Source organism: Falco rusticolus, chromosome Z (assembly GCF_015220075.1).
Source record: "Falco rusticolus isolate bFalRus1 chromosome Z, bFalRus1.pri, whole genome shotgun sequence".
Taxonomy (NCBI): Eukaryota; Metazoa; Chordata; class Aves; order Falconiformes; family Falconidae; genus Falco; species Falco rusticolus.
In genome coordinates, this window is record NC_051210.1 from 41,711,536 (window position 1) to 41,855,714 (window position 144,179).

The 144,179-nt window shown below is 41.6% G+C and overlaps 2 protein-coding genes and 1 long non-coding RNA gene across 4 annotated transcripts in view; 2 read left to right on the forward strand and 1 right to left on the reverse strand.

The window, feature by feature from the left end:
• LOC119141867 overlaps nucleotides 1–241 on the forward strand; it is a 15,486-nt gene extending 15,245 nt beyond the window's left edge. The window contains exon 3 of the long non-coding RNA XR_005102066.1: nucleotides 50–241. This is a non-coding gene — a long non-coding RNA (uncharacterized LOC119141867). The remainder of the gene's footprint in view (nucleotides 1–49) is intronic.
• Nucleotides 242–31,289: 31,048 nt separating this feature from the next.
• SLC28A3 (solute carrier family 28 member 3) lies at nucleotides 31,290–77,681 on the forward strand. The gene is made up of 17 exons (XM_037373719.1): nucleotides 31,290–31,421; nucleotides 44,534–44,616; nucleotides 48,412–48,503; nucleotides 49,925–50,114; nucleotides 52,086–52,230; nucleotides 53,871–53,984; nucleotides 55,419–55,496; nucleotides 60,588–60,668; nucleotides 61,750–61,830; nucleotides 62,874–62,999; nucleotides 64,168–64,298; nucleotides 65,094–65,262; nucleotides 66,862–67,059; nucleotides 69,790–69,871; nucleotides 70,754–70,852; nucleotides 73,208–73,331; nucleotides 76,926–77,681. Exons 1-17 carry the CDS (start codon nucleotides 31,365–31,367, stop codon nucleotides 77,026–77,028), a joined length of 1,953 nt encoding a protein of 650 aa, XP_037229616.1. The 5' UTR covers nucleotides 31,290–31,364; the 3' UTR covers nucleotides 77,029–77,681.
• A 61,698-nt stretch (nucleotides 77,682–139,379) lies between these two features.
• The window catches only part of RMI1 (RecQ mediated genome instability 1), a 15,486-nt gene continuing 10,686 nt past the window's right edge, over nucleotides 139,380–144,179 (reverse strand). For both annotated transcript variants that reach the window (XM_037372780.1, XM_037372781.1), the window contains exon 3: nucleotides 139,380–144,179. This exon is cut by the window's right edge and continues 6,895 nt beyond it. The gene's annotated coding sequence lies outside the window, so the exon portion shown is untranslated.

Consider the following 144,179-nt stretch of genomic DNA (forward strand, 5'->3'; position numbering starts at 1 on the left):
CCAGTACCTAAAGGAAGCCTACAGGAAAGATGTGAAGGGACACTGTCAGGGAGTGTAGTGACAGGACGAGGGGGAATGGGTTTAAACTGAAAGAGGGTAGATTTAGATTAGATATTATGAAGAAATTCTTTACTGTGAGGGTGGGGAGACACACTGGAAGAGGTTACCCAGAGAAGGTGCGGATGCCCCATCCCTGAAGTGTTCAAGGCCAGGCTGGATGGGGCTTTGAGCAACCTGGTCTTGTGGACCTGGTTGTGGACCTATGGCAGGGGCATTGGAACTAGATGGTCTTTAAGGTCCCTTCCAACCCAAACCATTCTACTATGATCCTATACTGGAAGTGTGACCCTAACACAGAAGTATTCCCAAGTCAAGTTTAACCTACACAGCCCAACACGGCAACTAGTATACAGGTCCATCAGGGACCCTGAACATATTTTTGAATTTCTAGTATGTGCACAGGTTTTAGCTGCCACATTTTGTCACATTTTCCTTCAGTCAGAAAACCCAGTCTTAGTATCGCATAAAATAAAAATACATCCTCTTCCAAAGGTTTGGTTTCCATTTATCAAACTCCAAAATTCTTAATGATCGGCACCAAGGCAACAAAAGTTCAGTCCAAGTTCATTTCAAGAACTGCTTCAGCCTACTGCCTGCTTCTTGGTCATCCATAGATGATTCTTCTTAGAGCATCACAGACTTGAAGCCTTCTCCCTTTCTCCCAGTGCATGACCGATACATTCACCTTCCAAGTCTGATATTTCTGGCAGATTTTGAAAGAAGGGTTGGCTTTTGTCTACCCTGAGAGCCAACACTCTTCCTGTTCACCTGTACTCTCCAGCAAGGAAAGTGTTCAGCCTTCCATTTAGGAGTGAAACATGTATGTCCACAACTCTGAGAACTGGACTTCTTCAAACATATCTTTTTGAAAATGATTGCATGCGCAGCACTGACCTTAGCAAGAATTAAGGCTTCCTGTTGTGGTTGAATCCCAGCCGGCAACCAAGCCCCACGCAGCCGCTCGCTCACTCCCCCTAGCCCAGAGGGGTGGGGAGAAGAATTGGAAAGGAATGTAAAACTCAGGGGTTGAGATAAGAACAATTTAATAATTAAAACAGAATTTAAAAGGTAAGAACAGCAACAATAACAATAATAATATTAATAACAATAATAATATTAATAATAATATTAATAACAACAACAGTTATAATGAAAAGGTGGGGAAAAGGATAAAATCCAAAGGAAACGGGAGAAAGGAGGAGATGTGATACACAGCACAACTGCTCACTGCCGGCTGACAGATGCCCGGCCAGTCCCCGAGCAATGATCCCCCTGCCAGCTAACCCTCCAAGTTATATACCAAGCATGACATCCCATGGTATGGAATACCTCTTTGGCTGGTTCAGGTCAGCTGTCCTGGCTGTGTCCCTTCCCAGTTTCCTGTGCCCCCCCAGCCCTCTGGCTGGCAGGGCCCAAGAAACCGAAAAATCCCTGACTTAGCATAAACATCACCCAGCAACCACTAAAACCATCTGTGTGTTATCAACATTGTTCTCACATCAGAGCCAAAACACAGCACTGTACTAGCTCCTAAGAATGAAGTTAACTCCATCCCAGAAAAAATCAGGACACTTCCTATTTTGGAAATCGATTTTTCCCTTCTTTTATCATTAAAATCACTGCATAGAGGTGCCATGCTGCAGGCTACTTTAATTACAAGTTTGTGGCAATGTGATTGTGAAATGCATAGTATATATATATATATATGTATGCACATTCAAATGTGCCCGGGACTATCAACCTGGAAAATGTGCAGCACAACACCAGTGGACCTCAGCTATAATGTTTTACCATACAGATTCAGGAAGTAAACTTCCTGATTTACTAAACAAAAGTTCATCCTTTTTTGGCATGTGTATGCAATTTTGTGCATAGCAGTTGTGGTTACAGCAGCATAGGCTTGACTCCTGCAATAATAAAGTCTGGCCAAGGTCTTTTCCACCAGTCATAGAAGTACCAATGAGGTCTTTACAAGGTCCATTTATTTCTACCCTGATCAAATTATTTTCTTGGGGTCCTGTGTATCAAGATGTTTTCATTGCTTTGATTAACCAGCATATACATTCTTTTTGTTCCTCTGCTGCACAAGAACCACAGAATCACACAGACATGTGACTATGTTGTGGAGCTGCAAAAATGGCAGAAGAATGCTGTTACTGGAAAACATACAAAATTGGACTTATTTGTAGTTATGCTACACACTTACCTAGAATCTGGTTGTAGAATGTTTATGTAATTTTTGAAGTTTATGTAATGTTTGAAGGGTTTAGGTCTCACCAAAGAAAAATATGTTGGAAACTTCTGAAAGGGCAGCCTGAGGATAATGGTCTATTTCTTTCATTTCTAAATGAAAAATTCCCAAAACCTAAAATCTGAGGATATCATGTACACCCAGGCTAGGCTGTGCATACATCTCTACACAGACCAGAAGCAAAGGAACAACAGAAATCCAAAAAATAGCGTAGGATGAAAGCAAAGGAAGAGGGTTCTGATTCGGAGTGTATTCTGCAAAGGACAAGAATGAAACTGACTGGCCTCAGCTGTTTCAATGTATCTATTTCCATATGGTAAAAAAATGCTTTGCAGAAATCTCATGATTTCTTCAACTGACTCATCTCTGCATTTACCCAAAAAGCAATTTCCTAGTCAAATGGAAGAATCATTCTACCACTGCTTTTGCTGGTTAGGAACAGTAACAAACCTTGTCCCTCAGTTTCCCCCCAGTGGAAAAAAAAAAAAAAGGTGGATTTTATTTTTTAAGGACTTTATCTGCTCAGTGTGAGGAAATTACAGTTCTATAACTTTCGCACTAAAGCAGCAGAAGCCCCCATCCCCACTCTGCCTAGCTGAGGTTTAGAAGCTACTGTCAAAAATTTTAAAGAAAATCACAGAGGAGCCCTTCATTGGGAGCAGTCATTTAATGTACGGTCAGTTATAAAGACAAGATTTACTCTAGGTATTAGTTCTTGCTTCAGCTATAAGAAAAAGAGCTTTTATTTTCCAGTTTCCAGATCTCAACAGCTAGAAGAGGAGAATTAAGAGGCACTAGGCACAAATAGTTTATTCTTTTCTTATTCACACTGGGGTAATGCAGCTTTATTGACTGACAGGCTCTCCTCACTTACAACCTAACCCTCCTACTTGTTACAGAAGTGTATAGATTAGACCCTCAGCTGATGCAAATCACAGTGATCTGATGGCTTTATTGGAGCTGCATCAGTCCACACTCTAAGATTCAAACTATTCTATTTTCTAAATGGTAAAATTGCAAGCCAGTGAAATCCATATTTGTTTTGCCATTGATTGTGCTGGGGCACCCTCTTCCCATGCTCGAGAAATTGAGTTAGAACTAAACCCTACTCAATTCACAAATAGCTTTATAGCATGTGAGTTTATACTTAAAAATAACCTCCATATATTAGATGTTATGATTTTTATGGCAAATTAATGACACAATGAGGGAAATTAATGTCTGTTTCTGATATTATTCAGTGCTTTTTTTCCACTGGTAGCTAATTTCTTCTCAGTTGTGGTGTGTTGAATATATGCAGATTACTTTATAAATTAAGGCTGTGCCGAAATAGTTCTTCACTTGAAATATTAACTTTCTATGTTTTCTTCACAATGTTTAACTATCCTACCATTTTTCTTATTGATTCAAAAGCAGTAAAAATTAAACAGAGTATTGCTTTTATTGGTGTATGAGGTTCAGTTTCAAATGTGGTTATTAAGGAAATGCTTTGTTAAAGAGCTTGCATTATTTATCTGAGAGAATAATGAAATCATAATTAAAGTACCTTTGTGGTGCCAGACGAATTTCAAACTGAGAAATCCTCTTATTCCTCCCTGAGATACACAGGCATTTCAGGACCAGTGAGCTAGATGACCAGCATTATTGCATTGGTAAGTTACCCTCCAATTAATAAAACCGGGCACAGGTAAGTTTTCAGGAAAAATAACACTGTATTGCACAGAATACATCTGCAAAGTTTATTGTCTTTCACTAGCCCCTAGATTTTCAGCCATTCCGATAAGCATAAGTGAGATCACATGCTCACATGTTTACATGTTCCCATTAGGTGCAATTCCAGAAGATCCTAATATCCAAAGTCCACCTCCTTCAAGCCAGCCTGAAAGCAATGCAATACAACATTAAGACTACTATCTTAAAAGCTTCTGAAATCCAAGTGTGAGACCTTTGCCAGAGGAGAAGAAAGAAGATTATTTAGCTAGAGCGCTATACTCAGGGAACATTAGGGACACTTGAGCTTCATTTCTCATTTGATCAACATGTGTTTAGCGCCCCGCCTGACCTGAAGCTCAGCTTTGCTGGTGGTGATCATAGCTAAATCTTTTCTGGATAGATATAACAAGGATGCCATAGATTAAAAGAGATATTCTGATGCTGGCAAAGGGTGAAGACATCAGAATCACTTTTATTTAATTGCTTTTCAGATTAAATCTCCCCCTTTCCACTCCTTCCCTGTGAATTACATTGCTATAGGAAATAGACTTCAAGACTTTGCTCTGCAGGTCCAAGAAACAGCATATGACTGCAAAGTCTAAGAAGCTTTTACAGCTCAGTTTCATGAGCTGGGAAAGCCCGTGCTGTGATGTCTCAGAAGCTTGGTATGTTCCACCCTTACTGTAGAGATGATCACAGATTCTCATGGAGCAGCAACTATCTCATTGGAAATTACACTCTACATAACTGAAAAATGAATCAGTAGTAGTAGTCTCCTTTACAGTACTGGGTTTTCACCTGTAAATGTTCAGCAGTGGTAAGAACTGCAACTGCCCCAATCCACCCCACTCAGATACTGTACCCTTTACCTAGGTCAGTTTTTAAGTATTGTTTTCCCTTGGTTTATTGCAGTATATTAAAATCAGGAAAGGTATGTTACTTTATTCCAAGTGTTTTACGCAGAAGTCTCTGTGCTTGCTTTGTCTCATGAATGTGTAACAGGAATTTCCCCCTAAAAATAAAACATTTAGGACATTTTGGCCCTGATTCAGAAAAGCCCTCATTAAAAATACATAAATTTCAATAGCATAATAGCAACATATTGAAAGTACTTTGCAGAATTAAGACTGGAGTGAGATCTACATGCCAAATCTAGAAACTTGTCCATTCTAAAAGACAGAAAGACATTTATACACAGATGTTCAACACAAAACCAGTTTATTGTGAAGGAAAATGGCAACTGCTGGAACACCTTGTGTAAACACAGGCTATAAATTTCTAGCCCTTCCTGTCTTCTTTCATTTAATTCAGTTCTCATGATTCATAATGCAAGGTGTAACCAAATTTTCAACTCTTTTGACATATATGAAATTATACAGCTTGATGTATTCTACTCCAGGCATTCTAAGAAGACGGCTACACCTATCCATATTTCATATTAACCTCCTAAACAGAGAGTGTTTTGTCATACATGATTTCTAAAGCATTCTGTTAAGCTCTTGCTTTACAGATTACAGGCTATTCATATCCTCTTAGCTTTCTTAGGTCAAATTAAACTAATATTATGGAATGTAATGTGATATCTGCAAAAATACAAGTATAATTTATCTCCACCTTATGATGGCAGACTGTTGGGATTTCTGTGCAGGCAGAGGCTTGGTATTCCTTCACAGAAGTTCAACAGTACTAAAATTCCTCCAGTTTCAACAGTTTCTTCTGGTGTCCATTCACAGAAGTAACATGATGGTTAGGAATCTTTTCTTTCTTCTATGCATAAGAAACTGGTCTCTGTCATATTGTTTCCAAGACAGTGGCATTACAACAACCAAAATTAGAAATACCTGCAATTGTATTCCTTTTGAAGATCAAACAGTTGATCACACATCTTTCACTTTTGAACTCCTACAATTCAGGAAAGGGGGAGGGGGGCAGGGAGGGAACCCGCAGAAGATATACAAATCTGCTAGTATTTTGCTTCTTTTTAAAATTTTGCCTCCTTCTAAAACTGACATTATTGCCATCCACAGTTATATTAGCAGAGTTCAGCATCAGAGACCTTCACTGTCCCCCATTTCCCATTATATAATAATATAACATCTCTCCCATTTTAGCCAGCACAGGCTGGTGCCAGTTTCTTACAAAACAAGCAATTCTTCACACTTTATGTCCCACATGGTGAACATTTGGTCCTCTGTGCTATGAAAGTAACAGGCAGTACTTGGTCTGGATTACTTTGCTTCTAATCTTTCCAGAGGTCCAAAGTAAGCAAAATGGACCTCTCAGGGTTTTGGCTGTTTGTTTGTTTCAGCACTTAGTTAACTAAGTCCTATTAATAATGTGAATAAACTCAGGATTATACATGCTTCTGCAAGACTTCAATAAACACCAACATTCCCATTAACTTCCATGGCATACTATCATTTTGATTGAATGGAGGAATCAGAATTCCAAGCTTCATTAAGACTATTTTGGAGACATTCTTTAGTTTCATATAGGCACTCCATTTGTGAGCACAGTTTAGCAGTGAAGGTGTATAAGGGGAGCAATAACCAATGTGATACCTTAAAAAATAATCAGAACAGAAATAGTCCTACATGGCATTAATAAATTTAATGGATTTATATGAGGCAGACAAAAGCCATGTAAGTTCCTGAAGGAATCCAGCATCATCAAACTTTTATTGCAGCTGAGATATGATCCAGAGGTTAAATGGTCAATTACGTGTCTGCAACAGCCCACTTGGCACTTTTCCAGTCAGATACATCTACAGTCACCATTGCTGAAGCTGAGTGATATTCAAAATTGACACTGTGCTCACAGAATAGCTCAAGGAAACAAGAATAGACTACCTGACCAGGATTGCCCATGGCTTTTTCTACAGAGCCATGTGTCATTTATGTTACCGAAACATGAAGCTGAATTGTATCATTTGCTCGATATGAACATGATATAAACTATTAGTGAATTAGTGAATGGGGCCCCCTGGGAAACTGCCCTCAGGGACAAAGTTGCTGAACAGAGCTGGCAGCTCCTTAGGGACATTTTTCTTAGAGTGCAAGAGCTCTCATTCCCATCATGTAAAACATTGGGCGAGGGCAGGAGGCTAGCATGGGCCAGTGAGGACTTTCTGGTCAAACTAAAGTGTAAGAAGGAAATGCACAGGCAATGGAACCAGGAATATATATATCCTGGGAAGGATATGGGGACAGTGTCTGGATGTGTAGGGATGGGATCAGAAATGCACAACTCAAGCTGAATTTGGCAGGAGTTGTGAAGAATAGTAAAAAGGACTTCCACAAGTACACTGGCCAGAAAAGGAAGATTAAAGAAAATGTACCCTCCCTGACAAATGAGGCAGGAAGGATGATGACAGTTGACATGGAAAGGGCTGTGCATGGGGGGGGGTTCTCCCCTCTGGTAGCTGTTGGGGGGTTGGGGGCCCCCCACAAATGCTCTGCCCAGCCCTCAGGGAAGCCAGGCCAGGTGCAGAGGGGACTTTGCAGCTCCAACTGTTCCAGTAGGTTAATGCAGAGGAAAGCCCACTCACTGTAAACTTCAGTGTGATTCATACTCAGAAATATTTCCTCAGTTTTCAGGGGTAATCTCTATTCCCACATCCCTCAAGCCCCTGAATCTGAAGGCAGAGCCTGGGGCAATGAAGTCCTTCCCATCACAGGAGATCAGGTTCAAGGCTACCTGAGGAACATGAGCATTCATAAGTCCATTGGACCCAATAAGATGCATCCCAGGCTCCTGAGGGAACTGGATGATGTAGTTGCCAAGTCACTCTCCATCATATTTGAGAAGTCATGGAAGTAGGATGAAATCCCCAGTGACTTGAAAAAGGGAAACATCACACCTATTTTTAAAAAGGGTAAAAAAGAGGACCCTTGGGAACAACCAACTGATCAGTGTCACCTCTGTGCCTACTAAGACCATGAAATAGATCCTCCCGAAAGACATGTTGAAACATATGGAATACAGGAAGGTGATTAGAGACAGCTGACATGGCTTCCCCAAGAGAAAGTCATACCTGGCCAATCTCATGGCCTTCTGCAATAGAGTAACTGCATCAGTGAGTAAGGAAAGAGCTACAGATGTCATCTAGACTTCTATAAGTCCTTTGATACAGTCCCCCACAACACTCTTGCCATTAAACTGGAGAGATATGGGTTTGGTAGATGGACTGTTAGATGGCCAAGGAACTGGCTGGGTGGCTATGTCCAAAAAGTTACAGTCAGTAGCTCACTGTCCCTGTGGAAACCATAGTGTCCCACAAGGGCCCATACTGGGACCAATACCATTTAACATCTTTATCAATGACATAGACAGTGGGCTGGAGTGTTCCCTCACCAGTTTTGCAGATGACACCAAGCTGAGTGGTGCAGTTGGTTCACTAAAGGGAAAGGATGCCATCCAGAGGTACCTTGACAGGCTTGAAAAGAGGGCTTATGTGACCCTTTTGAAGTTCAACAAGGCCCATCGGTGCAGCCTGTCCAGATCCCTCTGCAGAGCCTTCCTGTCCTCCAGCAGGTCAACACACACCCCCAGCTTGGTGCCATCTTCAAACTTACTGAGGGTGCACTCAGTTCCCTCATCCAGATCCTTGATAAAAATATTAAGCCGGGCTGGCCCCAACACTGAGCCCTGGGGAACACCACCGTGACCAGCCGCCAGCTGGATGTAGCTACATTCACCCCCACTCTTTGCACCCAGCCATCCAGACAGTTTTCTACCCAGTCATAAGTACACCTCTCCAAGCCAGTTTCTCAGGAGGATGATATGGGAAAGACTGTCAAAGGCTTTACTAACATCCAGGTAGACAACATCCACAGCCTTGTCCTCACCAACTAGGCAGGTCACCTTGTCAGAGAAGGAGATCAGGTTCATCAAGCAGGACCTGCCCCTCATAAACCCATGCTGGCTGGGCCTGATCACCTGGTTGTCCTGTGTGTGCCACTTGATGGCACTCAGAATGATCTGCTCCATGACCTTCCCTAAGGTCAAACTGACAGGCCTGTAGTTCCCTGGATCCTCCTTCCTGCCTTTTTTGTAGATAGTGTCACATTTGTTAATCTTTAGTAAACTGGGACCTTCCTGGTTAGCCAGCGCAGCTAATAAATGATCAAAAGTGGCTCAATGAGCACTTCTTCTAGCTCCCTCAGTACCCCTGGGTGAATCTGATCTGGTCCTAGATACTTGTGTCTAAGTGGTGCAGCACTAAGTGGTGCAGCAGGTCACTGACCATTTCCACTTGGGTTATGGGGCGGGTACCCTGAGAACAACTGGTCTTACTATTAAAGACTGAGGCAAAGAAGGGATTAAGTACCTCAGTCTTTTCCTCATCCTTTGTCACTGTGTTTTCCCTCACACCCAATGAAGGATGGAGGTTCTCTTTAGCCTTTTGTTGCTAATGTATTTATAGAAATATTTTTAATTGTCTTTTACAGCAGTAGCCAGGTTAATTTCTAGTTAGGCTTGGGCCCTACTAATTTTATCCCTGCATAACCTCATGGAATCCTTGTAGTCCCCCTGAGTTGCCTTCCTCTTCTCCCAACTCTCCTTTTTTTCCTGAGTTCCAGCCAAAGCTCTCTGTTCAGCCAGGCTGGTTTTCTTCCCCTCTGGCTCTTCTTTTGGCACATAGGGACAGCTTGCTCCTGTGCCTTTAAGACATCCTTCTTGAAGACTGTCCAGCCTTCCTGGACCCCTTGGCCCTTCAGGACTGCCTCCCGAGGGACTGTCAGCCAGGCTCCTCAACAGGCCAGGGTTGACCCTCAGGAACTACCAAGGCAACAGTTCTACTGACCCCTCTGCTTACTTCTCTGAGAACCTAAAACTCTTACTATCCTGTGATTGCTATGCCCAAGATGTCCTCTGACCACCACATCACCCATCAGTCTGTCCCTGTTTGCCAACAGCAGGTCCAGTGGGGCATCACCCCCAGCTGGCTCCCTCACCAGCTGGGTCAGGAAGCTGTCCTTCCCACATTCCAGGAACCTCCTAGACTGTTTCCTCTCTGCTGTGTTGTATTGTCAGCAGACATCTGGATGGTTGAAGCCCTCCATGAGAACAAGAGCTAACAATTGTGAGACTACTCCCAGTTGCTTATAAAATATTTTGTATACCTCTTCATCATGGCTGGGTGGTCTATAACGAACTCCCACCATGATATCTGCCTTGTTGTCCTTCCCCCTGATTCTTATCCATAAACACCTAACCCTATTATCACCATCATTAAGCTCTAGGCAGTCAAAACACTCCCGAACATACAGAGCTATGCCACCACCTCTCCTTCCTTGCCTACCCCTTCTAAAGAGTTTGTAGCCATCCATTGCAACACGCCAGTTGTGCAAGCCATCCCACCATGTTTCCATGCTGGCAATTATGTCATAGTTTTCCTGCTGCACGATGGCTTCCAGCTCCTCCTGTTTGTTGCCATGCTGCCTGCATTGGTGTAGATGCAATTCAGTTGGGCTATTGATCCCACCACCTTTTTGGGAGGAGAAACCCTAATTCCTACATGACCATAAGGTAAAATGTGTGTCATCTTGATTTGGCCCTTCTTCATCAGCTATCAATATACAATGAAGAGAAACTTAATTTGAGGTGATTTAGGATTTATTTTTCTCAAGGTCACATTTCTATATTTTCCTCTTTTGAGGGAAAAGCTTCTGAGATAGTCAGTATTCTGTCAGCAACCAGTAAGATGTGAATCCACAAACTCAGTCAATTTCTCAATTTGGTTAGGAAAAACATGGTGCTGTGGTCTCTGAGCTTGCAAGTGTTTTCACTTTGGTGTTTTGTGTTTTTCTCTTCTGAGCCTCCATAAATAAGACTCTAGAAGCCCATTTGCTTCATTTGAGACATTTTAACACAATATTGAACAAAGCATTAGCTCCTCAAAGAGAACTACTACATAATATATTTATGGATTTAAAAACTGGTATATGCTCAGATTGTATGGATTTATGTGCTTGATGAAAGAAAGACCTAATGGATGTAAATTATAGTAAGCATGTGAGATTGATACCCTTGTTTATTGATGGCAATAATCTATTAATAATTGAAATACAGTTCCATCCCTATTATTTATACATACTCTACAACATTATTCATATTTATCCTGTATGGTTTATCAGTATCATCTGCACATTTCTACTGATTATGTTTTTACAATGATATATTTTTAGGGCTATACTGGATTTGCCTCCAACTTTGAAATCCATGGGCAACCATAAATTCAGAATTTTAATGCAGTGTTTTAGTTCTTCTTAAGAGAGAAGAGTGGGTGCAGGTATGGAAAACCTCCAATTCAAAAGAAGCAAAGAAATGTGAGGTGAGGAATCAAAAGATTAAAACATCACACCATAGAGCCCGTGGGGTTAAAAAAAAAAAAAAAAAAAAAAAAGGGATCTTTGAGACAAAATACCTGCTGTACTTTGCTCATCTTGCTCAGTTCAAACTGCATAAAACTAGTATAAAATTACAATATATTCCTTGCTGGGGTATCTGTCTTATGGATGTGCTTAAGCAGGGTTAATATTCAGGGACTCAGGGTTGGGAGTGAATGCATCCACAACCAAATTTCCATTCAGATGGAAAAATGATGCAAGGAAAGGTGTATTATCTCTCCTGTTTGATCTGTGACTTTGCAAGGCATCAGCAATTCTGTTTCTAAATTTCACCAGAACTGCTTTAAATTGAACAGCTAGGTCTATTAGAACTATTAGAACTGCCATAAAAGGATGTAAGAAAAAGTGGAGCAATTTTTTAGTTCTTTGATAAGCCCTGCCCACTTGGATGCTGTGAGTACATTTCTTACACACAGACTGACCAAAGTTTCTCTGCTGCATTTATCTCAAAATGCAGCCAGAAGAAGCCCCCTCATTTTATGAAATAACCCAGCGAATAGAACCATCACATAGGTAATACAGAAAGAGTTTCTAGCCCTCCTCTGATAAGGTTCAAGACATGAAAACAATCTAACCATCAGGTTACAGATCATCAGAAAACATACAGAAGAAAGCTAGGGGTATGGACTGGCTACGTAACTAGCAACTGGCAACATTTCTCATACCAACTTAACCAAGTGGTAAGCTACCTCTTTCTGACCAAGGAAATATTATACTCTTCTGCCCAATTTTTAGTGTTCACAGAAGACAAGAATGCATTGTAGACCAGCATAAAGTTGAGGAGCACATGTTGAGGACCTCTACAACCCAAACCATCTATGCTGAAGGGTCCTTTAACTGCACTGAGGAAACTCTAGCATACTAAAACAACCCCTACCAGCTCCTCATCCCCTCCATAAAGGGATAAGATTTCACAGCCCTGCTTTCAGGTATTTCCTATTGACTTGTTGAGGGTGCAGACTTTCTGACGCACTATTCTGAAATAGGCAAAAGGATCACAACCTGACATAACATTCATACCTCTGTGCAGATACTGACTTACTCTGTACAGAAATCTTTGTGCATTGCTTTGATTTTTATATTCTTTTGAAATATTCTGACTCCTTATCCTCACAGCCCTCCACAAAGTCTAAGCCAAGAGCAAGTAACTTCCATTGCTGTTATCTTTGTAAGCTTCATTATTGGTCATATGTGTAAATAAACCAGTGGATTGAGCACTGATTCCAGAACCTGTATTTGAAATAACGTCTTGAAGAGCACACCTTAAAAAAGGTTTGCTATAAAAAATAATAATACTGCTTGGGGCACATGGTGATTTCCCTGAAGTATTGCTTGCCTTAACTATTTTGCCATAACTGTTATCATTAGACCAAAATAACCAGCTGAAGGATAAGCCAAAACCAAAGTGACTCAGACAAGCATTCTTGATGTAGAATAGAAACCAAATTCAGATTAGAATTTTGAATTGATCACTGTAAATTGTAAAGCTAAAAAAAAAAAAAAAAAAAGAAAAAAAAAAGTCTAGGTTGAACATCTCTTTAACTATGTAGGTTTTAAAACTCTGGTCCAGTTTCAGACCAGAATTTTATCTCAACATTTGGGCCAAACTCTCAGCCACACTGCAGCTCCTTTAAACACATAAGATTAAAGGAAATCTGTAAAATTCATCTGACTAGACTATGAAGGATGCCCTTACACAAGGGAAGTCTGTGTACAGAGAAAAGCCCTGTCTTGCAAACTGTATAGGTAGGCTGAGTAGTAGTAAGGGATTGTTGCAAGAACACAACTCTTCTCTGATGATCCAAAACAGTTTTTAATTGACCAGCGAGACAAAACTTTCTGTTTCCTTGTTGCTGCTGATTTATGGCTCTCTCACTCTGTGAAAATTCTTTAAAAAAAAAAAAATCACTATTTTTAATTACAGATCTTTCAATTACTTTCTGTTTGTGAGAAGTATAAAAACAAAGAACTAGCTCAGGACTGATATTTGCACTGCAAATATTCTAACCTCCACTCTCTCGGCTGTTTGGTTTTGTCTGGGGTTTTTTTGGTTTGTTTGGTTGTTGTTTTTTTTTAATTTATTTCTGTTATTATTTCTATATTTCCTAGAGGTGCTAAAGGCAATCTGTGTTTGAGTAAATCAAGTCATCTGAATACAGAAGAAAACAACACTCCATCCAAGAAGATTTTTGAAAACTTGTAGCCATTTATTATAACTGAGTTTTGCACGTTTAGATTAAATTACTGGAAGCTACATATCCTGAGTATCTCCGCAAATCAAGTCATGATCATCTCTTTCACTCGAGGCGATAATGGGACACACCTTCCAAGATCCTTTTCTACTACAAAAAAGCAACAGATTTTTCTGCTCCAGGAAAGCAGGAAATAACATTACATACTCTGGAGCACCATCTGCTGGTACCTAACCAATTCTTTAGCTACTAGATTAATTACTTTTTTTTCTCAGTGAACAGCTTTGTATTTTCTGTGCTTTGGAGTCTTGAGTAGGGAGCAAAGTTTTGGGGGGAGTTGGTATTTTAATAGAAAATAGATAAGTTGACTAAATCAAGAAAAAACGCATTTCACAAAAAAGTTGCATAGAATTACCAGCCACCCTCAGCATATGAATTACACAGCTATCTTTTTTTTTTTACAGCTCATCCTTATAATGCACCTGTATCTCAGAATGTAAAGGACAGCTCAGAAGCTGTAACAACCCAGCTTTAAAGGGCAACAGAAGCTTGGCTATGTAACCTGACTTGTGAGGACAGCAAGAAAAGATTGAATGAAATAACAGAGAATAAATGTGGAATGGGGCCTTAGTAAACTGTGTAGGTTTGTCTCACAATGACCATTGTTATTATAGCTCCAGTATGAAGCAATAAACTACCTGCTAGAAGTGGTGCCTAGAGAGACAGCAGGGGCCACTGCTACTACCTTGGCTTTCCAGTGTGTCCAATATTTGACCTGCCTTTCGAAAACAGTTGGCTAGGAGTTTATATTTCATAGTCATAGAATGGGTTGTGTTGCAAAGGAGCTTAAATATCATCTAGTTCCAGCCTCCTGCCGTGGCCATTTGAAATGGCTTTTCATAAAATATTTTAAAATGTAGCAGTTGAAAATTGAAATATTGCATGCTCATAGTTGGGCATAAGAGGCAGGGTTGTGCTCTCTCTGGGCTCTTCCAGCTAGCTCAGGGGACAGCCTAAGGTGCTGGAGGCACCAGGAGCTGCAGCTCTGAGGCAGTACCATTATCCTTCTAGGTAGCTGGGGCTGGAGAGAGCTTCAGCTATAGGTTTCAGGACAGCTAACCTTCTTTCTCCCTAGGAGAGGCACAGCCAAGTTAAGAAGCTCAGAACACGGATTCTCAAATGAAATAATAAACCCACACACACCTATACCCTAAATAATTTACTTTAATCACTACTAAACAAATGTCCTCAAATATCTCATCCCACTGGAAATGCTGGAAAATTGTTTACCTTTCCAAGCACAGAGAACATTTTTAGAAATTTGCAGGGGGGGAATATCAGATTCCGCTCAGTGCGTTGCTGCCTTCCTAAATCCTGCCATTGCTAGTCATTCCTTTGGGAAAGTAAAAGGGGCCAAAGCTCTCCTCGCTCTCTCCCCAAACACACACGCACACACATTTTAATATCTTCTGGTGCCATAGTGATTTCAGCAAATGTTTTCAATGGGCCCTGCAACTTCTGAATTTTGATTAGTTCAACCCCCAACTCCCAGTAGTATTGCTTCACTTAGCATAAATTATTAATTTATTACAGAGAATTTCAAGGGGACAGAGTTTCAGTTGGATAAAGACATCAACTGCAACAAGAAGAATGAACCACCCATGTAGTGAGAGGGGAAAATTTCTGTTTGCAGCTTTTAAAAAAAAACAGGTGGAAAGGTGACACAGCTGGACATGAAAACTCCCCGACTTCATTCCTAAATTGATTACTTGGTGCATCAGTTCCACAGTTGGTAAAAACAAGCAATCTATACTTCTTTACACCAGCTGAGGACCTCCCTTAGTGTTTGAGTGGGACTGAGTTGTTTTCTTTTGTGATTTTTTTCTGACATAATTTTTTGGAACAAACATCCAGACTTGGTAGCATCATGAGGAAAGCCATACTGCAGCATGGTTTTGTTGCACATCTAATGCTGTGAAAACCAACCCATAAGACCAATGGATGCTCTTCTCTGAAAAAAGCAGAAAAAGGATAATCAAAATTTGGAGTAGAACAACCCTAAAATATTTTTTTTATTCTAATCCACTGCAAAAAGCTGATTGCATTAAGGAAACAAAAATATCTACCTAGAATAAATGTCTGATATTTCATAGTGTTATCAGAGTACCAGTGTATCAGAGTAACACCACAAACACTTGCATCTGCTGTATGCATATATTTTTTTTTGGGGGGGGGGGGGGGGGAACAAACAAAACAACAACAACAACAAAAGAAAAAAAAACACCACTAGAAAAACCAAAATCAAGCATTTCCACAAATTTTGTTTGATAATAAGATAAGGGTAGGACTGAAAATATGCTACAGCCTACAAGTTTCAGTATGTAGAAGGGGCTGAATTTAGATATTGGTATACATACACTAAAGTGTTTTATGTATTCTTCTTGATCACAGTCCTTGGATTGAATTTGGGTGCACTTGCCAACCCCCCCAAAACTAGATTCTTACCACCATTATATCTCTGCCATTTGACTGCAGCATTAGCAGGGGATTGCTTCTATCATTTGTACAGGCTAGGCAGCCTCAGATGACCATCTCCGAAAGTATCACCACTGGCAGGTCAGCAGGAAGCTGTGTGGGAAGCTGCCTCTCATTGCACTTGGGGACCACTCTTACCCACTCACCTGTTTAGAGATATTTTGCATCACTAGCAAGTTGCCAGGTGCTTCAGCCACTGCTGAAGCACTGTAGCCCCTTGAAGGCAAGAATTAGTGGAGAATAATGCTGTCATAACAATCATACCTTCACTCTTAATCAATATACCCCAGATCAATGTTATCAGCCACACTGCGACAGATTTCAAATAACTGTTCCCTTAACTTTTGTCCTGAGATTGAGCAGATAGGGTCAATGAGAGCTCCTGAGGCAGAAAGTCGACAGTAAGCCGGAAAACGAAACATTTACAGCAAAATAGTGTCCGGTAACAGTGGCAGTAGTACTGAAAAGAGTAAATCATATTTGCTGTGCTTATACTCCTCTTCTGTGATTTTCTCTTTCCCTTCCCTGCATGCCCCCCATCTCAGGCAGTCAAAAATGCCCAAAGCTCTCCAGAGACTGCACTGGAAACCGCAAAGCTACTGGAGTTACTGCTGGAAGAACCCAATGCGAATACTGCCATCAAGTGCCCAACAGACGTGTTCGCAGGGCAGACTCTTCCATCTACAGCTATGTGCAGAGATGCGGATTTTAATATACGGCATACATCAGTTGTGGATGCTTGTATACAAGTCTCTCTGGTACAGTGTCAAACAGTTATTGAATCTGAACGTACAGGTAAATGCAACCATCCTCCTGGAGACAGGAGAACTGCATTAGAGTTTTAAAAGTGCAGCCAGGATGGGCAATTATTCCCCCCGTGGCCTGGCTTCTGTGACTGTAAGGCATATTCCATTTCCTGGTATGTCCCAATATTAAATTTGAACTCTCTCCCTTGATTCAGCACTTAGGTGTGCTGGCAAGGGCTTACAGGAGAAAGCACACACAAATACACAGGATCCTTGCCAGCACCTGCACAGGCTGGCATTAATGTGAGCATCTCAGTCCATGCGCTGATTGCAATGCCACACAGCCCTACAATGCCTGGGGGGAGCCCTCCAGCCCCCTGGTGACCCCCTGAGCACAGCCCACCCAAAGGCAGGGACCAGCTCCTGGCCCTTATCACTTCTTGCTCCTGGGAGATCAGACCCTGCTGTGTGCCTGGCCCTCTAGCTCACCGGCACCAAACACATTTCCCCTCCTTAGCTTTAGAGCTTACAGGCCAATTTCAACTACATCTAACTGGACAAATATACTTCTTCAAAACTGGTGATTTTCGGTGAGAGAGAGAAACTGTAGCTGGGTTTTTTTTCTCATTATTCCTGTAAGCTGGCTGATCCACAATAAGAATCAGGATCTTCTTATTATCAATATTTATGCTTGCATTTTTCGCTACATGTTATTTTAAGCAGCTAATGTACAAAGAGTGCTTTGCAGTCATCAAAAAAGTGTGTCCTCTGGCCATGCTAATTGTAACACTGTAAATGACTGTATAGGCAGTGTAAATACCAAGTTGTGAGGGAACTGGGTGCAAACAGCCATCAGTGAGAAAAGCAGAGGGAAGAGAGCTTTCTGACTAAACAGTCTTCAGAGAGACTTAAAGGGAACTGCTTGCAGACAGAAATTGTGCAACTTTTTGAAGCTTAGGCAGCACCAGGGTAGGACATAGGAAGTTGAGAGGCAGAGAAAGAGGTGAAAGAAAGAGTGAAATGGAAAGATTAGGAAAACTAAAGGAATTCAGGGGGAAATTACAATAAATAAAGCTGGAGACTGCAGCAGAAATATGAACATATGGGACACCCAAGGTAAAAACAGAGGAGAGATGAGATAGAACAAATAGCTTCAATATTGTATAAGGCTTAAAGATGGAGACTAAAAGCCTGAGTATGATGTAGGAAGATAACGAGGTAATCAATGTGGTATTTCTAAATGTGATCCAACACACTGAACAAGAAGACGATTTTATAGGCAGGATTAGGTTAGGTTATTCTGTGTGTGTAAAATACTAGTATTGCAGTAATTAGTATTACTGGCATTGTTGAGCTTAGGGACACTAATACTGACAAAGAGAGAAAATCCTTACCAGGAAGACTAGACATATAAACAAGATAAGGAGTGATTTAATGTAAGTGCTGGGAAGAGGAAGATTACAGTTAATCCAAGTAGGAGGTACCAGGTCAAAACAGAAGGGAGGATTTTGGTGCCAGCAGAGGAGGAGGCAGGCAGGGAGATGGCTGCTGCTGTGCCTGGGCTGAGGATCTAGGGCCAGGGATGACCTCTCCTTCTGGATGCCCTCATAGACAGTAGGGAAAGCCAGCACTGTCTTCCAAGTTAAACTTTGACTCTCCGAAGGAAAACTGATCCAAACGTACACTAAGCAATACATCTGTCTATGCATGGGCCAGATTTTTTTGTTCTGTTGTTTAGTCGAGGAATGAAGGCATATGTATGAATAATCGTGTAAAAGTAATAGGAAGAATAACGCTTAGTTTCACTTTTCAGACCGCAAAGGCAGCTCAGAAGAGCCGTGCTTACTAACAGTATCACTTTAGGATAAACAGAGGCTTCCTGCTGTGACAGCCTCTGGTGTGTGGCCTATCTGGAGAACACACACATATACTGAATTTCTGCTACCAACAAATGTTACTTCTCTGTTTAGAATAAATTATTGGAGATTATTTCCCCTCCCAGGAAAGAAAGGGGTCAGGGGGTGCACCTGACCTTCCATGGTTCCCCACATCAATCACTACTAGGACTGTAATACGATTCCCACACTCTGGTTTGGTGCTGCTTAACAATCTGATGTACAGCTGGTGCAGGGCAGCTCTGCAAGGTAATTTGCTTCCAGTGGAATTTTCGAATTTAAATTACTTAAGTGTAAAGCTTTGTAAAATGAATAATCCATCACAAATAATTAGAGCTGCCCCTAGAGGAGCTGGATAGTCAGCCAGAAACAAATGTGTCCTGCATTTGACTTACTGGTTGTGTCTGGCCTGAAAAGCCAGCTTTTCTGATAGAGGCTCCAACATGGATGGTAGTTAGCAATTCCAGAGGGTGTCAACGGGCAATCTGTTCATGTAAGAAAAGGCTATAAAGGATGGCAAGAATAGAAAAGGAATTAGCAAGTACTTTAACAGTGGTCATTGGGAGATCTGGCCTTCTATTTACTTTTTTCTTTTCACATGGCATTCACTAGTCAACTGGCATTTGCTGGTTTTCTGGCACACAAGATCTTTTATTTCTTTACGTTCTGTACCTGATTCCATAACTAACTAGAACTTCTTGCTCAGCTGCATAGTTACAGTTCCTTCCTACTTTTAAATTAATTCTTTACTTTCTAGTCCAGTGGTAAATAATTCCATTTTTCCACCACTGCTTCTTTTAAGCAAGGTGTTACTCCTCATACATACTGAATATGCCCCTGTCCCAGCCCACTGGAATGTGTTTGTGTACGCAGTTCGCGTTTGCAAATGCAGCCCGAATGGATTTGGGTTTGACTTCCTGTACACTATCCTTCCTCTCCCAGTTCTTCAAAAGGTCTTATTTATTCATCAGTAACCCTGAAGGATCCCACAGATCTGTACAGTCCAAAACATATGGAATTTTAAGACATGCAGAGAAATTGCAACCTGTAATGAAATATATTAAAATCAAAGGGAACTATAAGAGTATGGGGGATCAGAAGACTAAGGTGGACAGTAGGCTTCTCTGTCTAGAAGTTTTGTGCAATATCTATCAGCAAATTACAAAAGTGTCTCCACTATAAGCTAGATCAATGCAGAATAGTTACTTCTGTGGCAACATTGTTGTGCATCATCAGACCTTGGATCTAAGTGGCACCAATCGGCTGGCTATAGGGAGCTCTGTTGAAAAAGCTGGGAGAAAAATTACACTGCAATATGGTGAAGTGGAATTGATCATTGCTGTTTGTAAGAAACATAAGGAAAAATTGTCTCCAGGTTATAATGTGTTAGTCTTATGATTAGGTTGCTTTGTCTAGCAGTATATTTAAGAAATACAAAAAGGTCACTAGGCAGCAAATATTTAGCTGAAACAATACTAATGAGCCATCAGTATGTACACCCTGCAGGATGGAAATGTTATAATAAACGTACAAGGTAGGAGCTTCGCAATTTTTGAAGCATGGTAAAAAAAGATCTGCAAAACACAGACTGCAGATATAAACCTCCAACTGACATATTAGCTATGTGAACACAAGATCTGTTGACCGAAGGAGGAATCCTTTGGCTGATTATGGTACTGATTGTCCAAATCCACTTACATCCTGTTAAATCCTTTGCCTTGACAGACAAGCTGTAGTTTTGTGTCACTTGGACTTTAAAAATGTGTGTCCTGAATTTCTTAGTGAGGAGGAGGAGTTCCAGACTGTGCTTGGAAAATGTATTTTTGATCTTAGGCATAATTCTGAGCTGGGTGTCTTGCAATACGTATTTAACTGTTTGCCCCCCCCAAAAAAATTAGTACAGGGAATGGGTAAAATGGTCTTGCTGGGATGGTACAGGGAGCAAATGTCTCCAAGCTCCAACAGCATTCATTTCAGCTGAGAGAACTAGGCTGGGCAACACTGCTGTGATGCTGGGGCAATCTAGAGCTGCCCCAAGCTCTGCTCTAGGCCAAGCCTTCCCTGAAAGCTATTAGAATGATAACAGCTTTAGCTGTGTTAACAGCAGTGTGTTGAGTGGTGTTTAGCCACCGTTGACCTCTTTATCTCCTCAGCTGTAGAAAAGGCCTGAACTTCTAAATAACCATTAAAAATTCAAAAGAACATTTTAAACGGTGCCTCTCCCTCCCCAGACAGCAGCAGTTTAAAAAAAATGCCTGAGAGTTCAAGCCGAGTGCACGTTGCCCTTGGTTGCTGTAGTATTTCACAATGCAAGGAATTATTTTCTCTTCCGAAGCATATTTTACTTCAACTTGTGCATTTCGTCAATAAATATAAAATACACAGATATGGAAAATAATAAACAGTGCTTAATCATGTTTAAGTATTTCAACAAACTGACATCCCTATATTTAAAAGGGAGGGTTCTTCCTTTCTTTTAAAAGGTTTTGGTGTTCTGATTTCTTTTAAGTCACATTCAGCACTCGAGAGGTGACCTTTAATAGATTCACACTGGGTGATCCCATTGCATCAAGCAGAGAGACATTATATCATCTCTAGTACACCTAGGAAACCAGCATGGGGGAGAGATTTAGTCCAGTCACTTCAAGTTAATATGTTATATTCAACCTCATTTGTCTTAAAGGCTTTGTCTTCCATACTGGGCTTGTTTTTGAAGGTTTGTTCTTGTTGTAGATCTATGGAATATTTATTCAAAACCACAGTATGTGCTTGCCCTGCTTCAAATTCACTAATTACACTGAACTTGAGATATGTAATTGAAGTAGGATTGTTTAATGAGGGTGTATGAGTAGTGTATTTTCCATCTTCTGAGAAGAAGTACCAGTACCAGACAAGGAAAACAAAACAAAACCAAAAAAAAAAAAAAAAAAAAACCCAACAAAAAAACCCCAAAGGTAATGGGTAAGAAATTTGCCCCAAAAGAGCTTGTATTAATATAGCCCTTTATCCTGATTAAGTCCTAATTCTTTACACACACACAGTTCACTGTCCCACACAACAGTGTTCATTTAACAGTGTCTTGCACATCCTTCTCCTTAAACTGGAGGGACATGGCTTTGATGGATGGACCACTTGGTGGGTAAGGAATTGGGTAGACAGTTGCACTCAAAGAGTTGTGGTGAATGGCTCAGTGTCCAAGTGGAGACCAGTGATGGGTGGGTGGCGTTCCTCAGGGGCTGGTACTAGGACCGGCGCTGGTTAACATCTTTGTTGATGACATGGACAGTGAGATTGAGTGCACCCTCAGCAAGTCTGCAAACAGCACTGAGCTGTGTGGTGTGGTCAGCACACTGGAGGGAAGGGATGCCATCCAGAAGGACCTTGAGAGGCTTGAGAGGTGGGCCCATGAGAACCTCATGAAGTTCAACAAGGTCAAGTGCCAGGTCCTGCATGTGGGTCAGGGCAATTACAAGCACAAATACAGACTAGGCAGAGAAGAAGGACTTCGGTGTGTTGGTACATGAGAAGCTCAACATGGCCTGGCAATGTGTGCTTGCAGCCCAAAAAGCCAACCATATCCTGGGCTACATCAAAAGAAGTGTGGCCAGCAGGTCGAGGGAGGTGATTCTCCCCCATCTACTCTGCTCTCATAAGACCCCATCTGGACTATTCTGTTCAGCTCTGGAGCCCCCAAGCATAAGAAGGACATGGATGTGCTCAAGGAGGTCCAGGGGAGGGCCATGAAGATGACCAGGTGCCTGGAGCACCTCCCCTACAAGGACAGGCTGAGACAGTTGGGGTTGTTCAGCCTGCAGAAGAGACCTTGTAGCAGCCTTCCAACACCTTAAGGGGGCCTACAATAAAGCTGGAAAGGGACTTTTTACAATGGTATGTAGACATAGGATGAAGGATAATGGCTTTAAACTGAAAGAGGGTAGATTTAGATTAGATATTAGGAAGGAATTCTTTACTGTGGGGGTGGTAAGACACTGGAACAGGCTGCCCAGAGAAGCTGTGGATGCCCCATCTCTGGAAGCATTCAAGGCCAGGCTGGATGGGGCTTTGGGCAACCTGGTCTAGTGGAAGGTGTCCCTGCCCACGGTGGGGTGTTGGAGCTAGATGGTCTTTAAGGTCACTTCCAACCCAAACCATTCTGTGATTCTATGATTCACATCCTTCAGCGGGCCCTGTTACATGTGACAGATGAAAAGTACTTCTAGTACTAGTATGCTAGGTAAAAGGTACTTAGGATAGCACACGCCCCCATCCTATTCCTCCTACCACATTTCTTGCATTAGTAAGGAGGGTCTGAGGCTGGAGGAATGGAAGCTAGGGGTCCTGGTCAGAGCAGTAAATTAGGGCGCAGTCCTTAGCTCTGCTATTTTGAAAATGTAAGCTTGCTGAACTGACAGTGTGGACTAGGTGATGGATAAAAAAGGAAAGATAAGACCTTTTGTTGTCAGTTAAGAAAGTTTTAGAGTCATCAAGGTTAAATCTCTCTCTAGTGCTGCTGGTTTTCTAACCCAGGTAACTTGATAATTTTACAGTTCTGTGTAAAAATATTTAACCTCAATGTGACAGTGCCAGCCCAGGGACTAATCAGCAGAGCTCTGAATGTAGTATAAGCTATGTTGGTTGTGATTTTTACAGCTGTGAAGCTTTGTTGTCTCTGTAATGAATTCTCCACAGGGAAACCACACTGAACACAGTATATTCACACTGTTTCTAAATTACCTTGGATCCCAATAATATCAATGAGTGATTTACTGTTAAATGTAAGGAGTGTAAGCACAGCGCTTTTTGTGGTGTCCTCTTCATTACTCAGTAATTGAGGATTCCCACTGTCTGGTTTAAACTCATGCTTACCGAGGTCCTGCAGTTCCAAGCTCCAGAAACACTGTTAAGTGCATCAAGGAAGCAATAAGAGTAAGTGTTGTGCTATGTGTATATCTTTTCTTTGTAAACAGACATCTAAATACTTTCAGGACTTTTGGTCAGATTCTTCAGATTTCTGCATTAGTAATGCTCCATGACTGCCCTCTTTTTGGTCCTTTTGAAACACTTTATCATAAGCAAAACATTGATTTGTGCTGAAAGATCTTAAAGATCAGTACCATACTCAGGCTTATATTGCACTGGCAGTTCAGAGCAGAACACCTCTACTTATGTAAAAAGCATTTCATGACGTAGGTAAGTGTCATTGTCTGTGTTGTAACGGGAACAAACAACTGTATAATAAACATTGAAATATTCAAAACTTGTCAGATTCTGGCCTCACTTTAAAAAAAGTAGAAATTATTGACATTGTTTTATAGCAGAAGATTTTGTTTCAGGAGAAAGACTCCCTGAGCTGTACAGGCATTCACAGACAGAGTGTTAGTTACAAAAATAATTTATTGTAATCTTCTGCACAGATAGGGTAATGCCTATGTGGGGAACTGAATCTGTCAAAAAGGGCTGTCAGTCACTATGTAGATGGTGCAGGGCTGCCCCATTGCAAGCATTGCAATGGCATCTTCACTGGATCAAATGAGACTCCCAAAACTGAAATTGAGGTGAGTTTTTACAGTCCTACTGATCCTACTAGGATTAAAAGTGTTCTGCTCGGTCGGTCCTATTAGCAGGACAACTCCAGCAAATGCATGACCCATTACTATGGGCTATTTTTATGTACCTACAAAACTTACTCTATCTTAGCTATACACAAAAGACAATCCTACCTTACCATTCCTACATATGCAGGAACAGTTTCTACTGACTACTCAAATTCTCTTACGTATGCACATTTTGGTCAACTGCTTTCTGTGCCTGAGGAGCCGCCAGGATTAGTCTGTTTCTCCACCCAGGGTGTTAATTGACACTTTTTAACATGCTCATCGTGCTTATCCACTGGTCTCAGCCCTGCTGGGTCTGCCAGGGTGAGTCCTGGTGCTGTCGGGAATGCAGTGCACGGAGAGATCCAGTACCAAAGAGGCAGTTGCTTTGAGAGAAAGCAAGACAGGAATTCAGTCAAGTAATCTGTCACAAATGAGTACACCTTCTCATCTGTACAGAGACAAAGAAGGGAGTTCCTGTTAAGAAGCACTCCAGGTATGCACACAGACACAGTCTTTGTGTACATAACCCTGCCACATGCCAACCACACCACAACTATAACCACAGGAAGAACCTGAATTTCCTCCTTGTATTGCAATTATAAATTACTTTTCATGGGTTTTGCCACACCTGCCTTCACAGAAAATGCAACATGCATGCATTACTTTAATTATTTTTCTGCCTCAGAGGTCTAATTTTCACAACTGCAGTGATTAGCTGTCTTGTTGACTCTCTATAGCATTTCATCTCACTGAACAGAAAGGCAAAATTACTACAAAGTAAAAATCAACTGAGTCTGCACAGATGCCCAAAGCTAAACTGCATCCTGCATGAAATGTATTGACACAATTGTCTCACCAAAACCAGTTGATTTTACACCATCTATAGGATCTCTTCATGTGTCTAAGCAATGACCAGAAGTGGTGTTTAAAGATTTCCAGCACACAAAAGGTATAATTTCTCAAGCAGAATTAAAATAATAATTAAAAAAATATGAAAAAAATAAAATACGAAAAACCAAACACCAACTCACTGTCCAAAGGAAATATGGTATGCTAACATTTCAGCTTATCTTTGCATGTGACATTTATAGATTGATGACAGTTATATTTCTGTGCATAAAAGGTTAGAAGAAACAGTCTGTGACAGATAACCAATAGATATTTTTTTTTTCCTCAGCTTTTTAGATTAAGACAATTTCAGATTGGTAGAATAAGACATTAAAAGACACCCTGGTAAGCCTGATTGCATTTCTCTGTCTTTGAGCTTACATTCACACCAAGGTTCCCACCTGCAGATGACCGAATCCTTTCTGAAATATAGCCATTGAACCTGGATAAAATTTCTATCGTAATTTCCCTATTAGTATTCTTCAAAATAATCTTTCCTATCACCTTCAAGTGTATACCTTTCTTCTTTTATTTGAGTTTTGTTTGTTTGTTTGTTTCTTTTCCTTCCACATGAATGTGCTATGGAAACATCTATGTGATGTTAGTTTCTTTTACTTAGCCTGTGTCACATGATTAGAAGATGACATAAAATCCTTTTTCTCTGTTTCTACTGAAGTCTGACCCCTTTGGGATGGTTGGGGTGGTCTTTTTGAACTCTCCTGAAGTTGCTGCTAATGTCTGAGAATCAACAGGTGTAGGATTCCTGCTGTTTAGCCTTACATGGGTATTTGTCACAAGGTAAAATACAATAGCTCTCAAAGGCCCTTGACTTTCCTCCAAGAAGTCTTTCCGCCCTAATTGATGGTGTTCGTTAAACATGAAGTTCTTTTGCATTAATGTTTCTCTCCTGTCAAGGGGCAACTTTAGGACAACTAGGAAGCATAACAAAGTTTCATTTCTATTGCCACAGAACACAGAGGAAGTGAGTAACTCGTTACAAAACCATCTCAGAGGGACAGCTGGGAGCCAGAGTAGGAGCTGGAGATTTCCTGGGCAAGAGGTTGTGACTACTGTCGACCAAAGACTGAACTCACAGCAGAAGCTGGGAAAGAAGGCAGCACCTGGCCACTCAGCCACCTCATAACTGTGTGAGTAGTATATTTTCATAAAGTCATCTGGCAAAAAGCTAAAATTATTCTGAAAATGCTGATGGTTTCCCCCCACCATTTATCTACATAGCAAACAAATTCCCCAACATGCATTGTGAAAGAATTCAAAGTATTCCAGACAGGCTAGATGTTATGTCTGAAATCCTAAAATATTCTGGATGTCCAGCCTTTATTCTCCCACCGCTCCCATGAGTAGCTTACTTAATTTTCCAAAAATTTAAATAGTTTCTTTTCTTTCTTAATGAAAGACTTCTTGTGAAGGATCAGAACAGTTTGATTTAGATCAATGTTTTATGAGAAATGCAAAATATATGTTTGTACAAAAATGGCTGCAAAACCACATGATCTTTCTTTAATAGCATTTACTGTTACTTTGTACAGATGTAAAAAAATTTTAAAACTGGATATTCAGGGTTTTGTGTCCACATTTCATCATTGCTGTGATTTTTTAAAAAGTGTTTTTATCTTGATAAGAACTTCTTGCTTTATACTTTTCTCCTAAGAATGCAGGACCAGTAGCTGGGAATTTTGAAAACGTATGTTCCCCTTCGGTAAAAATGAGTCCCAAAGTTGGATTTTCCCAGAAAAATGTGTGTTGATTTCACACACATAAAGTTGTATTTCTTTCCCAGAAGACAGTACTTAACTTCCATTCATCCTTTATTCTCATGATATTGTTGAGGTTTAGAGTTTATCTTTTACATTGGTATCCTAATGAAAATGTTTCTAAAAACTGAATAGGCCATAGTGCAAACACCTGCAGCTTGGACATTATAGATATTAACAAGGAATGTCCTTTCTGCCCAAAGTTTTTTCAAATATGGAAAGGACCTTTTTCACTCAGAGAAGACAGTGGAGTGGTAAACAGGACTGCCTAAATAAATCTCATGATATATAGGAAACAGTAAAGCAATTAATCTTCTACTTGCCAACCATTTGTAAATGATAACCATGTTTTTCTTTCACTCACCTTTCCTTTGAGGAGCAAAATCTAAGCAGTAATATGGAATAATCATAAAAATACTTGTCCAACTGCAGTTTTACACTGACTCCTCCCACAACTCTGCTGTTGGGGTTACATTATTTTCCCCTGGTTTTCATCATGGAGATCTCAGTGGCTCTGGCAATAATTTGCATAGAAAAACATGGTCACTGAGTTTCAGAATAACAGTATCCCTGGAAAATCTAACTGTATTTTTTCATTAGGTCAGGACTGAAGCTTCTCTGCCCACCTCATGGCCTAGCCTGTATTTTTTATTTGAAGTCACGGTTAACCCAGGGTGTCTAAGAGAATTTATTCAAGTATTTATTGTCTCAAAGCTTTTGAAATTTTTACTGAAATGTTCTAGAAGCCACAGCTGAGTAAAACTAGCACAACTATAAACACTGAATATTATCAATTAAGTATGTAAAAAAATCTTAATTTCTGAGCAACTGTACAAATCCTAACTATAAAGTAGCTTCTGACAGTTCAGCAATGAAACAAACAGGATGGCCTTACTCTTTTTAGATACCTCATCTGTTTCTTCATATTTCTGCTCATCTTTTAATACACCTAACAAATTATTAAGAATCTTATTGCTACATATTTGCCTGCTGTGAATACAGTAAGCAATGCACTGTTGATTAATATTTTATAGTACCCCAAAAACTCTTTCTGGCCTAGCCAGTCTGCATGAAAATTTCAGAGCAAGTTGGGCATTGGTGTGCTATTACTTGAAGCACAAAAAGGCTCTCAATACTATCCATTGTGATTAGGATTTCATAGCAAAGTTACTTAGCACTGGTATTGGAAGGTTTTCTTATGCTAACCAGAAGTTTTATTTATTTGCCATAATACTCCGGTTTTTTTAGTCAGACCTCTGTGTATATTCCAAGAGAGATACTGATGTCTGGTGTCAGCACAAAACTCCCATTGCCTGTAATATACCCATTTATACCAATCTGTATTACTTTATATTATAAATAGGAACATTTTTCTGTATCAAAAGTATGAAGATCAGCTGAAAACCTCCCTTGCTAGCAAGACTTCTGGTTTCCTTTACCTACATAAGACTCCAAGGAAAACACTCTGAAGGGCTGGTGTTTAAGTTTGCTGCTTCCTTAATAAATTCCTGGGGAGTGACTGAAAACACCTCTCATGATTTTTGAGCAAAGGATCCAAAAAAATAACTGTTATACATTTTTTTTAAAATGTTCATTTCTCAAGTTTATTCATTTTCTGTTTGTCATATATGTGATAAGTTGTTCATTGTGCCAGCTGTCTGCAAAGTTGCAAAGATATAAAATACACTTAAATGAAATCTTCCTTAATCCATATAAAAAAGTAGTTTTTCATACTTACTGTGCTGTTGAGCTCCTTTTCCAGATTGCTGTTTTAATGCAATAAAATGCTTTCCTTTCCTACTTTCTCAGTCCTGCTAACCAAAACAGAAGGATTCTTTCAATAAATTCATACACTCCTACCATTAAAAAAGGAAGTGAGAAGCAACCAGGAAAATTATGTCTTCAAATGAGAATGAACTTTCTCCATATATTATTCACACTAGGAAAAACATGAATCTCTTTTATATGTGAAACTTAGTGAAAGAATAAGGTTTTTTGATTGGTCTTCCTCTAACTAAGAGAAAGAGAGCCCAGATTTCATGTAGAAAGACTGAGATGAAACATAAAGTGTCTTAGGGCTATTTTTAGGAAGCAACTCTTGGATTATTGTAAATTTTTCTCTCTGTTATTAGTCAGTAGAATTTTGGTAACACGAATTGACTTGAGTCTAGCACTGTTAGTCTAATGTAAAAGCACCCTAAAAAATAGAAGAATGAGTCTTTAATGCCCTCTTATAGCTGGAGGAATCACACAAGTGGAAAACAAATGTCCAGGCTTGTTATCAATTGAAATAGCAGGATGTGATATCCTTCAGACGCATGACACTTCTTGAAAGCTGATGTCTTCATATGAGTATAGAAACTAACCAGAAATGGGAAGGGGTTTGCTGTAAATGAGACATCAAGTAGACTGCTGGCTAATCATGAAAAATATATCAGCGAGTTGTGACCTTCTGGTTAATTACATGGTCCTTTGTCCATAGAGAAATGGCATATTTCATGTTTTCTATAGTGAGTTCAGGATTTTTCTTGGATTTGTAGGTGGTTTTGTTTTCAGTATCCTGTGAGATTTCTAACAGAAAATACAACCCAGGGGAGGAAACTTTGCACTGAAGTGATTACATTAGTGTTATTCTGACCTTTTTCAATGAGAAAACCAGTTCTGAAAAGTATCTAATGAGTTGCCAGAAGAAGAGGAACAATAGCAGAATTGTGTCTTTGCATAGTTACCAGGCAGGGCAGAACTTTCTTCCAACATTCAAGTGCAGAGTACGGTTTTTAGGAATCAATGGGCTGGATTTGAAGATGATTCACTACTTTGTTTCCTCTGCCCTCTTCCCTCTGATAGTAAACTCATGTGTCCAATATTGGCAGGAGGAGAGAAGGAAGAAAGGAAGAGAGAAACAGCTGAGGTATGCAGTAATCAGCAGGCAATTATATCAACATTGTTAAAGATATTTGCAGCTATTTTTGCTGGCAAATAATGTATAGAGAGAAGCAATTAGTCACAGTCTACTCACAGGGTAAATACAAATAGCAACAAACTTGTTGATTTCAAAACCTAGGGCATCAAAAAAAATTCTGAATACTGACAAACAGAATATATCATTAAAAGTCATGTGCTCCTAACTGAATAAAAGAAAAAACCCTAGTCCTTCTTTCTGAGCAACAGTTATGAGATTCAGAGAGCACATATTGCAACTGTATGATTTATAATACAATTAAAACATAGCTGGAAGATTCCTCAGAAAGATGCATAATTTTATTTTTCATGTAACTGTTCTTTATTTGCAAGAATATATTGTTGTGCCGGTCCATTCTGTCTTTATTCCTAAAATAGCACATAATTTTTTGCTTTTTCACAGGATGAGGCAAAATTTGTGACATTTTCAATCCCTGTGTAGAAAGTTACAAATTTAGGCACCTAATGAGTACGTAAATATACATTGCTGTATTTCAAAGAAACAGAACTCTCTCTCATTTTTGTTGTCCTTAAAGACAAAAATTATATTCATTCAAATCCTATCTGACATAAGTGTCTGTAATAGTGCTACTATTTTCAGAGACCTTACACAGAACAAGCTGTCCACAGGTAGCCAAAATAAAAAACATGGCTAAGAGACTGATAGTTCTACGAATATAACTGCCATACTGCAAAGAGCAAGCCTGGAAAGTTATTAGAAAACTCCAGTTAAAGATGAGTAAACTGAGGACAGATAATCAAATGAGCCTGTGCCATAAGATTTGGCATGCCAACTAAAAATGCATAACTAGTATTTGTTGGCGGTTTGGGAGTTGTTAATTTTCCCTTGTTTTCTCTTTCTAGATTAAGTCCCTAACCACTATGAAAACAGAGTTGTGATAACATCGTAGAAACAGTGATTTGAGAATAGCTGTAAAAAAAAGACTAAAACTGTGTTGACCTCTCAAAGATCTGGGTAGGGAAGATTTTCCCCCAAGCAAGGGAGGAAAGACAGAAGTCATATAAGTACACACCTTTGCCTTTGGGATCACCCAGGGATACATCGGCCTCTTGGGGCTCGCAGTAATCCTTCCTTTTTGTCTCAAGAAACATCGAAGGCCCTTTCCCACACTGGCCAAAAGGGGCTGTGCCAGGGGAGTGAGAAGGTGGAGCTATGAGTGAGCAACAGCAACCTGAGCATGCTCCAGATAAAAAGAGCATCACTTCAAGTGACTTTCACCCACCTTGTACATGGATTAACCAGGTACTGGCTGCTGTGCCCCTGTGCTGCAAGCAACTTCCAATATCCGCCCAAAACTCTCCTGCCCAGGCGAGGCACATGGAGCTGAAGGACACTACCTGTGATCACCCAGGCGTGCACAATGTGGCCTTCCAGGTAACTATGATTTCTTTTGATTTGTGGGGAAGAGGAAGGACTTAAAAACAATGAACAATGCTTACTTCAGTCCTTGAACAAAGAAAAAGCAATTTATGCTGTCTTCCTGCATCCACGTACTTTGCAGTGATATCCTGCCAATGTACAAGTCTCTTGTACAAAAAGTTGGAGCACAATTGACACATTCAGGAGTAGGCTCTGCCTATTGTCTTCGTCTGCTGCCTGGTACACTGTATCTTTGAAAAGTCTCCTAACTCAGTGTTATTTCATAGGCTGGTGTATCTCACAACTAGCCCATCCACCTCTCCCATCTGCTGTATCAATTACTGCGATTTCCTGAGGGCAAATAATTCAGTTTTGTTGAAGAGACGCATCATTATGCAGCAGACGTACATCTCATCAAAGCAATGTATATTAATAATGTGAGAAAAATGATCACGTAATCACAGTGGGGCATATTTTCTTTCTTCCATGCATAAAATAAGTGCAACTGTCTTGTTCTGCTCCCAAGAAGGGCACAGAGCCAGCCCAGAGGGTTCTGCATGTTATGTGCATAAAGTAATGTTAACAGCCATTTTAAAAATGCAGATTTCAAAAGAAGAAGCACCAAAAAAAAATAAATTGTTAACCAGTTAGCTATTGTTCTCAGTGCCCAGCACCCCTGCATTTTTATAGGAATTAGAGCAGGGACAAACAGAAATTTGCAAACCCACAGCCAGGCCATTCACTGTGTTTATTATTGAAGGTGGAACAGGTCAGGGAGAAAGCGGCTCTAAAGAGTGCTGTATTATCGAAGTACCCCTTGCTTTCCTCTGCGGCCTCTGATCTTTACACTGCCCCTGAGCTCAGCTAGCAGTAAGGGTAGCACATAGTGGGGTATCAGCCAACACTATTCAAATAACACAGAAAGGTCTTTGGAAATGCTAAGCATGTGGAATATTATGTAACACCAGTGACATCCAGCCACTCTGGTGTTATATTTATTCATTGAGCTATAGACAACGATAAGCAATAGATTAATCCGGTAATCTGCCAGTCAGGGAATATTTGTGGAATGTAAGGGAATTGCGGTCAAGTCCCTACTCCAGTCAATAGCTAATAATTCACACTAAGTGGGACAGCTTCAACAGGAGACGGAGACATAACTGTCTTAAAACATAAGCCAGTGGTTAGGGCATTCTCCTGGGTAATCAGTGCGCTCAACACATCTGTGCTTCAGAGCAGACAGACAAGCAATTTGAATTTGGGTCTCCCTCAGTTCATGTAAATCAGATAAGTGAGGACTTAATCCTGGGTGCATTTTCACACAAAATGTGTGTTCAAGATAGTGCATTCAGTTTCTAAAGTCTCTGCCTTACAAACTTACAGAGGAAGTAAGTCCCTCTCTAGCTGCATAAGCTCAATGCCAAATGCTTTTGAATGATGACCTAAGCTGAAAAGCACCTCTTTCCTCAGCAGTCTCTGTGGAGCACAGTTCAGTAACTCAGGTTAATTCTCTGCCTTACACAGCTAGCTCACCTGGGCAATGTGCAGGGAATCCAGGTGCTTCCTTTGCTGTCTGTCGCAATTGAGAGACGGGAATGCAGCTTGATGCAAGCAAATGTCTCTTTATTAGCCTGATAGCATGATTATATACACACAAGCAATTGTTACATCTTGCTCTGATCAGTTCAAAAACTTGCTTATTCTATAACTGTGGCAACTCGCGCAAAGATCTCACACTAGCTATTTAGCAATTCAGCAGTAGTTAACGATAACAATGTCTGCAGTTCTTACACCAGGTCCTTGAGCAATCTGACAAACCATTCCTTGTATAGCCTCAACTTGATACTTAGTCCCTGTTCCTATACCTTCAGTAATTTTTCATGTCCTGTATCAGCAGGGCTTGTGACCCACAAGCTCGAGCATATTCCTTTCAACTAACATTGTTACTTGTGGTCCTGCTTCCCAGGCCCCCTCCTGCAGCTGTCCATTGCAGAGGTCTGCAAGATCCTGCAAATCCTCTCTGATTTAAACAATGCAAATACCAAATCATAGAGACTGTGCAACAATGAAACCTGGCCAGAGTCAGGTTTTCTGGTTACTTTTGATTTCTGAAACACCAGAAAGTATTTATGTTTACACTATCGCTGACTCAACATGTAAGTGACTCCCTAGACAAAATAAGACACAGAAGGAAATAGGTAAACTTCTGCATATAGAAAAATAAATCGCTTCACAGTAGAAGCCACTGAGAAGAAAACAATCTCATAATTTTTCCTTATTTTCTTGTATTTGAGCTTTTCTTGCACAAAGAATGAACACTCTTCTTTCTCCAAGATGCAGTGTCTTCTAGTATTTTGCAATTAGTGTCTTTCTTAAACCACAAAATATAAACCTGTTCTGGAAAGGGATTAGTTTAAACCATTTTAAGTATCAGTGTGGGATTGCACTCCACAGGTACCTTCAGATGTACCTGAGCCGATTCTGTGACTCAGGCAAGGTATCCCAGGAACAACTATTTGCAAATGAAGGAGATGGCTATTAAGGCAGTCAGGATGCAGGAGTCTTGCAGGGTCCTAAAGAGTCATATACTAACTTTATTGATCAGCTTCAGAATATTTTGCAACAACAAGTCGAGCATGAGAAAGCTCAAGGGTTGCTTTTAAAACAACTAGCTATGATAATGCCAATGAAAATTGTAAACAGGCAACTTTCACAATCGCAACCCCAACATGTGTCAAATGATTATAATGCAGAACTCACAGCAGACTGTAACTCTCGGGCTGAGTTCTGGAATGCAGTGCAGCACATTTTTGCTTCTCTAATTTCTTCTGTAAGAATAGTACACGCTCTTAATTTGCTTAGTAGATTAGGCTGCTAGCTTGCTAAAGTTTAATGATTAACGCACAATGGGATATAAAAAATAATGCAGTGACAAAGTAAACCTGGGTTAGGTAGTTTGTTTTATAAAGTCAGAAAGTTAAGAAAACAGCTCTTAACAATACAAAGCAGCTCAAGGCTAAAAAGTGGTGGATGAAGGATCATATCAAAGTTTTATTAAGTCAAGAATGAGAAGCATTGTACCTTCTGTTGTTGAAGGACTCTTAACAAGTTGAAGAGGTGGTAATATAGAGTAATCTGTCTTTTGACTGGTCAGTCATACAAATGGTCAAAGAGGGATAACTATTCAAGCTCATCTGAATTTCACATTGGTTATTGATATTTAAACACACACATCCTTCTGTACTATAATAGGTTTTGTACTGTGTCAGCTAGGATGCAGTTAATTTTCTCAGTAGCTGGTGCAGTGCTGTGTTTTGGATTTGGTGTGAAAGCAATGCTGATGGCACACAGATGGTTTTAGTTGTTGCTGGGTGATGTTTAAGTCAGGGACTTTTCAGTCTCTTGGGCCCTGAGGGCTGGAGGGGCATGGGATATTAGGAGGGGACACAGCCTGGACAGGTGACACAAACTAGCCAAAAGGATGTTCCATTCCATATGATGTCTTGCTGAGTATATATAAGCTGAGGGAAGAAGAGAGAGGGGAGGACATTAGGTGTTAGTGTTTGCCTTCGCAAGTAACCGTTACAGGTGATGGAACCCAGCTTCCCTGGGGATGGCTGAACACCTGCCTGCTGATGGGAAGTAGTGAATGAATTCCTTGCTTTGCTTTGCTTGTGTGTGTGGATTTTGCTTTACTTATTTAATTGTTCTTATCTTAACCCTTGTTTTACATTCCTTTCTGATTCTCCTCCCCATTGGGGTTGTCAAAAAAGGACTGTCATGGTTTAACCACAGCTGGTAACTTCAGCCACTCACTCACATCCCTCTCACCCAGAGGGATGGGGAGGAGTTGGAAAGAAATGTAAAGCAACCAAAACCAACAGTTTGCCATCAACATTGGTCTCACACCAAATCCTAAACACATCTCTGCACCAGCTACTATAAAGAAAATTAACTGTCACAGCTGAAACTGTGATACAGTTAATAACCGTTGCATCACAGAAGTGTAAAACTTCTTCAGCCTTACTGTAGTAGACCCTCAGAAGTCAGCTAAGCAATGTTAGCTTTCAGAGAGGGTGTGCATTCATGTAGGGTAAAGTTCTATTAACCACATTAATCGTATTTTTTTAAATGCATGATCCTGTGAAATATCACCTACTTCTTTTATACACTAAGCAGATTCCACTTGAACTGTTTACAGGCATGACATGAAAAATTGTGGGTCCTGTGTTATTGCTTTGTGATAATGCCAGTATCTGGGAGACTTAGAAGCAACTGTCACCTCATTAACAGCTCAAAATGGTCTCAAAAGAAAACAGACAGCAAACCTCAAATGTAAATGTACCTCTCATTCTACCTCTTTCTTTGATATCAGGGACATCTCAGTAAGCTTCTTGTATTAGTTTTGGGAAGATGCATAGCTCTACCTACACTTGCCATTCTTCACAAGCATGCTCTTATCCTTCAGTGCAGCATAAACTTAATAAAACTCCAATGCAATTGTTAAGACCTACACGCTAAATTACCTGCTTTGGATGCTACCTCATAGCTAGAATCAACAGACTGCCACACTGTTTATACCAAAACATCCAGGGATTTATGATTTTTTTCCCCCCCTTAAATGTCATGCAATATAAGGAATGTAAATCCTCACCCTCATCTGCCCATTGCTACTCAGAAGATTGTCCATGTTAAGTGTCTGCATGCCAATGTAATACATTCTGTATCTACATCTACAATAATGTCATACATAAAGTATAGAAACACTACTGTGTCTCTTCCATTCAGTGTAGTTTGGTTAACTTCTCTCTGATGGCACTGGCTAGAGTATCACTACAGTTGGCTACAGAATTTCCTGCTCAGAAATCCTACATTAATAGTAACCCTAAACCTGAGATTTTATTTATCTAGCTTGAATTTAGCCCTTATTTAAGAGGCAAAGGTTTTATCTCTTCAGTGCTGATGGTTCAGATCTCTGCTAATTATGGCATTAAACAAATCACACATTTCTCAAGGAATGGTAAGAACTAGCTCATAAAAAGGAATGTTGGTGGGACAAAAAAAACCTGACAAACTTTTAAAGGGAACTCAGAGGTAAACATAAAATAAATACAATACAAAAGGAAGATAACAGCTAATAAATAGTTATTATTCATTGGCCTCCTATTGTTAGTGCTAGGATGTATTAAGCAGTTGGTACCTGTTTCTGTAGAAGAGCAAACTGCTCTTAAGCTGAAGGAAGGATCCCCTTTAAAACTCTGCCTTTTACTCAAGCTGCATAAGGACATCGGTACTGCCATAACATACACAGCCTTCACACTCCATTTCATTCAAACAAGCTTATAACATCCTAAAAAATGCCATATATTTCTGTGTTTATCACCATTCTCCACAGTTTCCTAGATACTCTTGTCTGGTTAGTTGATTAAAACTATAGGTGTTATTAAGAATTTACATTTCATGAGCATAATTGTTGTAATTTCCCTTGGAAATTATGAGGGCATTGTACTGTATAACTCCATCGGATTCAGGCAGGAAATTATGCAGTCCTTTTCCACATTTTCAAAACATGTTTTCCAAAGCCATGTTTGGGTATTTTTTAAAAAAAGTGGGATATTACTCCATCTCTTACAGGAACATACATTTTACTTGCTCTGAGAGCAAAAGGATTTCCTATTTCTTTTTTTATGGCCGATTGTGCCAGTCTATCATTTTAACTTGTTTATCCTGCATTTCAGAATACTATCCAACTATCCTACTCAAAACTGACCACTTAAAGTTTTAAAGAAAACACTAATGTACTCAGAGGTGGGTGAGCCTAATTTACAACCTGTTTTAAAACACCTCATAAAGATTTAGCCAGCTGAATTTAAATCTGGCAGCACATGTTTCTTATCTGCTGTCTTTACAGCTTATTTACTATAGTTTAACACATAAATAATGAACTTTCATCCCTCCTGCCATCTACACTCAAATTTGTCATTTCACAGGAATTTATGAATGCTATGATTATTGATCAAAAAAATTCTTCCTCGGTATTTAAAATGCACTTTAACTCCTTCAGAATAATGACACTCTGGCTAGCAAAAGGTAGTACATGGGGGGAAATTTACATGAATGTTCTTCTATTACACTGAATACTAAAAATATAGCAAAGTTTTTAACTAAAAATCAGATGGCTTCATTTCAGCTGACAGAATCTAATCTGAAATCCAATTAAATCCAACATGGTAACTTAAAACATTTGCTTTTGAAGCATCTGTTTTCCACACAGTTCCTAAAGTACCCTGATTCTAATCTCCAAAGCTAATCTAATGACCCACCCTTAAACCATCAACAATTTAAGCAGCTGCCTGGATGTGCTGATAGCAAATCTGGTTTCATCACTAACTGATAGGGGTGGGAAAACTGTAACAGAGACTGTGTGCTCTTGTTAAAAGCACAACCAACAGAAGTTATGTGCTCTTTGCAAAACCAATCCTCTCTCAAAAGTCAGAGAGGAGATAGGTGAGAAGGAGATAGGATGGAAGGCCAAAGTATGTAGTTAGGCAAAAAGACTTGGCAAATGAACTGCAAACCTAGAGGAAACTGAAAAAGCATTGAAAGAGTATTTCACTTTCAAGTAAGAGATAGCTCTATGCCCTTGCCAAGTATTTTACAAGTATGAAATTTCAATCAGTAAAAGTACAGCAGAGTGTAGAAGCAGAAATGCAACTGCATAACACTTCTCATGTGATCATCATTAGAAGTAGATGGATCAACTCTGTAATCCTTCAAGCATGACCTAAAAGAAAGAGAATTTTCCTATCCAAGTGTCTCTAACTTGGTTTTAGCTTTCAGCTTCCTTGTGTCTACCAATTGAGTAAGTTCAGAAGTGACTAGGCATATCACTGGACCTGGCCTGGGCTTGTAACAGGGCTGTGCTAGCTATAGTCCCTAAGACTTGAACTCCTGTCTTCTGTTGCAATGTTTTGTTCTGCAGAAATATCCTGGAAGGTGGAAAAGAATACTGGGCAAATGAGATAGAGGTCTTCTGGCCCTGCTGGGTGCTTAGGTAACAGTTTGCTACAGCAGGCCATAAGCACAGAGAGTTCAACATTTTGGTGAGGAATGCCTTCAGCAAACTCAGAAAGAGAAAGACTCAAGCAAACAGGAAAAAGGAATAGGCATTTCTATTTGTCACTTGAATACTGCCCTTCTTACAAGAAATTAAAAATAATTATTTTTGTTCAAGGGATACAGTTAAATAGCATGCATTTTCACCAAACAAAATAAAAAAAGTTGTATAAAGGGGAGGATGAAGAAATTGCACTTGAAGAATCAGGTGTGAAGTATAAGAAAATCAGTCATCTTCATTGCACTCATTCAAAGACTGTTTTAGTCAACAGAATTAGACTCTTACTGAAGTAAACTTGTTATCAATAGCAGTTAACAAGTTTCTACTGAATTTGGAATATGCCAGAAATGTGGTATTTCTCAGTTGAAATGAGTGCTTTTTATGCTTGCATGAAAGAACACAAATCTACCATTCTGCAGTGCAGGCTATTTGGAGTGCCAGCAATCATGTGATGCTCTTACTAATTTTCTGTAACATTACTCATACATTCATATATTTTAATTACTCTATAAATAAAACTCTTATGTAATTATTGCAGTTGAGCAGTGGGTTGGACAAAATGACATCTAGAGGTTTCTTCCAACTCAAATTATTCTGAACTTCTGTTGTTTGTAGACAGCAACTTGCATGTTTATTGTTCTTCACACTGTCGGTGACAATAATCCTAAGAAATCTTTGCTTTTTCTTGCTTGGCAATAAGCATAGAAGTCATCAAAGAGACTATCCCCAGCAGTGTCTGTGTGTCAATTACAGAACTGTACCACTTAGACTTCACTGTACTGTCCTGTATAGTGTTTTTAAGATATTATATCTCAATGTTACAGTTAACCTCAGCTTCTTGGATTTTTTTTCCTTTTTTTTCCCCACCGTATTGAGAGTTTCAGTGGAGGTTTTCATTATCAGCTGCAGAGGCAGCTATGGCAAACTCCTAAGACAGCATGGTTGGAAAGCAAAAGAGTAACAGAAGAGAAGAGCTTTTTGTAAAAGAAATACCTCCCTCTTAAGGGAATGCAAAGATACTTTTGTCTTAGAAGGAGGGGAACTCATTTATTGGCATCTGGTTTAATCAGGGCAAGAGCAGGTGAATCAATAGCTTCTTGCAACTCTCCCCTCTTCCCCCAGACACAAAGTTCCAGAAACGTTTTTACTGAAATTGATTTTTTGTGAAGTTTGAAGTCAGAGTATCTTTATGGAAAATACGTTACTGAAAAGTGTTCTGATTTCTTCTAAGGTCATGTTTCTGCTAAAAGGCAAAACTTAATTGATATCTAGTAGTACTGCCTATTCCTGCCTTTATCATAATTTACTATGATTAAGTCTATTCTGTATTGTTCATTTGGAAATTATTGTTTTCTCAGAAAGCTAAATGTAGATGCTAATTTACTGGGTTTATTACCATGTAAATAATGAGATACTTCTACTTCATGCAACAAAAAACAATGAAATGAGCACACCGTAATTGCTGCCAGAAGAAAACACTGAAATATAAAACATTTGTATAAATTGTGGATATAAGTTATCTGAAATTTTGTTTAAGCTGCTTTCTTACAAAACCCAAATAAGAACCAGCCTTTCAAGGATCATTAAAAAGAAATAATGTACCCTTCAAAACATTAAGAAACAAGAAAACTCAGCTTCAGGAAAAAGAAAAAAGTAGAAATAGCGGAGTTGGTTATTGCCGTACTCTCAGTACACTCTGATAAAAGGTATATCACAGAGAATTAGTGTAGTAAAACTAACTGCTCTTTCCCAAGATACTCTGAGTGTTTTATCTCAAGAGCAATAGAAGTACATATTTGAAAAAAAATATGCATTTACTGCATATGCCTAAGGAGTATATATACTGGAGCAAAGGTACTAAGAGCCTGGACAAGGCTCGAAAAAGCAGTTTTGCCCTTGACGGGGAGAAGGGCTGGATCTTTGTAAGCTTGTTAAACCAGTCCAGAGGCAAAAGGCAGCACCAGGAGGTCATGTGAGCTTGGGTCAAGAAAACAGCAGATTCACATTAGCTAAGCACCATCCATGAGTGACAGAGCTTTGGGTAATAGTGCAGGGACTTGAACGTCCAAGCTCTGTACTCTGAGTTTTGGATTCCCTGTACTAGTAAAGTAAAACATGGAAGCACAGGCATCAGGATATAAATCAGTTCTTACCACACATGAGAAAGGCTTTGAGCTTTTGACTTGAAACAATACAGTTTCTGGTCTCATCATGCCCCCAGAACAACAGCAAAGGTGTGAATGTTATAAATCTAAAAGGTCTCAAAGGCAATTCAGAGAATCAAGAATTCACAGAGAATCAAGAAGTCACAAAATAAGAAGTATTCACAAAATACTAATCAGGTATGGTTTTTTTCTTTTTTTTTCTTTTGCATAACCTTATGTAAATTCATAAATCTCAAATTCAGTGTCAGTAATTGGCTGTGATAATATATCCAAGAGAGATATTTTAACAAAACCTGAATTTAATTTAAAATTCATAAACTGACAAGGAAGCAAGTTCTGTTCTCAGAAATACATTAAAGAAAGAACACAGAAAATTGACAGGATGTGTAGGATTCAGAAAAATGTTTTCTAATGTCATGGCTTCATACACGACACAAAAGAGGCATCAGAAATGGTGATCAGAGGGAATATTGCGGACAAGGAGCTGATACAGAAGCATTTTCTCCCGAGAAGTTGGAAAAAAAGAAGGTGGAAACACTGTCTTTAGTCATAAAATATTTCAGTCAGGTGGGGCATACACATTACTAAAGACCTGCTCATCTAAAATGGGGGAAATTTCAGACAAAAGCAAACTGGAGGCAACCGTGTGACGTACAACTGGCCAGAGAAAGAAGAGGAAAATACAATACAGATGACACATGAACGCATTCATTTTTAAGCTTTTTGACTGGACATTAGTTTAAGCCCACATAATGAGTAGCTCACTATGAAGACATGAGAGTTTAAAAAAAATCCAACAGATATTTTACTACTGTCATGCATTAATATTTTCACACCCACACTCCAGAAATAATCTACTCTAAAAGTTCCATTAAAAACTTCTAGTACCTTCCTGTGTTGTAATCATAGCTACTTGCAAAATTGGTGAACGTACCTGAAGCAGCACATAAAAAATAGAGGTTTCCTGATGCTTGTGGGTATTCTTTTCTATCTTCCAGTTTTTTGGGGTATGATCAAAGGCAGCAACGGTATGCTGCCAAAGAAATGCCTCTGCTCATAAAGTTGAAGTGATTTCAGATTTACAGTGATGGGAAGGATGAGTTGGACTGTTCTGATATGCTCCTCTGGGAACTAAACCTCTGAGATCCTAGGAAAGGAAGGTGGTAGACAGTGTCTATACCTTCCTCTTCAAAAAAGCCAGCAAAAAGGGAAATGTCAAAACAAAAAGAATAAAAGGACTTGCAGAACAGATTGAAACAGTTGAAAAATGGACAAAAGTAGTGGCAGTCAATGACAGCTTGATTTTAATCAAAGAAACCAATTCCTCCCTGAAAAAGTTCAGCTGAAAGTGATCTGCCACTACTTTGTGCAAGTGTAGTAGAGATACTACTACTAGAGATAGCATTTTCTCAGGCACACCGTGTCTGAGGCAGGAGAATTTTATTTTGCAGCTCTGCAGAGTATGGACTTCGCTGTGCCCCTGCTGGCAGAAGTCCATGTGCTCCACGCAGCCCTTGGTTTAGCCTCAGCAAGGACCAACACTCCCTATGAGCCAGATCTGATACCATGTTTGGCCATGAAAAAAGAAGAAAAAGGGTTTGGATCCTTTCTCCCTTTTCTTTATGTATCTGCTCAGAGTTAGACACAAAGTGGTTTTTGATTTCAAATTTTCTGAACACCTTTTAATGTCAGTGAAAGCATTTGCAACAATAACATAGCAACATAATATTATTCTGAGCATACTCAAATACATTGTAGACAATGTGAAGAGATGTGGATTGATGCTTTTTATATTGTAATACTCAAAAGACAAAATAGGTTATATTCTCAAGACAAACAATGTATTTCACAAATTCAAAGAGCCAGAGCCTGGGGTTTTGGGTGTTCCGGGCAAGTTCCTGGCCCAGGGAGGATGCTATGGCATTGGGGAAAGCAATAGGGGAGCAGGGGCTCTGGGGATGGTGGTGAGGACTGAGGGAGGGAGGTATGGAACGTGGGCTTTGAGCTGTGACCAGGAGAGAGGACGTGGTGCCACAGGGAGCATAGCCACCTGCAAACATGAAAACATGGCTTGTCAACCCAAAGGGCTGGACCCTCCTGATTTATAATGTAGGTTCAATAATCTGTGAGAAGCACCAGTATACAATATACCCCAAATTTAAGCCAAGGAATAAATGATATTTCAATACTATGAGCACTTGCTGGCCCTAAGCTGAGAAGCCAACCTCCTACAGCCACTGGAGAGTGCTCCCAATTACCAAAAATAATAGCAACTTAGGTGAAAGCATCTGCATCTTTCAAGTTTGCTTTATTTCACAGTCAATACCGAAGAGAGAAAGAAATTGAGTTTAGTGAAAATACAGCCAAAAGTTACAGTGCAGCTCCATGTTGCTACACAACTCCTACCACCACCACCCCCCCTCCAAAAACTGCAACCAGGAGGCCTGAGAGACTCCTGTCTATGTCATGCTGAGTTTTCTCCTAGGGGAATGAATAGCAGCTTCTACATACATACTCCTCCACACCATTGTAATTACTGGCTGTGTGTTAATTTTGCCGGTGAACTGGTTCAGGTTTCTCACTAAAACTAACTGTGGGCTTTCTAGGACTTCCAGCAGCAGGAAGGCCAGACAGAAGGCAGAGGCCAGAGCAAGGTCTGTGGTGGGCCTTGCTTCACACAGCAGTTTGAGGAATGCAGTTACCACAAATAATAGTGAGGCAAAAAGAAAAGGTAAACTTGCCTGCAGCCTGCCACCGGTCCAAGTGGCCTGGCACAGCAGGCCAGCTACTCTCAAGAGGGTAGGACATGGCTGCCGGCTCAGGAAAACACTGGGTGCCTTCACTGTGATCTTGGCTGGACACGCAAGGGCAGGTGACCGGTCACGCTGCCCTGGCACGGCATTAAAATGGGGAAGGGCAAGTGTGGCGCAAGGGCCAGGCACAGTTACGCTGCTGCCTTTGGACGCCACGGTCACCTGCTGCCTGTCACTGGCCTATTCACAGGCACGTACCTGTGGGACAAGTGCTTCCCTCTGCCTGTCCGCACTGGGCTGGTGGGACGAACACAGCATGAGCATGGCAGCCCCCACTGGTGTGCCCAGCAGCTCTGGGGGCTGTGCCCAGCCACCTGAAGGACGGTCCTGGCACGTGGTGGAGGTCAGGCTGTTGCTGTTCAAAATTTTTAATGCAGCCAGGTTTATATGGGTTAAGGTAGCAAAAAGGTGTGTTCCTGATGAAAATGTGCTATCTGGCCAGATTTCAAGTTTGTGCTACAAAGCCCGTGGATCCCAGCTCCCTTTAAAGGACTGTTACTTGTCACCTTATCCCAGCAGCTTTTCTGAAGAATAAATGTTTTGGCTTAGTTACACTTGTAAAACAATAAGCCCCACCTCCTGCAATTTAACCATTCTCCAGACATAAAATTAAAGTTCTGCAAAGAGAAAAGCAACAAAAACAGGAGGTTGTCAACAGGAGGTGCTCTGCAAGCTGGCTAATTAGCAGCTCTACCATCCCCACCTGCACCTCTCACCTTTTGGCATGTATACAGTGGTAGTCTGTATGGGGCGCTTTTCAGCTCTGAGAAACACTGGTGTTTTCCCCCCCTTCATTTCCCTTTTCAAAATGTGTGGCTGGCTTGGGAAAGTTCACAGCCAGGGTCTCACCACTGGGTTTGCCTGATGCTGATCACAGCACTGGTGGCAGACAGGAAAGCTGGAGCCATGCACTCAGTGCAGACGGGGAACTCATGAGACTGCTTCAACCATCTGCCAGTGGGGTCTGGGATTTTTGCACCTTACTTGACAGGCATGCACCCCTCTCACAGCCTTGGCATCCTTGTTTTCCAGGAGGATGAACACATCCATGTTGAGAGTGATCTGCATGAAAACAAACATGATTCAGCAGATGATGAGCAGCCCCGCTCAAAAGGGTAATGTCTTTTGGATGAGTAAGTTTTCCACTCACTTCATCCTGGCCTAAGCAATTATCTGCCAGCTTTTCTGTTTCTGGAGTGACAGCTCTAAATTTCACTCCCATACGCCTATGCTACACAGACCTTTGTATTGCCTAGTAATCTGTGAAATACAGAAACACATTGTATTTAAGATTATTATACCTTTCAACTGATACATGTGATTGTGGAGCTATCCTTCCAAAGCCTTGTAAATTAAAGGAGCAATTTTTTTTTAATGTTTTTTTTTGTCCATTTTTATACATTTGTACTTTTCCAGTATTTCCATAAGAGCCTTTTTTAAAGAGAGGACTTACAGTGATCACTTTCAGGGAGTTAAAGATTCACTATTGTCCTTCAGTTTCAATAGCTATTTACCCCTATACAAAATTGGAATAGAATAGCTGTTAAAAAAAAAAGGCATTCTGATGGAGTAGAATTTTTACATTTTGTTTAGCACTGGTGTCAGGTGACCACACAGTAAAAGCACAAATCTACATTTTATACTTGAGGATTAGGGTTTTTTGGAAAGAACTACAAACCCTATACAAGACATTAAAAAAAATAAATATTTAAAATTATAAAGTCTTAGTATTTTTCTGTCATTGAGTCTTCATATAAACCTTCATAGAAACCATACTGTACTTCTCCCCTGATTTCAATGACTGCATTCTGTTATACAGCACACTATTTCAGATCTGAACCTGTCTTTTTCCCACAGCACCAAGCCTGTCAGAGTTCAAGGAGTGTCTGGAGGATGCTTTTAGTCATATGATTTGGTGTTAGGTAGTCCTGCAAGGAGCAGGGAGTTGGACTCAATGATCATTATGGGTCCCTTCCAACTCAAGGTATTCTATGATTCCGTCAGCAGATTCTAGCAACTCACTCACTGGATATCTCAGATATCTTAATCAAACTGGACTTCGTGGAAAGATCTCGTGTACAAATGATATATGAGGAAGTAGCTGTGAAGGTTTAAATTATGTTTTTGAGTTGTACATACAGAGCTTAAAGATTTGTTCATATGATCAGGTTTACTGCTGTTATCATTAAAATACTACTTCAAAAATCTAGCAAAAGTACTTAGAATTCACTTAAATACCGTCTCATTTCTCCTCTGTTTTTTGGAGATTTGTCATTCCTTTAGCAGTACGCAGGATTAAACGTTTTCTTGTTTAAAACTTTTGGTGTCTTGTCTAGCAAAAACAAACACTGAGATTTCGTAGATCAAACATCCAAGTTTGAAGGCCTCTCCAGTGGCAGGTATCCAGCCTTACTGATAAATAAGCTAGCTAATTGGAGAGGCAAGTGTTGGCATGCAAATGGCTGTACAAGGTTTCTTCCCCTCAAACCTGGGCCCACAGTCACTTAACAAGAGGCATCTCTGCACGGGAGCAGGTTGAGCTGGGGTTGAGACCAAGCCTGTATGTTTTTTTCTCATTCTTATTTACTTGTGCTCCCATGGAAAGCCAAGGGACAAGTAAGGTTTAATTCACGGGGAATTACTGTTCCTGAGGTCCTCTTTTTCTTTCATCAGCAGAGGTACCATTATCTCTGGAAGCGAAAGCTCCTCATAGGCTGGAAGCAGAAGAGCACTTTGCTCCGTTCTGATTACATTCAGGCTATGGCCTGTTCTGTGCTCTCCGGCTTTGTACTTTGCTTAGGTTAATGTTTATGTTGAGCACCTGACAAGGGCAACGGTATCTTTACCAAGTTATTTTTTGTACATTAGCTCCTAAAAGCAGGCACTAATGTGATCTGATGTCTTTCTTGTATCTGCTTAAAAGGAAGGCATTCACAAAGCTGCCTTTACTATGAATGTGTCTCCGGTAGGGGACAGCCTGTAACCTGAAACACAAGCCCTTTGAAACATCAGTCTGTTGATAACAAGGGTTCACTACCTGTGCAAGGTGTTAACATTCACTTACAGAGTACATGCAGACTAGAAAAAGGATTTCTGTTGCAAAATGCAAGCAAGAATAGTTATGGCATATACAAATATTTCACATTAAGGTTCTCCTTTAATTGTGTGTGTTACTTGGTTTTTAAAAATCTTTGGTTAAGTAAAAGCAACATGCTGCACTTTAAGCACATAGAATCAGCTTTTTAAAAAGTGTTTCCTTAGTAAAATAACTAATTTTCATAAGGAAGATGTTTTTCCTGTCACCTTTCAGAACAGAGCTTCATATTTATGACATGTATGCCTAAACATTTAAGATATCCACGTACCAAAGTGATAATCATCTAAACTAATAAAATAAGAAAAGAGAGAGAGTGAGAGATGTTAGAGCGAAGAAGACATTACAAGGAACTGTAATCTTAAAATAGCAATTTTAAGCCCCAAAGGACTCATAAGTACCAGCAACAGATAGTAGATAATATTTTTTCCTTTTTTTGGTCGATGGATGAACTATAAATTTGATAAAGGACCTCTACTTTATTCATACATCTGTTTCTCATTTCTTCTTTTCTTTCTTTTCCTGTTGTTTCTAACCTCTCTGCTGAGATTGGGCAGATAACCTAATGTTCTTACAAGTAGAAAGAAAATAACTATGATTTGTGAGGCAACAGGAATTCCCAGAACTAAAACTGAAATACCAAAAGCAATCAAGATTTCTCAGAGACCATGTTACTCTTTGTACTAGTTAGGAGTATATTCTTGCTCTGCTGTTCTGAGTACTTATATGAATTAAGTTAATATTCCTTGTTTCTTTCCAATTTCTTTCTTTCTTTTTTTTTTTTTTGTGCAGAAAAGAAAGGTATTCATGCTGAATTTCAGTACGAATCAGTATGTATCTGACTCCAGCTGCATCTAGTTTCCACAAAAGAACAGTCTGGATAATTAGCATCTCTAGATTTGTTACCTTTATACACTGTAGAGTGTAACACACCACTTTAGAGAAACAGAGATATAGCTGTTTCCAGCTATACTTCCTTGTCAGCTTGCACAATACAAGAGTGTTTATTTAGTTAAGGTTTTTTAACTGAAATACATCTGCATCACTTAACATTGGAAAACTGTGTGGAATTAACTCTCTTAACTACTATTTCCCTGTATTTCAGCATCCCTCATGAAATCACGCTGTACTACCCTTAGTGAGATGAGAAAAGAATGAAAGTGAAGTACATAATAATTAGAAGAAAAGGTACTAGAATAGGACATTCAAATATAACAAATAATTTTAGCTTCCATGAACTGATAATTATTAGATGAGATTTCAAATATCCAGAAACATCTATGCACACTTTAATAAGGTTTTAGGTGGCTATTGGTTATTTTGCATACACAAATGCAGCCTTAGGCCTTCACAACTATAGCAACGCTACTGCTCCACATAGCAATGGTGGGCTGGCTATATTAACAGTCTTTGCAGGCCTGGCAATGGGCACTGAATTTTTACCTACCCTCCCAGTTTGCACTAACCCTGTTAACAGACATCCTCACAGAAGAGCTGTACTTCAGAGTCTAGTAGAACTGACCCCCTAACTTTGGCCTCTTAGATAGTTAATAATTTTGCCCATTAGTTATCTGCCAGATTTTCACTTGTTCGACATCAAACCGAAGAAGTCCTCCCAAAAGCTCAGCAGACGTCAGCAGGATTTTCTTTGGTACGTTGGGATACAAATTTAATCCTTACCAAGTGCAGCATACTCCAGTGGAGAAATTTTCATCTATTTAACCTGATCTTCCTGTGCAAATTACTCTTCTTTTTTATCTACAGCCTAAATATCTCCTGTTTTGTTGGGTTTTTTGTTTGTTTTTAATTCTCCTAGGTGTTTAGAAGAGAAATATGATAAAGCTTGTGACCTTTGCAAGAAACATAAACCCACAATTCAATATGTGATCTATGGAATTTTAATAACAGGTACAGTATATTACACCTAAGGTCGCTGAAGCCTTTTTTTTACTTACCTATATGAGATTATAGATTGTGCATGTCTTCTACCTGACACAAAAACTCTTGATTGTCTTAAAGAATGCATTTGAAGGGAGGTAGAAGTTAATTTAGTCCCAGAGAAAGCTCCAGACCAGAACATCTCTGCTTGTTCCCAAACTTAATAGAAGCACAGATCTTGTTATACTTCTCCTCCAGCATGTTTGAAATCCAATTAGCAATTACTTTTGAGATAAAGGGTAGTTCAGGGTTTGTGTCTATTCCATTACCAGCCCCCTCCAAGAAGCCTGTTAAATTACAGTTTTAGGAACTTGCTCAAAAACATGAAATCTCATTAGAAAGAGTCAAGCATCAGCTTGCACCGAACTGAAGTCAGCAGGCTAGAAATGAAAGTTTTATGTTCTGACTCATATCACTCATTATCCACAGCAAATGTTTGCTAGAGGAAATGTGTTTTATGTCAGCATGCACTGCAAAGTATTTCAGATATTCTTCTTTGTCCCTTTCCTAATTAGCCAGTAGACTGGTTCGTCTCCTTCCACTTCACCGAGTTTTTTTTTGAGTTCCTCCCACTTGAACACGGAGAACACATAGACCTAAAATGTCTGTGTGATAGGCATCAGTGTACCATAAAGTGGTTATAAAAGGGCTGCTGCATGCATGCTGAATATCCTGCCCTCCTAGCATCAGCTTGTATTGCTTTGTCATGGTACAGGCATATCCTGGCTTCAAAAAGTGAGTGAGTTCCAAGAATATGTCAGGATTTCATATGTTAATTCCATAAAAAAACAACTTGCCTTACAAAACCCAGTAGTTCTTCTTCCTTATTTGCCATAGACAGAATTAGATTATTATTTACAAGAACTGAATATTTCATCGGCCAGCATGTATTAGCCATGAACCTGCCAAATGACAAACCATTTCACAGCTTCTTTATGAAATAAACTACTTCTAAGCTTCCCAATTATTTCAGAGGGCCATCAAATCAGGTAATTGACAAATGTTTCTAAGTGTTTCTTTATTGGATAAACTTATCCTTCTGTGAAAGAAGAAACAAGACCCATTGTTCTCAGTTCACAGTTTTTACACAGGAAAAAGCAGTCCTGTAGATGAGTTTAATTTTCCCAAGTAGTTAACATGTTTGATATTAACTTGGCTTGGGCATAGCATATAACCTTCTTTGACAGGATGAAGCCACCTTTGATACCAATAAGCATACCATAAACAACATTACCTGTGAAAGCAAAATTTTTCAGTAATTAGGCCAAGAGTCAGAAAAGCACTAAAAGATAAACACAGGTCTGACCTCAATCACATCTTTAAATTTAAGATTTATTCTGTTTTTAAAAAGACCAGCCTAACTGATATGTATATTCTTGTCTCTGTGGCAGCATACTTGGCAATAGTTATTGCAGCCTGCACCTTGAACTTTCAGAGGGCCTTGCCACTCTTCGTCATCACTGTCCTAGCCATCTTCTTCATCTGCTGGGATTTTTTAATAGCTAAGTATGAAGACAGAATTGCTGCATTCTTTTCCCCTGGAGAAATATATCTGGAGAAACAGTGGTTTTGGCTGAAATGGTAAATATTAATTATTTCCTGTTTATGCAGAAGAATAAAGCATTAGCCAATTTACCCCTGAAGTTTAATTTCAGCTTAGACCCCCATAAGCACAGGCAGGCAGATGGTTCAATCAGACAAATTGCAGTAAGATCAAAGAACACATACAGAATAATTCAATATTTTCCAGTTTATACATGTCAGGCACACCTTTAAGGTTGCAATACAGTAAATAGTTATCAAAAATCTGGACAGACTGTGTATAAAAATTCCACAGATTGACATAGGACAAGTTCGTGGTTGCAAGAGAACATGTTTACAGAAGTTCAGATGTGTTGTAGCCTTCTGCATTCATTTTGCAGGCCAAAAAGTGCCTCACTGTCACTTGTTCAGAGAGCTGTGAGATTCGCAAAAAACTTAACTCTAACATATGCAAATTGTTAAAAACTGTGTTATCTAGACAATACTTATTCACATACCCCCATAGCAATTTTTACTTGACCTTCAGGAGTCAAAACATGCCAGCCACATTTGGTATCACAATAAGATCATATAACCTTGTTTGGGATGGTAGACATTCATCTGGTAGATAAATGGTAGATACTCTAGATCTGGTATTCCAAGTATTCCTGAGCAGTTATCAGGAATATTTAAATCACTCCTTGGAAAATGGGGAACCAAAGAAGGCTTGTAGACCAAAAAAAAGACCAAATGAAATCTCATTAAAAAGAAAAAGGAAACTGGCCAGCTGCCTTCTATCTCAGCTAGGTCACCTTCTATCTGAAAGACTTTAAGGAGGAGTCATTCTGGTTCCAGGAAAATGTCCCAACTTATTCTTAAAATTTTGAAATAGTGTTGCCACAGGAGCAGGAACTTCTAAGAAAGATTGTGGTCCTTCTGCTCAGGAGCCACATTACAGAGCAGTCACACACAGGCACATCCATTAGACAATCTGGCAGCCTCTTTGGTGGCAGGAGCAAACAGAAGAGGAAAGCCCTGGTGAGCAGACAGAACAAGCTGGGGGCAGCAAGTGCTGTATTACCTTGGCTGCAATCCTTAAGTTGTACATATCACAGATTAAGCGCTTAGCTGCATGTCACAGATTCCTCCAAAAGACAGAAAGTCTCTCACGTGTAGAAAGTGTTATTCAGCATTGCAATGGCCAAGCCATTTTGTGGAACTGGCCTGCAATATTTTTGATCCAGGTCTACAAGTGGAATTCAGGTATCTAGATACCACTAAAATTAGTGGAAGAAACAGCTGTTAGACATAGGTAACAGTAAAGAACTGGGACTATGCTTAGTTTTCCCTTCTGTAAATGGGATGATGTATTCCCTTGGGTCTCGGGCTCTTGTAATATTTACCTTCAGTATGCAAGTTGAACACGGTTCACAGATGTACACGTTGCTCTTGACATTGTTTCTGAGATCGCTAAAATTGTTGTGATTAAAAGTTATTTTTCTAAACAGACTACAGGAAAGTTATTTTTCTAAACAGACTACAGCTGTTTACAAAGAAGTAAGCGGTTCATAAGTCGTTCCTCCATACTGTGCATTTCATAGGCCCATCAGTTAAACTGCACAGTGCTATTAAAAAAACCACAGCCTCTATTGCCCAGAGCTAAGAGAAGATTCCACAAAGAAGACAGGGAAGGAAAAAGAGGATGGAATGAGAAAGGAGGGTATCTTCTCACACTTCTTTAAAATAGAAATAACACCCAGACAAGAGTCACTTGCACTTTATTTGGTTTCCCCCACACTCAGACTTTGGGGACATGGTTGGAGGACATTTGCTCTGGATGCCACCATGGGATGTTGTTGTCAAAGCTGCATCAGCAAAGGCAGATTCCTGCTTGTGTAGAGCTACATGTTTCAGCTTAGTATGTTACTCACAGAGTTCAATCACAGAGATGTAGTGTTGTGGGGAGGGGAAGGGGAAGGAAGATCTGGTCTTCTTCAAGGTGTCATGCCTGACACTTTTTTTTTTTCCTAGGGTGTTGGGTGCAGCTCTTATTATAGCTGTCATCTGCTGGATCATCTTTGACACAGCAAAACAAGGATCCCGTCAGCTGATCTCCTTTGGTGGGCTTGTGCTATATGTTCTCTTGATGTTTATCTTTTCCAAATATCCAACCAGAGTGAGTATTTAGCCCATGTTGGATTTTTTTGTTGGTTTATTTGTTTGATTTTTGTTCAGTGTCTCAAAAGCTATTCCCCTACCCTAGCAACAAGTTCAGTAAGAGTAACAAACCCACAAATGCCAAAATTTAGGCTTGCTAAAACCCAGTGATGTATTTAATTTCTGAGGAAAGCCATTTTGCTCTGACATCTTGGGGAGCATGTGTGGGGCTTTACCAGCCCCTGGCTCTCACTGTTTAGGAAGGCTGCTGCCCATCCTTTGTTCCAGCCCTGATGCAGATTGGAACACATTGGTCCTGGAGCACTGAGGCAGGCCTGCACCTTGCTTTCCACCCACAGGAGGCTCACTACAGTCCTCTGGATGTCACAGGCACTTATTTGAGGACACAGTCATCACATCAACGCACATCACATAGAACTGAAGACATGTTCCCCCATGTAGCTCTTAACCCCTCACAAGTTTGATTCCCACTGCAAATGCAGCAGCTGAGGCCAAGCTGAGTTCTTCCTCCCTTTTCGGTAACCCACTTCCATAGGTTCGTTGATGCCATTTGTTTTAATTTTCCAGTTAAAATGTCCACTCTGAACTGCTGTGATATTACAAAGGGATTAGTTCAGCCACCACAACTCCTACCTCAGTTTTTACCCCTGTGCGCACACCTAGCATACAGCACATGCTTTCATCAGTCATACATTAATCCCAAGTTTCAGTAATACTTTTTCAACACTCTTGCATCAGTGCTGAGACTATTTTAACAGAAAAAGTCCCCTCATAAGGGACTAATGGACCTGTCACTCCCCATCCTTTGTAACTGCTGCTGAGGTGAAAACTCTTGTACTCCAAATGCTTTGTGGTCTCCCATGGGTCCTCATTATACCTACTTGGCTTGTGTTATTCAAATATCATCTGAATAAATTAAGAGTGCCACCTGAGCTCTTTGCCTTGTAAATAATCAGATTCAATTTTCACAAAACAAAGATGTTTTCTGAGGCAGCAGAGCAGAAATCTGCAGTGTAACGAAGAGGGACTGCTTACAGGCAGGCACATTTTTTCTACAAGTGCATTTATGTAATATGAATTGCAATATCTAACTGTGAGTAGTTCTCCAGTATCAAAGCTCTTTAAAGCTGGGGAACAGAAACAAAACTGAAATTACCCAAACACACAGAAAAACCTGTAGCAAAATCTTCTTATTCCCAGTCCAGATACACGAAGAATATACATGCTTGGTAACTTTTGTTCTGATGTTTCCCTTCCAGTTAAAAAAACACCAAAAATAAAAGAAAAAAGTCATATCTGCTGCTCGCATGTATGTCTAGTTCATCTATAAACTGTAGCAGAGGAAGAACTATAACTCCTTTTCATACTACTTGATTGCTTCCAGTCTGTGATGCAGAAATGGGCATGTCCATACTTACCTAGTCAGGCTTTCAGCAGCTGGCTCAGATGAGACATCCACATCACAAAGCTTTCAAATTAGGTGAGGTGATTCATGCTGCAAGTCCCCTAGAACCTGTTTTGGCAGCTGCTCCTATCCTGCAGTATAGTTAGACAATCTCCTTACATTATTTTAACAAACACCTAAAGTAAATTATTATTTAATTAAATAACAAGTGGTTTATTTTTCTGTCCATCTAGGTTGCTTGGAGACCAGTGGTTTCAGGAATAGGCATGCAGTTTATTCTTGGGCTTCTTATTCTAAGGACCAAAGTAGGGTTTGATGTATTTAACTGGCTAGGCATTCAGGTCCAGGTAAGTTAAAAAATTTATTTTTTATATTATTTTTTGTTTTGAAACTCTTATGTAACAGCCAGGAGTTCAAGGGTCTGTTTCCCCAGATGCTTCCTCCTCTTTAGAAATACTAGGTTGTCAGAAAGGTAGTTGACTTCCTGATTTCAACCTTCTCATTTCTTTTTCTGTCCCATTAATACAAGACCATATGGGACAGGCTGTTGAGTAATGACTAGAGTGACCCTGTCTTCTAATGGCTTTTACCATCTTCGCACTGAAATTATAACTTGCACCCTCCAAACACAAAACCACTATTGTGCCAGGGTGCTCATAAGAAACTCTTAGATCTGGCTCAACTCCAAAGCATCCTTGCAATACCTGATATGCCAAAAACCTCTGTGATTTAGCTAGGCAGAACCACTGTTGTCTTAAGAATAGCCATAGTCCTGGCCCCAGGGGCATATCATAGTTCTCACAATATATATGAAAACGAATTTAACTACAGGTGGCAAAACCAACAGCTGCGAGCAACAAAGGATATTGAGAGAGGACACGATCTGCCTGTAGGTAGGTGCCCCTGCAGGCAGTATGCAAACACAAAGTTTTTTTTTTAAATAAGTCCAAAATGTAGATCAGAGAGTACCCAGTGAAGCATGTTCAGATTTGTCACCCCAGGGATACTATTCTCACAGCTGTTCTTTGCAGTACAGATAATTATGTGCATTTAAAACAGGACAGTGCAGAATGTACTGTTTCTGCATGGAAGTGAAGGACAGGTCTGATGTCTGTCTGGCTGTTAATCTGCAAGCAGTGGGAGTCATTTGGACTTTGTCACTACTTTCTCAGTCTCCCCTTTCGTCTCTGACTGAAGCAGGTCTGGTGCCCCCTTTTGTTAGCTCCATATGTTTTATGGTCACTCCTGTCATAACTCATTACTCCAGCTATTACATCTCATTTTAAACCATATCATTAATTGCATGTGTGGGCATCAGGAGTATAAAAATGTACCACTGTATTAGAATTAAAATGTGGAAGATTTTTTTTTAGACTACTCCTTTAGAAACACATTTCTTCAGCCATTAAATCTCCATTTTAAACTGTATCACTTATTGTACTTATTTGCATGAGTGGGAGTGTAGAAATGCACCACAGTCCTGGGATTAAAAAATAAATTTTTCTTTTAATATAGCCTTTATCGTGTTGCATACTGCAGGAAAATGTGCCCTATGCCTTTGCTGTTTACCTACATACTCCAAAGTAACCTGCACTCCTGGCAGAGGAGGGCAGAGATCCTTCGTTCAGCCAGACACAGTCAATGAAGCCTGGACACATACAGAGCAGAGCACAAGCTCCTTGGGACCTCAACAGATCTCTGCAAGACAACAAAGAATATTTGCTTAATTTTTGGCAGGGACCTGGAACTTATGGTTAACTTTTGTTGCTTTCTCTCCCTAGACTTTTCTGGAGTATTCTGACACAGGTGCTAAGTTTGTATTTGGTGAGAAATACACAGATCATTTCTTTGCTTTTAAGGTAAGATGGGTTTTATATATACTGTATGTGGCAGATAGGCAACAGAAACAGGAACAGTATGGCTGGGAAATAAATTAATTGTATGTCTTGTGATACCAGTGCAATCACTAGAGAAATCAGCTAAGAAGTAAATTATTCCTTACTCTGTGACACTCCAAATAGGAAATTTAGGAACTCCACATAAAGTCTTTCGTTTACTGCCATACACTGAGTCGACCTCTCCACAAGTAAAGGTGTTATACCATGCTATCCTGTTCTGTCCTAAAGTGTTGTGCAGACCACTGCCTCACAGACATTGCCCCTGTAGAAGTAGGAAGCCTATATATATACACTGATATACTTACCAGATAGAAGAGACAGAAGCTGCCCATGCATAAACAGGAAGAATTACAACACATTATTTTACATTAATAAAAATTAACTCTCCCTGTTGGACCTTGTTGGGAAACTGCTGGAATATGGCTTATACGTTCTGTGCTCTCCAACCGCACAGCATCCTGTCTGGTTTTGCCCTCCTATGTAGCCATGCCATACCTGCTTTCGCTGGAATCAAGCACATATATAGCAAAAAACCCACAAACAACCATGAGAAATAAATTGGACTTTCTCAGAGACCATTCTTCTGTCTGGTATTTCAGACATCTGACTGTGTGCTTACACACTTTTCATCTTCTTTTCTTCTGGAGGAGACATTCCAAACTGGATATTCTTGAATCTTAGCTCTTTCGCCACTTAAGAAGATTCTATCCGTAGAAGATGCTGCTACTAAGAATAGGCATAATACCTTAGAAAGGAAAAAAACCTAAGCATTTCAGCAAGAAATATAACTTATATTTTAATTACAGTATTTTTGTACCTTTTGTTTCACATTTTAGCCTCCTCTCACCTTTACTCTATTGAATATTCAAGTGACAATTTGCATTCACACATATTCTGGGGGTGAAATGGTTTAATTCCCACCCCAATGCTATTTTTCGTGTTTTTCCAAAATGCCTTATGAATATGATTTTTTCAAGGTAGTTTTTTAATGCCTCAGTGGTGTTGCTAAATACTTTGCTAACTAAAGCTGTAACTAGGGACCAGATAGTTAAAAGTTGGCTTCTGTGCATGCACACATCCATTAGTTTTATTCTATGCGATAAGCCAGCAAAAGTCATGTGGAATTTCTAGAAGAGGGTAACAGGGACAAGTAGGTTATTTTCACACTGAAAAATAAGAAAGCAAAACCCGCGAGTTGATTTTCAGAGCTGCATATGTCTTGATATAGGAATATATATGGCAAACAGAGTGACAGACAAGTGCACAGCAACATCAAAATGTTCCATCTGTTCTTCTTGTAGAAAGAGATTTCTGTCTTCCAATGTCAGTGAGTGACAGCCAGCCTATTCTCTCTTGAAACACTTGCCATTTATTTAGAGATTAAGATGGTCAGAAGTACTTTTTTGTGTTTCTCATATTTTGTGAGGTTTGCATGTAGCACTAAGCTGTGCAAATCTTGTCCCAAGATATTTCCAAGTGTCCTCCAAGAGAAAAGTCTCAATCTTAACTTAGCTTTTAAGACAGAGCAGACAAGTGATAGGGTATGTCTTCACGGAAAACTGTCAGAACACAGTTGTACCCATCTGCATCCTTAGCAGCATGCAGGGACACCTCAGTTTTCTGCTAATGTAGATGGACACAGTTAACCAGAGAAGACACATCCCTTGTGTCTTATGGGAAGCATCCATTGCAACATTTGTGGGCTGCATACATGTAATCCTGAAGAGATCTTTGGTATCAATTCTCCAATGAAACATGGGATTTTTCAGCGTGCTTATTAAATTTATTCATCAGTTAAAACCTGACTATTTAAAGGTATGTATTAGGTATCAGGAACTATACATATTAGAGACTAAACTTCCTCACAAGTTTGTCCACAGAGAGAGATGTAATTCTAACAGCTTAACCATGCAAGTATATTTACATTGCAGGGCCATCCACTCTTCCTATATGGAAATGCACTAGCCCTTTTTGAACAGTAGGCTTCTGCTACAACTGAGGTCCATCTGATTTCCCTGTCATATTTCCTTTTGCAGTTCTTTCACCATTTTCACAGAGTTGAGAACTGTCTCCACCTACAGGCTGTAATGGTGTGTATATAACCTAACTAAACTGGTGAATTTTTTAATGGCAGAAGTAAGTTGGAGACGGTCTCTTTGTCATCCTCTGCTCAGAGTGTCCACATCTTTAAGGCAGACTTAGAGAATAAGGGCACTACAACAGAAAGAGGGAACTGGAAGTCCATGATATATAGGTATGAGTTTTAAGAGCTTTTTTTTTCCTTAGAAGGTATTTCCTGCAGTCAGTGCATGGTTTTTAGGAAAAAAAAAAACCAACAAAGGGCACTCTTGACCTTCTATTTCCAAATATGTTTCACATTTAACCAACAAAGGTAACACTGCCAGTTAAGGCTGACATTCCACCATGACCTCCCCAGGCTGTGCAGATATTCCTACACACAAAGGGTGTGCAACAGCCTCATAGTTACACAGGGAAGTTGTTCTCAGACTCCTTGGATCAGCCCCATGCCTCCTTTTTTCCTAACAGTCCTGCCTCCATGTACACATGCCCGATCCCCTAGCCATCCAGACTGCTCCTCAAATACAAACGTCTGCATGGTCCATTACCCTCCTCACCTCCCCAGATCTTGTACCTACAGGTCCAGCAAGGCTGCACTCCTTCCACCCTCCCCTGATGTGCTGCTAGCCTGAGCTCCTTTCACCCTCTGGGTGCTTCACCACATGCCTGACACTGGAGCACCACTAGAACTTTCCCTTCCCTCTCCCATGCCCCTGCCACAGCTCTTCACCATCAAGGTATTGCCTGCACATGCACATCCTGCCACCCAAGCCCTAAGAGCCTCAGAGGGAGCCCTCTGACATTATTGACTCCATGCCACCTGCTCCCTTGGTTTTGGCACAGCAAAGAGGATGAAGGAGAGGATGGGAAGCCGCAGAAGACACTCCTGCATCAGTTTCCCCATTCTTGTCCCACCTGTAACGTGGAACTCCATGTGGGTCCAGTACAAAGGTGAAGCTCATCTTGGGGCTGGTGGAGAGAAGGTGGTTCTTCCATATACATATGGGACAGAAGGAGTTTTCCTGAGGCTGTTCTCTCCTCTCTCCCAAGTTTTTATCTTTAAAACTTTAGTTTTAGTGACTTTAGTGTATTATCGCAGCGGGGAGCATTTCTATAGAAGAGTTCTGGATTTTTTTGTTGAACTTATTTCATGTTAAGTGCTTTTCATTGCATTTCTCTCAGCAGAATGCAACTGAAAACCCACTGTGATGTGAAGTGTTGCTTACATTCTGTAACCGGAAAAAAAAATACGGAAAAGCATGTTTGAAAGTCATCTGAGGTATTTTCAGAGGAATGTGCATAGGAAACAGACTGAAGGGTGTCTGCTGTCACCCAGCATAGGCAGAACATTGTCTTCTTGCTCCTTCAGCTAAAAACAAACCACAACTCTCAAACCTGAAAGCACTTCTTATCTATTTGGAGTGAAAGATGTGAGGACACTCACTTATGGTTTTTACCATCCAGTACAGACAGTTGACCTTTGCCTGTCTGCCCACTGCTTCTCCAGACCCATTTCCCTACAGGCATCGCAGCAGTCCCTGCTTGTACCAGCGTATGGAATCAGCTGGGAGCCAGATGCCTCTCCAGTTAGTACACACTTAGGAACAGGCAGGGGAAATAGCAGGAGAGAAAAGGCAGGGGAGAAAGGTGTTACTTTTACTGAACTAAACTTTCTGTTACCATTGCATGGCAAGCCCCTAGAGGATTGTTAAAAGGATCAGAGAATCAGACTGGAGAAAGCACCTCGTATTAACTTGTTGAAGAGCACAAAAATATACATGAATTGCACTCGCTTCTTTCAGTGAAAGGTTCTGATCATCTAAATTGAGTTTCCAAACCTTTATCAAAATTGTTTATAGTACTAGCTCTCCTCTAGAAAGGCACAGCTTCTATTTACAGAAAAGGTCTGAACTAACAAAATGTTTTATTCTTTTTTTATTCTGTTCCTTGCTTTTATTTATAATGCATTATGTCCTCAGTTGAACACATATAAAAGCTTCTTAGTGTTAATGATCTGTCTGCCTGTCTTTGGACAGACCTTTTGGGGAGATTTTTCTTCCTGTTATGTACGAGTGTAGAAATGCTGGGATCCTGTGTTTAAAATACTTGAGAATCAAGTGATACTAGTTTTAATCAGGATGAGAAAACAACACATTTAATAACCCATCAAACAGTGGGTTAAGCATCATGCAATTCTTTTAAATTTTATGTTTAAGGAAAGCATTTTTCTTTCAGTCTCCACTGAAAGAAACTTTCATTCACTTCTTGTATTTAATAAGTATACACCTGTGATTTTGTTATTAAGCAAATTCTCTCTCTGCATACAGTTACAGAGCTCTTGAATACTCCATGTTGGCACTATAATCAATACTATAAATAGAGCAGAAGAAAAGAGGATTTTTCTGTAGCGTGTTACCAAAAAGCAGCTACACAGTATAGGCTTTCTAAGGAAGCTGCCCTTCATTCTGTGAAATCAAGTCAGCTACAATCCCAATCAAAATCTTTTCAACTGCTGCTTATATAGCGGTCAAACCAATGTTTTTTAAACACAAAGAAGTTGAGCTCTGAATTCTACACCAGTCCCATTGCATATATTTCTGTTCATGGTTTTTGAAGTCTACAGATGATATCCAAGTCTTTGTAGATACCATTGACTAGTAAACATTGGAGCTGACTTAAATACGGCTATAAACCACCGCATATCATTTTAAAACCAGACAGTTTCAAAACTTGCAGTCCTGTTAGAAAACTGTGTAGATACACGAAAAATAGTTAATTCCAGCACAAATATAAACAATGAGTCTAGAAGGTTAAACATTTTACAGCATAAATGGAAACTTAATAATGAGTTTTCAATACCTTTAAGTGTATTTCCAAAAACAGGAGCCTGTTTTTCAAAAACTAAATGGCCTACAGAATCAAGGAAAGGCAAACCATTCTCGAAGTATTAATGATTTTGTGTCTTCTCATCAGGTACTTCCAATTGTGGTTTTCTTCAGCACAGTAATGTCCATGCTTTACCATGTTGGATTCATGCAATGGCTCATTGGAAAGGTACGAATTTCTGCCAGTAGGTACTCATTTGCCTAGTACAGGACACTTCATGAACACATATAGCCAAACTGTAGTATTGCTCCTGACCAAGATGTTCAGGGGCAGACATAGGAAAGGTAGTTGTTTATTTTTAACCTAGGAATAGTTCCAGGTGTTACTATTACTTCAAATTCCTAATTGGCATCATATATCACACTTTCCTCCCCCCTACTTTTATTGCTAATGTCATAGTAATTGTTAGATTTGCATGACTAGTTTTAGCTTCCCTTAGATGCCATGTTTGCTTAAATCTTCCTTTCTGCCTCCCCCTCTCTCAGTCCCCAAGGTGCAGGATTGAAGTTACATCACAGACAGTGGATTTCTGCTTCCTACTAAGCATTGCAGTAGTAATTGCAGATAGCTTCCTATCACAGATCCCCACAATAAGATCGGAGGCCTGGTTCCTTACCTCATGGTCGAAGTGTTCATTTCTGTCAGGTCCTGTGCCCAGTGCCAGTGTCCACTAAGACAAGAGCAAGTCCACAGAAAGTTCACTTACTGCCCTGTCCACCCGATGAGCTTACCATATGGGGAAAAATATCTTCCTGTACAGTGGTAGTAAAGGTTATTTGAAGATACTATTAAATTAAAAGTCCTTTTTCCTTCTCATTCACAGGATTGCTACGTAAGCACTACCAATGTCAACTAGCTGAAATAGTGTGCTAAAATCTCTATGGGGCATTTTTAGCCTTAATCTAAATTTCACTGTTTTTCCCCCTTCATATGATCTGAGTCCCTTTGAACAGGTACATAAGTAATAAGGGCACATCAAAATATCTACTTTGATTAATTTAGTTTAACAATTTAGTGCCCAGGAGGAGTCTGGGTTACTCTCAGTTCTGTTATATTATTCCCTCTCTGGCTTATTTTAGCACGCTACTATTAAATGAATGTGCCATGTCTTGAAGCTGAAATCATTAACTCAGGAATGCAGAAAATATTTTAAATTGTCTCAGAACTCTCACATTGACATGATTAATTGAAGAAGTGTGTGGAATAGGCAGACCAATATGTTTGTTTGGGGTTTTTTGTATCATTTTAGGTTGGTTGGATAATGAAAATTCTCATGGGGACAACTCCTGTTGAGTCTCTGGTAGCTGCAGGTAACATATTTGTGGGACAGGTGAGTTGGAGCATAAAAAAACATAGTAGCACAGGATTACTGAATATTGTGAAATACGCTGCTCAGTGAGCATCTGTGTACAGAAAAATCATCATTTCATACGAAGCTAGGACTCCAATACAGCACGACTGGTGGTTAATTTCCAGAATTCCAGTATGTTCATATGTCAGCAGTGATGCACAATGCAGAGTGAGTTTTGGGAGCCATATGTTTTCCCAACAGAAAGTCAAGCATAAATGCAGATGATAGATCTCCCTTAAAATGACTACCAGACTACTCCAAGGCTATGAAGAAATAACAATTTCAGGGTTTTTTTAAATTGAAAAGGCGAATGGCACGAAAAGAATGCACATGAGGCAGGCAAGGCAGGAGAGACAGACAATGCAGAAAACTAAAAGCTAGCGCTGGCTGTGCAAGGCCTTACCTACAAAAGCATGGGACAGTGTCTAACATTCCTCTTTATGGGATATCCATTAAACCTGTACTACAGGCTTCAAAGCAACGTGGAAAGATCACAAAGAAACATCCAAGCTCAAAAGTGACGTTAGCATATCAGTTATTTAGCAGTACTGCATCACTGTATCACACTGCTTCAAGACTTAAACTAGTACCTCCACATGATACTGCCTCCAGGATGTGCCCACACACATACCAGAGGGGCTGGGAGGTTTAAGCTACCCATATCAGCTGGTTTCACTTAACACACAGCCTTGCACAGCTTTACTTGCACTCAGACCTGTGGCTATCCCTAACTTACTCAGAACTGGATTAGGATTTCTTAGCAATTTCATTGGGCCTTCAGGAGAGACAGCAAGACAGCAAGAATTGTCTTCAGACAAGATGGATGTTGGTACAATTTTCCTTCTTGCGGTAAAAAAACCCCAATCTGTTAATGTTGAGAGCACTCATTAGCACTAAGATTAACTAGTCAAAGACACCTAAGAAAGCATGATGCAGCCACTCATTTTTCTGCTCTGTTAATAAAATAAACCTGTCAAATTTCAAAGGAAATTCTTAATTTGGTAGATGTTCTTCACTTCCAGACAGAGTCGCCCCTCCTGATACAGCCTTTCTTACCGTACATCACCAAATCTGAACTCCATGCAGTCATGACAGCAGGATTCTCAACTCTTGCTGGAAGTGTCTTAGGAGCATATATTTCTTTTGGGGTAAGAAATGAAACAAGAAATATACTGTTTATCTGAAATCATGTTAAGCATAGAAACCCAGCTAAAATGCCTTGGAATTATACTTTGAGTCATTCCCACCGCCACCACCCCACCACCCCTTTTTTTTTTTTCTTCTGAAGAAATTAATCACAAAAAAAACCCCTGTCCTCTGACAGTAAAAAGGATACCAAGATCTGACCTTGAAGTAACCTGTTAAGTAGCACAAATGTCTGCATAATGATATATAGAGACTTCCTGCCATAGCTGCAAAGAGATGACTGATTTGTATACTTTCCTACAGTTCAGATGAACTGACATGTAGAATACACTGACTGATCAACACTCCCACTTCTGTGGCAGTGATACAGATAAAGTCCTTCAGGAACTAGTGTGCTAGCCATATGAGCCTGAAGAGTTGACTTGTGACTGAGGTTCTGGTGGTGTTGTATAAATACAGATAATAAGTGTCCCATCTACTAAGGGGCTGGCAACATAAAGCCAGAAAAACATAGCTGAAGGTTTGGTTTATGATCAGGGTCACTGGAGGATAGTTGATGAATATGTTTGTTCCATGTTTGAATAAAATACAGTGGAGAGGCAGGGGCAAGAAGGGAGTATTAGCCAAAAAGACTGAGAAAGTAAAAGAAGGAGAGATGGAAATACTGCAGAATTTACCAAAGGAGTTGTTTTCTGTAGAAATTTGTGGAAGAAGGGGTGAATAGAAATTATATTACGCCATGTAATATTTTTTTTTGTAAACACAGCTTCAAGGGACAAAACCAGTTTTCTGTCTCTGCAACACGCACAGGGGGTGTTAAAGCAGGCTGGCTCTCACTCACCTGCTCTGCTGTTGCTACACCTAGCTGCACTTGAAGGACCTGGCTTTTTGTGTAGCTTCTTTTGCTTTCTGGCTTGCCCCTAGAAAGGAGTGAAGCAGTTTGCATCTTGGAAAGATTATTCCATACTTCTAACTACTTAGGGTTTTCCTGTCTCCAGTTTGCTTTCTCCTCTATTGCTCATTCTCTTCTTTTCTTTATGATCAATGTGAACTTTTTAATGACCACCTGTAGAAAAATCACCCAATCATCTAATGATTTTAATTGCTTTCCTCCATGTTTGTGTATGATGTGGTTAACACAGCTTATTCTTCTGTCACCTGGAATTCTAGGTTTCCGCCTCCCACCTAATGACTGCTTCTGTCATGTCAGCACCAGCATCGTTAGCCACTTCCAAACTATTCTGGCCTGAAACTGAAAAGTCTACAGTAACTCTGACGAGTGGCCTACAAATGGGAAAAGGGTAAGCTGATCTAGGCTGTAGTTAATAATAATAGTCATGCAAAAACAAGATTTGCATGACATTCACACATAGGCTTTAGGGGCAGTACATGGTAGATGTGCAAGCAATATATTACACACCAGTATATCCCAAATGAGTATTATTTTAATTCAGATGCAATGTTCCCCATTACAATGTAAGTAGGTGTCACTACTCATTGGGACAGGCACTGAAATGCCAAGGACCTGACCCAGACAGTAAACTCTCAAAAGAAAGAGGAAAATGCCTACATGAGACGAGTCACCAAGGGATTTTCCCATTTGCTCTGTTGCTGTCTTTCCTTTGTAATGAATCTGTAAATGTAAACAAACAAAAGCAAAGGTGGAGCAATAATTTCAACAATGACAGCACCTTACTTGTCACCCATCTGCAAGGAGACTCACTTGCCTTGAGAATGACAAGCAAAGCAAAATGGTTGGTAAGGAGCTGTTCCTGTTCTTTGGCATTTCTGCAAGGGCTGCCTGAAAGAAAACCAGTGCCCACTCCCTCACTCCACCAGTGCCACAGGCAGCCATAGTACTGAGACCTGATCCAGATCTTGCCCAACCCTGAATGTGCCAGAATTCATCCTCAGAGCAGCAAAAGGATACCCTTCCAGTGGCTCCCAAGAGGATCGAGAGCAAAAACCTATTCTACCTCATCATTTTTTCCCTATGAGTGATCAGATAGCTTCAGTAGTAGATGTAACTTTTAGTTCTATGATTTGTTCTTGAAATAAAAAATGTTTACACTCTGATTTTCTTTTCATTGATAAAGTGAATCAAAGAACCTGCTGGAAGCTGCCAGTCAAGGTGCCTCTGCTTCCATCCCGATGGTAGCAAACATCGCCGTGAATCTGATCTCCTTCCTTGCCCTGCTGGCTTTCCTTGACTCTGCTCTCTCTTGGGTGGGCAATCTGTTTAACTATCCACAGCTAAACTTTGAGGTATGGTCTCCAGGTCCTTCATGCCTAATGCATGTCTTTCTCAAATTAAGTGCCTCTGTGGTTTTGTTGTGGGTTTTGGTTTTTTTTTTAATATGATCTAAACCCACATATTTTCATGTGCATGTTCCTGAAAAATGTCTTTACAGCCAAAGAAAAAATTGTTGCCATGTAAATACTTTATTCATTAGTCCATGTATAGCGAGCAGAGTATGTTTGCAAATCATTTTATGCTATTACCTGCTGCCTCTGACTTGGCAGCCAATCTTTCGTTTACACACTTGTCAAGTCATTAACACTTCCTTCAGCTAAATATTAAAGTGGCTTTAGCTTCAGAAAGTCCCATCAAGCCCTTAATGCTCACTAGCATCACTTAGATAAGGACACTGGGGCAAGGCCAGACTTGTCTGAATCCACGCTTACTCAATACCACAGTTCTCAACACAATTAAATTGTAAAACTGCACCCAAATCACTCAGCTGGGAAAACAGATTTTAAACAGGACTTCCTTTTTAACATGTCATTACATCATTTCTGACCCAATGCAACAATCTTAGTACAATGGGTTTAGGCTTTTTGTTTTGCAAGCTTCCAAGGAAAGTCCTGTGTCAAATAAAAATACAACATTGTGACAAAGGTGCTGCTGAAGTGAATAGACACGCACAGCAGATGCGGCTTCAGCAACATTAAGATGTTACCCTGCACAGCTTCCACAGATTATCCCACTTGAACAGACACCCACGACAGAGGAAAGGCCCAAGTATGCGTACCTCAACCACACTGATGCAAGGGCTGGTATTTTAATAACTGCTGGATGGAGTAAGTTTTGGACACATAAGATAACCCACAAGGATCTGAGACCCAGACATGCTGCATTCAGCCAGCCATGTCTTTTGAGGGATACTAACACCTAGCCTTTTGTGGGCAGAGAAACCAGTCGCAAATAGTAACTGTTTAAACACCTCAGTTACATTCACTAAGGCCAGATAATCTGATTAAACCCTTTCACAACTGGAGCTATTGTCACTCATATAAAAATATGCTATACTGTGATATGGGATTTTTTTTTAATTTGCAAAAAACTTTTAATGCTGGGAAAAAGGTACAGATTTAATTACGTCAGATGCACAGTTTTTATGCAGAGACAACTCTTTTATTTATATCAGTTGGAGTCCAATAACCTGGTAATTAAGCATGTTCATTAACGCATTTGATTTATCAGTGGAAGAACTAGAACTCTCAATTCTCTAATCAGCTCTTTAACTCAGCCTTCCTTCTTTGCTTCAAACACTATGCCCAGTCTGAAGCTATTGTCGAAGAAAAAAGGCACAGAAACTTTTGTTTTACTTTAAGTGTAAAATTAGGGATGTACATAACTGCTTTGTTATACCTAGATTTTGGGTTAGTCTTTTAAAAATTACTCAAGTACACCTTACTATTAAAATCCCTCTATCTCCCAGACTGTTGGAAGTAATAATTCAAGGCCAATTTTCCTCTGCTGAAATAAACCCATCCTTATTTTAAGTTTAAAGAACTTATTGCATGGCATTGTTCTTTGACCAACCATATCTTTTGACCTGCTTTGTCTTATATATTTTGCAGAACATTTGTGCTTATGTCTTCATGCCATTTTCTTTCATGATGGGGGTAGACTGGGAAGACAGTTTTATTGTCGGTGGACTACTAGGTTACAAAACTTTCTTCAATGAATTTGTAGCTTATGAGCGCCTCTCAAAACTGATTCACAACCGAAAAAAGGGTGGGAGCATGTACATTAATGGTGTGAAACAGTATATGAATGTAAGTATTCTACAGATTTATTTGATATAATAGTTTTCTGCTAAAACTCACCTTATTTTTCAATATGGGCATAAATGGATAATGGTTGCATATTATTCTGAAGTGTGTCTTTCAGTGACAGAGTTCAGTTATGAAAATGCAGCATTGCTTTGTGAGGCCACCATGACTGTCATCACACTAGCTATCTCAAACAAACGTAGCAAAAGAAAGGCATAGTTATGGGGGACATGAAGGTCCCACAGGACATTGCACTTAAAATGAAGACTGTCTTCAAGGTGGGTTTCTTCTCACATCATTTGTAGCTAGTACTTCCCTATGGGATATTCTCCCTGGGCAAGAAAAATCCTGGGCAAGAACTGGAGGATCCTCGTGCCTGCAGAGGGTTAGCCAAGCATTAAGCTTCAAGAGGGGTATCCAGCAAGCTTTAGGTGGTAGCATTTAAGTTATTACTGGAACACCTCTGATGGACATTACTTTCTCCAGTAATCTCCATCAGAGGTGTTCCAGTAATACAAGAGGGCAGTAACACAAGATGTGTTATTACATTGCATACACCTCCCTTGCTGCACTGAGTCCAATCAACTTCTTTCAACCACCAAAGAAGTTAGTTTGCATGAGGATTTCCAGCCTGGAAACCTGGGCCCACCTCTCATTCATACATCCACCCAGATTCACCCAACAGGATACATAATTCTTGCTACAGTGCACTGAGGAAGAAACCTAGAGGATGGCAATACGAAGGACATCCTAGATGTGTGCACAGGGGCAAAAAGCATGCAGTGGTCAAGGCTGACCTCTGCAGCTATGACTGCTCCCCCATATGGCATTCACACACACAGCCTGCGCTGAGTTTGTCTTCAGTCTAAACACAAGCAATGAAAACCATGATATCTGGCTTAACGCCTGCACTGGCCTTTCTTTCTCAAATCAAGACAAATTTTCACCATAGAGGACTTAATATGGAAAAATCCTTTTGTACAGCTTTTAATTGTCATTTAATCTGGGGTGGTGCTATGGATACCTGCACTATATACAAAACCAAACCCATGTTCCTGACCACTTGCATCCCTCATTACCAGAACATATTTCACAAGTGGAGGTAAAAAGCCAGGTGGTCTGATCAATTACTTACATGTTTGCCTGAGCATTACTAGTGTTCCTGGAATTCCTGGAAATAGGATCTTGGCCTAGATGGACTTTTGATCAGCTCAGCTACAGTCATGTTATGTTTTATAAGCATAATATGTCTCTAAACTCCTGAATAAGTGAAGGTTTTTTTAAATCTGGAAGTCAGATCTGGAAGCCTTAAAATGCAGATCACATTAACTGTATTTCATCTTTTTCTTTTTTTTTTTTTTTTTTTTTTTTCAGTAAGATGTTGTTTGTATAGAACTTCCATGTTCACTTCCAATACATAGGAAGAGCTGTACTAGCTTCTGTGGTAAAAAACTCTGACATATAAAAATTATTTTGATTCCTAACACTAGTAAAAACTGCCCAGTAACCATTTTAACTACGGTACAACAGTTCAGGCGAGAGTGCGCTTGACTTCCACTTTTAATTTCTCTTCAGCTTCAAAAGTCTCCAATATATCCAGGCACAGATACTCAGTCAGAGTGAGCAAACAAGCAGTCTTCTGAACTCCCTCACCTGTGCTAGTAATAACAAGGCTACCCGTGTTCAGAGCTAAGTGCAAATGAAAGCAAGGAAGTCACAGTACACAAAGCCTTTTCTAGGAAGAGTAGGTAGAGTGGGTACTTGAAAAGCATTTTCCTGCATATGTGCAGAGTGACTGAAAATACCTACATACTGGCTTTTATAAAGCAGGAATGGAAACAGAGAAGCTTTTAACAAACACGAAACATACCAGAACACTCATTCGGGCATCTTCAGCTTGGGCCTAAAACACATTAAATAGGAGTTCAGATTCATTTGCTCTCCTTTCCCAAAATACTTGAAGTACATGTATCTGAAGGTTTGCAAGGTTTGTAGCCTGATTTCACCCAAAAGTACTTCTGTGTCCTGTAAGGGGTCCCTCAATGGGGGCAAAGGCCAACCCAAACTTGCCTCTGCTCTGAGGTCCAGACTGAGGTGGTGTTGCCCAAGAGGAGGAAGGTGACTGAAGTTGGGAAGGTAATAAGCTGCTAATGGGGAATGCAAAATCATAATGTCCCTCTGCCTGTTACCACACCAAAGCACCCACAGAGACACATTTCCTTGTTCTCCTTCTGTGCCTGGGGCGGAGTACACACAAAGCAGCTTTGTACACAGAGCCCTCTGCTTGTTCAGGGGCAAAGAAGTCAGGGACACATACCAAAACTTGGGGTTTCAATGCCTTATTGTAGAGGCAGTCTAGCTATGAACAAGAAGCTGGTTAAAGGTCTCTGACTCATACCTTCAGAAAACAGCAGCCAGATTGTCACTAGTAAGATAAGAATTATTTTTTGTCTTTAATTACTAGTTCTTAATTCAATGAGGCACAGCAATATACATGAAAAAACAAACCACTACATGATTTATGAGTCCTCACACAGGCAATGGGTATGAAAGCCTGCACCTTTTAGCAAGAGAATGAGCCTGTCTTGCTGAAAGCTGCACAATGGGGCAACAAGCAAGCAAGCAAGAATGATTTCAATCCTCAGGGCACTGAGCCACAATGCTGTGTTTTCATACTTGTAAATAAACGCAAGAGTCTCAAACCACTCAACAGGGTGTGTGTTTGTTTTCCAGGTTCGCTCTGAAGTCATTGCTACCTATGCCCTTTGTGGGTTTGCCAACTTTGGCTCCCTCGGACTGGTGATAGGAGGCCTCAGTAAGGACACCACTCACAGAAAATTTATTTGGCAAGCAAATCCCAGTGAAAACACCTGCAGTACCAAACAGGCTGTGGGTGAAGCTTAGCAGCATTAGGGGATGAGCAGCTGCTCTGCCGAGACCCAGCACCCAACCGTGCATGGAAAAGCTCACAGAGGGCCAGAGGCTTTGGCATGGAAATTCTGTGACAGGGGCTGAAGGCAAGGGGAGGGGACCAAGCCGTGCCAACAGGACTCCCAGTCCAGCCCTCACACCACAAACCTGAGCTGCTACAGCCCTTAGGCTTCAGGAGAAGAAAACCATCTCGGTAGCCTGCTGGTTTGAAAGACAAACTTGTCTGTTTCCTGTAAAAATATCACCTATGTGCAGTAGGCTCATAGGGAAAGGGGGCAGGGCAGGGGGCAGGAGGAAGGAATGTTGGGGAAAGGCTTTTCAGATCTCAAGGGAAAAAGAAAAATTGAAAAATCATCTGGGTTCCTCACTGGGCAGCCAGCATTGCTGGCAGCTGCCTTTACCCTGGAGACCTAGCGGGCCCTGTAGTGCCAGTAGTGGGACAGCACGGAAGAGCAGCACCCAGCCATGGGGGCCAGACGCCAGTGCTGTGCCTGGCATTTGCTTCTGAAAGCTGCCATCAGCCAGCACAGACATGCAAACTGCCAAAGCAAACAGAAGGCGCCATTTTATACACAAGCCACCGTCTTAACAGAAAGAGCCAACACCGGCACTAAGCCTTCAAACGGCCCACTTGTCTCATTTTCCCTCCTTGTTTCTCCTGTTTCAAACTGCAGGGTGCGAATTTCCTCTTCTAGTGGAAGAACTGGCAGGCTCATCTTTTTTTATATGTATTTATGGCTGACACGCACTTTCATTTTCTTCCTAGCAAGCATTGCTCCCTCAAAAAGAAAAGAAATAGCTGGCGCTGCTTTCAGAGCTATGATTGCGGGAACTGTCGCCTGCTTCATGACCGCCTGTGTTGCAGGTACCGTACCCGCGCTTGGTGTCCCCTGCAGCCGGTGACCACAGGGCGGCAGCGCGTCGGCACGGCAGGCACGGCCGAGCGCCACCGGTCACTCAAACGCTGGTATTTTCGGGTTTGGCAGGATTAAAACTCATTATGCGACGAAAAGTTCCTGGAAACTAGAATATGAAAAGATTTATTTTATCTCTTCCATTATGTCTTACCCCCTACCCGCCACACACACCCCCCTTTTTTTTTGTGTGTTAGTCTGTGTGTAACACATGACTCATGAACAAAGCAAGTTATAGATGAGTTAAAATCCCTCCCCCACACCACTGGCTACAGAAATACAAAAGTAATTACGGAGCAAAATTGGAGAAGTGGAAGGAAAGGAGGGTGGAACAGAGAAGGAGCGAGGGCGAAGCTGAAAGACTTTTTTGCCTTAATGTTAAATTGACATTTTGGGATGCTAGTGCTCCCACAGAGCATTTAAATTAATGAAACTGTCCTAAAGTGGGATTCAACAGCAGATCCTTATTCAGTCTTGCCTTCAAGCTGAGTAAAGAGCCATTTTAGGGAGGAAATTAAAAAGAGTATAGTATTAACAGTACAGGAGATTAATTAATTGACCAGATATGATTCAGCAGGTAAAATTTATCTCCACTGTTGAACAATCCCTTTCCCAGCTTTCTTTCTGAGTGTGTGATATGCAGAATTGCATGATGAAGGCTAAAGCACTCATATTCCTCTAGTGATGAAAGATCTTGGTTTTTCATGTAGCTGAAAACAGCATCTCTGTTTCTACCACAGCTTCCCTATCCCTTTGTGTTCACTGCAGCAACAGAAACATACACATTTTAAGGATAAGCCCACACCATTTTCTGAAGGTTATAGAACTAGTACACTTGAAATGTCATTATCTCACAGCTCTCCATGAAGTTTTAACATGCGACACTACTCTGTATAACTGAGGAATCAGGGAGCCTTACTAAAATGTGTCATTTCACAATCCTGGTCTTAAGAATAACATTGCCAACAGCCACTGGGAAATCTTTCCAAAACAATAAAATCTGCTTTGGAAAGAAAATTACATCCCACCCACTCCTGCCATGACAATGCTTTCCTTATGCCCAGAAGAAGGTAAAAGAGCCAAGCAATTTCTACTACCCCAGTTAAGAACACATTAAAACTGTGTCTGGGTTCCACAACTATGTACAAGGGGATGCCACTTTGATATTTCCCAGGTGGCTAACAAGGCTAACATCTTGGCTTGCATCAGACACAGTGTGGCCAGCAGGACCAGGGCAGTGATTGCCCCCTGTCCTGGGCACTGGTGAGGCCGCACCTCAAACGCTGTGTTCAGGTTTGGGACCCTCGCTGCAAGAGGGACGCTGAGGTGCTGCAGCGTGGCCAGAGCGGGCAGCGAGGCTGGTGCAGGGTCTGGAGCACAAGTCTGATGGGGAGCGGCTGAGGGAACTGGGGCGGTTTAGCCTGGAGAGGAGGAGACTCAGAGGAGACCTTATTGATCCCTACAACTACCTGGAAGGAGGCTGTAGGCAGGTGGGGACAGGTCTTTCCTCCCAGAGAAGAAGTGACAGGACCAAGGGGAAACGGCCTCAAGATGCACGAGGGAAGGTTTAGATTGGATATTAGATGTCTTCACTGAAAGGTTGGTCAAGCATTGGAACAGGCTGCACAGGGGGTGGTGGAATCACCATCCCTGGAAGTGTTTAAAAAATGCATAGATGCAGTGCTTAGGGACATGGTTTAGTGATGGACTTGGCAGTTGTGGGTTAACCGTTGGGCTTGATGATCTTAAATGTCTTTTCCAACCTAAATGATTCTTCAAGTCTTCATTCTTCATAGGATTCTTGTCTCTTCATTACTGCATGGATGCTGACATTACTGTTTATAGGAAATTTTGGAGAAATCTAGCAAAGCAAAGATGAATAAACCATAACTATCTCCATTTAAAAGAAAAGTTCCTGTATTTACTTGTACTGCTATAAATGCATCATTGCATCATAGCTCCATTTTAGTTGATGAAAGCACACTGGCCCAGCAGTGAAAGAGCCACTAGCATACCTTTTAGTAGCGTTAAAAGGGGCAGAAAAAAACAATAGTCTAAGTGGCTACTATAGTTTAATTTCTACCTACAAAAAAATGTTTGTGGTCACCCCTTAATCCAGTTCTGTAAAATTATTTGGATTTGTTAAAAATTCCACAATCAAGAATTTCAATCTTATACCTTCACAGAACCATCTTGGGGAGTGATTTTGTGTCATTTAGAATGTTTCATCTGACCATGCCCTGGTGACTGATATTCCCAGGTCTTCCTCTTCATTACTCATTAAGAAAATTTTACTTACTTCACAGGAATGCTGACTGTCCCTGGTCTGGAAGTTCCTTGCCACGTCTTACTAGGAAATGCCTTCAGCTCCACAGATTTCCCTGTCAACAGCACAGACCTAGTGGAATGTTGCCAGCAACTCTTCACCAGGTATTGAGCAACTCTTTATCCTTCTATCAGCATAATTGAGGGAGCTCACATATTCTTTAAAAGCCTAATTTTATTTTTTGTATTTAGCTTTTTTCCTTAGGCACTTGTTTTCCATGAACTTGAATCTTTTGAAGAAACTGATATTTTAATGCTTCTAAATTTCTTCCCTCTTCTTGGGCATTTCTCTGTTACATGCCAAACAGAACCAGAACCGACAGAGAAGACAAAACATCTTTGTCCAAACCTAAGCTCCCTGAAAGGCTAGAGATAGATTATGATGTAAAGATTCAGTGGTCTATCTCAAGGTCACCTCAAATAGTAACAAAAAATGAATGAAATATTTGAACCAATATCACATGAACATAGTATCTGAACATAAGTCTAGCTGAAAAAAGCTAGGAGCTTTTCCTTCTGCTGTCTATGAATCTAGCTGAGCGTAACAGTAATAATGCTTGTTTACATATAAAACTTTACACACATTTGAAGTAGAAAAATATTCTGAGGTAAATTGTATTTGATAATTCTCTATCCAAGTTAAAGGAAAAAAACCAGCTATGTTAAAAAAGGAATATATTCAGACTTAACATTATCCCACAAAGAACCAAAGGTACACATATTTAGGTTATGGCAAGAAACTTTTACATTAGTCCTAATGTCCTGGGGTTTTTTTTTCCATTTTCACAACTAACTGCTTTAGAAATAAATACTCTAATTCACCTTTTTTCAATGCTATTGAAAATACAAGAACATCATCCTTCTTTTCTCATTTCTTTTAGTAAAGACAATGCTCTAACATCAAGCACTTGTCTACAACAGAAATATACAATGCAAATGTAACAGTGATGTTGCTGTACTCTAACCTACAAAAATTCTTTTGACAAAATCCTCAGGCTTTTCAGAATTGTTTTGATTTCACTGGATCTGCCTTCATACCCACTCGCTTAACAAAAACAGGGGGGTTTTGTGTGTAGTAGAGCAGTAACTTATTACATCTTCTCAGTATCAAGACTTCTGGCAGCATGAAATTTAAAAAATTTCACATGTTTAACTCCTCATGTCAAGAATCAAAATTTCAGTTCTAACTTCAGGTGATATTTTTTCCCCTGTATTATTCTTTTGACACATTTCTTCTTTCCATGCCTTGGCATAAAATGTAGTTTTGAATATTGGCATATGCAGTATGTGAGGTGGCCTTATTTTTATGGTAACAGTTTTGGATTTAAACTCTTAACAAAAATGTAATTTCAAAAAATCATTCATGTTGGTGTCAAGATCACCAGCTTCTGCCTGAACATCAGCACTTGCATACCACAGAATCACAGAATGGTCAGGGTTGGAGGGGACCTCTGGACATCATCTCATCCAACCCCCTGCTAAAGCAGTTTCAGCTGGAGCAGGTTGCACAGAATCAAGTCCGGGTGGGTTTTGAATGTCTCCAGAGAAGGAGACTGCACAGCCTCTCTGGGCAGCCTGTGCCAGGGCTCTGTCACCCTCAAAGAAGTTGTTCCTCATATTCAGATGGAACTGCGTGTGTTGCAGTTTGTGCCTGTTGGCCTTTGTCTTTTCACTGGGCACCACTGAAAAGAGTCTGGTCCCATCCTCATGACACTCACTTTTAAGATCTTTGTATGCATTGATATTGGTATGATCCCCTCTTGGTCTTCCCCAGGCTGCACAGGCCCAGCTCTCTCGGCCTTCCCTCGTGAGGGAGATGCTTCAGCCCCCTCACCCCCTTGGCAGCCCCCCGCTGGCCCCTCTCCAGTCGCTCCCTGTCTCTCCTGAACTGGGGAGCCCAGCGCTGGGCACAGCACTCCAGGTGCGGCCTCACCAGGGCAGAGCAGAGGGGCAGGACACCCCCCGCACCCGCTGGCCACGCTCCTCCTGATGCAGCCCGCGCTGGCAGCGGCCTTCTTGCCCACCAGGGCACACTGCTGGCCCACGGGCCGCTCGGTGTCCTCCAGGCCTCCCAGGCCCTTCCCCGCAGAGCTGCCTGCCAGCAGGTCAGCCCCAGCCCGTGCTGGTGCGTGGGGTCGCTCCCCCCCGGCGCAGGACCCTACCCCTGCCTTTGCTGAGCTTCATGACGCCCCCCCTGCCCCACTGCCCAGCCTGCCCGGGCCCCGCCGAACGGCAGCGCAGCCCCTGGGGTATCAGCCGCCCTCCCAGCGCTGTACCACCAGCAAACTCGCTGCGGGCACGCTCTGCCCCTTCACCCAGGGCGCTGGGGGGTGGGCTGAGCAGGACGGGACCCGGTGCTGAGCCCCGGGGCACAGCGCTGGCTGCGGGCCCCCAGCTGGGCTGCGCCGCTGGTCACAGCCCTCTGGGCTCTGCCATCAGCCAGGTCTCAGCCCACCTCCCTGCCCACGCGCCCAGCCCACCCGGCCTGCGCTCACCTGGGGCGGCTGTGGGAGACAGGGTTGAAAGCCTTGCTGAGTCCAGGTAGTCAAGATCCACCACTCTCCCCTCGTTTGTCCATCCATTCCATCATAGAAGGCTATCAGTTTGGTCAAACATGATTTCCCCTTGGTGAATCCATGTTGACTACCCCTGATAAGCTCATTTTCCTCCACATGTTTAGAGATGATGTCCAGGATGAGCTGTCCCATCACAGTTCCAAGGATGGAGGTGAGGCTGACCAGCCTGTAGTTTCACTGCAAGGAATTTCTGTTCTTGCAACCTGAAGTTCCAAACCAGTTTATCATAATGTTGAATGAGTATCAAAAATTTCTTTGCACAGTAAAAATTATCTGTGATGCTGGCTACATTCCTTCATTCATATTTCTTCATCCTTCATTCATATTTCTTCACCGCTCCAACTTTTCCTCATCACAATAATTTTAACTCTACCAGATTGCTACAAAGACAAGAACTTTCTGTGTTTTCACCAAAACGAATGTTGAGCAATGTGGTGATGCAAGTCGAGGCGGACTTAAAAGAAACACTATGTCTGCGTGGCTGGGTTTGGACAAAATGGCCTTTATTGTTTATACAAACTATATATCTTAGACAGTGCAGGTGTTAGACCCTGATAGGTTTTTGTGTCCTTCTTCTTGCTTGCTATTTGCTGTTGCTGTAGGTGCCCGTATGCTGCGGTTCTAAGTTCCAGTTCTTCACACCCTGTTTACATACCTGACAATTTGTGGCTGTCTTAAAGGTACACGGCTAAGTCTTTGAGGTCAACTAACTTATCTGCAGACCCCAGAAGAGCAACTGCTTCAAAGATCCAAAAACATTGAATAGTGAAGTGAAACCACCAATATTTCAGTTATTTAGGAATACATACCCAAGGCACGGGTACTTTATACAGAAAACCAGGCATTACCCTCACAAAAAGGGAGAACATCTGGTCGTGGCACACGGCTGATGTTTGGAAAATCCATTTAATTTCTCATGAAATTTAACACATTTAAAGTTGCTTTGGAGAAAGTGTGTCTCTGTGTGTGTATGTGCACATGCACAAGTGTGTGTGCATGTGGATGTGCATATGCGTGTGTGTATATATATACACACTATATACACGGGAGGTGGGGGGAGGGGTGAAAATTTCCATAAGAGAAAAAGAGTATATCTGATTTCTGCTTTTCTCTCCTTCCCTAGTGTAAATCATTCTCAGGAGATCTTCCCTGGAAGAAACTACAGCCTAAGTTTCTTGAAAGGATGTTGCCAAATACTGGATCAACCTGCTTCTCATTGTACTTAAATTAAGCCTTGTCTTTTGGGTGGATAGGCCATAAATAAGAACTCTGTTCCTCGGTAGGAACATAATAAAAAATTTCCTTTTCCATAGCAAGTGTCAGACCCTCTTCCCACAACCTTTACGTTCCATCTCTTAGCAGCCTGATTCTTCTGACTTGCTTGGAATTACACATGAGTTAAACAAGATAAATGCAAGACACCTTTTGCTGCAGGTTTCTTCTCCCATTACAGATCAGAAGGGAACATTTCTGAGCTTAATTCTCCGGATTTCATCTCTACCCTAAAACTGATGTATCTGTAGAATTAAACTACTGTGGGCAAGAAGAAAATCAGATTTAGAGGATATGACTGCCACTTAAAGAAGTTGTGAACTAGAAATAATATTTAGAATTGCCATCCATTCCTAATAGTATTTCTGCTCTGTTTTGTACCAAAGATATGTTTTTACTGCATGAAAGTAAATTACTCTCTTCTCAGAAATCTCTACACATTTCTTCTAGTAACTATGGCTGCATGTGAACTGAACTGCTAACATGTGGTGCACCCCACCAGGTAGGTCACTGAAGCACTCAAATCAGGGACTAGCCACTTATTGTAAAAAATGTAGGTTTCCTGTAAAACTCAGTTTATTAGCTTAATCCTCTAGAAAATTATAAATGCCAGTATTACTACTACTTGTGATTTTTATCACAGGTATCATATTGTTAGGTCTTTTTCTTTGGCCTCATCCACCTAGTTTTAGGAGACTGCATGTCAACCCCAGTTTTCAGTGTTTGTGAATAAAGTTGCTAATCTTGATTATGGCAGATATATACTCAAATATTTTATGCAAACCTGTGCTAAAGAAACTGCATGTGTTTGGTCCACCATTTTTAGCCAGCATACTGGTTATGGCAGGGTTTATCTTTCAAATAAGTTTAGAGTCTGAAATAGAGAAATCTATTCTTTCAAGGGCAATTAAGCCAAAAACATTAACTCTCACTGTCAAGCAGAACACATCCCACACACTCTGTTTATTAGTCAGTCATAACTGGCACTCTCCCTCCTGGCTGCTCCCTAACATGCTCTATTTAATATTAGGCTTTTAAAATGGCTGCTCTTCCCATTCCTGCAATTGTAACCTGGTAAAAGAGCTATTCCAGCTAGTAAAGGTAACCATGCATGAACTTCTAGAAAAGCCCTTCATATAGCTTGAGGCATCAGCATTCCTCCTACAGAAGAGATGTGGAGTTTCTTCTCTTTTTTGACACTCTATAGCAGGATTATATAGAAGGCAGTTTTAGCAGAGGATATGTGACATTGCCTCTACCTACACATGGTCAAAGAGACTGCCCTCCTGGTTTGCTGATGGCTTAATCAGAAGATGATATACATGGGGCGTTGCATGCTAAATGTGGCAAAAATTGCAGCAAAAGCAGCATGGGATTGCTAAGTACCATCATGCTTTCAGGTGACAACTTCGCCTCTGTTGTGATGGTACTAGGAGTTCAATGTAGAGATCTTTGTGTCTCTCTTGACACAAAAAGGGAGCTGCGCACTTCACCTACTCAGGTTTAACCTGGCAGCTTAGACCCTGGATTATCAGGAAATGAACACATTTCCAACAACGTGATTGCCAGCAACAATGAACCTGCAACAGAGCTGATAAGAAACATTTGATTTAATGAAATGCTTGCTGGTACTTGTGGTGGCTTGATCCTGGCTGGATGCCAGATGCCCACCAAAGCCGCTCCATCACTCCCCTCCTCAGCAGAACAGGGGATGGAAAATATAACAAAAAGCTCATGAGTTGAGATAAGGACAGGGAGATCACTCAGCATTTACCATCATGGGCAAAACAGACTTGACTTAGGGAAATTAATTTAATTTATTATCAATCAAATCAGAGTAGAAAACTGAGAAATAAAAACCAAATCATAAAAACACCTTCCTCCCACCTCTCCCTTCTTCCTGGGCTTAACTTCACTCCTGATTTCTCTACCTCCTCCCCACAAGCAGTGCAGGGTGGTGGGGAATGGGGGCTGCAGTCAGTCCATCACATGTCTCTGCTGCAACTTATTCCCCAGGGGGAGGGTCCTCACACTCTTCCCTGGCTCCAAAGTGGGGTCTTTCCCATGGGACACAGTTCTCCACAAACTTCTCTTACATGAGTCCTTCATGCTCCATGGGCTACAGTTCTTCACGAACCGCCCCAGCATGGGTCCCTCCCACGGGTGCTGTCCTTCAGGCACAGCCTGCTCCAGCGTGGGTCCCCCGTGGGGTCACAAGCCCGGCCAGCAAACCTGCCACAGAGCGGGCTCCTCTCCACATGGGGCCACAGGCCCTGCCAGGAGCTGCTCTAGCACAGGCTTCTCAAGGGGTCACAGCCTCCTTTGGGCATCCACCTGCTCTGGCGTGGGGATGCAGGTGGGTATCTGTTCCACCATTAACCTCCATGGGCTGCAGGGGCACAGCCTGCTTCACATCGTAGTCTCCATCAAGGGCTGCAGGGGAATTGTGGCTCCGGTGCCTGGAGCACCTCCTCCCCTACCTTCTTCACTGACCTAAGGTGTATGCAGAGTTGTTGCTCTCAAATATTCTCACTCCTGTCTCCTGATGCAATTGCACAGGTTTTTTTCACCCATGTTAAATACATTATCCCAGAGGTGCTACCACCATTGCTGATGGACTTAGCCTTGCCCAAGTGGCACATCCCTCTTGGAGACAGCTGGCACTGGCTCTATTGAACATAGGAGAAGCTTCTAGCAGCTTCCCACAGAAGGCACCCCTACAGCCTTCCCCCCCGCCCCTTGCCATACAAACCCAATACACACTCTGTCTTGCATAGATTCAAAGATCTACATGAACATTTTGGAAGTAATGGATTAAGTAATGGATGAAGCCTATGTGGAAGTATCACTGTTTCAAAGGTCTTGGAAAAAAAGGAGAACTTCACCTGCTTTGCAGCTGCTGGCATGGCAGTGCACAATATGTCCTACCTAATACAGATGACTAGTTAATGAAACACAGGTGGCAATGACTCTGTCACTCTCAGAAGCTACCAACTGGGTGGCGGTATGTATCTGATACTGCCTTGTGGAGCTTCCTACTGTAGAATTCAGTGTGCTAGTTAGTCACTAAAATTCACCAGTAATAATTCCAGGAAATGTTTTATACAGTGCAGTGAACAACAGTTCGAGGAAACATACTGTAGCCTTTATCACGCTGAAAGCATATATAATCAAAGAAAACTGTCCTTAATGTAAGACAAGTTCTCTCTGGCCCCAATCTACAAAAGCACTGAAATATGTAAATGAAGGAAGACTGGCAGGTAATGGGAATATTTCTACTTTAATTGGCTGAGAAGCAAATGGAAAAAACAAACACACTTTTAGAAACAAGCTCTTTTTCCAATTCTACATACTACAGCAGCACTTGCAACCTTTGTGAACATGTGAATAATTGACCATGTGTTGTGGTTTAACCCAACAGGCAGCTAAACACCACATAGCTGCTCCCTCCCCACCACCCCCCTGTCGCTGCAGTGGGGTGGGGGAGAGAATCAGGAGGTAAAAAAAGCAAAATCTGTGGGCTGAGATAAAGGCAGCTTAATAGGACAGAAAAAGAAGAGAAAATAATAATGATAGAAGAATTACAATATACAAAACAAGTGATGCACAATGCAGTTACTCACCACTGTCCAACTGATACCCAGCCAGTTCCTGAGCAGCAGCCCCCAGCCAGCTTTGCACCCAGTTTGTATACTGATCATAACATCCTATGGTATGGAGTATCCCTTTGGCCCACTGGGGTCAGCTGTCCTGGCTGAGTCCCCTCCCAACTGTTTGTACCCCCCAGCCTGCTCGCTGGTGTGGTGGTGTGAGAAGCCAAAAAGCCCTTGATTTGGTGTAAACACTCTTTAGCAACTCTAAAACATCAGTGTGTTATCAACATCATTCTCATCCTAAATCTGAAACACAGAGCTGTACCAGCTACTAGGAATAAAATTAACTCTATCCCAGCTGAAACCAGGACATTATCAAAGAGGCAAGTCATGCACAGCAAGTTGTGGAGCCAGGTGTTCTCCAAACCAAGTATTATCTCTTTCTCACAAAATATATGAGTACAGAGGCAAGATGCTAAAGATATAGAATATGAATACCAATTCTTTCCTCCTGCACACCGAAACAGTTTTTGCTACACAGTGGTCAGAGTGCTTCACACTACACAGTGCCATAAACCTATGGTTCCCAAATGTTGTGAGTCTGTGGATCACTAACAGACCTCCAAATTTCAGCCAGGTACACTTAGCTTTAAAGTTGCTTAAGCATGTTGCTTAGCAGTGGTGTATAAGCTGGGAAGGCAGCTCTGAACCTCAGCCCGCCAGCAGTGGTGGAAGACAAACCTGTGCCTAGGGCATTGGCATGGGGCAAGGGAAGCTCTGTGCACGTGTAAGGTTCGTGTCTTGGGGAGCACAGAGCCCTGCTTGGCAGCTGGTGGCACGGGAAACATGCCCTGGGGGCAGCTGGTGTGAGGCACTGAGTTTGGAGTTTGTGGGCGCAGCTCACTCGAGTGGTACCATCCCAGCTCTGCAGGGAGGCCCACAGAACCGGTAGGCCTGCTGCTATTCTGTTATCTGACATCAAACATAAAAAACAAGTTGCAAAAAGATCACCTTTGAGAGGCTGAACTAAATTCTCTCGTTTACATCAATCTAACCTTAGGGGATCTTCACTGAAGCTGGTCTTACTATACACTCATACCAGTGTAAATCAGATGAGAATTTTTTTCTTTGGATTTGATTCTGATTTTAAGCTAGTTTTCAGTCCTATCAGTCCATATGAGCCAATGAAAGTGCTTCAATAAATACAATATTGTATAATGATCATTGCAACTGTACACATGCTTCTGTTTTGCCTCATGGAGCTCTGAATCTGAAACCTGAGAGCATTCAGAAAAAACAACTGGTGAAAATCAGTTTAATCTTTAGCTCCGAACTATTTCATGAAGTTTATTTTATAGAGGAAAAAAAAAATCAAAGCATTTTCTTGTTGCTATGGCATTCTGCAACATAGAGATTTGCTATAGCAACCAGTGTACTACCTCAAAAGGCATTGATCAGAATGCGTGAGTTGCCACGGGTTGCCATAGTGAAAACAGGTATTTTCTTTTTGCTATATTGATTGGTGCCTTTGATGTCAGGAGACTAGACATGTCAGGGACATGGGAGCATGCTACAAGAGATTGTTCCCCGGTGGCAAGTACGTATGGCAGTTCAGGACCATGTTTGTCTAGATTAAATGAGAAAATCTTGAGTTTTTACATGCAAAATCTTGCATGTTACAGGGCTTAAATATATGTAAGAAATATTATACTTGGGACTTGTTGCTTACTTGTTTTCCACATGCTGTGGAAGTGTTCCTACCTCAGCAGTAATTGCATGGCAACATTTGGAGTCCCCATGTTAGTGGGAATGGCCCTGTGTGTAGGATAATAAACCTGAGTTTGTGTCCAGTTGTGAGTTTTGTCATAGGCTCCATGTGTACTTGGGAAAGGCTCTCATCTCTGTGATGTCTCTGTTCCTGATCTGTAAAATGAAGCAGTAGCCTGGGGTGTTGCCAGCAGTTGCAGTACAGCAAAAATTGTTAGACAGCAAGAATGTGAGAGCAGCACTTTTGCAGTTGTGGGATTATACACTCAGGAACTGCCTCCGGTCTGGTTTTGTACTGAAAAGTAATGAGGAACTATGCATTAACATGCCTAGTTTCTGTCAGAGGCTCTTACACATGGATCAAAACATACGTAACTCCACTAGTCTGGCACTTTTCCTAAACTAACAGCTCTGGTTCAAATAAAGGAAGAGGACTGTGGGTAGGTTCATACCAATGCTATTTCCCCTCTCTAAAGAAACACTTGCACTGCTGTAGCATCTGAGCTCGAGTAACAGCAGGGACACAAAAAAATGCGTGCCCATACCAAATCACTGCTGTTACATCGCAACATCCCAGCTACCTCCATAGCCACTTTGTTATCTCTGTGACACCAAATATTCCAAGTATCCTTAACCGCTGACTGAACTTGTCCTGCAAAACTAGTTGGCTATTTGGCCATGTTACACCAATTATTACACAGGGAAAGACTCCCAAGTCTCTTATCTGTATATCTTGGATAATTTCTGTTATGGGTAGTTCCCCAGGAAGCCACTGAAAAGCCTTTATCTATTTTCAATTCACAAATACCATGTAAAAGACATCCAGCCCCCACAGTTTTTTGAATAATCATGCCCAGGCATTTAAAAAAAGGAATTTGTCCTTGCAGTTACACACTATTTTGGCAGACAGCTCATCTGAAGCTAACTGAGGTACTATACATACACTGCATAAGCGATTGCTGTATCTGGCTTAACCTGAAACCACCCAGGAAAACCCGTGGAATTTCAGAGCTATCAGTTCTCTCCTCGTGCTACCTTGAACGCTGTAATAAAACCACAGCACAGCCCAGACCAAGATTTTAGATCAAGCTTCATTTACCAGGTAATTGTTGTATTCCTAAGCCTCTTGCACACACACACACCCCTTTCATCTTTTCTTCTTCTGACTACTCCATAGCTTTGCAGTAGCCCTGTTCATATTTTGATTTTGTATCTGCTACTTGTTTTGACTTCACACGTTGCCACAGGGGTGCTGGAATTTTTCCTTTCTGGGATCACTAGGTGGCAGAACACAATCACTAAAAGCTCTTCCCAAGAAACACGTAGGGATACAAGTATCTAGCGTTTTTATTTGTATATGTGTGGCCGATTCGGGGGGTTTGCTGCGCAAAATTTCAGGTTAAATGCTTTTATTAACTACCCCCCATCTTCAAGTAATATAAAGATATAATATGCTTTGGCCCAGGTGGTTTGCTTTTAAGGGGCCACTGTGGGCACTTTGAATAGCCCCACTTTTTAGTGCCACACAGCCATCCCTGAAAATCATCTTTTCCTAAAATGCTACCTGCTGATCCCTCCAGATTTCTTGTTACCTTTGTAGATTGTGGTGAAGAATGTTAATGCCTATCAGTAGTGAACTTAGTGAAAGTAGTAGAACGGATTATGGAATAAAGAAAGGCTTAGATACTGCAAACACTTGCAATGGTGGTGCGGGGAGGGTAATTGTGCACCCTGCTACAATATCCCTCAGCTGCAGATGATATGGGGCTAAAGGCTTTCAAAACTCACGCATGGCCCAGAACAGTAACACCAAGGACAATACCAAAGTTCATTTTACTGTAATCTCCACCACCGGCCCAGCTCTCAGCATGTGCTCTGCCCTGGGGCTTGGTGAACACAAGAAGGCTTTTCACATGCTGATATAGTTTTCTTCAGTTGCCTTGTAGAGCTAAGGGGGAACAGGAGGAATCAGCTCACTTCGGTACAGTGTTAAGAAAAAACATATTAAAGATGACATACACCATGAATAGCAGCCCTAGAAAGTGGTACCCTTGGAAAGGAGAGGGAAAATATGTATTGCAGAGAAAGCAATGACAAGATATCGTTACGAGATGTGAGTCAAGTAAATGGCTTATTTCTGCAGTATCAATTGTTGTATTGTCTGGCAAACTATTTACAGGGAAGAGGAAAGCACAAAGAACGTCTCTTGCCTTCCAGAGATACTAGAACCACTACTCAAGAACTTAAAAACTTGCTGCTAAATATGGCAAAGTAATCCACTTCACAGAACAGTAACCTGCTCACAGTAAGTTAGTTGCCCTGCTCACAGTGAGTTAGTTGCAAGAGCTTGTACAGAATTTTAAAGGCTTTTTAAAAGAGACTGGATGGATATAGTCTCCTCAAAACCTAAATAAGGAGGGTCTTTCCATTACTTTCACTTCAATTGAGAGATGTTTCATCAAATAATATGAGACAGCAGAGCACTTGCTACCTACTTTGAGCTGTTCTTCATCTCTCAGGTTGTGTTAATGGGAACATTGAGGAAAGGCACACACAAAGGCGAGGGAATATGAGCACCGATACTTCAGAAACCTGAACTGGAACTATTCACAGAACACTCATAAAACCCAAGGGGCTCAAAGCTGGAGGCAGCATGCTGTTGAGACAGGCTTAGATAGATTTGGCTTTCTTACATTATCTTTTCTTCATATTTTCTAATGCAATTATATAAAGGCTATTGTGCATACTTATCAGCGGAGTTAACTAAAGGCCTTCTGAGTCATAGGTGGGTGGTGTTGGTCTTACCAGCAATGCTAGGCATTGAAAAGGCTCTCTCTTCTGCAACATGCTTATAAAAGAACTTTTGCTTGGACATGAAAGGGAGCATATTCTCCAAAAATACTTTCAGCTAGTTCCAAAAGGTACATTTCTGTCCTGCAGACTTTAACTTGATTGTTTCCATTGAAGAATTTTCCAAATAATGGCCAAAAGGAAAAGATTAAAGTGTTGGCCTAATTCACCACAGTGCTTTCTCTATATTCTGTTTGTTTCCAGGGAAATGCAAGGCTTTAGTTAGCATAACTTTCCATTCCATCAAGCTTGCTGCCCAAAGTTCCTTCAAAATATTAGTGCCAACTGGAATTACTTTCTTCTCCATGCCTAAGTATATTGCAATAACTAGGAAAATATAATTCTGTATTTAATTGTTGCTGTTCTGATCTACAGAGATGTTGTCTTTTGCAGTTCTTTGAGGATTCAGTAAGGTGCTAAAATTATACAGAACTTGTTCCTGCAGTAGAAGTCACCCTCACCCCCTTCTTACTCCTTAAACAGTCCCTAAAATAGCAATGGGAAGGTGCTTTCAGTTGCATCTAGATTTATTTCTTCTCTGAGACAAGGTCTTTGGTCTGTGCAAACATCTCCCAAAATCCTACAACATAGGTATCAGGCAAAAATGGCTTCTGCACTATATACATATCTGTTCACTTACAAGCACTTATTTATGTGGAAAAAATATTTGTTAACCTATTTGACTCCCACTAAAACTATGTGAAGCAGTGGCAGACAGTGAACTGGATTCTCTTCATGCTTTCTGCCTTCTTAGATACAGCTGTTAGAGCTACTTCTGTGCAAATAAGTCAGATAGTTACTCCTTAGCCATCAAACACAGAACTAGTGCCTGAGAACTATTTGACTTTGCAGCACTAGTAGTCAAGAAAAAAATCTTAGCTGACAAGCTTGAATCTACCAAAGAAAGTTCCAATTGAACCAGAGCTGATAGTCCTTGCCAATGCAGAGGAGAACAGCAATTCTTCCCCTGGTTTGTTTTGAGAGGGAACATGAAGGAAAACGGTTTTCAAAAGACAAAAAATAATCTTCCATTTGTGGATTTTCTTTGCAAATCTAGACATTTCAGAGATACAGGTCTGAAGCTTCACATCTTGCTACAAATGACCCAGGAACTATTCTGGTGGCACGATGCACTATTACTCTTCTGTCTCTGATAATTATCTTGTTTAAAATTCTTGGAAGAGCCTCTTGTACTTATATGCTACAGAACAAACTGCTGCTAGATGTCGTTTTCCTGACTGACAGAATAAGACTATGTTGATGATGGCTTTCTTGTTTGACAGCACTGTTTCTACAAAGCATACTCTAAAACATAACTCTGACTATATTATTTCCACAGGGACCATGAAAAAGCACTAATCTCCGTTTCACTCTGCATTGTACAATGACCAAGCATCAGAGAGTTTTTAATCCCATTTTTATGGAATAAACAGAAAAAGCATGTGTAGAGATCAAGGCAACAAGAGAGACAGGTGCATAGAATTATAGTAGTGCTATCATAGATAAATTCAAGGCCATACAGATTAAGCAGCCATTAATGATACAATACAGAGACAATACAAACATAACCAGGCCTCTTTTCTGAAGCAAGAGGTGAATGTGTGAAGATTTTTATTCTATTTGTATAGTGTAGTCCTCAGCCCTAGTCCTCAACAGTCCTAAAACAGAACACTGCGATCAGACAATCTCCTCCTTTCACTGCTGTGCCCCATGTTTATCGTCCATGGCTAGGTCTGTGTTGGTCAGCTCCATTGCTGGCATGGATAAGAGCCAAAGTTCTCATTTGTTATCATAGATGGGCATGTGGGGCTTCGTTTCCACCACTGCCTCTCATTACTTGAGTTTTATGCACATGCATATTCTGAAGAGACCCATGTATTGCTCTAGCATTGGTGAGATTATCTGGGGAGAGGGTTTTTTGTTTTAACCAGTGTTAGCACCATCCTCTTTATCACAAGTCTAGATAAACCAGGACTGAAAATATATGCCTGGTGCTGCTGCTGGTAGCACCTGTGGAGCTGAAAAGGAGCTGAAAGCAACAAAGACAGACTTTTCACAAGTGTTTGTGAAGGGAGGGTTGGAAGGCAATGGCTTTGTTTGAGTTTCTTGTTTGATTAGATTATAAATAGTTTGATAATGTTCAAAAATGAAAGAATATATTTGGTTTGCAGTATTTTATTCATCTCTCTGTTCTACATTGGGTTTAAAGACTGGTCTATGAGGTCTAAGTGGCTCTTCTAGGTGGGTGATGGCTTTGTGCTAGATCTCCACCATAAACCAATGTAGGTGACGCTATTAGAACTCTTCTGACATCAGTGGCGAAAGTTATGGAGCTGCCGTTGCTGGAACACTCCTGCACATGGGACTGAGCCTGTTAGGATGAAGTTCTGTATTGGGCTTACGTGGCAAGCTTTTGGTAGCAGGGAGCTTCAGGGTTGGCCTCTGTGAGAAGAGACAAGGGCTGCCTCCATGTCAGACACAGCTGGTTCCAGTTAGCCCCAAAACAGACCCACCACTGGGCACAGCTAAGCCATCAGCAACGCTGGTGGTGCCTCTGTGGTAATGTGTTTAAGAAAGGGTAAAAAACACAGTGCATCAGTTGTTGGAGAGAAGAGCGAGAAAAACATGAGAGAAACAGCCCTGCAAACACCCAGACCGGTGGAGAAGGATAGGAGGAGGTGCCCCAGGCACCAGAGCAGAGATTCCCCTGCAGCCTGTAGAAAAGACCGTGGAGGAGCTGGTTGTCCCCTTGCAGCCCATGGAAGACCAGGCTGGAGTAGCTGTATACCCTGCAGCCATGCTACAACAGGTGGACATGCCCTGAAGGAAGCTGCAGCCCGTGGAGAGCTCATGTAGGAGCAGGTTTCTGGCAGGATCTGCAGCCCGTGGGGGACCCACACTGGAAGACTCCATCTCTTGAAGGGCTGTACCTGTGAAAAGGATCCACATTGGAGCAGTTCTGGCAGGGCTGGGGACCAATCCCCAAGCTGCAGCTGCAATCTCTTCTGTAGGCAGTCAGCACAGCACCAAACCCCAGACTGCTAAAGGAGCAGTACGACTAAAAAGGGAAAATTTTACACCTCTTTGTGCAGAAAGTCCTCACTTGCATCTGCCTTTCCTTTATAGCAAGTGAAAAACTGCTTTAATGCTTAAACATAACTTGAGCATGGTCCCTTACCTTAAGTACAAAAGGTAGGTCTTATACCTTACAGGGACTGTACATGAAGTCCCCATACCATGTATATAGAAATATTTCCATAGACTGTCAACGTGCAGCCTGTAGAGAAAGTTCAGCCTACAAAATTGGTCTGGATGCCCCAGCAGGTCAGAGGTGAAAAAGAAAACTGTAAACAAATTCCAAGCGCTGTCTACTATAAAAAAGTCACAAACAGCGTAAGTGACAGTAATGGAAATATCTATGCTCACTCCCTGTCTAATTAGAAATACAAAACAATGCTGTTTAACTATTATTTAACAAAACAATGAGCTAAATGAACCAGTCTGAGACTTATAGTTAATGTAATCATAATCTATATTATATTTATCATCCTTCTCATACAAACTGTAAGATCATTTAAGGATGAAGTTCATTATTTTTCATTTCAGCTGCTTCAGTTACAATGTATTGTTGAGTAGCCAAAACCTGCCCGGGAAAGTCTGAAGAAGGAAAAGAACACCTGCAGAGTCAGGCTTTTTTTCCGTTCCTGCACTTATTTCTGCAGGGCTCAGCACCTGGTTGGCACAAGGGCTGCTCTGTGGTTCCACCTTACCAGGACTAGGCACATCAATAGTGACTGAGCCTGGAGCTGCCACACTGCTGTGAACGTGTTGGATGAGTCAGGTTTCGGGGACAGCTTTTCAAGCATATCACACTTACAGACAGCTTTCATGTGCTCATCTTCAAGCTCTTTGGATCTTCGTTCATCTGGCAAAAAAAAGTCAGAGAGCTCAGAATCTAGTCTTGTACATCTTAAGAATTTGTTTCTTTTCTGACACTGAAATGGTACCTTCAAAATTGGACCCTTCAAAACTGACCATGTACCAACTAAGTCCCCTGGGTAAGCTCTTCAAAACAGGCTCTGTAGTGTTTAGGCTTGGTTATGGTAGGCTCTGCAGTCAGTCAAGGTCTTTTCCAAACTTACCTTCTTCTCCAGCACTCTTCTGCTTAAAAGTGCCTTACAAGTTGCTTCAGTTTACCAGTGCATTGGAATCCCATGATTCTTCCGCTAAAGTACATCAGGAAAACAATTTTAAAGAAAACCAAACAAACCAGCAAAGCTGGCATGGTGCGTGTAGGGTTGAATGAAGAACAGTCCCTGATGCGAAAAGTCCACGTGACTGTTTTCTGCCTTTCACCCATCAGTAATGAAGGATCTCTAAAAGAACACTGCCTGCTTCTCTGGATTTCAGGTCTAGGCAAGAACAAAGCAGCATTTCACAGGATTTCTGAAGGGAATGTAGAGCTTGCCTATGTTAGAGAATTTATTATGAGATACTCTATAGAGACAAGGGCTACAAGTGACAAAAAGGTGAAGGATGCTAACCACTAACACCTTAGATGTATGCTTTTAAGCTGTTTCTAGTAATTTACTACAAAGATCTGAAAATGCCCCCCATGCTGTTTGCGGTAGGACATTGTAATGATCCATACAGCATCGGTAACATACTGACATACGTTGTGGCACGTTGTGAAAACATATGAGCTGCAGTACTCCCCTAAAGAGTATGAAAGAACGTGCATCTCCAGGCATGATGGACGCTTTTTGCTACTTTAGTGTTTGTGTTTCTGGCAGATGTTTCTCTGAGTCTATGGCATCTTTTAGAGATTTTCAAGCCTCTTTTCTGCACTTGCTCTCTGCTCTGATCCTTTTGTGAAGGAGCTTGCCAAGGAGGTTACTGTGGCTCCTCACAGCACACAGCAGTAGGCTTGCTCCTCTTCCCAGCACCCAGGGGATGGGCACTCCCCTCTTCCCTGCTCTTGTTCTCCCTCCAGTACTTTTCTGTCTCTTTTCTATTCTCTCTGCTGTGCTTCCCTGTGTCTCTCTGTCCCTCTTTTCAGAGACAGGAGTGTGCTGCTGCCCCCCAGTCAGTTGCTTTCCCTTTGGGGGACAGGGAGAGGGGATAGTGGTGCGGCAAGGAGGGAGGGCTGTAGGCAAAGGAGCCACGGGACACACAGTGTTAGGCAGGATGGAGTGAGGGCCTTGTCCACACACAGAATGCCAAAATTCAAAGCTGTCTTCACAAAACAAGGCCCTAAATGCCATCCACAAGCTGAAGACTATCATAACTCAAAGAGGATTTTCAGCACTGTGTCCTCTGGGTATATGCAGAAGCATCTACAATTTCTCACCAGCCCAAAGGTAAAGGATGAAAACACTTAAGAAAGCCTGGAAAGTGGAGCTGAAATAGAAAATGCAACAGAGTGGGAAATGAAAACCTTTGATCGCTGCTTGTACAATTTCCATGCAATTTCTTTTACTTTCTGAATTTCCATTACTTTCTGAAACAGGCTTCCCAGAACAAACTTTGTTTTCCCCTATGGGCTGGAAGTGGGATTCTCATCTTTGTTGGTGTTCAGTGTTTGGGCTTCCCACCATTAAGAAATATATATAAGTCGCACATCTGGTATGTAGTAGGTTCATTATTGTTAACGGGCAAATTCAATTTCTTCAAAGCTATATATTTTCATGAGGCAAAAGGAAGCAAAGTTTGTATTTTAAAATGAGCTTTGAATAATGTTTTAACAATAGGCATGTCCAGAAAATATATAATAATTGTCATCAATGTTGAAAATTTGACTGATTCATCTCTCATTGTAAATCTCTCATAGATGTATTTAATTTTGTTGTCTGGTGTTTTCCTCAGCTTTAGTGTTGTCTGGTTTCCAAAACACCATTTTTCACACGAAAAACAGAGAGTTTACTAGGAGTGTTTTTCAGAGGTGGAATTCATTTTTCCTCTGTCAACTTCTTTACTTCCCAGGTTTTGTCGGTTTCTTTTTGTCTGCCAGAACATCTCTTTATGTAGCTAAAGTTTACCTACTGTGATGAGGAACATCCTAGAAAACTTGAGGCTGGTCTTTATCCATATGCTACCCACTCTGTGGGATTGATCTCATTCTGCGCTTCCTGTTATTTCATTGTCAGTTTTCCAAGCTTAAGTTTTCAATGCATCAAAGAATTGACAAAACAACATTTGAGAGAAAATGATAAGAGTATTAAGTGCACTCACTTTTCATCAAGTAGGTTTCCTGCAGTACTCATTCTTGAACCAAAAGAGACCTATTACTGAAAATTCCTATCAATGGAAAAATACCCATCACTAGAAAACCCTCAACTTCAGTGTGACAACTAAATTGTGATTCCAAATTTTGTCTAGACTTTTGCAGAGCCATGTTTTCTCTATTATTACCTTGTTGTCTCTCACTGATTGAAAACTCATCCTCATCCTCTTCACTCTCTGAGAATGATGGGAAATTAATCTACTTTAGAAACTCCTGCCACCTTCTCAAACTTCCTTTTTTTTTTAACTGTTGCCTCCTCACTCCTCTCCCTGGTTTCAAGCTGGCTTTGTTCCACTCGTGTCCTACTGATTCAGCTGGCATTTCTATGGTTGCCTGCTTTTAAAATTGCTTTTCTGAGCCCATCAGCTATACTGCCTTCTATCTTCTAGTTCCTTCTCACAAACTTGTTTGACAGTTCAGTCTTTCAGACAATTAAGTACACGTTAGGGCTGTCCAGACACATTCATTCATTGGTTTTGGGCTTCCCTCAGCTCACTGTTGAATTCCCTCCTCCTCCTCCTCCTCCTCCTGTTTTTCTAGTCTTGAACCCAGAGCACTTTTGAATAGGGACTACCTGTAAATATAGGACTACTGTCCACATAACTAACATCTGCTGATAAAAGGAAGACCAGACCATGCCAAGCACTAGGAAGTTTTCCAGTCTACTGCCCTGTCAGAGAGTCAAAGCAATGCAGGGCTTTGACATAAGTCAAAGTCAATGCAGAGTCAGAGGAAGCCACACCAATTTCAGAGAGCTTTTGGGTTAGACAGTACCTGAGGTGCGATGTGTCATTGTAAGACCATGAAAAAATAGATCTTTATACATAAAATACATTGAATAGTTGTAAGTTATCTGTTATTTTATAGCTCTGCAAGCACAAGAATGAAAAAAGCATAATGTACATGGGTTCTTGAAATGTCACTGTCAGGCAAAATTGGAAGAAACAGGTTTACATGTGGCAGGCACAGTGTAGGTTTAGAGCAGGGGTCCTCAAACTACGGCCCACGGGCCAGATACAGCCCCCCAGGGTCCTCAATCCGGCCCCCGGTATTTACAGACCCCCCCGCACCCCCCACCCCCCACCCACCCCCCCGGGGGTTGGGGGGGGGAGCCAAGCAGCCACAGACGGCTGCCTGCCACTGCATCCGCGTGCCGGCCCCCTGGTTAAAAAGTTTGAGGACCCCTGGTTTAGAGTCTGACACAGTCTTTCCAGCGTCATTCTGAAGTGGAATTTGAAATACCAGCAGTGAAAATGCTTTTACATAGGACTAAGTAACTAACATATTGTTAATTGAGCTATGGCTAAAATAATGAATAAAAAGTTTGGTTTTCCTCTTTTTTTGCAGGACAAACTCAGAGAATGACATCAAGATCTGAAGAATGAAATTTTCAAGATTTAAGTAAGGAGCCCTCTCTGTTAGCTTTTTTTAAATGTAACTTTTCAGGGGCTAATTATGTTTTACTGAAAGAGAAAAGTCATTACTGGGAGCTGTAGCAGTTCAAAAGTGTATTGCAGCGTTGATAACACAATAACCACAAGAATGACTCTCAAGTGGCTCACCGCACTGTGAAATCCTGAGAGGCTGAATGCATGTTTCTACCCTCACTGGCAGAGCGGTCATGCTTTAAGAAGTACTTGTCCCTCTTCCCTCCATTGTAACCTGCAGATATAATTCCCACAGGCCAATTCAGTTTTGTTACTGTAGTTTGCTTTTGCCTTTTCTGCTTTTATTTTTGTTTCCCAAGGAACCTGAGCAACCTCCTTTCACTTAGTCAAGGATCAGAAAGTATGTAATATCCATGGTGCTTTTGACTGTAGCAAAAAACATGTCAGCTGAATGTTTCCCAAATTATTAGTGAAAAGAAAGCTAATAATATTGATACAAAGTTTCCTTCAGGCACCAGACCTCTCAAATCCAATAGGTCATGTATTGTCTGTTTCACATTATTTGCTGGTACAGGTTGACCTCACTGCACTGGCCACATTCAGTAGGTATTTTCAAGGCTGTCTTCATAATCACAAGTATTATACAAGTTTTCTGCAAGCTCTGGGTTAAGTTGCCATCTATTAGACAGTCTCAAATATTTAGAAACATAGGAAACAGCTATAGGTTAAAGAGAAACTGTACAAAAAGCTTGTGAAACACACAGATACATGTCACTTGGCCAGCTTAATTTCGCTCCTCTTGTGATACACTGATAATTGGTGTGGGGGATGGGGAGAAAATAAAAATAAATGGGATTACTTCCATCCAGGTTTATGTCTTACCAAGAGAGAAGAATATGGGAGGGTGTGGGGTGAAGGGAAACCCTTGTGAGCTAGAGCATAAAGGACTACAGTTAGAACCAGAGGATGAGCAAAGAAGTACAAACAGAAGAGAGAGGTGGGAAGTCAAGAAAGAGAAAAAAGTCAGAGGGAGAAACAGAAGGTGATAAAAGAAATGGAGACAAAATAAGCAGGAACTGGGAATGGAGAAAGAGGTGAGTGGAAGAAACAAAGCAGTTGGAGTGGGAGAAAGGTTGAAGAATAAGAGCATTATATCAATAGGACCAGGATGATGAAGTGGAAATAAAAACTAGACAATAAACTATAAGAACATTAAATAATTAAAAACCCCAGGAAAACAAATGCAAGCTCCAATTACACAGATTAATTTTTTTCATACACATTAAACCTCTTGCTGTGGTTATATTTCCCTGTGAGATAGAAAATGACAGAAGGGTAACAGATGGTCCAGATTAAGAAAATCTTGGACCAATCCTGACCTACACAAAGGGGAAGGAAAACCTTCAATCTCTTACTATGGACAATCCGTGGATACAGTTCTCAGTCCTTGTAAGAAGGCCAGAAGGAGCTGCTTGTCTTAGGATATCAGGGGCCTCTTTCTAAAGTTACCCTTTGGGTAACTGGGAGATGCAGTGAAAGGATTCAGTGTGGAAGCTCTACTGTTCAGCTGGAGGGAGATTTTGTTTCAGGTCAGCTACAGCTGCCACTATAACTGTCTCGTATTTTGTACACTAGTGAAAAAGACTGGATTTTGCATTGTGAACAGGCTATTTTGATAATTTTGAAACTTTTCCAAATATTTTTCAAGCTCAGGAGTTTGTTGAAAGGAATGTTTTCCCAGCAACAATTTTCATTTTGAGAAATTAGCTTTTTATGGGAGGAAAAAGGGTGCTTTGACTAATTCCTGGCTTTCTGTACTTAAGGAACAGTATTTCCTTTAAAAAAATCTCCCGTGATTTGCTGATATAGATGTACAAGCCTATTATCACTGTTTAAAAGCTAAGGCATTGCAACCAAATCCTTTTTGTACTTCATGAGTAATGATGCTTGCTACTTTCTCTGATTAATACAAGAAATCCATAAATAAATTTATTAATAATCAAATAATCTCCATTAACAAATTGTAATTAATTGTGATTTTCAATAATGGCAAATATAGATTAAAGCTCTTTGGAAAGACTTTTGCAGATAAATGAAAGGATGTTGAACATGTGCAGTCTCAACCAGAGCTGTGCCAAATGTCTTGGCTCATCACTGCATTTAGAGGCCATGCTGAACGTTAAACAGAAAGGACCTCCAAGTTCCTTAAATACTTTAAAGAATTTATATGGGAAATCATCCAAACTAGCTGTTTTCTGGTTGTTTAGTGAATTAATGGTCTTGTCAACTAATGCTTTTTCTAAGACATCCCTTCGTGTATGTAAGCATGTGGGGCAGTTGGAGTCTGTTAAGGAGCCCATTAACTGTTCTTTATGTGCATCACAGTAGTAATTTTCTGAGAATATAGACCTGCCTACAGGCTTTACCTTTTTATTTGTTTAAAGTTGTTGCACTTTGTCTTCTTGAATTTAAGTTGAACTTATTTTATCACTGTTGCTTCATTTTCTAAGTGTACATTCTAGATTTTTGTCCTTGCCTGTTCTCCAGTTTCTGGTGCTGTTCCCTTAATACTAATGTACAGCATACTCTGCATTGGGGCTGAAGATCATTTTTATCTGTAAGATATGTAAAATGGAAGATTCATCCCTCCACCACAATAATGTGTCCTGAGGTTTGAATTTTTCACAAATCGTAATTTGGGCTTCACTGGGCTGGCACGGAAGGAACAGAGGAGGCCTGGATGTTGTGCAAACAATGTTCAGCAGTAACTTAAACATCACTATGTTATCAGCATTGTTTTGGCCAAAAATCTAAAACACAGCACCCTACAAGCTGCTGTGAGAAAATTAACTTCATCCCAGCCAGACTCAGAAGTGTTGGTTTAGTTGATAATCTCCAGCATGTATTTCCTTGGCTGTGTTTTCATAGCTGGAGCCATGGTCTGTATTTGAAAGGCAAATGGCAGCACCCTTTCCATGATAAAGGGGAACAGATAGCAGCATCAACCTGCTTTGGGCACTCCAGAAGTCATGGCACAAGTCCTACTTCCATTGCCAAAGTCCTTGCACAGTAGAATGCATACCAAGCTTAGGGCCGCTAACAGTACCGCAGAGGGTGAGGGGCAAGAGAGCACCAAATGAACCCTCAGCTGGCTCTGCTCAGCTCAAAAAAATGATACTGAAATGTTTTCTCCTGAAAATGATTCCTCCAGATTCAGAAAACATCATGTCATTCCTTGGAGGAGGTAGACTGACTTAAGGCAGGAGGCTTTCCTGAACAGTCTCTATAAGCTCTAGGCTGTAAATACATCTACTTTCTGTTTAACCTAGTGTCTTTTTTGAGACAAGTGCAAGCTGCCTATGTCAGTCAGCACACTTTATCTATGTCATCTCCACAGCTGTTTTCCAAGCAAGACAAAAACCAGAGAGCACAGCTGCTGACAGGAGGCCCTGCACAGCCATGGGTGGAAGTGCATGCTGAAATGTGGTAACGCTTTCCCGTGGGGACCAGTGCATAAGTATGGTAGCAAGGAAGGGTCATGGTGACATGAGCTCTTGGGCTGTTGAGGAAGGGCATTCAAGGATGGAAATTTTTGTGTCAAGGTACTAACCTATATCCTCACTGTACTGTTTGTCTAGTTTTGTTTTCTTTTATTACATTTTTATAGAAATTATGTTAATTTTAGTGGTAGTAGGGATAATTTGGGTAGTTTTGGAATTAAATCTGAAATTACAGATAGTGAGATGGCATTAATAACAAAACCTGTCTAGTCACTGAAGCAATGCAGTACAGGAGAATTCAAGCTCTAGAAATAAGTGCTGGGGTAACAAATAATAATCGTAATAATAATTACGGTTCAAGAAGTTTTTACTACATATGTCTTAAGCAATGGTTTGATTTATTTGTCTGTGGATGGGATATAAATCTGTAAGAGTGTGTCATAATTTTCTAATCAAATTATTGTATTTGTGTGCATATGTTGTGTTGAAAGAGGCAGAGGTCAACAAAAGAAAAAAAATGGCCCAGCTTAACCATCACTTTCAGATCCACTTAACTCCTGGGCTTCAACCATTTTATCTGACTGCCAGGCAGGTGCTTGTAGTAGGAGCTTTTGGGTTTGGTTTCTCTTCTTAATTAATGAACAAACATGGTAAAGGCAGAATGGAGAAGATAATTTCAATATTTCTGTTGATTTTAAAAGCTAACAGTGGATGGCAGGGATAAAAAGGGGTCTCTGATTTCCTGTCTGAATGAACACAAATCACTTAAGATCAGGCCATTTAATGCCATACAAAGTACCCTTACTTTATACTCATGAACATCATTGGTTGTTAGTATGATACAAGGCATGATTCTAAAAGCAGGCATTAGGGTAATAAGGGTGTTCAATTTTGCAAAACCAGTTGCTAATATTAAGCATGTCAAATGCACAAGTGGTTTCAGGTGTTGGAAATTACAGTGGGATTTAGGGCTTCAAAATGGCAGAGGGATGTAGCCACATTACTTCCATTAATTTCAAAGATAGACAAATGGCTATGTGCCTTGGTTAACTTCATAAAACTTTTGTCTTCTTAAATCAAAGCCTAATATTAACTAGTATTTGATCTCAGCTTAGTTTTTCTTGCAGATGTTTCAAATCAGCAAGGAGAGACATTAGTGTTCAACCTTCTGTTCAATTACTTCTCCCCAGTTGCCTTTTCCTATTTATGCTAATACTAAAGATAGCTTTTTAAGCATTATTGTGTTCCTAAGAACCAAAGCAAGGCCTGTTTGAGTTTACTTAGCAAGACTGTTTTTATTTGGGAACACATGTACATGCTGCTTAATTGTGAAACACAGCTGCTGAAAGAAAGATCCAGCAACCAAGCAAGGAGGGGGATGAAGTGGTCTATGAGCTCTGCTTAGTCCAAATTAGCAATGCGGGCAACAATACTGCGTTGTGGTTTTGTCTTCAATTGCATATATTAACAGCTACACATGCAAAACAAATTACCCTTTGTGAAGAATGAATTATGTAAATCTAATTTATAGCATTAATTTGGTCTTGTAAATTTAATCCACTCAAACATAAAAAGGTTTTCGTGCACTGAATATTCCTGAGGTGGTTTAATATGCTTAAAATAAATATTGAGCAGCTGACAGAAAAACATGCCCTCTGTGTCACAAAAGCTGTTTTAAAACAATAATTTAAGTGCCTAATTAATATTTACTACCCATGGATTAAACTCCTAAGTAAATTTTCTTTCTAAAGTATGAATTGTGCAATCTATACAGGTGGCAGATATTGATGGGAATAGGTTGCGAACGGGCAAGGCAAAGGCACATTATAAATGCTGTTATATTCAAAAATACTTACCATGAAGTAAGAGCAGTTGATACAAAAGAGTTTCAAGTCTCGGCATATGAAGTGCGTTTTCCACCAGATGCCAAGTTTCGTGAAAGTAAAGGTAGTATAATTTCAAAAGGATTTAAGTTAGTAATACACACCCTAATGCTTGTTCACTGAAAAAGAAAGGTAGTGAGTCTCAGCCCCAAACAGCAGTGAGGTTGCCACGTTGTAGCTGTTGGGCTACCCTTCATTTGTGTCTTTCTCTGACCATTAGCTGCTTCAGCTTTTGAGCTGATCCATACATCAGAACTTGTTAAACTCTACCAGATGAAACTAGCTTTTCTTTCCTTTTCATTCTAAAATTCAAAAAAGAAATTTGACTGGGTGAAATAAGGTAAATCTCCCAAATGAAAATGGCACCACTTTGTTTCCTTTGCTTTTCAGAGCGAAGAGAAGAAAATCATCTCTGTAAGTGTGAGTTCTCTACGATTTCTCTCTTTGAAGTGCATCTTCAAGTATCTGTCTCAGGGACTAGAACATGCTCTTTTACAGTCAGTCTTCTTGCCTTACTTCAGCCAAATCCTTCTTATCCTCAGAAATTGATTAGTTTGCATTTAAACTACAAACAAAAACCTTGTGTTATTTTTCTAAGCACTACCTTTATTAAAAAAATGTGGTTTGCAGCTTTATCCTCATGAAAAGCTACTGAATAATATTAAACCTTGATGTGTGTCCAGCCAACTGGAAGCAAGTCTGAGGAAATCAAATCTCCCACAGACACATGAGATCCAGGCTCGATAGAATTAAAAAAAAAGCTGCTGGTGGGAGGGCTTTTGTAATCTGATGAGGGTTGTTTTAAGGTTGAAGGTGCTAGGTCTGCTCATAAAGGAAATTAATTGATATGAAATGAGGGTTCTGTCATGACCACTGAAAAAAGAAGAACATGAAGAGCCAGAAGGTTGTAGAGGTAGAAGGTCTGTTAGGTGTTTGGCCACTGTGCACTAGTGTACACCAATGGCAGGCCTGAAGAGGGTGAAGCAAAGCTTTTGAAACCCCTTCTGACTTGAAGAAGCAGTGCCCAGGGATAGTGACGTAGCAGCATCAGTTTGTCTGTATTTGCTTATATGTTCGGCATTTCAAGCCAGGCTTTGTGAAAGGAGTGTGGCCTACACTGTCAAAAGACAAGGGGGTTCCCACACTCTCAGGCTATTGATTAGCAGCCTGCCAGTCAGCCACTATTAAGTGCAGAAATCTGATGATGGCAATCTGTAATTTTTATATAAATTTCTAGGCATAATATATGCAATATATTCACCCAATTGTGAATTAATTTAAATTTTATGTTACACATTCAAATAAAGGCAGGTGCATGTGATAAGGTCATCTAAAGGTACAACCATTCACAGGCTCTTAATTTCTCTTCTTTATAAAGACAAAAATTACCTGCAGATGATCATAGTACATTGGAGGCACATTTGTATCATTTGCATGTGGTGATGCAAGGAGGCACAACGTTGCTGTTTCTCTATTATGAAGTTCAGACATGTTTCACTTTTTTTGTAGGCATTGAAGCTTAAACTATAATGACAAACTGCTTCATTGGTGTTTAGCTTCTAATACACACAAATCCAAGCCTGGAACTTCTGTAATCTGTGAAAAAGAAAGAAAATGAAAAGATTAGCTTTAACTCAAGACTATTCCTCATGGTTCACCAAAATTAAGGCTTACTAAATTGCTCTTCTGCTAAAATCAAAGCAGACATTTGTGATTTCCCAAATCATATTAAAAGTTTGGACAGAAGCAATAACAGCTTTTGGAAGAGTCTTCAAGTGCTCCAGCAGCTAACTGATTCCAAAATAATTTTGGAATAGGAAGATGCACCGTGCCCCTGAATTTTTTTCAAAATCACTGCCGGCCATCTTTTAAGGGGGATTCATACAATCTTACTGTATAGCTCACTTAATATTTAGGAAAGCTTTGAAAATTGTAGCAAAGAACATTTTCAAAGACTTCGAAGACTTTGTAAGGTTAATACCTCTAAACATTTTTTTCCCAACTACTGTCATATTATGATAGTTGTATACTTCCTCTGTACAGCCTGTAGCCAGACTGTAACATGAGAAAAGTGAGTGAAATTAATTCTAGCAAAGTAGTTTTGTTTAGAGTATGCAGCATGTTTTATTGCACTGATGCAAGAAGAAATGGTAATAAACCAGTGGCAACCAAGTGTATTGAAGCACAACACAGCAAATGTGGCCAGCTCGCTCTTCCGAGAGTTTCTAGAATATACATTTCCCCATGTCTTTCCCTGCTGTGACCTCCAAGTCAGTTTTTTACAAACAAGGGTATATCATGTAGCTCAGCAACATTTGACAGCTCATCCCCTTCCCTTTCCAAAGACCCTATGAAGGCTTTTGGCTGGTAACCAAGACTCTGGTATCTCCTTGTGGCTCTTTCAATTAAATGTGGGGATAACAGAGAATGACCTTAAAGCCATCTGGGACCTATCCTTTTAAGATAATAGATATGAAGAGATGCCATCCATGCGGTTCTGCTATGAAAATGATCCAGGGTGACTTAACAGCCACCACAGAAGGCATCACATGGCGAGAAAGCTGGCATTAGCTGTCCTCAGTGATTGACATCGGAACCTGCCGCACTGTTTCTTTTTGTGTGAGACACAGGACAACAGAGGTCACACAAATCTGTGGCAAGCAGGGATCAGCAACAGCAGGAGGCTCTGGTGGCAGAAGAACAGGGTGCAATGGTGGGTACCAAACAGCAAGAGCTTGTCTCCTATCTGCAACCTGTAGTGGGAGAAGGGGCAGCTGAGGGTGGGACTGGGGATGAGGACCAGCTCAGGCACAAGGACTGACTGGGGACTGGGAAACTAGTCAAGGCTGAGGGCACACACTATGTCCCAGGGAGAAGAGCATGCTCACAGGAGTGTATGAAGAGAATAAGAAGGGGGTCTCATTAGTTTTCCTTTACCTATTAGGACTGCTGGGACTGCTGGGCCTGGCCATACTGTGCTGCAGGGATACAGCTAATCCTCTAAAAAATGAAAAATAAAAACCAGCACAAAACCTTCACAAACCCAAAGCTGTAGTATTGCAGCAGACAGTTTTGACATTGACTCTTCCCAAATATTTCTTTATATAACAGATTGCTTTGGAAGGTGATAATACCACAACTTCTTTCATTAAATAAGACCTATAAATGCAGGATTTGTAATTTATTTACAACATTATCACTTCATTACTACTAGTGTGTCTGTCAGATTTAAAAAGCCTGCTATGTCTTTTACCAAATATGTAAACTGTTCCTGGAGCATAGTAAGAATTCCATTCTACTCTTACAAATTCAAGCACAAGATACCCAACCAGCTTGGTTTTCACTTCTTTTAGTTTAAAAAAAAAAAGCATATGTTACCTCTAAGAGAGGTGGAAATTTGAAAGACCAACACAGTGGTCTTCCAGCATGTAGGGAGGAGAGTCTGCCGGAGTCAAGAAACTACTCAATATGAATTATGCATCTTGCTCAATTTTATTAGCTTCCAGCATTTCTTATATAGCCTAAATACACTATCATGCTTTCAAAGCTTAATCATGATTGGAACAAGCATTCTATTCATGCAGCTATTTGCGTCAGCTATGTCTTGGCCTTGCAGTTTGTTACTTCTTCTATCTACCTCCTGTTCTTGGTTTTGCAACAGCATAAGTGACTTGTTCTTAGGATTCAAGAATAGATCAAGGTTACTTTCTTGTCAGCACAATAATTTCAGCACAATTCTAATTCCAGGCCACTTCTAATTCCAGGCCTGGATTGTGCACTCCAGGCCTGGATTGTGCAGACCCTCAGGGGTTCCGTGGCCACGCTTCTGCAGCCATTCTTCTACACCAGCATGAGCCATAATTGGAAATGAATTAGAGTTTTATCTCAAATAAAAAAAGCCTCGTGTTTGTTGCTGACAGTGTTTAGCAGTTTCATCTTTGTTCATTGCAACAGCAACAGAACCCTTTTTTTCTTCTGCAGGACATGTCTTTATGTTTCAGAGCGTTTAACAGTGTCGTGTTATAGATTTGAAATAAAAAATTAAGAACGGTTCCCCCATATCAATAACCATTTACACATCAGGGAAATCTTGATAACAGCAGGAAAGACAGGATCCACAATACCACTGATGAATTTTATTATTCTTCCCAGAACTCTGAAGTTATAATACTGAAATACAGGAACGACCAAGTCTGGCAGTTATCTAAACTTGTTTCCAGATAAATTATATGGAAAAATTACCTACTAAAATAAGTGTGCATCAAAGATCTTCTTTAAAAAACAAGTAGAATTGAAGGCAAATTATCTAAAATCCTCTCTATCCACCAATTTAAACAGCTATTTTTAGGTTGGTTTAAAGCTGTGAGATACTAGAGAAAGGACTTGCCTGGGGAAAGAAAAAATGCACTGCTTTTCTGTATCATTAGCAGAAAAGCTTCCACAGAATAAGCTGTTTTATTTATAGTACACGTAGTGCTCTTGAAACATGTCAGACTGCCAGATTTCAGGGCTACAAAGGAGGCAGAAAAGAAACATGTAACATGCACGTCATGAAGCCAGTGCATCCTTACAGGGGAGTGTATGCTTCTGCTACTAGCTCTTTTGGCTCCTGAGCAGGAGCCTGTTGCACAGGAGCCAGTGATGCACAGCACATCTAACTCAGGCAGGCACCACACACCCAGCGCGCCCTTCAGGACAGGCTGTGCCGTGTCATGCTGTGCCATGCCATGCCATGCTGCACTGTTAGCGTGCTTTCCTTGGCTGCGGGACGGACCCAGCCCACACATGGTGCTGGAGGAGCCTGACAGCAGCTCCTGCTTGGCACCATGATTACATCTCCTGTGTGGCCTTGCACTTACCTAACAGTAAGAGATGAAGTTCTCAAGGGAACATCCTCTAGAAAGAGAGTTGATTTCTCGTTAAGGAAATTATGCATGACATTAAATGACTGAAGTGGAGAGTTTCTCTCCACAGAGAGGATCTGTTCTGCACAGCACCCCATGGGGAAACCCACTGGGACTCTGACCAACGCTGCATGAACACAGGGTGCCCAGTATCTGAGGGGACATAAGAAGTTACCCGCTACCTTTATTCCTCCCCTTACTCTGTCTTCTTAAAGCAGTTATCTTAAGTAATTTGCTGTTGCGCCTTTCTTACTGAGATTCAGAAGGATCCCTGCACTAGCTTGCTCTCACCTCTCCTCACTCCCCGGTGCAGAACAACTCTTAGCTTAGCCAGCAGCAGCTCTGGAGATGGTGACTTGTTACTTCTAAAAGGGGTATTTGTTGTTAGAAATTGATGCAAAACTGCCTTAGCCTTTCCCATTAGACAGCCACCCACAACTTCAGCTCCAGACAGCCTGGATGAATTCAGCAGACTGACGTGAAGATGAACAGTTCTGCATCCCATCACCAAGTGCCTAATCTATCCATTTCTTCCACACATAAACATTTGTATCAAATTACCTTCCTAACAAAGTTCCCAGATGTGTCATGTCCTCATTGTATTGGATGCTAGCACAACAGGGAAAAATTGGCACAGACATGAATGTTTGGATTTTTTCTGCAAGCAGTTGCACCTGGGGGCAGTCTTTGACTCAGACTCTGTTGGTCTGAAAACCATGAGTGACCATATTGACAATGCTCTTTTTTAGAACAGCATTTACATATGCAAGAAATAATAATGAAATTCCTCCCAAAACGGTGGAAAGAAATGCTGTCCTGGCATAGCACTCGATGAACTATGATTTTGAAGCTACAAGCCAGCAAGCAGAGTTCAGAGCTATTGCTGTTTTCAGATTCCTCTCCAACTAGCACCATTTGGGCATGACAGGATGGGAGAAAGCAGTCCAAAACAAAGCTAAATATGGATGTGTTGGTTTCTATCTTCCAAGAAGAGGAGGTTTCCTGTAAGATAAATACTGCTAACTTTATATCAGATCCTTGGACCTACAGCACACTAGTACACAAATAATACACTGCTGTTGCAGATGCAACTTCAAAGATGGATGATCGAGTCAAGAAATCCGCTTTAGTTTGAAACTTGAGGGCACAGCTCAAGGACAGGGCAGGACAGGGTAGGACGGGACAGGATAGGGTAGGACAGGGCAGGACAGGGTAGGAAAAGGACAGGGTAGGACAGGGACAGGGTAGGACAGGATAGGAAAAGGACAGGGTAGGACAGGGTAGGACAGAGTAGGACAGGGCAGGACAGGGTAGGACAGGGTAGGACAGGGTAGGACAGGACAGGGTAGGACAGGACAGGGTAGGACAGGGCAGGACAGGGTAGGACAGGGTAGAGTAGGACAGGTTAGAGTAGGACAGGGAAGGACAGGGTAGGACAGGGTAGGACAGGGACAGGGCACGAAGGGTAGGACAGGGCAGGACACAATAGGACAGGGACAGGGCAGGAAGGGTAGGACAGGGCAGGACAGGACAGGGTAGGACACGGTAGGACACGGTAGGACACGGTAGGACAGGGACAGGGTAGGACGGGGTAGGAAAAGGACAGGGTAGGACAGGGTAGGACAGGACAGGAGAGGGTAGGACAGGGTAGGACAGGGTAGGACAGGGCAGGACAGGGTAGGACAGGGTAGGACAGGGTAGGACAAAATAGGACAGGGACAGGGTAGGACAGGGTAGGACAGGACAGGGTACGACAGGGTAGGACACGGTAGGACAGGGACAGGGTAGGACAGGGTAGGAAAAGGACAGGGTAGGACAGGGTAGGAAAAGGACAGGGTAGGACAGAGTAGGACAGGGCAGGACAGGGTAGGACAGGGTAGGGCAGGGTAGGACAGGACAGGGTAGGACGGGACAGGGTAGGACAGGGTAGGACAGGGTAGGACAGGACAGGGTACGACAGGGTAGGACAGGGTAGGACAGGGTCAGGGTTGGACAGGGTAGGACACGGTACGACACGGTACGACACGGTAGGACAGGGAAGAGGTTGGACAGGGTACGACACGGTAGGACACGGTAGGACAGGGTAGGAAAAGGACAGGGTAGGACAGGGTAGGACACGGTAGGACAGGGTAGGACAGGGTAGGACAGGGTAGGACAGGGTAGGAAAAGGACAGGGTAGGACAGGGTAGGACAGGACAGGACAGGGTAGGACAGGGTAGGAAAGGACAGGGTAGGACAGGGTAGGACAGAGTAGGACAGGGCAGGAGAGGGTAGAACAGGGTAGGACAGGACGGGGTAGGACAGGGTAGGACAGGGTAGGACAGGGTAGGACAGGGTAGGACACGGTAGGACAGGGTAGGACAGGGCAGGACAGGGCAGGACAGGGTAGGACAGGGTAGGACAGGGTAGGACAGGGTAGGACACGATAGGACAGGGACAGGGTAGGACAGGGCAGGACAGGGCAGGACAGGGTAGGACAGGGTAGGACAGCGTAGGACACGATAGGACAGGGACAGGGTACGACAGGGTAGGACAAGGTAGGACGGGACAGGGTAGGACAGGGTAGGACAGGGTAGGAGAGGACAGGGTACGACAGGGTAGGACACGGTACGACAGGGTCAGGGTTGGACAGGGTAGGACAGGGTAGGACACGGTACGACACGGTACGACACGGTAGGACAGGGACAGGGTAGGACAGGGTACGACATGGTAGGACACGGTAGGACAGGGTAGGAAAGGACAGGGTAGGACAGGGTAGGACACGGTAGGACAGGGTAGGACAGGGTAGGAAAGGACAGGGTAGGACAGGGTAGGAAAGGACAGGGTAGGACAGGGTAGGACAGAGTAGGACAGGGCAGGAGAGGGTAGAACAGGGTAGGACAGGACGGGGTAGGACAGGGTAGGACAGGGTAGGACACAGTAGGACAGGCTAGGACAGGGCAGGACAGGGCAGGACAGGGCAGGACAGGGTAGGACAGGGTAGGACAGGGTAGGACGGGACAGGGTAGGACAGGGTAGGAAAAGGACAGGGTAGGACAGGGCAGGACAGGGTAGGACACGGTAGGACACGGTAGGACAGGGACAGGGTAGGACAGGGTAGGACAGAGTAGGACAGGACAGGAGAGGGTAGGACAGGGTAGGACAGGGTAGGACAGGGTAGGACAGGGTAGGACAAAATAGGACAGGGACAGGGTAGGACAGGGTAGGACAGGACAGGGTACGACAGGGTAGGACAGAGTAGGACAGGGCAGGAGAGGGTAGGACAGGGTAGGACAGGACAGGGTAGGACAGGGTAGGACAGGGTAGGACAGGGCAGGACAGGGCAGGACGGGACAGGGCAGGACAGGGTAGGAAAAGGACAGGGTAGGACAGAGTAGGACAGGGCAGGACAGGGTAGGACAGGGTAGGACGGGACAGGGTAGGGCAGGGTAGGACACGATAGGACAGGGACAGGGTAGGACAGGGTAGGACAGGACAGGGTAGGACAGGGTAGGACAGGGTAGGACGGGACAGGGTAGGACAGGGTAGGACAGGGTAGGACGGGACAGGGTAGGACAGGGTAGGGACACGATAGGACAGGGACAGGGTAGGACAGGGTAGGACAGGGACAGGGTACGACAGGGTAGGAAAAGGACAGGGTAGGACAGAGTAGGACAGGGCAGGACAGGGTAGGACAGGGTAGGACGGGACAGGGTAGGACAGGGTAGGACACGATAGGACAGGGTAGGACAGGGTAGGACAGGACAGGGTAGGACAGGGTAGGACAGGGTAGGACGGGACAGGGTAGGACAGGGTAGGAAAAGGACAGGGTAGGACAGAGTAGGACAGGGCAGGACAGGGTAGGACAGGGTAGGACGGGACAGGGTAGGGCAGGGTAGGACAGGGTAGGACGGGACAGGGTAGGATGGGACAGGGTAGGACAGGGTAGGACGGGACAGGGTAGGACAGGGTAGGACATGATAGGACAGGGACAGGGTAGGACAGGGTAGGACAGGACAGGGCAGGACAGGGTAGGACAGGGTAGGACAGGGACAGGGTACGACAGGGTAGGAAAAGGACAGGGTAGGACAGAGTAGGACAGGGCAGGACAGGGTAGGACAGGGTAGGACACGATAGGACAGGGACAGGGTAGGACAGGGTAGGACAGGACAGGGTAGGACAGGGTAGGACACGATAGGGCAGGGACAGGGTAGGACAGGGTAGGACAGGGACAGGGTACGACAGGGTAGGAAAAGGACAGGGTAGGACAGAGTAGGACAGGGCAGGACAGGGCAGGACAGGGCAGGACAGGGTAGGACAGGGTAGGACAGGACAGGGTAGGACAGGGTAGGACAGGACAGGGTACGACAGGGTAGGACAGAATAGGACAGGGCAGGAGAGGTTACGACAGGGTAGGACAGGGTAGGACAGGGTACGACAGGTTAGAGTAGGACAGGGTAGGACAGGGTAGGAAAAGGACAGGGTAGGACAGGGCAGGACAGGGTAGGACAGGGTAGGACAGGTTAGAGTAGGACAGGGAAGGACAGGACAGGGTAGGACAGGGTAGGAAAAGGACAGGGTAGGACAGAGTAGGACAGGGCAGGACAGGGTAGGACGGGACAGGGTAGGACAGGGTAGGACACGATAGGACACGATAGGACAGGGACAGGGTAGGACAGGACAGGGTACGACAGGGTAGGACACTGTAGGACAGGGACAGGGTAGGACAGGGACAGGGTAGGACAAAGCAGGAGAGGGTAGGACAGGGTAGGACAGGGTAGGACACGGTAGGACAGGGTCAGGGTAGGGCAGGGTAGGACAGGACAGGATAGGGTAGGAAAGCTTAGGACAGGGTAGGACAGCTTAGGACAGGGTAGGACAGGGTAGGACAGGACAGGACAGTGTAGGACAGGGTAGGACACAATAGGACAGGGACATGGTAGGACAGGGTCGGACAGGAAAGGGTACGACAGGGTAGGACACGGTAGGACAGGGACAGGGTACAACAGGGTAGGAAAAGGACAGGGTAGGAAAGGGTAGGACAGAGTAGGACAGGGCAGGACAGGGTAGGACAGGACAGGGTAGGACAGGGCAGGGTAGGACAGGGCAGGACAGGGCAGGACAGGGTAGGACAGGGTAGGACAGGGTAGGACAGGACAGGGTACGACAGGGTAGGACACGGTAGGACAGGGACAGGGTAGGACAGGGTAGGACAGATTAGGACAGGGCAGGAGAGGGTAGGACAGGGTAGGACAGGACAGGGTAGGACAGGGCAGGACAGGGTAGGACAGGGTATGACAGGGTAGGACAGGTTAGAGTAGGACAGGGTAGGACAGGACATGGTAGGACAGGGTAGGACATGGACAGGGTAGGACAGGGTAGGAAAAGGACAGGGTAGGAAAGGGCAGGACAGGGTAGGACAGGACAGGGTAGGACAGGGTAGGAAAAGGACAGGGTAGGACAGAGTAGGACAGGGCAGGACAGGGTAGGACGGGACAGGGTAGGACAGGGTAGGACACGATAGGACAGGGACAGGGTAGGACAGTGTAGGACAGGACAGGGCAGGACAGGGTAGGACACGGTAGGACGGGACAGGGTAGGACAGGGTAGGAAAAGGACAGGGTAGGACAGGGTAGGAAAAGGACAGGGTAGGACAGAGTAGGACAGGGCAGGACAGGGTAGGACAGGGCAGGACAGGGTAGGACAGGGTAGGACAGGGTAGAACAGGAAAGGGTAGGACAGGGTAGGACAGGACAGGGTAGGACAGGGCAGGACAGGGTAGGACAGGGTAGGACAGGGTAGGACAGGGTAGGACAGGGAAGGACAGGGAAGGACAGGACAGGGTACGACAGGGTAGGACACGGTAGGACAGGGACAGGGTAGGACAGGGTAGGAAAAGGACAGGGTAGGACAGGGTAGGACAGAGTAGGACAGGGCAGGAGAGGGTAGGACAGGGTAGGACAGGACAGGGTAGGACAGGGTAGGACAGGGTAGGACAGGGCAGGACAGGGCAGGACGGGACAGGGTAGTACAGGGTAGGGTAGGACAGGGACAGGGTAGGACAGTGTAGGACAGGACAGGGCAGGACAGGGTAGCACAGGGTAGGACAAGGTAGGGTAGGGCAGGGTAGGACAGGGTAGGGTAGGACAGGGTAGGACAGGGTGGGACAGTGTAGGACAGGGTAGGATAGGATAGTACAGAATAGAAGATAATAGAACAGAGCAGAACAGAATAGCATAGAATAGCATAGAATATCATAGAATAGCATAGAATAGCATAGAATATCATAGAATAGCATAGAATAGTATAGAATAGAATAGAATAGAATAGAATAGAACAGAACAGAACAGAACAGAACAGAACAGAACAGAACACACCAGCTAGAATGGACTTAGAACAGCCATTTACTCCAACTTCTCAGCGAGGTCACGGCTGACCATCAGTTAAAGAAATTATTTAGGGCATTGGCCAAATTACTCTTTTTGAGACACTGACAGGCTTGGAGCATTGACCACCTCTCTAGGAAGCCAGTTCCAGTGTCTGACCACTCCCTCGGTAAAGAAATGTTTCCTAATGTCTGGTCTGAACTCCCCTGGCACAGCTTTGAACCGTTCCCACACGTCCTGTCACTGGATCCCGGGGAGAAGAGCTCAGCACCTCCCTCTCCACATCCCCTCCTCAGGAAGCTGTGGGGAGCAATGAGGTCACCCCTCAGCCTCCTTCTCTCCAAGCCAGACAAACCCAGAGTCCCCCGCCGCTCCTCACAGGACATGTCTTCCAGCCCTTCCACCGGCTCCGTTGCCCTCCTCTGGACACATTCCAGGACCTTAACACCCTTCTGAAACTGTGGGGCCCAGAACTGCACACTGTGCTCGAGGTGAGGCCGCACCAAGGCCAAGTACAGCGGGACAATCCCCGCTTCTGACCAGCTGGTCATGCTGTGTTTGATGCCCTCCAGGACGCGGTTTGCCCTCCTGCCGGCCAGGGCACGCTGCTGACCCACACTGAGCCTGTGTCAGCCAGCACCCCCAGATCCCTCCCTGCAGGGCTGCGCTCCAGACACTTCATACTTGTGCCTGGTGTTACCCCATCCCAGGTGCAGATTCCAGCACTTGTACTAGTGAAATTTCATCCTGCTGATGATTGCACAATGCTCCAATCTATCTAGATCCCTCTGCAAGGCCTCTTGTCCCTCAAGGGAGTCAACAGCACCTCCCAGTATGGTTTCACCAGCAAACATGCTAATGGTGCATTCAACTCCTGCATCCAGATCATTGATACATATATTGAACAGAACTGGCCACAGAATTGTGCCCTGAGGAACATCACTGGTGACTAGTCACTAGCCAGATGTAGCCCCATTCACTACAACACTCTGAGCTCGGCCACTCAGGCAGTTCTTCACCCAGCACACCATGAACCCACTCATCCCGAAGCTGGAAAACTTGTCCAGAAGGATGCTGTGAGGGACAGTATCAAAAGCCTTACTAAAATCCAGAAAAAGTACAACCACAGCCTTCCCTTCATCCACTGGCCGAGCAAACTTATCATAGAAGGATATCATCTTAGGTAAACAGGACTTTCCTTTTGTGAACCCATGTTGACTGCATTGCCCTTTAAATGCCTTACAATAGCACCCAGCATGACCTCCTCCATAATTTTTCCAGGAACTGAGGTTGGACTAACAGATCGGTAGTTCCCTGGGTCTTCCCTCATGACTTTTTTGTAGATGTGAATAACACCGGCTAGCTTCCAGTCAGCAGGGACCTCCCCAGACTCCCAAGACTTTTGGTAGAAGATTGAGAAGGATCCTGCCATAACATCCACTACCTCCTTCAGTACTCTGGGATGAATCGCATCAGGCCCCATGCACTTGTGAACATTCAGCTGATACAGTGGTCCCTTACAATTTCAGTGTCACTTTTTCCACATTCATGGTCATCCAGCTCAGGGGACTGGGCAGCCCAAAGTCTATCAGTATGGCTAAAGACTGAGGCAAAAAACCTATTGCATGCCTCCACTTTTTCTTCATCCCTAATAGTCAGATGATCATCTTCAACAAGTATCAGTCAGATGTTTTCTTTAGACCTCCTCTTGCTTGCAGAGTGGAGCGGAGTGGAGAAGAGAGGAGCGGAGAGGAGATATAAAAAAGACATATCACCAACCGTGGATCCAGCAGCATCCCACTGGTCCTCTTTACACTGGGCATCTTAGTGGTGGGGGTCCCGCCTGAGCTTTCATCGATTTGGGGTTTATGCTCTTAGAGGATGCCTCCTTATTTACATACAAAGCGAGGGCAGGTGTAGTCTGTGTCTGCGCAAGTTCAGTGTGTGAGCAGTGGTCATGGGGGGTCCTCATAATGAGGGGTTTAGGCAACCCTGTTGTGCACATGAGCAGTTGCCGTATGTTACCACAGAAGTTTCTTCCAAGAAGCGCTAGCAAGATCTTGCCTTCACAAGAACTAAAGCCTTGACATCCTATACTACCTTGTGATCACCAAGTTAGACAACAGCAGCTCACTTTGCAGCAGTTCCACTTGAATTTGTGCACTAAATAATGTTTAAGGCAATTATCAATATATCGGATCCTTACAGTATCCTTTTCCCCTACTGATACTAGTTAAAACTCTCCTGATCAGTCCCATCAGCTTACACCCAAAGATGCATTTTCCCCATCGGGACAGGTGAATCTAGTCAGGCCCCGGCATACCATGCCTCTCGAGGGTTATTCTGCAGCTTAAAACCCCAAAGTTTTGGCATCGGCACCAGTCCTGGAGCCAGGTATTGATACCCTGGGCTTGCCTGTTTCTTGCAAAGTGTCTCCCCATTATTGGGAGAACTGATAAGAACATTACCTGTGCTCCTGAATTTCTTAGCATTCTTCCCAGAGTTCTGAAATCTTTTTTGATTGACCTCAGGGTTTGGGGTTTTTTTTGCAATATCATTGGTACCCATGTGAAAGAGCAGGAATGGATAGGATCTGAAGGTTGTACTAGGCTTTTCAGTCTTGTGGTGATATCCCTAATTTGGGGCCCAGTGAGGCAGAAAACTTCCCTGAAAAGAGGGTTTGGTCTGCACACAGGTGCTTCCATTCCACACAGGAGGGATTCACCAATGACAGTAACACACCATTGCTTCTTGCCAGTGCTTGTCTTAATGCAGGTTTTGTTGTGAGGGTCATATAGCTTTAATGATCACAGAATCACAGCATAACTGCGTGTGGTGGGTTGACCTTGGCTGAAGGCCAGGTGCTCACCAAGCTGCTCTGTCTCCCCCTCCTCAGCAGAACAGGGGTGGGAGAAAATAAGATGAAAAAAGGTTGTGAGTCAAGATAAAGGCAGTTATTAACGAAGAAATAGACAAATGTCACACACAGAGAAGCAAAGGAAAACAAAGATGTTATTCTCTACTTCCCATCAGTAGGTGATGTTCGGCCATTTTCCGGGAAGCAGGGCTTCAGTACACACAGCAGTTCCTCTAGAAGACATTGTGAATAACAAATGCCCCCACTTCTTCCTCCTTTCTTTTAGCTTTTATATCTGAGCAGATGTCATATGATATGGAGTATCCCACTGGTCACTTTGGGCCAGCTGTCCTGGCTATGTCCCCTCCCATGATCTTGCCCACCCCCAGCCTGCTTGGAAGGAAGGTTGGAGAGGCAGCCTTGATGCTGTGCAAGTGCTGCTCAGCAGTAGCAAAAACACTGGTGTGTTGTCACCACCTTTCTAGCTACCGATGCAAGCACAGCGCTATGAGGGCTGCTCTGGGGGTCAGCCAGACCCAGTACACTGAGACTGACAGACACCTCCGGAAACTGTCCAGTCCAACCCCCTACCTGTAGAGGAATGAAGCTGAGTTAATTATCATTGATAATATACAGCTATGGGCTGGCTTCAGGGGTGGTGGGTTGGCTGATGTAGGTAAGGTGCAGCTGTGGTTTGTTCTGTGAAGTGGTTGGGCAGCCAATGAAGAGAGAGCAGCCGACGAAGAGAGGAGGAAGAAGCAGAGAGAAGAGAGAGAGAGAATGTGCCCTGGATGAGGAGAGACTAGGAGAAGGCAGCAGAGGGACTGGTATGAAGAGTATGTTGGTATGTGATGGTCAAAGACCTTGTTGCATTGACCACCATTACAGTACAAAAAAGGCATTTTAATTTGTTTAAATGTAAGTTTCTGTGTTTAAATTTGTGCCCATTGTCCTGTCGCTGGGGCCCACTGAGAAGACTATGGCTTCATTTTCTTTGCTGCCCCCTTGCCCACTGAGCTAGTCATTTTGGTTTAGAAGTCTACGAGGTTGGTTAGGCATAATTTCCCCCTCACAAATCCATACTGACTACTCCCAGTCATCTTCTTGTCCTTCACACACATAGAAGTGATTTTGAGGATTAGTTCATCCATCAGCTTTCCAGGGTCTGAGGTGAGCCTGAGTCCTCTTTCTTGTCCTTGCTGAACACAGGAGTGATATTTCCACTCTTCTGATCCTCAGGAATCTCTCCCACTTACCACAGCCTTTCAAAGACAATCAAGAGTGGCCTCACAATGACATCTGCCAGCTCCCTGATGCATTTGTTTGTGCAATCCATCAGGCCTCATGGAGTTTCACGTGTCTGGTTTGTTTAAATACTCCCTAGCCTAGTCCGCCTCCATCAAGCGTAATTTTTCCTTGCTCCAGACTTTCTTATAGGTCTCAGGGGCCTAGGACTCCTGGAGGTTGGTCCTACCAGTAAAGACCAAGGCAAAGCAGCAGCAGGCCCACATTTTCCCTAGTTTTCCTTGTGCCAGTGATAGACTCGTAGGAATCCTTCTTGTTGCCCTTCACGTCCCATTCCAGATTCAACCCCAGCTGGGTTTTGACTTTCCTAACTCCATTCCTGCATGTTCGGGCAGTGTATTTCTCTCCATCCTGAGTTACCCAATGCTGCTTTCACCTCTTGAATGTTTGCTTTATGTGCCTGAGTTTTGTTACAAGCTCTCTGTCAGTGTCGGCCTCCTGCCACCTGTGCTTTAATTCCAGCATGTTCTTGTGCTTGGAGGAGGTGATCCTTGGAAATCAACCATCTTCAGTTTTAATTTAACCCTTGAAGACTGTTAGTCTTCAGTACAGACATTAAGGTTTTCTTTTTTAAAATGGTCATGGTATTTGAACACCAGCATAATGACTGTCCTTAATTCTATTAAAATAATAATGGCTTCAGACTGCAGTTAGAAAATGTATTACAAAGGGAGCATCCTTCATTCTTCTAAAGCATTAGCAAAACAACTTTGTAGTGAAGGAAAAGAGTGACTAGGGTATTTTGTGCACAAAATTGATAATGCAGGATGAGAGGGAAGGTGGTTGCCACCCTAAGACAGTGAAGGAAAGTGACTTGTCTGTGGGCTGAGTTATTTAAGAATCAAGTACATTTTTTAGAATTACTGAAGACACTGAGGACCTCCTTCATCTGTTGCTGCCTTTGTATGCTGGGAATCTATAAATGTAGCTCTCCCTTTTCCAAATCTTTGTATCATGTAGCCCCTAGACTTGCACTGGCAAGGAGTCCTACTTGGCACACAAGGAAAAGTGTGTATAAGCAGTCATTTGCAGAACTGGGGTCAGAGACTATTAGATGCTTACAAAGAGGATCTGTCTCTCTCTTTGTTTCAAAGGTGCCTAACAAAGTAACTCCACAACTGTCTAAATGTTAAATGTCTAAAATTCAAACATTAAATTATAATAATAATTAATTAATTTCAGTAATAATAATTAATTTCAGTAATATAATTTGCCTGTGTCTTTTTTTTAGTGCTGCAATCTTGATAGTTCTTAGCATAACATTCTTACAATTTTTAAGTTTAAAGATTGTGAGATTAAACTTTTAAAGTTTGTGCAGTATTTTCATCTTTGTAAAGCCACCACTTACCAGTAATATACATCTATAAATAAATAAATAAATAAAATGTTTCCTTCATGAGGCTGTATCAAATAAAAGGACAAGAAATGGAAAGGCAGATCAAGTCTTATGTCCCTCTTAAGAAAATTGTTTTTCAATACACTATGGCATTGAAAAATGAGAATCAAGGGGAAATAATATACGAAGGTTTCAATGTAAACCAATATTTACTGATGTACCTCCATTTTTTGATACAGCTTTAAGTAGCAATTTACATTTTAATATGCAGTCCTTAAGCACAAGTTGTCATGTTGGATAGATACTATTGCCTTTGGAAGTGTTATTCTCTGACCATCTGAAGAACAACCACCATTTTAAGAGGAGCTTACATTTTACATAGAAAAGCTCCTTATTTAGCAGTTAAATACATCAGACCTCACTAACCTCTGTGCTTCTGTGAGCTCAGAAATACCATGGCAAATAAATAGTAGCAAATAAAAATGTTACAAAGCAAGGAAGAAATCTAATCATGGAAGAGAACCAAAGGGGCAACACATAATGATCAGATCAGATCAATTACTTAATCAGCTACACAATATAACCATATAGGGCTTTCCCTGCCCTTTCCAGTAAGGTACATTAGTAAACAGCCTCCTATAAACAACTACAGCCAAGATGCACTCCAAGACTAACTGGATCTTATTGAAAAAAGATAATACAGTATCACATACGCATGAAGAGTTGTTCTCTGCATCTTAAGAGTGATTTGAAATTGTCTGGTTCACATGGACATGTTTATTTTTTAAATGTCATTGGTAAAAGAAAATTGATTAAATGTAATGCTATAGTAAACAGGAGGTTGCTGTGAATGAGTCTATAGTATAGCAACAGATGGCATAGGTTAAATCTATTTAGTAGCAGTCACTTGGCAGGGAGACTGAAAAACTGAAAAAAGACAAACAGATGCCAGGTGTAACACTGTGTTTGATATAATAGTTCCACAGCTTAAAAACACATTTCATTTTCCGATCTCTCTCATTCAAATTTCCCTTAGCCTTCCACCATAAATTATTAAAATCTACTGTTTCCAATTAGGAATTTTTTAAAATCTGCACAATGCTTACTTTAGGATATTGCCAGACAGCTGGTTTTCCATGGCTAAACCCAGGAATTTTACTATTATTCCAGTGGAAAATCAAGGACCAGAAGTAATGCAAAGTCATCAAACAGTGATGGAGAGCAAGTTTGCCATAGCAAAGATGAATAGCTTAACTGCTCATCAAGTGCTTTCACACTAAACACCCTCCCCTCTTTGTTTATTGTACCACAGCACTGTAGTTCTTTAAGAATTAGTATGCTGTTTTTCACAGATATTATTCTTGTTTTCTCTGTGAAATTTCTAAAGGGATTAAAAAAAGAGTTTTAGTGATTTTAACATTTTTAGCCTTAAAAACCTAGTGGGCAACATAGTGGTCTGTGTGTTCAGAAGATAATAATCCTATTATTGTTCCCTTAGAGCTCATTGAAATGGTAATGCCTTTTTGTGGTTTTTTTTTTAAGAGGACAAGGCTGCTGACTCTGGTACTAAATAACATGGTGATCATCTCTGGTTTTTTTCTCCCTCTTCTTTCAAAGGTTTGGAGTTTATGGGAATCAGAGTAGCTTGGTCACCATTAAATCCATCTCACCTCATATTTTTTCAGAAGTGTGACATTAATTCTGAGCGATACTGATTATAGCAACTGTATCCTGGCCTTGGTCAAACCTAATTACTATTTCATGTGGTGTCGCACTCCATTATTTTCTCCAGGTAATGTGGCCTTCTATTTCACTCAGCAGCCTTTACAGACAGCTCCTTGTTAATGAATAGTCAGAGCTGAAAAGACCTACAAAGAGTCTCAAATGACCTCTTTTGCATTGTAAAAAGATATGTGGATTTATAAATACACTAGGTGTGTTATTAGTCAGTTTTACAATTAGTGAACACCTGGCATGGGGAAGGTGAGATGGCTGTTTACTTCCCATCAGCATTAATGTTGATTTCCAACAGGCACCAGAAAGCACACCAGTTTCACCCTTTTAGAGGAGATAAAAATGTGAAACAAAAATAATTCTATCTAATATTAAAAGATATAGATTTAAATGTTAACTTTAAAGGTTGTGGATTACATGCCTTTTCTTAAAGTATCATTTATATGAGGCTTCTTTATAGAGTTGAAATAAGACTTACAAGGATTTTGAAAGGTCAGTCTATTTCATGTCCACAAAATAATATGGGGATAGGTCAAGCAGGTCTTACACTGCAGTTGGGTATAGCCAAAACATTTTTGTTTGTCTAGATGATGTTATCCAGTAGAGAGGAATCAAGCTGATATTCAAATACAATTTTAAAAAACCAAACTCTTCTGTAAATTGCACATATGACTGCTTGGCAATATTTGTTTGACCTCTGTTGGCTGTTGATTGGTTCTGTGTCTTTGGTCTCCCAATTTAACATATTCCATCTTCACATGTAAGCTACAAACTTCAAAGAAACATATGGATACATCAGGCTTGCCAATCAATGGTACCTTGTAAAAAAGAAGTGCTGAACAAAACCAATGGTAATAGAATATTTGTTTAAAACAGCTTTTTGAACCTCGAGAAATTCACACCTAAGACTGCAAGCAAAACAAATGGCACAGATGAAAATATTAATTTTAATTTTGACTAGTCTTCCTGGAATAAAGGAAGATAAGCACAAAGGTGTGGGTTATTTTTCTTTAATGTGTGCAGGGGTGTGGTTTTTTCAGCACTGAATGAACTTCTTGACATTTTACACCAAAAAGCAATGTGACCCTCAGATACCAAGTGGTATATTTATCAAGAACATTGATATCTTGATCAGTATATATGTCAAGGAAACCCAGAATACTTTTCTGAAGAGAATGGGCAGATAAGGAAGAAAAAAAAAATTATTAAAAACTTATGAGGAAGAAAAAAGCAAGATGTGTTAAGGAATACACTATAAATATAAAAAAAGACTCACTCATTTGTAATGCCAGTCCACATAAAGCCCAAACTGTCCGATGCGTTAGTAGACAAGGAATAGTCAACCACAAAACACTGAGGCACAAACTGTTTTGCATAATAAGCATCTCTTTCAATGATAGTGTGAGAAGATAGGCTGGAGTTTTTCAGTGCAACCTGCAGACTTTTTAACACCTGAGGATATTTCAGCTGACTTTGGTGGCCTGCTGAGATTCATTGTTCTGAGTTTGTGGTTAAAGGGCACTGGTCCTTAGAAGTGGGACAGGGTGACAGAGGCAATGATTCTATTCCAGCTCATAAAATGTACTGACTAAAGCCCAACAACACAGCACTGCATTTATACCACCATCTCACAGGAGAAAGCATGTTATTGTTTTCATTTCCCATTCTTGCCTCCCACTCTACCCTGTCTATAGGATCTATAGGATGCACAGAGCCTGGCAGCCAGACAGAACAATGCTGTAAGGAAGGGCAGGAATCTATGTCTGTGCCTCTGGCTGGCCTGACTGCAGGACCCCACAACTCAACATAAGCAGGTCTTCCTTTTTTCACCAGGTAAAATGCTTTTCAGTCCAGACTTCGTAAAACTCAGTGCTGTCTTTTAAAGAACAAGTAGCAATACCTGCTGTCTTCAGACATACAGTTGTATTTGACATGTTACTGATTATTTTGTCTGCTGTTTTAATGTTGGAATAGAATAACTAATACAAATATGTGAAGTTTTATTAGCCATGAAAGTCTAATCTCCCACTGACACCCCAGATGCATATGCATTGTCATCTTTATGGCTTTGGTACCAATGCAAGTTCATGAGAGTAAGTTTTTAATTAACCCTTTTTATTAACATCTGTTCTACAGATCAGCTGGAGCTAATATAGATTTAGCAATGCTTGAGTATTTAAATGGCCCCAAAAGTCTTACAGACTGATAATCCCTGACTAAAATTATTTCTTTGGCAAGTACTGTCTCTGCTTTTCTTTGTAGATGCTTATGTCAACAGAAGTGCAGTGCTGCATGTTAAAGCAGCATTAGAACTGGGGGAAATGCTGTGACTTTTACAGTGAAAACGTATTTCTAGAGGTGAAAAAAATTACAGAACACACAAATTAACAGACTGAGAGGATGTTCCTGCAGCCCAAGGAGACAAAACTATACTAGTGAAGATTAGTTCTTGTGAAATACGTGTTCAGCATACAGACGTTAAAAATAAATGCAGACACCTGGAAACTTAATATAGTAATAAGTTTGCTATAGACTGACATGCAGGTTTTTAGGCACTGTTCTCCTAATCCTAAAAGTGCTTGTTCAGTGCTTAGTCTCAAATTCTTCTGAGGAAAGGCACATGAAGGCATTTGCTTTGGATTGGTCAATTAATAAGCATAATGTTTCCGATATAGCTAAGTGTACTAAATTCTGCCCTTGGATAAACAGGTCTGGTTTGCCCTGAAAGTCCTTATACGTGACAAACCTGTGAAATTCAAGACATCCATTTACTCCAAGTTCTGATGATCTTGCAAGTGCCAGGAGGCAAATAGAACCACTTCTCTTCCAGCCTCTGCAAACTTAAATTCTGCCTTTTAAATGCTCTTTAAACTTGTCAGATCTGTTTGTGGTCATCTGCCATATGTATTCCAATAGTGTCTGGGAATTCAGGTCAAGACCAGGTATGCACCTGCTAGGACCATACAAAAGCAATATGTGAAGCTGCAGGCTGAAAGATAGTACATCTATTTGCTGCAATGACATTTGAAAGATGAAATTTTCTAAAATTGTGTCTTTTCAGCATTGACTTGAAACAAACCAAAAAAGCCCCATACCGTAAGACTGAAATTTCATGAACGTGAATGCAAAGCTTTCCAGTGTTCCTGAAAATCACAGAATCAGAATAGTTTGCATTGAAAGGGACCTCAAAAATCATCTGGTTCCAACGCCCCTGCCATGGGCCGGGACACCTTACACTAGACCAGGTTGCTCAAAGCCCCATCCAGCCTGGCCTTAAACACTGCCAGGGATGGGGCAGCCACAGCTTCTCTGGGCAACTTGTTCCAGTGACTCACCACTCTCACAGTAAAGAATTTCTTCCTAATATCTAATCTAAATCTACTCTCTCAGTTTAAAGCCATTATGCCTTGTCCTATCACTACATGCCCTTTACAAAGTCCCTCTCCAGCTTTCTTCCAGGACCCCTTTAGGTACTGGATGGCTGCTATAAGGTCTCCCAGAGCTGTCTCTTCTCTAGGCTGAACAACCCAGACTGTCTCAGCCCATCTTCATAAGAGATGTGCTCCAACCCTCTGACCACCTTTGTGGCCCTCCTCTGGACTCATTCCAACAGGTCCATGTCCTTCTTGTTTTGGGGGGCCAGAGGTGAATGCAGTACTCCAGGTGGGGTCTCACAAGAGCAGAGTAGAGGGGCAGAATCACCTCCTTTGACCTGCTGGTCCCACTTCTTTTGATGCAGGCCAGGATATCAGCTTCCGGGTCTGCAAGCACACATTGCCAGGCCATGTTGAGCTTCTTGTCCACCAACACTCCTAAGTTCTTCTCAGAGCTGTTCTCAATCCATTCTCCACTAAACCTGTATTTATGCTTGGAATTGCCCTGACCCACATGCAGGACCTTATACTTGGCCCTGTTGAACTTTATGAGATTTGCACGGGCCCACCTCTAAAGCCTCTCAAGGTCCTTCTGGATGGCATCCCTTCCCTCCAGTGTGCTGACCACATTACACAGCTCGGTGTTGTTGGCAAACTTGCTGAGGGTGCACTCAATCTCACTGTCCATGTCATCGACAAAGACGTTAACCAGCGCCAGTCCTAGTACCAACCCCTGAGGAACGCCACCCATCACTGGTGTCCAGTTGGACATCAAGCCATTGATCACAGCTCTTTGACTGCAACTGAGTGGTCCACCTGTTAAATCTAGTTTAGAGACAAGGATGTTGTGCAGGACAGTGTCAAAAGCTTTGCAGAAGTCCAGGTAGATGAGGCCAGTCACTCTTCCCTGATCTGTCAATGCTGTAATCCCATCAGAGAAGGCCACCAAATTTGTCAGGCATGACTCGGCCTTAGTGAAGCCACACTGGCTGTCACCAGTCATCTCCTTATGTTCCATGTGCCTTAGCATAGCTTCCAGGAGGATCTGCTCCATGATCTTGCCAAGCTCCAAGGTGAGACTGACTGGCCTGTAGTTCTCTGGGTCTTCCTTTTTTCCTTTTTTAAAAATGGAGGGTTTCCGAACTTCACTGGATTGCATGACTTCTCAAATATGAGGGATAGTGGCCTAGCCACTTCATCTGTCAGTTCCCTCAGTACCCATAGATGCATCTCATCACATCCCAAGGACTTGTGCATGTTCAGGTTCTTAGATGGTCTCAAACCTGATCTTCTCCTACAGTGGGTGGTTCTTCATTCTTCCAGTCCCTGCCCTTGTCTTCTGTCTTGGGCCGTGTGGCTGGAGCACTTGCCAGTGAAGACTGAGGCAAAAAAGTTGAGTACCTCAGCCTTCTCCATATCCCAGGTAACCAGGCCTACCATTTCCTTCTGGAGAGGGCCCACATTGTCCCTAGTCTTCCTTTTATCTCCATTGTGCGTATAGAAGCTTTTCTTATTGTCCTCGATGTCCTGGCCAGCTTTAATTCTATCAGGCCTTTAGCTTTCCTAACCTGATCCCTGGTTGCTCAGACAATTTCTCTGTATTCCTGCCAGGTTGCCTGTCCTTGCTTCCACCCTCTGTAGCCTTCCTTTTTGTGTTCAAGTTTATCCAGAAGCTCCTTGTTCATCCATGCAGGCCTCCTGGTATTTTTGCCTGACTTACTTTTTGCTGGGATGCATCACTGCTGAGCTTGGAGGAGGTGATCCTCAAATATTAATCACCTCACTAGAATTGCTGCAAAGTTTATAGTAACGTACATTGAAATACATTCCAAAATAAGTTTTCTGGTTTGGGGCAATAAGAAAAATAGTACTCCATCTTTTTGAAGCAATTACAGAATTGACTTTGACATACTAGTCACTGTTTAAAACTTGTTAACCTTATCTTGACTATTACTTCATTAATATGTATATCCATTCCTTGCTTGCTCAACACCATGTCAATGTTTTACAAAAAGCTTTTCATCTTCTAGAGTCATCTAATTGGATAGAAGTTCTGTATTAAGATAATATCATGTTTCATAACTTGAAAAAAAATGTTGGACTAATAAGGCTTTAGATGCTCTCCAGTTGATTATATTTGCCATTAATTTAAGACCAGTTGTCTCCTTTCCTGTTAGTGCTGGATATAGGGAACCTCAAGAGATAGGGTCCAAGAGGAGAACGTAGTAGCTTCTCTTCTTTTTGATGTAGTGAAAACTTAATCAGTGTTGGAGGCTAAACATCAGCATTTAAATCAGTGTAGTTGCATGTAGAGTCAGCTGGGAGTTTACTGGAGTATACAGAGGACTTAAGCAGAGAAGAAAAGCCCTAAAACAGATTAGAATGGAATAGAACAGACAATTTCAGTTGGAAGGGACCTACAACGATCATCTAGTCCAACTGCTTAACAGGGCTGAATCTGCCAACAGGAAGGAAACAGCAGACTACCCAGCACTGATTTTTAGTAAAAGATGGGGAGAAGGGTCTGAGCCAGACTTGTGCCACTAGGTGACTAGAAAGCATATATGACTTGACTTTAGCAAAATAAAATTATCAAAGATTACTGAATGTTTTTATGTGGGAGATTCAGACCAAACAAATAGGAGTTTCATTCTTACTAGTTCTACTGATTACAGTCTGGGCAATGGTGAGTTTAAGGAGTCCTAGGAAATGACAGCACTTAGCAATAATGTTTAGGTTGCCTGGCTGTTCTTTTAAGTGGAAGGAAGGAGAGGGGCAGGGAGAGGAAGGAGGGAGAGCCAACCAAGTAACTGGTGCCACATGGTCCCAAAGTTCTCCATCAGCAACTAAAGCGTAATTGGTGCCACATGGTCCCAAAGTTCTCCATCAGCAACTGAAGCAACTCATTCATCAACTAGGGTGATTTCACAATGGTGTAAGAATACTGTGAAGCCAAAGTATTAATCAAGAAAGTAGATTTTGAAGCTGCTGCTGGTGAAACTGCAGAAGAACCAAATATACCCAGCAGTAAAAACCCCGAGTGAGTTTCTGCTACCTACAAAAGCAAAGAGGAGACCAGCCTCTTCTGCCATGCTGTTAATCACCTATAGATGATTCTTCCACTTCATTGCTTAGTTATTTTTTTTTTAGTATTTTACAGAATTCTTCCTCCTGAGAGGTCTTTATTTTTATGTCTTCTGTTTTTTCTGCTAGTGTTGTTTTGCTAGGCTCTTTCATTCTCATTTTCTTTTGTTTCTTAATATTGTGACATTTTTTTTTCTTCTGAGACTCAATACTTTTCATTTTTTCATCTAGGATTGAGAACTTCCCTATGAATTCTTGCCAACCTTGCCTTGCTTTTTTTTCCATCTGAGGTGTGTCCTCTGAATGTATTCTGTTCTAAAAGAAATCTTACACTCCCAACATTTTACACAAATATAGTTCCTGTTCCATTCTTTTTTTCCAATTTTTCTAATGAGGCTTGGAAGATTGGCACTGTTTACCACCAGGCCTGCTGTGTTGTAAGCATTCCCTACTTCCACTGAAGCAATTTAAGGATACTCAACTCATCTAAGAAGGTACTCAGAATTCTAAATTATATGTGCTCCATAAGACTGTATTAATCTGTATTCTGGCAGACAGACTAGATTCATAAAACTGGTGTAACTACATGGTAGCATATCTGTCTGTCAGAGTCCAGGGCATTTACAACAAAGTATGAGTTTAGCTGTACAGCTGCTACAGTGTCACAAAGAAGGCATGTTTGATTTTCAGTGATTTTTTTTTTTTTTTTTAAATGTGATACTAACATGGACAGAATAAAATTCTGTAAGGCTCAAAGCTTAAAACTGAAAAGTAGAGTATTTAGCAAATTAGTGACAAAATTGGAAACAGAACAGAGGTCTTCCTGTTCCAGTCTCAACCCTTACGCACTTACTCAGGCTATAAGACTGAAATAAAAATAATTTGTTGTCTCTAATAGCATCCCTGGCTTGCCCACATTAGTCGGCAAAAACCAGAGATAAATGGTGCTTAGCTACCTCTACTTTGAGCAACAAGCTTGTCAAATGTTACTTACAACTTAAAGATGCAGGTGTGCTTTTACAACTGAGATAGTGACTTCACATGTTTTAACATTGACACCTTTAGCAGTGGAAAATCCATACATACAGTTTGGAAAGGCCTTGACATTTACAAACCACTGTCATGAGTTCCACTGGTACTTATTTGTACTTCAGAAATATTTTAGTCATATTTAAGAAATTTCAGCCACTGATACAGGAAGAGATCAGACTATGCAGACCAACTGCTCTGGAAAGTAACACAGACTCTTCATTCTAGTAAGAAGGGTGGGTGAGGGTGTGTTGGGATGGGGCAGTTTGATGTGATTATCCTTACAATGCATTTTGCTGAAACACTGTATAAGAAGCGTAATTCCTTCTTCTACCATAATCCCTTCTTCTGCTTATTTCCCTTGCCTACCATACAGTATGAAACAATTAAGAAATGCCTCATTAAAATGTTTGCTCTAATTTAAAGCTAGCTCAATTTGAAAAGATCTGACTCTTTGTCTAGCATGTAATATTGTGATTCATCTGTTTGCAATTCTTTCTTGTTTGTTTCAGTGTTGCCATAGCAATTCTTGCCTTTCAAGTACCAAGTAAGTTGTTGAAAAGTACATTTTTTCTTGATTATGCAAGCAGCGTGCTCCTATAGAGGGAAATACTTTACTATTACATGCCCTAAACAGTTCATCTTTTGTAGCTACAGTCCCCCTTTTCAATAGGAGTATATCCATTAGGGGTTTTTTAATTTTTTTTTAATCATGCCTTCAAAAGACTGTCTTCTCACAATTCAAAATACTTGCTCCTCAAAAAGTGAGCAGTAATGAAATTATAAATGTTAACATATTTCCTTTATCATAACTGTTTTGTAGTATCCTTATGGAAGCCAAGCACCTTACAACAGAAGTCTGTGACTCATATACCAGAATTCCAGTCTAGCATCTTTCTGTAAACGGAATTACTCTCAGGCATCTGAGCAACGCCTGAAAGAAAAAGAAATGCATTAGAAGATACAAAGCTCAGAAATGGTTTGGAATTTTCCTGCATATAAAAGCAATGTCTTGCCAGAACTGCATATAAATGTAAAGGGGAAATGAGAACAGAAATTGCACAAAGGGATGCCATTGGTTCTTTGGGAATGACAGTTGGCAAGTTTTTGGGGTTTCAGGATCATAGGATAATCTAGGTTGGAAGAGATCAAGGTCTCTAGTCCAATCTCCTGCCCAAAGTGAGGTCAGCTTTGACGTCATACAAGACTGCTCAGATCTTTATCCACGAAAACCTTCAAGGCTAGAGATAGCACAATCTCATCAGGTCCTTGCTTCACTGCTTGGCTGTCCTCGTGTGGAAAATATTTCTCCTGATAGCCAGTCCAAACCTTTCTGCTTTCAATTCATGATTGTTGAGTTTGTCTTTCGACTTCCTGCCATGGACCACTGGGAAGAACCTGGCTTCATTTTCTCATGACTTCCCCATAGGTACTGGAGGGCTGCTGTTAGGTGCCCCCTAAGCCATTCCTCTTTCAGGCTGAACTAACACCAGTCCTGCAGCCTCTCGTCACAGGGCCTGTGCTCTGACCTCCAAATGTCTTGGTGGCTCTCTGCTCAAATTCATCCAGTTTATCAACATCTTTTCTGCATAGGAGGCCCCAAACTCACTGCAACATCTAGATATGGCCTAACAAGTGCTGTGTAGTGAGGCGTAATCACCCCCCTCAAACTCCTGGCTGTGCTCCTGACCACACAGCACAGAAGGCTGCTGGCCCTTGCTACTGCCCAGGCACGTGTCTGGTGTCTGTTCAGCTCACTGCCTATGTAATGCTCCCAGGCCTTCTACACTGCTTCTCCCCAGCTGGTCCATTCCCAGCCTGTGCCATTGCCACGGTCTGTGTCATTTCCATGGTCTCAGCCTTCTCAGGACTCAACACTTGTCCCTGCTGAATTTCATCGTGTTCCTGTTGGTGGGTTCCTGCAGTCTTCCTAGGCCTTCTGGATGGCAGCTCTTTCCTTGAGTGTGTCAGCTGGTTCCCCCCTAGTCTGGTGTCATACACCAAATGGACAAAAGTGATGATGGCCAAAAGTGTCCATCAACCTGTACCCCACTCGCTGATAAAAATATTAAAGAGGACAGGTTCCAAGATAGAACCCTGGCATACCTCACTTGTTATCAGCCTCTAGGCAGAGTAAGATTTGATAACTACTGATAGTCATTCAACCACTTTTTATCTCTGTGATTGTCCACTGTTGTCTTAACTTGAAAACAGCGATATTGTGGGAGACAGTGTTAAGAGCCTTGTTAAAGGTAAGTGACATCCACTGTTCTTTACCTGTCCACAAATCCAATCATTATGTTATCAAAGGCAGTCAGGTTGATCAGGCATGATATATCCTTAGAAAATCCATACTGACTGTTCACAGTATCTATCTTCCCCTTGGTCTGCTCAGAAATCAGCTGTGAGAAGAATCTGTGACTTTTCCAGGGACCAAACAGAGGGTAATCACCTTGTCACTCCTTGGATTGACATTGGCCTCTTTTGAATACAGGTATACATTTTGCAGCATTTAAGTCTCTTTCTTTGACAGAAACCTTTCCCAATATGTACCTTTCAAAGGTGACAGAGAGCTGCCTGTCACTAAGCACAGAGGTCTGGCAGACCTTGCTGGTGAGAAAGAAGACAAGTACTCCGGCCTTACCTGTGCACACTGTCACTACATCATCCCCACCCATGTGTCAGCAGCAGTCTCATATTCTCCTTGTTCACAGACTTTTACTGCCATTCTCATCATACACACGCTTCCTGGTGGCCTTGACATCCCTTCCAAGTCTCAACTCTAGCTAAGCTTTGGCTTTTCTGGTAACATCCCTCTTGCACAGGCAATGTTTCTTAAATGCTTTCTTTGTAGTCTTGCCCTCATCCCCTCTCCTGGACACCACTGCTCTGAAATGAGCAGCACCATGAGCTCCCCAATTACCCAAGCTGATGTCCTAATACGTTTACTTGATATCTTGAGTTCAGGCATAGTCTGCTTTTGTGTTTCTGAATAAGCCAAAATCTGTTCTCATGAAGTCCAGGATCTGGGCTCTACTGCTTTTCTTCCTCATTCCTCTTGGAATCTTGAAAACCACTATTTTATGGTCACTGTAGCTGGGGCTGCGATTGATGACCCTTGCCCACCAGCACATCCTTGTTAGACACAAATCCAGCTGTGTGTCACCCCTGCTTGGCCCATCTGGTACATGTATTGGGAAGTTACCTCTGATAGTCTCCAGAAATTTTGATTGCTTGTGTCCTGCCACACTGTCCTTCCAGGCAGTGTCATGCATCTGTGACACAGACACCTCCTCAAATATTTCAAAGAAGGGTTCGCCCACTTCCTCACCCGGCCTGGCTGGTCTGTAACTTACCCCCACTACGCTGTCAGCTTTACTGGCCTCTCCTCTGACCCTGGCCCACAAGCTCTCCCACATCTGTCACCTGTCCCACACATCTGACCGGTCCATCCCTCAGAAAGCATCCCCCTCCTCCCTTCCCTGTGTGTGACTCCTGAAGGGCTTGTGTCTGTGCACCACAACACTCCAGTTGTGTGAGCTATCCCACCTCCTCCGAGTGACCCCACTGATGTCCCAGCTGTGTGACTGCACATGGTGTGCTAGTCCCTCCTACTTGTCTCTCAGACTGCGTGCATATGTGCTTACACACTTGAGATGCCTCTTCCTTTACTCCATTTTACAATTTCTGAGGTTTCTCTTGTTCTTGATCCAACACCTCCTCATTTAACTACATCCTTTTGCCATCACTCTTAGTTTAAAACTCTCCTCAACAGTTCCAGCCAGTATTTGACAAAGACGCTCTTGCTCTGTTTTGCTGAGTGGATCCCAACTCTTCCTAGCAGTCCTCAATCCACAAAGTGGGTCCTGTGGGGCTAAAAGCCAAATTCCTTTCCATGACACCTGCTGTGCAATGATGAGTTGATTGGTGCTATCTGCAGAATCCATCAGCCCCCCTGAGGGCTTTCCCCTGAATCAGCAGGGCAGCTGAGATCCATCCTGGGGTACCATGCCCTCAACCCTCAACTCCAGAGCCATGCCATCACTCTTAATGTACCATGGCCATATCACTGGAGCCCACAGGGCTGAGCAGGAGGGAGGAATAATCTAAGGGCTGAGTAAAGCACAGATTCCCAAATCCAAGATCCCCATAAGCAGCAAACCTCCCTAGACAGCAAGTCAGGTTAGCAGAAGTTGCCCTCTGGAATCACCCACTATTACTCACCAGATTCCTCCCACTGCTCCTATAGGATTTGGGCTCTGATGCTTCTACAGACAGGGCTTTCTGCCCCTCACCTGCTATCAGGTCCCTATGCCTACTGTGCAGGCGGAGCAGGAGCTGTTCTCCTGTTGCCAGAAGTCACAAGCTTTCATCATTCCCCCTCACAGGAGTCTCTACGCACCCCATGATCAGTCACAGCTTCCGCCTGCCTCTCCTTATGGCCAGCTGGCCATTCAGGCTCCGCTCTCTGCAGTCTGTGAAGATCTTGTCAGCACAATGCCTCCAGCCGCCCCAGCCCTGGGACTGCCTGCAGCCCCAGGCACAGGGATCTGCCGCCTCCTTCTGGAGTTCTGTCTTGCGTCCAGGCCTCTGATGTGTTTTACCCTCTACAGCTCAAGCAAACTGCAGAATATGAAAGCAGAGGACAATCCGTTCCAAACGCGAAAATATTTCACAAAAAACTCTGCTGCTTCTCTGTGAGTGAAATATGTTGAATGTAAAGGCCATTCTGCATCTGGTCTTCCTAGTCATGGTATTACAGGTCTTTCCCATTAATGCAGTACCCAGTATTTCCAATACTGTCACCAGGTGGCTTGGGCAGAATAGCTTTATGCTGTATGGCACCCCGCTGCCAACCATTGAGGTGTCTTCTCACAGCAGCCATTCAGTCTGGCGTTACCTCTGGTACATGAGTCCTGCACCTACAACCTACTTACCTAGCCCCACATTGAGGATCACACCATAAAGGAGGATCTTGATGACATATTAGGCCTTATTTATTCTAACAATTTGCATGGACAAATCACGCAGTCACATTCTGATCACCGTAGTTTTCCACTCCTGTTAGCTAAACCTCTAGTGTTTTTAAGTGCCCCCAACATCCAGTCTGAAGCCCAGTTCCTGGTGCCATGTTGTTCCCCTTGGTTGTCATCCCTTCCTCAAGGCAATGGCAGCTGTGACTAGTCGGTGAATTTCTACTGGGCTCATGTTGGTAAAGGAAAGCATAGTAAGACCTTAATAAATTTAATCGGAATCTGAATTCTTTGTCACAGACCTGCCAGAAATTTCTGCTGCCTTACCACCAGCTGAATTATTTATCCTCTCTTGGATAAAAGAGTAGCTCACAGGAAATTCCAGACCTTTTCAAAAAAGTCTGTTGACTGAGTTATTTGGAGAATTAATTTCCTACGGTTAAACACACAAATGTGGTCCTCCTCTTCTCTGCATGAGAGACAGAGAGAGACTGGAAAGTACGACCCCTTCTGATTCCTAAATTTTCAAGGACTCCTAGGAAGATGTAGATCTGACAAGCTCTCCTATACATCTGCCTGTGAGACCAGTGCGGAAGATTGGAAGAGCATGGCTACTGTTCAACTGCCAGCCTCTGCAAGCTTGAGTCTCCAGCCAAGCCCTAATTAGTTTTGGGGTTTGGGAAGAAAGTAAAGATTCACCGTCTCAGAAACACATCCGCAGTTACTTCTGAGTGGAAGCTATACGGGACATAACTTGGTTTCAGGCACAGTATATTGATGTGCATGAAAAAATCCCCGTTGATTTTCTTCATGAGATGATATTAACCTAGGTTTGTGGCCGAGGTCTCTAAGAAACAAAACATGTCACCCTTCCTAAAGGTTGATAGTTGCATACCAACAAACAAAAATAATTCAGTTCCATAACTCTCCTGTTTTTCTGGAACAAATGGGAAAATGTATACATTTTTGTTTATATAAAGATGTACACACCTATATACCTTCATGTATTAGATACAGAAATCCACACTTTCACGCTGACAAATGTGGTGGCAGCTAAGCAAAGTCTACATCCTTATTTAACATGAGTTTCAAAAGATACAGTAATATTCTTCAAAGCTCCTATAATACTGGTTCTAAGTTCTATTTTCTTCTACATACCTACTTACTTTTCTTGAGCTAGCTTATAATAAGGAAGTCCAGTATAACGTGGACCTGCAGTCTTCCACCCTGGTGCAAGTAATCCTACTATCACCTTATTGTTTACATTCCTAATTCTGCTTCAGCTGTATCCAACCCTTTCTGCACTCATAAGCACTATCCTTTCAAAACATTTCTGAAAAATCTCTTCCCACACTCATAAACAATACAGTATCTTGTCTGGAGCTGCAGGTACAGTCATTAAAGGACAACAAACACCATTTCTCATCTGAATGTTGAGACCCAGAGTTGGAGGTTATGTGACACAACAAGCAAGGACTTTGAGGATTTTTTTGTAACATGAATGACTGTTCAGCCCACATCCCTTCTCCCAGCATTCTGGAGAACCAGACAGATTCATTCTCTGACCACAGCCAGTCTTTGGGAATCCCATAGGGCACTAATGGCAACTTTTATCTGTATTAGACATGAGATCACTACAGATTAGAATCTGCTTTTTTCCCATACCAGCTTTCACTGACTGTGAAGGTAAGTTTGGAAGTGTATAGAAATCCCTGCTGTTGTTTTAGGACACCTTCACCCAAAAAGACCAACTCATGATAAAGTCCTACTCTAATCAGAAATTTGCCCTATTAAAAATCAAACACAAACTTTCTTTTTGATTGGGTCCAAGAGACTACCAGTCTATATCTTTCAGTCTTAAAAATTCAACCTGGAAGTTACTAAGATAGATTTTTTTTTCCTTCACTTGCATACTGTTGGTCAAGCAAACCCTGTAACTGAAATGTGAATTTTGGTTGCCCGTATCCATCTATGCGTTCTGACTTGTTCAGTTGCTCACTGCTCAGTTCTCTGGTGCCAGAAGAAATAACATACTGCAGGCATTAAGGTCCACACAACCAATTTTCACATGTGCTGTACCAAATGATTGCACTAATTTACTTCTTAAATGATTACAGAAGACATCTATCTACCTATCTCATGGACTTTCAGATATTTAATTGCATACCAAGAGGAACATTATGACATTCTAAATATGATTTATTGGTGGTACCACTGCTTGCAGCAAAATTAAAAATGGATACAGAAGTCCAGTTGAATAACCTTAGATCACAACTTCTTTGGGAATGTGTGCAGGTCCATCCCAAGTAGTATATAATTCAAAAGTAAACACTGAAACCAGTAAATCTAGTTGCAATATTTTCAAAACACATTTTTGCAAAAACATCCTGATTGTCTGAGCAGAAGCATATGGAAGACACTAACTTCAGTCTGCAGAGTTCTTGTTGGGAGGGTTTTGTAGCATCCTAGGTCAGACAGTTATTTCAGCTGAGAAAGGATGAAATTGAAAATCTGAATATTTTATCCAGAAATTGATATTTCAATGCAATTTCACTTGTGAAAAATGTTTTAAAACTTTTGGGTTTACTCCAGTGCAGAACAGAAACAAACTTAAAAAGCTTGACTGTTATAATGAAATTGAATTTCCATATTTCACTAATGCTAGTAATTGTATTGTTTTCCAGAGGATTACAAAACTGGACTAAAAATATTCATTCAGACAACAGTACTTTTTAGACACTCTTTCACCAGAGGATCTCAAGTGTAATTAATTATGCCTTGCAATACTCCAGCCAGGAACACCATACCTACATACGACAGTAAATACAGCACAGAGATTAAATAATTTCCCACTGTCAAACAAGTAGTCTGCCATGGAATTCACTATCTCCTGACTCCCAGTCCTTCAACCTGAACACAATGATTCCTTCAAGTTGTGGGAACTAATGGCTGTCATTAAACCTATGCAAAATACTACTATCCACAAAAGCACAGGTCACACTATAGGTCTCAGAGGAGAAAAAGCTAAAAAGAACCTGTATTTAGTAAGTGACTTGCTATCTATCAGCAAGGAAAGTTCAAAATTATTTCTTTTTTTAAAAATGAGCCATTTCATTGTTATTGTCATCCAGCAATGCATCATTCATTTATTAAATAAGAGATCAGTATTATATCTGAAATGTGGACTAATTATTCTAAAAGCATTAATCAATTTGTTAAGAACTTTTCGGTGATAATGTACCCTTCGTTGCTACCACAATAAGACTTACCTCACATAACCATAATCTGCTTACTGATACAAATACCACCTCCTTTTAGTTAATTTCAGCAAAACATTTTAGAAGTGCTCTAGGCTGAAAGGGATAATAAATAATTTTTAGCCTGAAAGTTGAAGTGGATTGATTAGAAGCAATTTTTTGTGTTTTACACAATAAAAAGATGAACTACATGGTTCACAGAGCCAATTTACAGAGCAACCTCTTCTCTCTAATTGCTGCTAGACTAATGTAGAAGCGCACTCCTAGAAAGTAGAGACATCCATTTACCCAATCATATCATTTAAGTAGTAAATACAAGTAATGGATTTTTCCATTAACTTTCATATTAGCCTTGCTACATTCCACCTGTGACCCTCATTTTAAGAGTGCAATGCTCTTTTATACCATTCTGTAACAATAATAAAGGTCCACTTCAAAATTTTTCAAAGTAGACCGAGGACATTTTAGAAAAACCTTAATTACGGGACATAACCAATCTCACTAATTCCTGGTAATGTATTGTAAAACCAAATTATTTGCTAAAATGTCTAAAACATTCCCATCTTCAGAAGCAGAAAAGAACATTTCCTCTATTTCCTCTGGCACAAGAATCTAGTGACTATTTTTTTCTGACAACTTAGTCTGTGGTTGTCCCAGGTACTGTTAAATTTATTTTAAGACTTGTTTGGGATTTTTTTAACAGGAAATGGACAAACTCCTATTTAAATCAAAACAGGAATTATTTTTTTTTTAGTACTGTTCACACAAAAATAGATAATATATTGTTGTGGGAGAGAAAAAAGGCATATTTTTAGCTCCACCCATTATAGCAAATCAGAGTATACAGCGTAATTAGTTTTATGTTCCAGGTGTCTTCTCTAAGGAGCATTTCTACTAATTGCTGGAACTGCATTAAAAAGAATAACATAGGTAAATACTCTGGGAGCAGAAGCAGAATATTTAAAGAGTACTTTCCTCATGTCTAACCTGAACCTTTTCTGCAGTAATTTGAGCCTCTTACTTCTTGTCCTACTTCAGGCACTAGCTTAAGTTATTTTGGTGTGTAATAATCTTACATAAAAATTTTATGCATATTAGAAGACTATCATGTTTCCTCATTCCTCTCTCCAATCTTACTTCAGGTAAACAACCTGATTTCTTTCAACCTGTCCTCACCACACATGTTTTCTTTACTGATGATCATTATTGTTGCCTCTCTGGATTTTTCCCGTTTGGTTCACACCTTCCCTGAAGCAAAGTTCCTCCATCTGCACAGGGTAAGCCTGCACAGACTTAGCAGTGCTGACCAGAGAATTACTGCATGTATTGTACTGCTTTTGGCTGGGATGAAGTTAATTTTCTTCATAGAAACATCACATGCTGCTATGTTTTGGATTTGTGACTAAGTCAGTATAGATAATACAGTGATGTTTTAGTTCTTGCTGAGCTGTTGCTGAGCAGCACCAGGGTCTTCTCTGTTTCTCACACTGCCCCACCAGCGTGTAGGCTGGGGTGCACAAGAGGGTGGGAGGCGATACAGCCAGGACAGCTGACCCCAGCTGACCAGGAGGATATCCCATGCCACATGGCATAGTGCTCAGCAATACCAGTTGGGGGACAACAGAAGGAATGGGGGACATTTGGCATTACAACATCTGTCTTCCCAAGCAATACACGACGGAGCCCAATCATCCTGGAAATGGCTGAACACTGCCTGGTGCTGGGAAGTAGTGAATGGATCCCTAATTTTGCCTTCCTTGCACACAGTTCTTACTTTACCTGTTAAGATGTTATCTCAGATGCAGGTTTTCTTTTTTACCCTTTGATTCTCTTCCTCATCCCACTGGTGGGGAGGGAGGGAGGGAGCAGCTGTGTGGAGCTCAGCTGCCCGCCGGGGTTAGCCTACCTCTTTCACCTTTCAGGTTCTAACCCTTTTCATATTTCCCTGTCCAACACTTTGTCATTTTCACACTCACACAAGGCTGAGGCTCACCTGCTCTGTGGTCTACTACACCCCATAAATACTTTCCCGAAGAGCTGCTGCCTAACCAGTTACTGCCCGTACTTAATTTGAGCAGTCTGTTGCTCCTCCTCAAGAGTAATACCCTGTACTTGTTCTGACTAAATTTCATTGTTGGTTGTTTTTAAACTGTATATCCAATTTGCCAAGGTCGTTTTGAATCATACTTAAAATGCTCAAGTGTCATCCTAGATTCCTGCTGCAGGCTAAACTCAAGAGACATTTTAGTGGAAACGGTAAAGTAATTTCTGAGAAGAGGATGACAGAAAAAACTATTTTGTCAGTGGGTTGAAGGTAATCTTAGAAATACTAGTGCATATGGTCTCACCACTCTTATCTCTGTGCTTACAGGCACTACATACCCAACCTGGTTGCCTGTGTCTTTCTGCCATACCATCAAGCTTCTTTCTTTTCCAGCTCTGCAAGTTTCCAGTGCCCGAGCTTTCAGCTTCTGCCCATCTATCACCAACTTAAGAGTTCATGCTCAGAGCCTTTTCCAGATCTATTCAAGTTTCTCACCTTAGCTGTCCTGCCTTTCTGCCTCTGCACGCTTCCAAATACCCCAGTTCCCTTTTTCTGCATCTACCTGACCCATGTCCCCCTCTCACATGTGTCTCCAGTTTTTGCTTCCTGTTCTTTTGTCCAGGTACTCAGAAACTCAGGACTGCCCTCTGCCCCTGGGCAACCCTTTACAAAAATGTCATTTGATGCACCTTTCATTTTGCTTCCTCCAGCCTCTGCCTTTTCCTTACTTTCTGTCTGAAAACTCAGTCCTGTCTGCTGCATTTGCCCCTTTCTCTCTCACAGACACTGAGGTCTGCAGAGCATGAAAAACTCCTCTCAGCTGGTGTGCTGAGTGCCAGGCTGCTACTGGCAGCCAGTGACTGCAATTGTAAGGAAAGTCCCCATCAGTCACTGCAGTTTTGAGAGGCAGCAGGCCACACGCAGCACCATTAAAATGACAAGCCTCTAAGGGGAGGGGTTGTGTGTGTGTAAAGTAGTTACCATCACAGACCCTACTTTTAATAGTATATCTACAAATATAGTGGATATAATAGAGTGAGACAACAGTGCTGCCTCTGTTCCAGCTGTTATGTGGCTACCTGAAATCTTACAAAAAAGACCAGAACCCTTGATTTTGGTGGAAAATGAACATGGAGAAAAGTTTGAGAGTATGCATCCTCAGGCTCAAATATCAGGAAGTAAACAAAAAAGTCTTGATATTTTTGAGATGTAAAATTAAAAAACAGTTATGCCTGTCTCATGCTTCTTGGAGCAGAAATCACTACTCTATTCCCACTATTGTTTTCCCATGGTCTTCTTATTCATCATTCACAAGCCTGGAACAAAAAGGGAACATGGTGGAAAAGTGCCGCATTCCGATGATCTCCATCTTGTGAAATTCACAGCCTCGATTGTTGTGCTCTATTAACGTGATCTCCTTCTGCATCAAGGTGACCTGCTTAGCAGGTGAGGGAGATGTTGTCTGCTTAGACTTCAGTAAAGCCTTTGACACTGTTTCCCACAGCATTTTCCTGGAGAAACTGGCTCCTCATGGCTTGGAGAGGTGTACTCTATGCTGGATTATAAACTGTCTGGACAGTCGAGCCCAAAGAGTGGTGGTGAATGGTGTTGCATTCAGCTGGTGTCTGACCGTAAGTGGTGCTCCCCAGGGCTCAGGACTGGGGCCAGTTCTTTCTAATATCTTTGTTGATGATCTGGATGACAAGATTGAGTGCACCCTCAGCAAGTTTTCAAATGACACCAAGCTGGGGGTGGGAATGTTGATCTGCTGCAGGGCAGGCAGGCTCTGCAGAGGGATCTGGACAGGCTGGACTGATGGGTCAAGGCCAATTGTATGGAGTTCAACAGGACTCAGTGCCGGGTCCTGCCCTTGGGTCACAGCAGCCCCACACGGCGCTACAGGCTGGGGCAGAGCGGCTGGAAAGGGCCTGGTGGGAAAGGGCCTGGGGGTGCTGGTCCACAGCCGGCTGAGCGTGAGCCAGCAGTGTGCCCAGGTGGCCAAGGCGGCCAGCAGCACCCTGGCTGGTACCAGACACAGTGTGGCCAGCAGGGCCAGGGCAGCGATGGTCCCCCTGTCCTGGGCACTGGTGAGGCCGCACCTCGAACGCTGTGTTCAGGTTTGGGCCCCTCGCTGCAAGAGGGACGCTGAGGTGCTGCAGCGTGGCCAGAGCGGGCAGCGAGGCTGGTGCAGGGTCTGGAGCACAAGTCTGACGGGGAGCGGCTGAGGGAACGGAACTGGGGCAGTTTAGCCTGGAGAGGAGGAGACTCAGCGGGGAACTTGTTCTCCTCTACAGCTGCCTGGAAGGAGGCTGTGGGCAGGTGGGGACAGGTCTCTTCTCCCAGATAACAAGCAACCAAACAAGAGGAAACAGCCTCAAGTTGTGCCAGGGGAGGTTCAGATTGGATATTAGGAAAATTTATTCACCAAAAGGGTGGTGAAGCATTGGAACAGGCTGCCCAGGGAGGTGCTGGAATCGCCATCCCTGGAGGTCTTTAAAAAATGCATAGATGCGGTGCTTAGGGACAGGGTTTAGTGGTGGGCTTGGCAGGTCTGTGATTTTAAGCTGTGATAAGTTGTTTATACTTTGTACTATGATATACTTAGAAGGTCCAGATGAGAGCAAGACCAGGAATATTAGGCACTACAGTTAATAAATGTAAATAAATAGTACAAATCCTAATGAACTTACTGCTTAAGAAAATAAAACTTAAATAGGAAAAAACCCCACACATATGAACAGTGTACACAACAGGAAACTAAGAAACTGGAAGAGAGGATTAAATTATTGGTAAGGCTTCTGTGGGATTGAGATACTCGTTCTTAGCAATAAAACAACAAAAAAACCTGTGTATTTATTTCTCTAACCTAACGTTGATTTTCCTTAGAATGGCTCTATCTACACTCACTGAGGTTAAGTTTACAAAAAAATCTTTCAAAATAATATTATCATTACCATTTCATGTAACATTGCTATAAATCCCAAATAATTAATTCACCTTATGTTGCCTAATCTAATGCTACTTATAAATGTTCAGGTAGTGTTTTAAATTAATTGGTTTTCATGATTAGACAGATAAACTTGCATGGAGGTTTTTGGTTGTTGTTGGGTTTTTTGGGGGTTGTTTTTACAGTTTAATAAATACGACTGATATGAGGATTATGACATTAACTGTACTTCTATTAGTGACTGTGAGCATATCAGATTTTTTTCACAGAATCATAGAATGGTTTGGGTTGGAAGGAACCTTAAAGATCGTATCGTTCCAAACCCCTTGCCTTGGGCAAGGACACCTTCCACTAGATCAGGTTGCTTAACTCCATCCAACATGGATTATCCTGATTAAGCCCCATGTTGTAACAGAAAGGGATAGCAATGCCAGTAAATTGGGAATATGTATTATATTGACAAAATATTTGTTCTTTGAATGTTTTGCAGACCCTGAATCAGAGATGGTATACAAGAATCCCATTTTCAGCCAACATTTTATATTCACCAACCTTCTGGTGTAGGTGTAGTCCAATTATCACGTTTTGTTGATTTTCACCAGGGGCTATTAAGTGCGAAGGTACAACCTCTGGCTAAGGGGGTCCACAAGCCAGAGATTGCTGAAAGAACCAGGGAGGTAGCACTATATGCCTGCCATGCTACCCTTTGTAACCAGTACCAGACATTTTTAGGGACAAAACACTGAATTACATGGGTTGTTCATGTCAACCTTTACAGGCTTCCTGTATTTTTATTTATAGAAAAAAAAAATTATTAAAAATTTCATGTATTTGCCCTAGTATTTCAATGTAAGTTAGTATCTGAATTCTGGTATATGAGATTATTTTGTTTACAAATGGTTTTCTACACACTGGAGGTGTGAAATATCACATGTTTACCATATCATTTATGTATTTTTAGTAATGTATTCTGAGAACTCACTAGGACACATGGGTGGAAAATTCTCATTTAAAGTACAACAGTTATTAAGCAACTTTAAAATTTAATTAGAACTCTCTGATGCATTTCATTATGAGGTTATTTTATAATTACTCAGCAGGTCCTAGGTATTTACTAATGCAGAAGTGACAGTACATGATACTGCTGAATTATAACTGCACAGCTGGAGAAGATTCTTAGAGAAATAAAGACCAAATAAATGCATTGTTTAAAAAGCATCAGGGGAAAATTCAGCATCGAGCATCCTTCCTCCCCTGCCCTTCATAGTTGCAAATAATTCTGCAAAACTGTTGTGGTTTCAGTTGGGGTAGAATTATTTTTCTTCTTAGTAGCTGATACAGTGCTGTTGTCTGTCTCCTAATGACTTTAAGGAGCCTACCAAACAGAATCAGTTTGTTCTTTATTTATGCAACTTACAGGAGTAGGGATATTAGTACCTAGAAGCAAGCTATACTCCTAACCAATGGAGAGATGGGCAAACTGCTGCAGCTGGCCCTGTACCCACTCCATTGGGTTCAAAATACACTGACATGCTACTTTTTTTTTTCCTTGGGGAAAAAAAACCCTAAACCTGCAGTTCCTTTTGCTTGACTAATACATTCATTGCACACCCTCCCAAATTCTGCCATGAAAAATTAAGTTACCACCATCATTCAAGACTGCTTAAAGAATATGGTAATGTTACTACCTCTCAGAGAGATGAAGACATTAGTGTAATTCAGATATTATTTGTGCACTCATTCACAGAAGTACAGTTTATTTTTTAACACTTCCAGACATAAGAAATAAAAGCTGAATGGAATACTCATAAGAAAATAATGATTTTATTTTTTATAAAATAAAGATTCCTTTCTCTTTTGACTAGGAAAATACCAACAGAAAACAAAGTGTAGATACTAAAGCCCCTCAAATTAAGCAATTTCTTTGAATGTCTTCACTGGTATCTTTAATCAGTATAAATAAGTATGGTTTTCATTTTTAACTTCTCCTGCAGTTGAATTGGGATTTCTGCAATCACTTACTCTTTTTTTCAGCTTTGAATTTCTCTTTCTCCCCTCCTCCTTTGTTTATTATTCTCTACCGCTCCTAACAAAACTATTGTTTAATTCATGGAAGAAAACAGAGGGTACAGTAAGCTTTTTCTCATTGTGATATTCAGAGCTCAACTTCTTAGCTTCCTTTCCCTCTGTTCTTTTTGGCCTCTTCCTATATTTTCGTCCTGGTTTCCTCTGCTGGTTCCAAAGGACGCCTATTGCTATGCGCCAGCAGAACTGTGGCTGTGGCTGGGGTCTGCATTAAATTAGCATATGCAGCTCCCCATGAACCTCCCCCTGCTTCTTTCCACCCTGCACCGTTTCCTCCTTTATACCTTAGGGAAATGATTCAAGCTAAAATCCAACTCAGCAACTAAAGAGAATTTTTAACCCAGCAGCAATGGGTTATGGCAATGTTTTTGATAGTTTTTAAGCCAGCACAGATAAGATGGCATGCAAGCATGAAAATGAGGGCAGGAAAGGTCTTAATACCTTCTTTTCATGGCCAAGCTGGTTCATACAGATCTAAAGCAAATGCAGAACTACCATACAAAATTATCAGGTCCTTAATTCTTTTCAGTCAGCCAAACTCCACCTAAATCTTATGGTGCAATATAGACACTATTTTATTAGCTGGTGTTATTACACAGAGTCTGCAAACTGGTACAAGTTATACCCGTTTAAGCATCCTTACACCAATAACACAGCATCCAACAATTACCAGATGTCAGTTGTATCACAAGTAATGTAGTTGCACTGAACCTGTCCCCCATAAAACCCACACAAATTCATTTTCAGGGCCTGAAAGGCATCAGGTTACCCCAGACACCTGAATGGTTTGTTTGCAGGCTTCTTCCATAGAACAAACATGCAAGTTTTTGCTTCCGACAATAAGCAGGATATGACCGTTCTATAAAAAAAAAAAACCACAGCAGCCTTCAGGTTTGACACACAAAGATTCTAAGTACTATGGGAGGTATTAAGTACTTCTTGTAGATGCGTCCTACTATGAAAGGGTCCAATAAAAATTTTGGTACTGATTACTCTGTACATCACTACAACAAATACACCTAATGTGTAAGGAACATTGCTTTCTGGCTTAGAACAGCAACCTTAGTTTAAATATATTTTTCTACAGAAACCAAATTAAATTAACCCCAGCAAATTATGCTTGCTTTTTTAATGTTATTTGATTTAGTTGTTTTTTTTCTCTACTTAAATAAGCAAACATCTTGCTAAATTACACTTCAAGATACCAGACTTTCTCATCAGCCACCCCCTCCTTTTCCACTTACAAATTCTCCTCCTTTCATAACCTTACACTCCCACAATGAAGTCAGAAATGCAAACTATTTCCCAATATCAGACCAACACAAAACCTAAGCTGACAAAATATTAGAACATGCCTCTGACAATAAAAATTCGGTTTGGTGACTTCTATCACAGAACATCTTTCGTGAACCTTTGAAACCTTGGTATAATAAAATATGAACAAACTGAATGTGTTTCTCAAGAAGATCTAAAGTGGCAAATTACACTGAAGACATAATACTGGATTTCTAGATTCAAAACTATTCATTTCACAAAATAATGAGTCTTCATAAATAATACTGAACTGCACATTTAAATCAGTTTGTTAAAATTATCAAAACATTATTTTTTTCCTTATCACACATTTTCAAGTATCTGCAGCTGAAAAAAGCATTTTTAAAGAAAGCTTCCCTCTACAAAGCAGCAGCAACAGAGGCTGCAATATTTAATTCCTATTTATAGGACAGCGGTTTTGTTGGAGCTCCATCAATACATAGTACACTGCTGAAGGATATCACATTCTGTGATGGCAATAGCCATGCTGCATTTTGTGTGTTTGCTTCTGTCTATGCAAACAGATTAACTCTACTTATATATGGATAAATAGTACTTAGCTGAGTATTCACAATTATTTAACTTTTTAATTTTTGCACATGTACCCAGGGCCTAATTTACTGGTTATTATAAAGGCCACTACGAAGTTATCATAAGACGGAACTAATTCCCAGTTCTGTTCCTGAAATAGCAGAAATGGAAGAATGATCACGAAACAGGAGTTTTAAATGCAACTGGGAAAAGAACAGTCACCTCACTGGGTTACCTGAGAGAAGAAAACCAGAGGGGTTTTTTTGTGTGTGTCATGATAGTCACCTACCTAGAGACAGCAGATACACCATTTTGCTGCAGATAGATTATTTCACACTGTTCTCTGTTATTTTACATTTTAAATTTTATAACCACTATTCTGCAACACTAGTATTAAAAAACAAGAAGGTCATAAGATAATGTAGTTTTTTAAAAACATTATGTAGCATCATGTAGCATCAACCTCATGTCCTTTCACAAGCAGCAACAGACCCCATAGCTAAGACATCTGCTTTTCTCCTATTTTGGCTTTGCCTGCACTGTCAAATGTGACCACACAGTATTTAACAGCTGATGCCGGTCAGCTTTGTACCTGACCACTTGTGAAACAATAAGTAAAACTTATTTCAGTGTTCTTGCATACCTTAACATACATTTTAAAGTGGTATAACAAATTCACATAGTTTTCTCATAGCCTTTGCTGCACATATGCTTGGCAGCATAGTCTTGGCAGCTCAAGGCTATTTTTCATCAATATGTGCATTTGAGTAACTGATGTGTAAGTATAAGGTTCCAGGCATACACATGTTTTGACAAACATGTATCTGCTGAATTCTTTTAATGCTTTCAATGACAAGTAGATCCTTTTTAACACTTTCTATTTCATGGCATTTTCTAGTTTGGAGAAACTATATGAGGGCAATTACAGTAATTGCTGGTACCAGGGGGTAAATTACCTAAGCATGTGCTTAGGTAGCCAGGAGCACTAGGGTCGGTAAGTATGGTTTTTTTACAATAAATGCTAGATTTGTTGTTTAATAACAATACACTTGCCCATATTTTATATATAGTATGCATCGGTTAAAGATGACTGTATTGTAATTGTAAATATTAAAAGAAATTGTCCTAAATGTAGAAAAGTCAGTTATGAATATTTAGCTTGTAATTACATTTATTTTCTAAATGCTGTTAGTGGAATAAAAAATTTCCTCTCAATTGTCGTAAATCACACTCTATTCCACCACAGACTCTTTGACATATGCGTATTTTCACCTTGACATTTTAAGATGTTGTGGTTTTTTTCATTCAAAAGAATGCTTTGTGAAGGCTGCAATTCTGCCAGTACTTTACAAGTGAGATTAGACCATCATCTACTTCAGTTAATGCTACCTTTGCTTCATATTTCTCCTGAAACTACAAACATCATTAAAAAAGCCCTTGACCCTTTATGCAGAAACAATAACCTGCTTTTTCCCCGTGACCACCATAGCAAAGGCTGTCTCATTGAAGGCCAAAATTCAGTACTACCAAGGATGCAAACACAAAGAACTTGCGTAACATGTCAAGGTGGTCTATACCAGCCAAGTTAACTGCAAAGGCTCTCCATGTAGCCTGTGCAAGGATTTAAGGCCTTCTAAAAAGGCTAAATCACTGGGCAGGGAGCTGCTCATTTAGCTAATAAGAAGCATTAAGTACTGAACAACTCCTCGCTCCCACCTCCACCTACAGATAAGGTGTTTAACAGAACTGAAAATTACATGCTTTCAGTCACTTGGATTGAAATTTCTACTGCTCTCTGGAGTAGCCATGGAATTGAGGCAAATTACCTTTGCTGCAATGACTTTGTGAGAGCTCCCTCAGGAAATGGGGAAGTATCCTTGTCCTGAAAAGCCTCTAATACATAACTCCTACAAACGTCTCTCAGTTCATCCAGTGCTTTTCACCTCTCTATTCATGCCTTATTACCAATACAGATGGTATTTGGGACGCCTCCATTTTGCCCTTTTTCATATTAATGGAACTTTTACACTATTGTCCTTGGAAATAGTGTAAAAGTTAGATCATTTTTTTAAAATTCATCTGCCGCAAAACAGTGCTGTACACTGCTGTTGCTTTTTAAGTAGCGCTGTCCTGTCCTACAAGTTACGCTCTTTCACCATCTGCACTGCCAATCTAATAAAAGGTACTGAACTATTAAAACTAGAATTAACTGTGACTTGTATTACGATTAAATCTATGATACAGTCCTTCTCCTAAGTAACTCACAGCTTACACAGGCAATACAGATACCAGAAGCAGCAGGTGATCCATGAGCAGGTGACAGGAAAAGCTCTGTGGGGACAGGCCACTCGCAAACATGAAAGACCTAAAGGTGGAAAGGTTAAGCACAGTCCTGGCTGCAGTAATGTTGACATTGCGCTGTTTTAAATACTCAGAGAAGTGTGCGAGTAGTACCCCTCAGCTTCAGAAGATCTGACTGCAGCTTATTTAGGGGTCCACTTGGATCCAACAGGAGACTGCCCAGGTAGGCAGAAAGGCCCTCCCTGAAGCACACAAACACTGGACAGTGTAGCAAACCAAGCTGGTGCGGCACGGCACACCAGCACAGATGGGCAAGCAAGCCCTGACTGAGCTCAGCTGTAAAAAACAAGTACATGGAGGGAATGCCAGGAAGCCTACCGGGACACTGGTGAAGCATACTG

Bases quoted from the DNA above. Each gene is read 5' to 3' on its own strand.
- SLC28A3 (XM_037373719.1), top strand. From the start codon at position 31,365: ATGGAGCTGAAGGACACTACCTGTGATCACCCAGGCGTGCACAATGTG. The intron at 52,231-53,870 runs GTGAGTATTTAG...CTGTCCATCTAG, and splicing joins TTTCCAAATATCCAACCAGA to GTTGCTTGGAGACCAGTGGT. The intron at 73,332-76,925 runs GTATTGAGCAAC...CTCCTTCCCTAG, and splicing joins TGCCAGCAACTCTTCACCAG to TGTAAATCATTCTCAGGAGA.